The 144,179-nt window shown below is 40.2% G+C and overlaps 4 protein-coding genes and 1 pseudogene across 5 annotated transcripts in view; 2 read left to right on the top strand and 3 right to left on the bottom strand.

Moving 5' to 3' along the window:
* The window catches only part of Haus6 (HAUS augmin like complex subunit 6), a 40,535-nt gene extending 35,706 nt beyond the window's left edge, over window positions 1-4,829 (top strand). The window contains exons 16-17 of one of the 2 annotated variants that reach the window (XM_077797047.1): window positions 1-935; window positions 3,194-4,829. The exon at window positions 1-935 is cut by the window's left edge and continues 94 nt beyond it. In XM_077797047.1, coding sequence (XP_077653173.1) covers window positions 1-935; window positions 3,194-3,198 — 940 coding nt within the window. In that variant the 3' untranslated portion in view covers window positions 3,199-4,829. Of the gene's footprint in view, window positions 936-3,013; window positions 3,111-3,193 lie in introns of those variants that run through there. The other variant, XM_077797046.1, reaches the window with a different exon arrangement.
* A 3,789-nt stretch (window positions 4,830-8,618) lies between these two features.
* Rraga (Ras related GTP binding A) lies at window positions 8,619-10,210 on the bottom strand. The gene has a single exon (XM_026397571.2). It carries the CDS (start codon window positions 9,931-9,933, stop codon window positions 8,992-8,994), a length of 942 nt encoding a protein of 313 aa, XP_026253356.1. The 5' UTR covers window positions 9,934-10,210; the 3' UTR covers window positions 8,619-8,991.
* Window positions 10,211-46,998: 36,788 nt separating this feature from the next.
* On the bottom strand, window positions 46,999-49,360 carry LOC144254554 (N-alpha-acetyltransferase 60 pseudogene; annotated as a pseudogene).
* A 38,822-nt stretch (window positions 49,361-88,182) lies between these two features.
* Saxo1 (stabilizer of axonemal microtubules 1) lies at window positions 88,183-118,022 on the top strand. Its single transcript, XM_026397565.2, has 4 exons — window positions 88,183-88,190; window positions 91,967-92,146; window positions 104,000-104,202; window positions 117,019-118,022. The coding sequence occupies exons 1-4, from the start codon at window positions 88,183-88,185 to the stop codon at window positions 118,020-118,022; spliced, it is 1,395 nt and encodes a 464-aa protein (XP_026253350.2).
* Window positions 118,023-137,085: 19,063 nt separating this feature from the next.
* Adamtsl1 (ADAMTS like 1) overlaps window positions 137,086-144,179 on the bottom strand; it is a 904,315-nt gene continuing 897,221 nt past the window's right edge. The window contains exons 28-30 of the mRNA XM_077797045.1: window positions 139,704-139,813; window positions 138,727-138,947; window positions 137,086-137,225 (exon numbers count right to left, since the gene is read on the bottom strand). Coding sequence (XP_077653171.1) covers window positions 137,119-137,225; window positions 138,727-138,947; window positions 139,704-139,813 — 438 coding nt within the window. The 3' untranslated portion in view covers window positions 137,086-137,118. The remainder of the gene's footprint in view (window positions 137,226-138,726; window positions 138,948-139,703; window positions 139,814-144,179) is intronic.

Genomic DNA, 144,179 nt, shown 5'->3' with positions numbered 1-144,179 from the left:
ATTGTCAGGATCCCTACCTGTGTTGCATAATCAAGAAGAATTCAGCATGGCCAGTTTATTCTCAGATTTTGATCAATCTCATTTGGCTGAAGAGAAAGTTGTTTCAGGTTGCATTAAGGGTATGCCTGAGAAATATGTGACAAGTCATAAAACTGAATCCCCAGTAGAAGATCAGTCAGATTTGTTAAATAAGAAAATAATTTGTAAGCAAGATTTAAAATGTACACCTTTACCAACCAAGCTTTCAACAATCAGCCAAATAGAGAGATTTTCCCCTACTGTGGGAAATAGAATAGGTGTGATAGGTAAAAGTGGAGAAGAGTATATTAAAATATTGGATTGCTCACAAGCTTCTTATAATGAACCTTCCATGCATAAGACTATGTTATGGAACTCTTTTCAGATAGCAAGTGAAATTAGTTCCAAGAGTCTTAAGGATACAGATTTTGGCATATTACATGAAACTCTTCCAGAAGAGGTTGGTCACCTAAGTCTTAATAGTTCTAGTAGTTCAGAGGCCAATTTTAAACTGGAATCAAATAGTCCTGTGTACAAAGGCATTTTTTCAGATTATGTGGGAGAAAGACAGACTATTTCAGAATCAGACTTCAATTTACAGGCTATTAGTAGTAGTTATGAGGCTCTAAAGAAATCTCTTTCCAAGAAAAGGGAAGAATCTTACCTCTTTAATTCTGAAGCACTTGAAATACACAAACCAGAATCAAGCCCTTCACCTAAAAATATGCAAGCAAATGATATGCTTAACTTTTTGGACACTGATGATTTGCTCATTGATTATACAAAACCATCTTTACGCACGTCCCTTGGTGAAAGAAAACAGTCTCTATCACCACTAATTAAGTTTTCTCCTGTGGAGCAAAAATTGAAGAGCACAGTACCATGTAGTCTTGGAGAACTTCTACCTAATTTAAAAGGTAAGATTTAACTAGATCACCTATTGAAGTTTTCTCTCAACTTTTTATAAAAATCATACATAGTGAATGCTGCATAATCTTTTTTTTTTTTAAGTTGTAGTTGGACACAATACCTTTATTTTATTTATTTATTTTTATGTGGTACTGAGGATTGAACCAGGGCCTCGCACGTGTTAGGCTAGTGGTCTACAGCTGAGCCACAACCCCAGCCCCATAATCCTGGTTGTTAATGTGATAAAATATGTTCTGTTTTGTTTAATTGGGGGTTGAAGGAGTGAACCCTTACTTTACAGGTACTTTCAGAATCTATTTATGCATATGTAGTTTACAATTGGTTAGGGTCAGAGGTAGAAAAAAAATTCACAACTCCCGAAACTTAACTGTTTTTGTAATATAAACTATTGAAAGTAAATCTCTTTGAAATCTTCTTGTCTAATTGTAAATGGTTTTATTTTATTTATTTATTTTTTTGTATCTGGAATTGAACCCAGAGGTTCTTTATCACTGAGCTACATACCAGCCCTTTTTATTTTTATTTTTCAGCCCTTTTTATTTTTTGAGACAGGATCTTCCTAAGTTTCTTAGGGCCTCACTAATTTGCTGAGACTGGCTTTGAACTTGTGATCCTTCTGCCTTAGCCTCCTGAGCTGCAGGGATTATAGGCACATGTCACCGCACCCAGCTGGAAAGTGGATTTAAAAATGTCTAGAAACACTTTTTTAAAATGGAGATTGGATCCAGGGTCGCTTAACCACTGAGCCACATCCCTAGCCTCCTTTTTAAAATATTTACTTTAGAGAAGGGGGTCTCGATGAGTTGCTTAGGGTCTTGCTGAATTGCTGAGGCTGGCTTTGAATTTGTAATCCTCCTGCCTCAGCTTCTAAAAAGCCTCTGGGATTACAGGTGTGTACCACTACATGCAGTTTATTTTTTATTTTGAGACCCAATCTAAGTTGTGTATTAGAGTTTGTTAAATTGCTAAGGCTGGCCTTGAATTTGTAGTCCTCTTGCCTCACCCTCCCAAGTTGTTGGGATTATAGGCCTGTGCCACTGTCACTGTCTCTATCTTTTCATAGCTTTATTCCCTTATGTGTCTGTCTCTCTCTCTCTCTCTCTTTTTTTTTTTTTTTTGCACTGGGGATTTAACTTAGGGGCACTCAATACAAAAAACACCTGTTTTGTATTTTATTTAGAGACAGGGTCTCACTTGAGTTACTTAGGGCCTTGCTAAATTGTTGAGGCTGGCCCCTGGGATTACATGTCTGTCTCATTTTATATTGACATTGTCATTTCAGTTAATTTAGGGCCCACCCTACTCCAGTATGAACTCACCTTAGCTAATTTTATCTCTAAAAACTGTTTTTTTTTTTTTGTTTGTTTTTTTTTTGCAAATGTCACATTCTGAAGTTAGTTGGGTTAGAATTTCACATACCTTTTGGGGGACATAATTCAACCCATAATGGTTAGCATTAATCATTATTGAAACTTGGTAGAAGATAATGTTGGATTAATCATAATTCTCTTCACTTGTGATTGTTAAATATTGCTCTTATACCCTGTTAGGACAGATTGGAATCTGATGATAAAGATTCATTTACACATCACTCTGATTTGCTCCTGATATTTAAACACTAGTATTTTGAAAAGTAACCTAGGAGAAATGTATTGATTTCTGGAAGTAAGGTGTTTCAATGAAAAAAAAAAAGATAATTTTATCATAGTTTGAGTATTTTCATAAATATGAACTTTGTTAAATTAAGGAATTTGTGAGCCAAGCACAGTGGTGCATGCCTATAATCCCAGAGGTTCTGGAGACTGAGGCAGGAGAATTGCAAGTTCAAAGTCAGCCTCAGCAACTTACTGAGGCCCTAAGCAACTTCCAGGATGCTGACTCAAAACAAAAAAGGTTGAGGATGTGGCTCAGTAGTTAAGTGCCCCTGGGTTCAGTCCCCAATATTGAAAAAGAAAAAGAACAACAACAACAACAAAAAAACCAAATTTGCTACTACTTGAAATCTTCCCAATTTCTTTTTCTTTGTAATGTTTGTTTATCCCTTATTTAAAAATCAATTTTGCAGAAGAAGAAATCTTGAATAAGAGCCTTGATGTGAAAGAATTTGACTTGACAAGATGAAGCAGTATCCAGATAATTGAACAATGATGTACTTAATTGAAGCCGTGTCACAAAATAACTTATAACTTAAATATATAAATACAGGTTGGAAATGTAACACTCGTTTTTTGTTTTTTTTTTAAAGAATAGAGTCTTATTCCCATCTTGAGGAGAGAGAGTGAGAGAGAGAGAGAGAGAGAATTTTCAACACTTATTTTTTAGTTCTCCGCGGACACAACATCCCCGTTGGCATGTGGCGCTGAGGACCAAACCCGGGCCGCATGCATGCCAGGCGAGCGCGCCACCGCTTGAGCCATATCCCCAGCCCGAAATGTAACACTCTTTTTCAAGGTCTAAAAAAATTCTAAATGCCTTTTAGTCTTTTATAGTGTTTTTAGGTAAGGAAAGTACATTTGGATTTCTTTGTAGGGATATAAGATTGAAATGAGAAGTGTTTGGAAAGCAGATGTCAAATATGGAAAGCCATTTTGATTGCTTGAATCCTGTATGCATTAAGTGAATGATAAAAGTAGTAATTGAATTTATTGTTATAATTTTGTTAATTAACATAAGGATGAGTAGTTTTTGATGTGCTTTCACTGGGTGGTTTAATATAATAGCCACTGAATATATTCATCTTCCTTTTTATGGAAATAAGCCACTTTTTTGATTCTTTATGAAACATTCTGGTACTACCCCCCTCCCCAAAAAAGTGATAAAAATAGTGCCTTGGGACGTGTAGTGAAGATGATAAGTTTTAAGATTTCAAAAGCTCTAAGCAGGCTTCATGATTATTCAAGTAGTTTGATCCTGAGAAGTGATGTTTGATGGAATCAATTACATATGATAAGTGAAGAATGGGCAGAATATATTTAGAAAAAAGGAAAAAGATGGAAGAAAATAGAAAATGACTGGACACTTAAGGAACACTTAAGTGGATTATAAATCCATTCAGTGGGTTGTATTTATATTTAGTCTATATTTAGTCTAATTTAGACTGAGAATTTAATCTTAGTTTATATTTTAACAAAAATATAAGTTAAAAATTCATTAGTTTGTTTTATTGTTGGGGGAGGAATGGGAAGTACTATTTTGTGTTAGTATTGATTATTTTACTTTACTGCTCAAAAATCATTAAAGTCCCCTACTGCCTACAAAGTAGTTCCAAAATAACCTGAGAAAACAGAACTTGTCTTTAAGTAACTGGTAACTCCATTCAGTCTTCTGCCTCATTTTGTCAGATCACATGACCTAGAAATGATCTTGTCTCTAGCCTCCAAGTGAATACATGCCTTTACCTCATGAACCAGAAGGAATGGAACAGATACTGGAAAGGCAATCATCTTCAGTACTTTCTGTAGAATTCTGACACAGAACCATCAAAATTTTGTCCACCAGCCCCCAAGTAATTGATAGGAGAAAAGTTGAAAGGAAGAGTTCTGAAAGTATATGGGCTATTTAAAAGTTTATCTTGGACTGCTCTTTTCTTTGTCTTATCTCAGTTTGAAGATCAGTCTTTTTGTGAGAAAAAAAAAACAGGAAAAAGCATATATGAAAGTACTTTCTTTATAGTGGATAAGAGAAAGGAAAGCTCCTCTAAGGTGCTGTCTTTATTAGTTAATATAACAAACTAAGAACTCTGCAGATCTAATTAAAAATGGAAGACTAAAGGAAATTATGTAGGAGATCTATGCCTTTAAATTTGAACTTTGTTCAAAAATTATCAGTGACCTGTTGATTTTTTTTTTTTTTTTTTTTTTTTTTTGGTATGGGGTGTTGAATCTAGGGGCCACTGAGCCACATCCCCAGCCTGTTTTTATCTTTTATTTTGAAACAGGCTGTCTCTAACTTATGTGTTTTGATGTGCTTTCACTGGGTGGTTTAATATAATAGCCACTGAATATTTTCATCTTCCTCATTAAATTGCTGAGGCTGGCTCCTGCTTCAGCCTCCGGAGCTGCTGGGATTATAGGTGTGCATCACCATTCCTGGCTTAATGGGTTTTTTGAGTAAGGAAATGACAAGGACCTGACGTGACCATTCTGTAGTCTGCTTTGAGAAAATCTTGCACTTCCTAAATTAGCATCCTAAATTAGGGAGAAGTTAGGACTATTATATTAGCATCTGCCAAGTGCCAGGGCCATTGCTAGACACTTAATATGTTATTTCATTTAATTTTTATAACTGTATAAGATAGCAATTATGCCTATTTTACAGATAATTATGCTGAAGCCAGGAAGCTTAAATGACTTGTCTGAGATGGGATTTGAGGACCAGCTGTGTTGGGAATCAGATACATTTTAAGTAATTCAGGTCTAAAACAGGAATTAGAAAGTGCAATTTAAATATGCTCCTCTGGTAATTCACAGGTTCAGTAAAAAACTTGAGAACCTCTGCTAAGAAACTGTCATATTTAGCTCTGAGGTACCTTTAAGAAGCAGGCACACTAGTGTGTATATACTGCTGTAAAGATAGCTAACTGATCGGAAGGCTGGAGTTCATCAGTAAAGTGCAGGAGGTCCTTAATTACCGAGAATCAAAAGATGAAATGTTTCTGGATGTTGTGGACTTATAAAATCATATTGAGTTTTACCTGTGATAAGCTGAAAGTGTTTGACCTCCTTGTCCTTGCTGTGCCAACAACATAACAAAAGCTCAAATCTTTCATTTCTTTAAAATCATTGTACTTGCTTGTAGCTTTTTGCCTTCAGCTTCTTCACTATCCATTTTCTCCTTTTGATCATGAGGAACTGCTTTGGTTACATCATTTCCTTGCTTAAGAGCCCATTAATAGTGCATTGCTAATTCTAGATGAATTCAAATTTAAGGGCATATAAGATTTCTTACATAAATTTCCTCTAATCCCCATTCCACTGTAATCTCCCATTTTTTTTACTGAGATGCGTGAGCATTGGTCTTTAGAAATTTTGATTCACAATTATTCTGCAGTTGGAGTATCTACAGCTATGTTGTAGCCTATTATTGCTATAGCTCTCTTAAGGTTCAGAACAAATCTTATTTCCATCTTGAAGGCTTAATTTGTCCTTTCCATACCTACATGCGTATCCCCCTTCTCTGAAATCTATGGTTTATCTTGTTATTTGTTTAGTATTTCATTTAATTGTATATTACCTTTTTTGTGGTTGTATGTGCTCATTATAGCAATTATGTCTATACACATACATACCTATATGTAGATGTGTGTGTGTATGCATCCACAAGCATACATAATACCCCAAGGACCATGTTTTGTCATTAGCAATTGTAAGTATTAAAATTGTTTGCCTCTTACTCAAAGGAATAAAAGTAATGTTAAAGAGGGCTTATGGCTTTAGCTGTATTTTTTCTTATTATTAGCTTACATAGAATGTACCTGTTTCACTCTTTGCAAGACATAAAGGTATGTAAATTGACTTCTACATCAAGTTTAATCTTTAGATAATGTAATATGTCCTAATTATTATTGTTTGTGTGTGGACCTGGGGTTCAAACCCAGGTCCTTGCACATGCTAACCATGCACTGTACCACAGAACCTACACCATTAGCCCCTAATTACTTTAAGTGTTTAAAGAGGATGAACATGTAAAGTTGCTGAACATGAAAAAGTTATCAAGCAGAATAAAGAATAATTGAAGAGGAATTTAGCTGAAAACAAAACAAAAAGTTACTTTCAAACTTTTTTTTCTTATCCATAAAATATGAAGTCAGTTTTTTTTCTAAAGAAAAAGTGGGAATTCTTGAGACTTATATGAAAGAAAATCCTGTTTTTTCCTTACTCTGAATGTACTAAAATAAAAAAAAAATGTTTATGGACATTTTCTTCAACGTAAAAGTATTTGCTAAAGTTGAATTCTTTTTTGCACAAAATTCAGCTACATAGTTGCTCTAAAGATAACCTTTTTCCTTATTGTAAACTGGCAAATCCATATCCTAAGTTAAGACTGTTCGTGAGTCCTGTGTGAGACTACTTGTAAATATGTTCAATACACTGTTATTTTAATAAATATTAAATATTATACTCTGTCTAGAATTTCCTATATAATATCAAAAAGAACCATGCCTTGCAAACTGTAAAATGATTATGTACAAAAGTAACATTAACAACTTGATCAGCAACACAGAGATAGTGATTCAGGTTAAAAGAATATTTTGTTACTGTCATTTTAATGACTAGACTTAACTACATAAAGTTTTTTTTGGGGGGGGGGTTGTGGGTACCAGGGATTGAACCCAGGAGTGCTTAACCACTGAGCCACATTCCCAACCCTTTTAATTTTTTTAAAATTATGAGCTAGGGTCTAAGTTGCTGAGGCTGGCTCTGAATTTTTGACCCTCCTGCCTCAGCCTCCTGAGCTGCTGGGCACATGGTGGCACATGCCTGTAATCCCAGCAGTATTTTAAAATGATTTTAAGTTTTCTCATGAGATCTTTGTTATTGCCAATGGCTGTAATTAGGTGATTTTTATATCCTAGATCTTCACTTCTTACTCTTCATGGGTAGGAACCCTGTCATCACATTTGGTGCTACAGGGTTTAATACATGTTAATTAACTTTATAAAGTCTTGAAAATTCTAAAGTCCTATCATTTACATTTATTCTTTATGAAGCTCTTGCCTCATGTAAAACAAGGCAGCTTGGAGTTATCAGTGGTCTTTTGGCTCTAAAATACTTAAGATTTCATATAAAATAATCTACAAAACAGCCATTACTAAACTGGAGTGGGACATTTTAGGTCTGTTTTCAATTTCAGTAGAACATATTGCTTATCCAAATTAGTAACTTTCTATTTTTCCTTGAGAGCAGGCAATCTAAGAATCTTTGAATATCATCTCAATTTTAGTAGATGAGAAAGCTGTTATAATCTTAATCAAGGTCTCCCAGCCCTCCACCCAACCATTATACCCCACCATTTTGACAGAAGTTAAACATCCTTGCTTTTACTTGATTATTACTTCATATAATTCTCAATTTACATGCTTAAGTGACTTCTTTCAAGGAATAGTTTTACTGGCTGATCAAAACTATTCACATTTGAATTTATCTAAAAATTGGATAACAGTGATACCTCATAGACTGTGAGGTTAAGATAAATGCCCATCAAATATTAATACCTGGCATTTAGGCTCAAATATTCAGCTAGATTTCACAGTAATTTGGGAAGAATTAGCCTAGTAGATAGTAATGGTAGCTAACACAATAGTACTGAGTATATTAGGCATCATTCTGAATGTTTTGTGTTAATTCAATCTTTTCCTATAAAAGTGGTATTGTCTACATTTCATAAATGAAGAAATAAGCACAGTGAAATTATGGCTCTCTCTTAAGTTCCTAGAGCTAGTATGTGAAAGGCCCTGAATTCTAACTCAAGTGTTTTAGCTTCAGAGTCCATATTCTATTGCTGACAAATATAAGTAAAACAATAGGGGTTAATCTCACAAAATTGTTTTCCAGTTAAGCAATACTTGAGGGCAATCAGAATCTTTAGTTTCTACACACTTTCAAATTATTTCAAATAAGACCATGTTTTAAATTGCTAAGTTGATGTTTATTCATGATTGAAGCCAAGAAGAATTTATAAATGCATTTTAATACCTTGCTGATAAAATAGGAACATTCCATCTTTGCAATCTGATAATACAGGAGGATATTGGTAAAGGCTTTGATGGGCTTATCTATTATAACCAGGTATCAGAACATACACAAACCACCTACTTTAGTGTTACACTGTACCAACTTTTCATAAAGGCCATCTTGAAGCTCTACTGGATAGCTGAGTAAATAGTGTCCAATGTTTAAAGACTAGGGAACAGGGAAGAGATGGAGTAGTAAGCAGCACACATTTCAAAGCCCACTTTTAAGCACACGACATTATGAATATTAACAACAAAGGATGCAAAAAAAAAAGTAATTCAGCATTTTCATAAAGAGCATTTGGCAATATTCAACGCATGAGGAGACTGTGCTTGGGGCCATCCACTCTCTCTAGCTTCTCAAAGTGTTTCCTGGCATTGCGAATGTTGATCAGAGTAGCTGCAGAGGGGATGGATGGATCCGACATAACCACCATCACGTATGTGTTTGATGTGAAGATGTCGATGAAAGCAGCGAAGTTAGAATTCCTAACTTCCATGCTCTGGAAAGACGCGGCCAATTTACTGCAGCTTAGCTTGAACTGCTTAATGATGTTGCTGATCTTCTCAAACCGGTGGACGTCACGCTGCTCTTTGCACTGGTAATGGGAAATCACCAAGAACGTAGCTCTCTCGAACAGCAGAACTTCATCAGCCTCAATAATTTGGGCAAAATTCCTTAGGTTCATTTCCAGCTGCTGAACGTTGGGAATAAGCTGATAGACGATACTGGACCAGGCTTTGTAGAGCGTTTCATCCCAGATGGATGTTCGAAAACAAGCGCACTCCAGTGGGCGAGATAAACGCCTCAGGTCTTCCTCTCGCTCTTTAAAAATCAGGTCACGCTGATCCTCCTGAACTAGATCCATTTTGTGCACCAGGCAGAAGATTTTGGCATCAGGTGAGTTCTGGAGGATGGCCTCCAGACATGACTGATAATAATGCATGTCCTTTTCCAGTTCGCGGCTCTCTACATCAAACACGTAAATCAAAACCTCGACATTACGAAAGATGTTATCTCTCTGGCTGGTGAAGTAATTTTCCATAAAGGTGTCCTGACCGCCACAGTCCCACAGGTTCAGCACCAGATTCCCCAGGAATCGGACGTGAGAGTGCTCCACATCAATGGTGGCACCCAGGCGCCTGGTATCGCGAGCGATATAATTTGCAAAGATAATGGACCTCATGCTGGTCTTCCCCGACCCGCTTTTCCCCATCAACAGCACCTTTTTCTTCATGGCTGTATTTGGCATCACCCGCCGGAGCCGCCGAGGACTGGGCCTGAGGGCGCGGCCTAACTGCAGCACCGAGGAAGGGCTGGGGAGGGAGCTCCGCAGGCTGTGCTACCGCTCGCACCGACGAATAGTTGTGCAGCCCGGGAAGCCGAGAGCGCGAGCTCGGGGCTGGAAAGGCTGCAGCAGGGTATCTCTTCCTTAGAGGAGAGCGCCTGGGGGGGACCGCTGCAATCGCTAGAGAGAATTGCTCGTCTTCCAGAGAGAGGAGACGTTGCGTACCAGCCACCACCCACTTCCCGCGGAGATGTCGCGAGCGTTCCGCGCTCCTGCCACCACCCACTTCCGGTGTCGGTATCGCGAGAACCCTACGCTTTGCGGTATCTCCGGTGGAATTCATCAGTAAAATGAAACTAAGCATGGGCGACGGGAGATAGAAAATGGAAGGGAATAAACCAAGGCTACTGTTTTGTTCTATTTAAGCTGGGCTTAGGGTTGCAAGAAGTACGTTTGTGATCGGCGGAAAGAATGCTGCCCCCCTGGTGGCTCAAACTCCTCCACTCACAGTCACCTCGCCTTAAAGCGAGAGGCGCTGTGGGCATTGGCAGCGGACAGCTGAAGTGGAGTGAAGCCCTAACTTCTCAGATCACCTGGGCAGGGCGAATGGGAACTGTGTAGTTGAGAAGGAGATTTCGAGAAATTAAACGATTTCCCAGTGCTACACAGCTAGATGGTAGTACATATTTACTGGGAGACATCCTGACTCCTAGTTAAGTGTTTTTTTTTTTTTTTTCCACTTCCAGGCAAGTTTCTTTCTCACATTTGATTTTCCTGTAATCTCAGACTTTGTAATCAGAATTCCAAAGCTCGAGGGGACTGTCTGTGGAACACCATGTAATATCTACAGCCTCACAATAACCGTGTGAATAAGTAACTCTTAGTTAGAAAGTCAAAGCTTAGAAAAGTCCAATAACTCCAAATTACACAGATTTTAAATGAAAGGGAATTTGGATTCATATAGTCCGGCTGCAGAGTTTGGTTGCCTAACAATAGGCCACATTGCCTTCCTAAAAATGAAGTTCTACTTTTGGTCTTCATGTAGATAAATGAATTAGTGCCATTCAGTATTATTCAGAGAATGAATCAGTACCATCAGAATATTGAGCCTCTTAAGTTAGGATACTTCATACCTACCATAACACCCTTTTCAGATTGTATGCTATACAAGTGTAGGTATCCCATTCTTCCAGTCATTCAAAAAATATTTTTGGTGCCTACTGTATGTAGGTCACTCAGTTAATATATGCAGGGAAAAAAGTTGGAAATTGTCCTTGATTTTTTAAATGTAATTAAAGCCTGCAGTTAATGCAAAAATAGTGTATGAAAAATCTTTCAATACATTCGAATTCAGTTTCACCTCCTGGGTGACAATTCTTCAGAACTTTTGAATCTACTGCATAGGTACTCTGAATTTTCTCTGTTATTCTGGGGCTTCTTTTCTAAGTTGGGTGCCCTTTTTTCCCTGATCCCATGCCTTTCTCACTTTTGGTTCATTAACTTATTTGGTGGAACATGTTTTCCAATAGTTTCCTGATAAAACGTATGAGAGCAGGCTGAGCACAGCCACTTAGAAGGCTGAAGCAGGAGGACTGCAAGTTTTGAGACCAGCCTCTTCAATTTAGCAAGACCCTGTCTCAAAAAGAGCTGAGGATGTAGATAAATAGTAGAGCACTCCTAAATTCAAACCCCAGTACCAAGGTGGAGTCAGAGGATATGAGGGCAGTACATATTTCAAGACATGCCTGTCAGAAAATGTGTTTGCTTTTACCTTCACATTTGACTGGACATAATCTACCCCCTTGTCTTGGAGGCCTTAATCCATGTCTTTTAGCTTCTAAGTCTGATGGCTGCTTGTTTGTATTTGACCTTTTTTTTTTTTCTTTCTAAAAACTTGTTCAGTTTTCTTATTATCTGGTGTCCTGAAAATGACAGTTGTAATTGTGAATCCCTAATTTTCATTGTGTTGAACCTCCAAAATGTGGAACTGGAGAGGGAATCAAATTGCTTCTTAAACATCTTCAATCATTTATCTTGTTTATAGTGCAAGTTTTACCTGACTGATGCTGTCAATTCTGGAACCCTTTGGAGGATTCTGTGGTAAAACTCTTCTACTTGGCTTTTTCCACTAATGGCTAAAGATTCAGCTTTGTTGAGTAAGCTAAGTCAGTTAGTCTTCCTAGTGTTTTTCTGTTTCTAAAAATTTGATTTTATCCCAGCAGTTTGGGAAGCTGAGGCAGGAGGATTGCGAGTTCAAACCCAGGCTCAGAAACAGGGAGGCACTTAGCATCTCGGTGAGACCTTTCTCTAAACAAAATACAAAATAGGGCTGGGGATGTGACTCTGTGGTCAAGTGCCCCTGAGTTCAATTCCCAGTACCCCGTGGAATAAACAATTTGAATTTATTATTTCTAAATTCCATCTTTTAATTTACCCTCTTATCCCATTACTCTTATTTGAGTGGGATATAGAAGGATAAATGCATGTGTTTGCTCTACTGCTTTATTTGAAAATCATAGAGAAATCTTGAGCTAAAATATTCATAATAATTAATAATTTATGATATTGGAAGGGACTTTATGCAAGGATTTTTTTCAGTAGGGGGATTGAACTCAGGGTCTCATGCATGCTAGGCAAGTGTTCTACCACTTTCTTTATCCCCAGGCCAAGGAATTTTTAAAGAATAAAAGCTTTATTGAGTATAATTTTACATGAGTGTAGAGTTCAGCCATCACAATTAGGTTTTAGGATATTTCCATCACCTACAAAATTCCCTTATCCTAATTTGCATTCAATCTCTGCTCTGATCCCAAGACTAATCTGCTTTCTGTCTCTATAGATTTGCTTCTTCTAGAAATTTTATGCAAATGGTTGTATTTTGGCTTCCTTCCCTTAACATGAAGTTTTTGAGGTCCATAAATACTGCAGCATGTATTAATTCTTTTTTATTGTTGAATAATATTCCATTATTTAACTGTACACTACCACATTTTGTCAATTCACCGGATTATGGGAAGTAGGATTGTTTCAGCTCTCAGGCTATTATGAATAATACTACTATGTAACATTCATATTCAAGTTTGTGTGTGATATAACACTCATTTTACTTGGATGTAAATACCCAGGAGTGGAATGGATGGGTCATCTGGTAAATATATGTTTAACTGTTTAGGAAACGGCCAACATGGCTGTGTTTTACATTTACATTTTACACTCCCTAATAGCAATATATGAGGACTCAACTTTTTCATATTCTGGGCAAAAAGTTTGAATTATTGTCATTCTGGTTACAATTTATGTATCTTTAGTGATTATTGAGTTATGCATTGTGTTGGGGTCTTAAAGACCACCCTCAGGTTTATGACTTGCTAGGGGGGCTTACAGAACTCAGCATATAGATATATTTACAGCTAAAATTGACAATAGTGAAAGGACTTATGGTGAAATCAGCAAAGGGAAAAAGCACATGGGGAAATGTTTGGAAGAAACCAGGTGGTAGCTTCCAAGATTCCTCCCAATGGAATCCCACAAGGTGTGCTTAATTCATGGAACAAATGAAATGTGAAATCTCATTAGTTCCCAGGGGTTTTATGGGGGACAGTCATAGAGGCACAATCTGCCTATCATGTACCTAAATTCCAGATTCCTAGAAGGAAAGCAGATGTTCAGCATGAACCACGATATTTGTAACAAATATTCTAGGCGCAGTGAGCATTTCCTGCAGAGAAAGAACTCTCCCCAAGCAGGTATTCCAAGCATAGCAGTTTCTGGATTGCTATGTTAAATATTTTCTGTACAAGTATTTTTTTCATGTGCTTATTAGGCATCTATTTTTCTTTAATGAAGTATCTATTAAAATCTTTTGCACTTGGGTTGTGTTATTATTATGAGTTGTAAGAGTTCTTTATATTCTTGATACAAGTCCTTTATCAGATAGCTGATTGGCAAGTATTTTTTGGTCTGTACTTGTCTTCCCATTCTCTTAATATCTTTTAAAGAGTAAATTATGCCAGGAGAGGTGGCGCACACCCATGATTCCAGTGCCTCCGGAGGCTGAGGCAGGAGGATCTAGAGTTCAAAGCCAGCTTCAGCAAAAGTGAGGCACTAAGCAACTCATTGAGACCCTGTTTCTAAATAAAATACAAAATAGGGCTGAGGATGTTGCTTAGTGGTTGAGCATTTTTGAGTTCAATCCCTGGTACCAGAAAAAAAAAAAGAGAAAGTTATGAGATTTAATTAAGTCTGATATATTTTTATCTTTTTGGTACTGGGAATTGAACTCAGGTTTTATATTTAAGTCTACAAACACATTTTGAGTTAATTTGTGTATGATGTGATATCAATGTTTAAGTTCTTTTTAATTTTTCCTAGAATTTGGCTAGTTGTTCCAACACCTTTTGTTGAAAAAAAAAAATCATCCTTTCCTTAGTGAATTGCCTTGCTACCTTTGCTGAAAACCACTTGGCCATAAATGTACAAGTTTAATTATGGACTTTTCTCTTTCTTTTTTAAAAAAATGTAAGTATTTTTAATACATTTTTTTTAGGTGTAGATGGACACAACACAATACCTTTATTTTTTATGTGGTGCTGAGGATCGAACCCAGGCCCCATCAGTGCTAGGCATGCTCGCTGAGCCACAATCCCAGCCCTGACACTTTTCTCTTTCATTGATCTATATGTCCATTTTTATGCCCTTATCCCACTGTCTTGATTAATAGTCTTGATAGTAAGTTTGAAATTGGGTAGTTGAAGCACATTTTTATTTGTTCATTTTTGAAACTGGCTATTTTTAGGGTCAGCATGTCAATTTCTATGAAAAAAGCTTACTGGAATTCTGAGAGATTTTATTTACTGTATAAATTAATTTAGAGATGATTATTTTCTTAGCAATATTGAATTTTTGGTCTATGAACATGTTTATTCATTTTGATGCTACTGTGAATCAAATTATGTTAACTTTGGGATTGTTTGTTGCTAGTATACAGAAATTCAATTATTTTTGTATATTGGTCTTGCATCCTCTGCAACCTTGCTTGACTCATGTTTTTAGTTTTAGCTTTTTCCAAAAATAGGTTTCTTAGAAACTTCTACATAAAGAATTATGTCATATGCAAATAAAGATAGTTGTTGTCTTTCTTTCCAACTGTGCCTTTCTTTTTTTTTTTTTTATTCCACTGATGAGAATCTCCTATGGGGTGTTGAATATAAGTGGGAAGAGAAGACATCTAGTCTTGTTCTTCATTCATATCAAAGGGAAAAGCATTCAGCCTTTCACCTCTAAGTGTGATAGTTGCAGCTTTTTTGATGCTATCCTTTATCAAGTTGTGGAAATTCCCTTTTCCTAATTTGTTGAGAATTTTTATCAAGAATGAGAACTGGATTTTGTAAAATGCTATTTCTGAATCTATTGAGATTTAGTAGTTTTTATTGTTTAGTCTTATGATGCAGTGTATTACATTAATTGATTTTTGCCTATGTTAAAACCACTTTGTATTCTTGACTTCTTTTGGTCATCATGTATAGTCCTTTTTATATATTGCTGGTTTGAGTTTGCTAACTTCTTTCTTTTTTTAAATTAGGTCTTTATGTTTATACATACTAGTTCAGTTCATCCTGACAAACTCAGACATGCATGGGAGTTTGCTAACTTTTAAAAAGGATTTTCTGAGGCAGCAACTTGTCTTGCGAAGTGAATATGTCAAACAGAAAAAAAAATAAATAGAAAAAAAAGATTTTCACATTTATATTCTTGAGGCATGTCAGTCTATAGTTTTCATGTGACAATATATTTTAGCTTTGGAATCAGAGTATTAATTTCCTTATAGAATGAATTGGGAAGTATTTCTTCTTCCTCTTCTTTCTCAGAGATTATGTAGGATTGGTATTTCTTTCTTAAATGTTTAATAGAATTTAGCAAGTCTCCCTACTTTTTTCTTCTTGACATTTATTAATTATTAATGATACACTTGGGCACTATTTTTTTTCTGATCTTCTCTCTAGACAAGGTTCCATGAGGACATTGACTCTTGTCTCCATTGTTCAGTACAGTGCCAAGTTTATCATGGGTGATCTAATATGTAGAATGAACGAATTCTGGAGTGGTAGAAGTATTAATTTGTGTGACGGTGGGATAGACTTCTATTGATGTCAGTGAAGATTAGCTATCCTAAATAGTTAGGGATGCTAGAAAGACAATGTTTGTTAAAAGTGTTTTGTACCCAAAGGAATAAGTATAATTTTTTTAAAAAAACAATGTTTTAAAAAGAGCAGCTTTTTATATGATAGACAATAATGAATTTGGGATTATGTGGGTTATAAGGCCACAGAAAAACAATTGTGCAGTTCCACTGAAAAATTTACTGAATAATTTTTTTGGAAAGTATTAAATATACAAAGATTGCCATATTAAGATGTGATTTTTTTTTTTTCAGAGCTGGGGTCTGAATCCAAGTCCATGCTAGGCAAATGCTGTAGCACTGAGCCAAATCCCCAGCCATAAAAGTTAAATTTAAAATAATACTGTTTGTAGTGGTCACAAAAATCTCCAACTTACCCATTCTTTCTTTTATTTGTTTTTTTTTTTTTTTTTGTGGTGCTGGTGATTGAATCCAGGGCCTTGTACATGCAAGGCAAGCACTCTACCAACTGAGCTATATCCCTAGCCCCCATTCTTTCTTTTTGCCCTTTTCTTGGGAGAAGAAGTTTGCAAAGAAAGACCAGTGTATGTCTTGAGTCTAAGATCTAGTACTCATTAACTGTGATTTTTCATTTACCTCCCAGCTTCAGTATTTTGATTTGTAATATGGGCATGATAGGTTCATGTCAGTTTTAAGAGATAAATGAAACAGCATATAGGAAAACCTCCAGAAAGGTTTTTTGGACTAACAACTGACAATAGTTAAGAGCTGGGAAATTTGAGCAGTAAGGTTAGGGAGGTGTTTAGATGATTTGGTGTAGTGTTGGCCGGATATTACAAAACTTGGGCAGTAAGTGTAACAAGGCAGAGTGAGGTTGTCCTACTGTCTAGTGCTAGCTTTGTAGATATTGTTGGAGCTAATACCCAACATCTTCTTCTTTTAAGATCTCCACCCATTGTAGAGGGCATTTTTTTTTTAATTAGAAAAATTTAAAAATTCTCATTGAGGGCATGGTTGTTGACAAGGCAACATCCACAGGGGTGGTTTGAACACAGGGGGGTACAAATGGGCTTCCTTCTGCTGGAAGATTTATTGATAATATTTAGGCAGCTGTGAAGAGAAGGCTGGCATCCAGTACTATAGTTCCTCTGTAAAGACCTCATTATGTACCTGTCTATGGAAATGGACAGCACTGAAGGCTTTACTTTGGCTTCCACCTCTCTGACTCCCTTCTCCACCTCTCATTTTTTTTTTCTTGTCTTTAGAGCTCTAGTCTCCTACCAGGAAGACAAAGAGTAGCTTCACTATTCTTACAAATGATCAGTAAGCTTTGCTCCTGACTTTCTAGAGCTGGGATTGGAAAACTTTTTCTGTAAAAAGTCAGATAGTAAATAATTTACCTTCTGTAAATAATTTGACCAAGAGACCAAATTAGGATTGTTTCCATGGAATTTTTAACAAAATTCAAAAATTTATTTATAGACACTGAAATATGAATTTTATATAAGTGCCATGTAATGTTAATGTGTCCACATTTAAAGTGAAAACCATTCTTAGCTCACAGGCCATACAAAAACAGATGATCAAGCCAGGGCGCAGTGGCCCACACCTATAATTCCAGAGGCTTGGGAGGCTTGCAAGTTCAAAGCCAGCCTCAGCAACAGCAAGGTGCTAAGCAACTTAGTAAGACTCTGTCTAAATAAAAATACAAAATAGGGCTGGGGTTGTGGCTCAGTGGTTGAGTGCCCCAAAATTCAATCCTGGATACCCTCCCCCCCCCAAAAAAAAAAAAAAAAAAAAACCCAGGTGATCAGCTAGCTGAATTTTACCTGTAGGCATTAGTTTGTTGACCTCTGTTATAGTGTCTACTTTTGAAGAAAAAGCAAAACAACAATAACAACAACACACCTCCCAAACTCTTTTGAATACTGTGTTCTGCACTCCAAGGTGTTTCATTTGTTTATAAAATAAGTGAAAAGAATTAGGAAGTGTGGGGAAGAAAATCAAGCATAAAGATTGTCAATACTTTAGGCTTCCATTTTCATAAGCAAGAAACTTCAGTGTTTAAATCCAAACATCCTATCAGAGCATGTCTCTAGTTCCTCTTGAACTTGCATGATCATAACCACCTGGCTTCTTCTCATAACTAGATTTCCAAACTAGAGGTTTTATCTCTGGGCAGAAATCTGTAGTCGTTCTCAGGACCAGGTAACTTGAAAAACCCCATACCAGGAGAAGGCAGGTCAGAGAGGGTGAACAACCTCTAAAGCTGTGATCTTTACAGTGTATTCTGTGTTCCAGCAGCATCAGCATTATTTGTATACTTGTAAGAAATGAAAATTATCCCCAGCCCCAGCCCTACTGAAGAAGAAACTTTGAGGGTGGAGTAGGTCATCTGGTTTCTATCAAGGCAGGTGGTTCTGATGCTCACTAAAATTTGAGAAGCACTCCTGTAAGGCATCAGTATTAGCACCTGGAGAAGTGATTATGCACCCCCGTGAGCAATAAACGCCTGGCACTCTTAAACTTCTTTGTTTTCAAGAAAGAGCAATACCAACCCACACCTCAGGGGGAAAGCTAGATTTCACAGGAAGATCTGGAAATGGTATTCAAGGCTTGACCTCTGGCAGTCCAGGGATGGGTTTCCATGAGAAGGGACATCATGCATCCTAGAAAATAGAAAGTGTTACCCAATGTGCTGGTGTGGAGTTTTCAGCCTTTTTCGCACATGAGACCATGGCACCTGCTGCCTTTGGAATCCATGAGCTTTCCAAATGGTTCATCAAGTCCTCCGTTTATCTTCAAGATCCAGTGGAGAACTCTTGCCTTGTGCCTGTGCAGGGAGGCACAGCTGCTCTTGTGAGATCATTGGTGCCCCAAGGTACTCCCCTTCTGGCCCTGCGGACGTCACAGAGGACTCTGGGTCCTGGGTCCTGCGGCTTCCACTGGCCTGCCAGCCACTGCAAGTGCGTGGGTGGGTCCGGGAAGCAGATGCCGGGCGACAGCCTGCAGGAGGTCGCCCAGGCTTGTGCATTGTCCATGCTCCGTGCTGCTCAGTCGCTCAAAGCCAGCTTCCAGACGACAGAACTTTGCAAAACGGCCGCTGAAATCTTCTTTTGAGCAGCCGCCGAAGTCTTCTTTTGAGCAAGTTTTTAGAACGTCTGCCAAAGCCCTGGAAACTTGGCCTGTCCCTGCCGCTGAGTCGGGGTCCACCAGGAGGCTGCAGTTGGGCATGCTCTGAGGGGACATCAGGGCATCCGGGATGGCCCCTATGAAGAGGAAGTGCATTTGTGACCTGTGCTGCTGCGGGTAAGGTAGTTCTGCCCTGGGCAAGACTGGGAGCGCCTGGATTTTCCAAATGAGGCCCCTTTCCTGGAAGGTAGGCCAGGGCCTCACACTGCTGCTTAGGTGAGGCCCCATCGCAGTGCATTGGTCCACTTGTAACGTTCATCAGGAGGCACTGTTGTCAACAAGCATTTAATACACTTGTGTCAAATCAGTCCGTGTGGCTGTTTTCTGGGCCTTTTCCCTGCGTTCCTTCACTTTAGAACTTACGGGAAGGTCAAGAATGGCTACACCTCTGAACAGTTTATACTCCCTTCCCCCAGTGCAGAAAGTGACAGACAAGAATAGAAAACTCCTGGGCAGATTGGGACAGGTAGACTTACTTCTCATGTTGTAATTCCCCCCACCTTTTTTTTTTTTTTTTTTTTTGTAATAGTGGGAATTGAACTCAGGGCACTTTACCACTGAGTTATAGTCCCGATCCTTTTATTTTATTTTTGAGACAGGTTCTGGCTAAGTGGCTGAGGTTGGTTGCAAATTTAGGATCCTCCTGCCTCAGCCAAGAATGACAAGTCCCATCTTGTCATTCTTTAAGAAAGAGATGGGATAAGGAAGAGAATTCCTTTCATGTAACTAAATTTCTCAAAAGAAATTGTTACTTTGGCAGAGAAGTTTAAGGTATTTGTAAAACTTGTTTCTACATTGTATAGAGCTGAACAAGACTAATGAAGGGAAATTACTTTTGCATAGTTTTGTCCTTGACCAGTTAGGTTTCTCCCCTACAGTTTTCATTAAGGACCATGCAGAGGTGAAACATGGCAGAAGCAGAAAGTCCTAGGGAGAAATGGTGGGCTTACCAATTGTAATATGTTACAGAAAAAAGAAAAAAAAGTATCAATAGTAGGGATATTTAAAGAGCATTGTAAAAACTGGGTTAGGGTGTCTGGCATCAATGAATGGTTCTTATGTTGGTCAACTTTTTGGTGCTGTGACCAAAATACATGACAAGAACAACTTATAGGAGGAAAAGATTTTTTTTTCTTACAGTTTTAGAGATTCTGGGCCTAGGGCAGGAAGAACATCATGGTAGAAGGGCATGGTAGAGAAAAGCTTCTTATTCTTAGTTCATGGCAGCCAGGAGAGTGAGAGGGATAAGGAGAAAAGCCAAGGAGAAAATATCATCCTTAAAGCATACCCTCAGTGACTGACTTCCTGCAGCCTCACCTCACCTGACTACAGTTACCACCAAGTACAGTAGTCCTCTAGAATGATTAATTTGCTGATTGGGTTACAGCTTTGATAATCTAATAATTTCATCACTAAACATTCCTATATTGTCTCACAGAAGCTTTTGGGGGACACCTGTTATCCAAACCATAACAGTTCTCAACCCTGGCTGCTCTTTAGAATCTCCTGGGGGAAGCTGCAAAAGTATACCAGTTGCCCAGGCTGTTTAAATCAGTGATCTCTGAGGACATCCCCATAGCAGCCCGACCATTTCCCAAGATTGGAAACTACTGATTCCTATCACATTCAGACATGGGTCTTGCTTTTAAGCTTCGTTAGGTGGAACCACACCAATGTCTAGTCTAGGACTGATTTTTCAAACTACTAAGGCAAAATCTAATTTTTAAAAGACTTGCTTTCCTATCCTGGCTCTTTATATCATATCATCCTCCTGCTGTTTTGTAGGCTTTGAAATAGAAAGTTCTCAGACATATTTTCCATTTTTTGCACAGTATACCAGTGAGGTAGGAAGGTAGGAATGCTCCCTGGAGAGGTGCAAAGAGCATACAGTGAGAAGGCTCTTCCAACCCCTGTCACAGGGGCACAGCTTATCTGGATGTTCTGTCTCTGATTCTGATCCCCCTTTAATCCCTGCAAAGAGGTCATTTCCATCCGATATGGAGCCTGTCTTGAGATTCTTTCTTCTGCCTTTTCTCCTTCTCTTGGATCTACCTCTTTACCTTATGGTTCCTGCAAAAGCCTCTGGTTCGACACATCCACCCTCTCTCCTGACTTCAAGTCTCATTTTCACCTAGTCAAAATGCTTGTTGATTCATCTGAATTTTTCATAGCCTCGGCTTCAACACCTGCCAAAACGTTCACCATTTCATCTTTCTCCTAGTATCTACCCCTGAATGGTTCCAGCAATCTTCCATTTGCTGTGGCTTACATTTTAAAATAATTTGTAATGTTCACTCATCCCCAACATTTATTCATTTCCAAAATCTAGTCCCCTCCCTGCATTGCAGTCTTTAATTGGTTCTTTTTATTCCCATTGTTCCTTCCCTGTCCTCTCTCTCCCTCTCTCTTTTTGGTTTGGAAACAGATCTGAATTTCTCTTTAGTTTTCTCTCCTGTGATTTCCTTAAACACCCCCCCCCCAAAAAAAAAAACAAAAACGAACCTCCAAATAAACCATTTCTTGAATTAGGTGGGGCTTCTTGGCATCCTTTGAACAAAATTCCTGATGTGCCCTTTTTTCCTTATTCTTATCCTCCCTTCTCTAAAATGCTTGTGTCCCCATGTTCCTGCCTCTGACATTGAAGCACCTGCTTTAGTTCTAAGTCTCCCTTGAACACAGCCCTCCAGCTCCCCATTAGAGAGTAGAGACCCCACTCCCTGCATTCTTTTCTTCAGGTATGTTTTTGCATGCTTCATATGCCCTACCCATGGTATACTATGTATGGGAAAGCAGTGAACATGTTTCCTGTGTGTGCATATGTGTGCATGTTTGCATGCTATGTCATCCTAGCACTATTCCACATATAACACTCAAACCATGCATTCGTGAGTGGACAGATGGATATTTTTGTTAAGGTGATAACATGCTAGAGTGGATTAGGGATTCAAACTTTGGAGAGGTGTTATCTAGTATGGTGGCCACATGTAGCAATTTTATTTCAATGAATTTAAATTAAGAAGAATTAAAACTTAAATTCCTGAGCTGAGGTTGTAGCTCAGGGCTTGCCTGGCACATGTGAGGCACTGGGTTCGATCCTTAGCACCATGTAAAAATAAATAAAGGTATAGTGTTCATATACAACATAAAAATAAATAAGGGTATAGTGTTCATATACAACTAAATAAAGGTATAGTGTTCATATACAAAAACAAAAACTTAAATTCCTCAGTGGCACTATCCACGTTTCAAATGTTCAAAAGACGTGTGAGATGGGAAGGATGGTGGAATGAGATGGACATTATTACCCTATATACACATGATTGCACAACCAATGTGAACTCTGCACCATGTACAGCCAGAGGAATGAAAAGTTGTGCTCCATTTAGTACAGTGTGTCAAAATGCATTCTGCTGTCATGTATAACTAATTAGAACAAAAAAAAAATGTGAATTGAGTGGCTACCATACTGTACCATGCAGACAGAACATTTCTATCATTGCACAAAGTTCTGTGGGACAACACTACTTTTGTGTCCCATCATTTGGCAGTCTTTATCTACTCTGCTCTAATTAAATCTGTTCAGAGGCTGGTTAGGATGGAATGAGGATTTCTGTATGTGTTTAGGCTCTGAGTCTAGGATTTTCGGCTTTTCCAACTTGAGGTTATAGGAAAAGGTGAGAAGAAATCTGGACGACAGGCATGTGTGAAGAACTCATTTGTCAGAGGAGAGATGCTTTCAGTGATGAGGGGAGATTAGGGCTTCTGGCTGTGTCACCTGATCTTTCTGGGTTTCAGTTCCCTTTATTTTTTTGTGTGCTTGAAATTGAACCCAGGGCTGCTTGCATGCTAGGCAAGTACTGTGTCATTTTGCTATACCACTAGCCCTTCCTCTGCTGCCCTCTCTTTCCCCATTTTGTTTTAAATTCAGAGAGTTGTGAAGGAAGAAGTATACATTTATTCCCCCTGCCTCTCACTTTCTCCTGAGGTTTTGTTTGAGCCAAGAGGTTATTCTCCCCCCCCCGCCCCCCCCCCCCAGGGATTGAAATCAGGAGCATACTACCTTTGAGCTACATCAAAGTCCTTTTTATTTTAAGAAGGGTCTGGTTAAATTGCTGATTCTGGCTTCAAACTTGTAATCTTTTTTTTTTTTTTTTTTTTTTTTTTTTTAGGAGAGAGAGAGAGAGAGAGAGAGAATGAGAATGATTTTTTTTAATATTTATTTTTCAGTTTTCGGTGGACACAACATCTTTATTTTATGTGGTTCTGAGGATCGAACCCAGCGCCCCACGCATGCCAGGCGAATGGCTACCGCTTGAGCCACATCCCCAGCCCAAAACTTGTAATCTTTTTGCCTGAGCCTCCAGAGTTGCTGGGATTACAGAAGTAGGCCACCATGCCCAGCATAGAGAGTTTTTGTTTTTAATGTGCTTCCAACTATAGCTGATTCCCCTGATGTTGGGAGTCAACTGTAGCTTTTGAGGACATTGTACTTGTTAGTGAAGAGGCTCTGGGGATGCTGTGAGGGCTGGATAAGAAGCATTCCATCAGCAAGATCTGCGAGCAAGCCACCAGTGTGCAGCTATCTAGGAAAAAGTTCTTTTATTTGGCCACAAGATGGCAGCCTTCTCCTAACCAACTCTTATTGCTGGTTCAATCAGAGTAACCTAAGTAGGAAAACAAAACCTCTGGGGTTCTGGGTTTTATTTGAGTTTTATTTAAAAATTTTTATATAGATTTAAGTTTTTTAAAGTGAGAAGTTAGAGTTTAGAACACAGCAGAGTTCAGGAAGGTGGTATTTCTTGAGGAGTAGATCACAGATTACGAAGTGTGGGTGTTTCAAACATTTGAACCTAAAGATTCTAACCACTTATAAAACTTTTTAGTGAGCTTTACTGGTTTAAGAAAACCAGACACATTTCACTATATCAAGGTCCAGGCTCTCCCTGTACAACACTCTCCACTCCTTTCTTTGACAATCAAAATCTGGCAACTGGAATATTACACAAAATGTTATAATATTCTGTTTTGTATTGTATTTTCAATACAATCATCAAATAAGCAAATACATTCATAAATTATACAATATAGTAAAGTCAGTAGTTTTGTTTAAACCCATCTACTCCTTAATTATCTTGAAAACAGAGCTACATTGGCCTGGGGGGTATTGAGAGACCCCCCCCCCCTTTATTTTGGAGAGGATACTGTTTCCAATTTTATCTAAATATACTTAGTGTTTCTGGTTATTGGAAGAAGTGCTACCCTTCACAGTTTTACAGAATTACACCACCTTACATTTCTGTAGTGTTTGAAAATTTAAAAAATATTTTCTCATCTATTATTATCATTCTGGGGGATCCCTCAGCATGGGAAGCATTGCTTAGTTTGGAGATTGGATTACTTGATTTACCCTGTTTTTCTTGAGGATATTTTCAGTTGATTGAGCTGTTCATTCAAATTACTGGGGTGGGGGTATGGCAGTAGAAAATAAAAGTAGAATGTTAATTAGCTTTTTCAAGCTATAAGGGATCTTAGTGGTCTCTATGTCTTTAATCTTGTAGATAGGAAATCGAAGCACTGGGTTTAATTTTAAATAGGAGAACACATTTTGTTAAGCATTATGTAAAGTTTAGGTTGATCAATTAAATTTTATTCATCTTTTACAGTATATCAGACACAGGTAGATGTTATAATTCACAGTCTTGTCTATTTTCAAGTCATATGGGACATTTTTGACTACAGATTATAATATGAAGGCTCCTGTCCAATTGAGAAATATTATCTGATATAAAAAATAGGTGTAATTCTAAAAGGCTTTTAGTAAAGTAATATAAATAGCAAATATTTCTCCTGAGATTAAAATGTAATAACACTATCTTTTTTTTTCTAAAATTCTGGTTAAAAAAAAGAATGGTTGTTAATGAGGGTATTGACATAGCTTGCTTTTATATCTGATGATTTTATGGCTTACAGTGCACCATTTAAAAGATTTTGTTCAATCTTGCAGGAAATTCCAGGACTGGGTAATGTATCATGAAATATTTATGTAGCATTGGTAGTATGTGCAGCATTTCATAAAAGAGGTAGTCCCAGAGAGGACTCGAAAATTGCTGCAGAGGATGTGGATTCTGCCTTTTCACAGAGCTTGGGGAGGAAGGTGATCTCTGGGGCAGTCATGTATCTGCAACTTAAATCAGTTATGTTAACCAGGGAGGAACTTGTTATTTTAATTTTGGAAAATATTTTCTTCACATTGATGGAAATTTCCTTAACCTTAGATTTTATTTTCTTTGAGTTTCTGTTGCAAATTAAGAGGAAGGAAAAAAAATTGAGAACTTGGTTTGATATTACATGTTTCAAGGAGAATTCTTGTTTTTAATTTAAATAAAATTGACTTCATAAATTCTGATTAAGAAAAAAAAGACAAAGAACAGCCTTTCTCAGATACTTGCTGGTGACTTTTTATCCTCAGCTGAATTCAGATTGAGATGCCAAGAAAAAGCACAAAATTCGTTCACTTTAACATTGAATTATTTTTATTGTACATTTTATGTACTTTTCATATTAATCTATGTTATATACTTTTGAATTCTGATACCAAAAACAATTTTTAAGATTTAATTATTCATATATGCCTTTCATCTTAGAAAATGAGTAAGTCTGTATAAGTTGTCAAATTTCAGATTGAAATTATGAAGTACAATTTTGTAGTCATTCAAATTACAGCAGTTAAAATGATCTATTCAACCTTATAGTCTGCAAATGGATCAATTTAGAGTATCCTCAGTCTAATTCCATTCTGAGTAGGCGGTTTTAAATACCATTTCCTCCATTGATTATTAAAATATTGGACTGACCTTCAGGTGATTTATAGTTTCTTTGGACAGATGGTACATCTCATTGGGGAAAAACAACTTTTCAATGAGACCAATAAAATAACAGAAGACTTCAGGGGTGGGAGAGGTCACTTTGGGATGAGATTGCAGGGAGGCCAGGGGAAGAGAAAATGGTTGCCTGGGATGATTAGGAAAGCAAAGCTGGAACCAGGATTGCAAATTCCAGTTTCAAATCCTGGCTCTGCCTATCTGTGTGAGCTTGTGCCAGTCATTCACTACTTCTGTACAACAGCATTGTTATACCTTATTCTTTGGGTGGGGTGAGGATTAGATTGGGAGCAGAATAGGCCTGGAATTATGTGTGTCCACAGGAGCACTGAAATCTACAGAGGGAGAGACCAGAGGTTCCATAGAGGCAAGCTCAAAGGGGCCTAAATGCTTCATTGTGAACATGAACAGCAAAGAGACACTGTGGGTTTTGAGCAGGGAAATAATGTGGATTTTTAAAAAATGGTCTTGCTGGGCACAGTGTGTATACCTGTAATTCCAATGGTTTGGGAGGCTGAGGCAGGAGGATCACGGTTCAAAGCCAGCCTCAGCAATTTAGTGAGGGCCTAAGAAACTCGGAGACACCCTGTGTTTAAATAAGATATTAAGGAAAAAAAAAAGGGCTGGGGATGTGACTCAGTGGTTAAGTGCCCCTGGGTTCATAAAAGAGCAGTATTTCCTTTTTTTTTTTTTCTTTCCTGTTGAAATAAATTCCCAATGTTGAATTAGGCCAACTTTAAATCTACTTATTTTTTTTTTAAGATCATCATCATCACTTTTTTTTTTTTTTGTACCAAGGATTGGACTGAGGGGCGCTTAACCATGGAGCCACATCCCCAGCTCTTTTTATTTTTTTGAGAGTGCCTTACTAAGTTATCAAGCCTGGCTTTGAACTTGTGATCCTTCAGCCTCAGTCTCCCAAGCTGCTGAGATTACGAGTGTGCACCACTCTGCTCAGTTTAGATCTTCTAAGTGGATTTGTAGTTTGCTGATATTTCTGTGAAGACATTTCAGCTGCAATCCATTCTCATCATTTTTCTAACTTTATTCAATAAGGAATGGAGTGATGACTTCCTATAGGAGGCAGCAGAGCCAAGAGTGATAAACATGCTGGAGCCAGACTGCCTGGGTTCAAACTCCAGCCTTCCCCCTGCCCAACAGTGCCATGTTGATGTCTCAGTGCAGTCTTCTACATGCCTCAGTGCCTTTCCCTGTCAAATAGAGACAATAGTGGAGTCCACCTCTTAGAGTTTTTGTGAGAATTGAATCAGTTTTATGGACACAAGTAGAATAATGCCAGGCATACATAGTGAGGCATAGGTAAGTGTTGTATAAATTGAAGCAAAGGTGCCAGGCTGTTCTGGGCAATGAAGTCCTAGGAGAGGTGGGTGAATAAGGCCTCTGTTCTCTGGGGAGCTTGCATTCTAGGGAAGAGAGTTAAGTTTATCAGGCAGGTAATGCAAGATGCTCCATAGAGAATTAAATCAGGGGGATGTACTTATGCACTTGTGCTTGGGGATCTGGATTAAATTTAGAGGATAGGGATGGTTTACAAAGATTTGATCTGCTTTTTACGCACCGCTGGCAGGCCCTCTGCCTTCCCTGGGATGCCTGTACTTGAGTCCAACAATGATTACACTCTACAAGTTCATACTGACATTAACCAACACGAAGTGTTTATTCAGGTTAGAGCTTTTACACTTAAAAACAATGAGGATTAAAGACATCCTCACTGCATGACACAATCTGTCATTCTGTTTTATCACCTTTTTTTTAAACTAGCTTCTTCAAAATAACTTTGATTGCTTCTGTAAGTTTCTAAGATTGCTTCCCTAAAAGGAAAGGATAGTGTTTCTAAATGACTGTCAAGTTAACCACTTAGCCAAATACATCCGTATATTTTAAATATCCAGATATCTGAAGGCCCCTCATTCTAGTTAACAAATTGAGTTTGTAATGTAAGGGATCAGTTAAGTTTATGTGTGTGCTGGTCAATTACTTAATTTTTAGAAACATTATCCTTTACAGATGATTATTTTTTAAAAAGTCTCAATCTTTCTCTGTAACTACCCATTTTCTTTTTCAAGTATGATGCATTTCAGCTCTGTTCTCTAAATAAAGAAAATCCACCTAACATCTGTGAACAAGAGCTCAAAATGGAAAGCAAAGAACTAATTGAAAAATCTCATTCTTCTGTCCTGTTTTAATTGGGAGGGATGCCAAAGGGTTAGGGAAATAACTGGGGAGTAGTGAGTTGGAGCATGTGCATTTCAGTCCTATATTTGATGACTTATAAGCCTTATGAACTGAAGAGGTCCTTTAACATCTCTGTGCTTTTAAAACTGATGGTCCTCGGACATTGAGTAGCTTCTATTCTCTCCAGCATGTTTTTCTAGGCTCAGAATTTCCACATCAGTCTACAAAGGTGTCTGTAGAGGTTTTCTGGAGGCTCTGTGGATGACTCTAGAGAAGAGAAGACAGGGCTGGGGTTGTGGCTCAGTGGTAGAGCTCTCATCTTGCATGTGTGAGACAAATGGGTTCAATTCTCAACACCACATAAAAATAAATAGGTATTAAGTTCATCTACAACTAAGAAAATATTTTTAAAAAGAGGAAAAAGGAATGATAAGTCACTGAATTCAAGATGGATTTTCCTGCCTTTTCCAGAAACTACTTAAATGGCTAGTAAGATGTGAATCTTTTTTGAGCCTTATGGACTTTTGGGGCACATCTGACCTGTTTTCATCAGGGAATTCTGGTTTTCTCTTATCAGTCATCTGTGGGCACCCCAGCCCAAGCCTCACACTTCTCATTGCAGATAACCTAAGAGGTAAATTGGATTTTAGTGTACTGTTTCCAGATTCCAAGGGAAAGAGGGCCTGGTTGGGTCAGGCTCTGATGTGGTTCCTCTGGCATTTGGGGTTTCTTCCTGTTGTCCCATTAGCTAAGCTTTGAGAGGCAGGAGGTTAAAAATAAAAGCCAGGTCACTGAAGGGGAGGGCTGTTTTGTGTATTAGGAGTACTGAGAGAGGAAAGTGATTAGAAGAAGAAGCATTTGGTCTTCTGAGGACTCTTGCCAAGATATTCTTGTAGATAAAGCTAGTGAAAGATGGGTTGGATAATAGTCTAATTAGGTAGATTCCCAGCTCATTGAACAACAGGCCTAAAGAGTGTTGATTGATGGCTTTTTGCCTACTTGGAACAATATCTTCAGAACCCTGCCATAGGCCTCTTTCATTAGCCTTCTCTTATTCAACATTTTTTTATCAAAATTTGGATGAGGACATAGAAGTAATCCTTATCAAATGTACTGAAAACACCAAATGGGAAGAACATCGTAAGTATGATAGATGACAGAATCAAGATTCAAAATTATCTTGACAGGCTGGAATGCTGGGTCAAAACCAAGCTGAAGCTTAACAAGAGTGAACATGTTTAGGATGAAAAATCAATTACACATATTCATAATGGGGGAGGTTTGTCTTGGCCATAGTTTGTGAAAAGGTCTTTGGGTTTTTACTTAACCACAAGTTAATATGATCTTATGGTATGATGTGGCTATGAAGAGGCATTAACTTAGTTTCAGGCTGAATTGACATAGGGGGCCAGGTCAGCAGATGTAATTACTTTACTCAACTTTGGCCTGGTCAGATGCTATTTTTTAAAGGATACCAGCAGGTGACCTGGATGGCCATGTTACAGGAAATGCATTCTGGAATTGAAAAAAATTGAACTCGAGTAGATCAGGGCAAGGATGGATGGCCAACTAGTGTTTGAAGGTTGTACCCTGCAGAGAAGGGCTTGAGCTTGTCCTGAGTGGTTCAGAGGGTAGAAAGAAGACCAGTGAGTGGTCACTTCAGGAACACTGATTTGGGGTCAATACTAATGAAGAATTTTGGAACAGAAGTATAAGAACTCCAAGTGGACTTTCTTTGACCCTTGAGCTGGGTGTGCGCCTGTTAGGATGCTGTGAAAAGGATTCCTGTGTTGGGCAGGAGGTTTGACAAAATGATCTCCAGGGTCCCTTTCAACACTGGAACACAGATTTCTGGAAAGAGAGAAGAGCATTTATTTTAATACGATGATTGAACTTGAAAGGCTACTACAGAGCAAAGAATGATGGGTGCATGTGATATGAAGAATAAGCTGAGATCCATATGTGCCTGAAAAAACAAGTAAATTCAGAGGATTTTGGAGGCATCTATCTTTAAAGTTGAAAAGTACACGTTCAGACTTTAGCCTCTTGTCTGTAGCCACTGTGGCATGTGCCTTTTCACTTGATGGTCTTGTTTTTCTGGGAGCCCTTCTATCACCCTTGGGTGGCGTACCCAAAAAACGAAAACAAAGAACACTTCACTCATTGCTTCCACAACTTTCTCTAATTTTTAAATCTACATGTGGCAGTTCATGTTAAGGAGGATCTTACAGGCTAGCCTGGGACTCTAACCACTATGTGAAAGGATACTTTAGTAGGAAGTGTATTTCAAGTTTCCAATGGATTTTTGAAATGTGTTCCATTGCAAAGCTACAATGACCCATGTTTCTCTCTTCCCTTATGATGTCCCATTTCACATTCACCTTGCAGCATTTTCTCAACTGGGCTCAGGTTTTGGAAGGCTTCCGTGCTCCTTGCTATCAACCGTGGCAATTCCTGAAATTCTGACACCTCCATGAATCAAGACTTTCTGTTTCATTACTCTATCTAGAAATGGATTTTATTAAGATGCTTTTTCCCCCAAAGGTATTTGAAGCATCGTAAATAACTTTAAATGATATAATACAAAAAGCAAAAGCAAAAGAAAAAATCATGGCGAATATTCCATGTCATCTATTGCAATAGTACACTGTATGCATGCTCCTGAGCATAGTGTGTGTAGATTTAGAGTTTGTTTTGGTGTTCTTATCTTCTTAAGCTTTGGAGCTAGCGGGGGCATTTTTAAACAATGATGCTGGTACTAACGAAAGCTCCTGGAATGGTTATATTATTATTATTATTATATTATAATATTATATTATATTATTATTGTTATTATATTCCTAGATTCTTGGTTGAAGCCCCTGAGATGAACAAAGGGTCGTTTAAGCAGGTTTAAACAAATGAAAGGTGATAGGGCAGTTTGCAGATTTGCGGGGAAGTCTGGAGAACCACAGTTTGGAAGATGGGTGGGGATTGGAGCGGTCAGGAGGCAAGAACCATAGCCCAAATGGCTTTAGAGACTGTCTGGTGAGCATATTGTTGGTGCCTGCTCTGGACTGGACATGTTGTGCTGCAACCACAGCCGTGGACATGGCCCCTGCCCATGAATGAACTCATCATTGTTACCCTTCTCTTCCTTCTTCTTCTTCTTTTTAAAATATCACTTGTTTTACATTAAAATTTACAGAAGGGAACTTTTATTGACCAGAATTTGGTCACCTGCTTAGGCCTCATTGCAGGAAGTGGGGTCTACAGGGGTGTCTCACTTTTTGTTTTCTATAGTGGGAGATGGGCACTGTTTCCCACAAGATTTAGTGGGATTTTACCAAACAAGGGCCCCAGATGTGAGGCAGCTAACTATGGTCCTGTTCTTCCCAAAGCAATCATGGAAAAAGGTTAAGAGGAAATATCATGAAACTTCATCCTCCTCTTTTCCACAAGAGGGCAGTCTAATCTCTTTAAAGTAAAAGGGACAAATTGCATAAACTGGTAGCTTGGTTTTGTCACCTAAGTTTAAAGACCTGATTAGGTACACACCTGCATTTTGCACCTGGATAGGAAGGAGTACATGTGCAGTGTGAGCTTCTTGGTCACGCTTTTGTGAATACATTTCCTTTGGCCTGGTCCCCTCCAAAATCTCCGAAAACCAGTTTGATGAAACTTCATGCCAAGAGGGCCCATTGGTTTTCTACTTCTGGAGCCATGTTTCCGTGTTCCACAATGGCACCACTTGTTGGCCTAGAATTTTTAAAATATTTTGTCATTGTAGATGGACAGAATGCCTTTATTTTATTTGTTATGTGGTGTTAAGGATCAAATTCAGTGCTTCACATGAGCTAGGCAAGTGCTCTGCCACTAAGCCATGCCCCAGCCCCATTTTTTTTTTTTTTTTTTTAAGAATTTAACCTTTGTTTTTTATGTGGTCTGAGAATCGAACCCAGAACCTCACACATGCTCGGTAAGTGCTCTACCACTGAGCCACAATCCCAGCACCCCAGCCCCATTTTTTTTAATAGCCTTTTTTTTTTGGTTGTAGATGGACATAATACCTTTATTTTATTTATATATGTAGTGCTGAGGATCAAACCCAGTGCCCCACACATACAAGGTAAGCACTATACTGCTGAGGTACAACCCCAGCCCTAGCATCTTGATTTTTAACACTACCTGGGCATTGCTTGATACCAGCCAGGCCTATGGAGATTGCTGTGTAAACCAAGATGCCTGTGGTTAGTTTAGAATGAGACGTATCTGCTGAGGGGGCCTAGAAATTCATATGTGCTAACCAGAGTATACCTTTTCTTTTAGAAAAATTAACAATAGAAGCTGAAATATAATCAGTTTGCTTATCTAACCCTGGACAAGGGGGCTGCTATGATTTGTATGTTGGAAGGTCCCATTGTGATGTTCTGAAGTCCTTCTGCATCAAGGGAATGGATGGGTAGAGTGCCTCTGCCAGGTCTCCTGACAGTGCTGTGGGTACCTTGCTAAAGCTGCCTCTCTGCTCACCTCCCCATACCTGCCCCATATGGTCTAAGCCAGTGTTAGTACTCCTTAGGTATACCGACATCAAAAATTAGATTGTATTTGCTTGTAACATTTCCATGGTGAGACTTTTGTATCTCATCTCTTACAAATTATTTAAATAATTTAGGCATAAGGATTTTGGGAGGGTTAGGGGTGAGGCCCCTTAATAACTCTTAAGTATGCCAAAGCAGATCCCAAATATTTAATAAAACAAAACTATTTCTTCTGTAATCTAAACAACTTAGGAAGTTGGGACAGAAGGACCTCAATTTCAAGGCCAGTGTGGGCAACTGAGTGAGACCCTATGTCAAAGTAAAAAGGGTAGGGATGTAGCTGAGTGGTAGAGCACTTGCCTAGCATGTGTGAGCCCTGGGATTCAATCCCTAGTACCACAAAATAAAAATAGTCACCATCTAGGAATTGAGAACTAAGTATAGATGAATGAAAACAAAGATCTCAAATTTTACTTTCTTTAGATCTCTTTTTCTTTCTTGACTTTGGTGGAAACATCTCTTTGCTTCATTTTTTTTTTGATCATTAAAAAATCCATCCTTAATTCTGGAATGATTTGAAATGGTTTAATCAGAATGTGGAAATATGGGAAAGAAGTAAGAGGAGGAAGAAAAGGACCTGGAATGGTTCCTCAATGGAATACATTGAATCTTGGGTTATTTAACTGGCTTTGGTTGTTAAAAACTTGCAGTTTTTTTCTTGTATCCATTTGGGTTGAATAACCTATCCCTATCCCATTAGGTAAAGCATATACTGAATTGAACGCACACATATTCTCTCTTTTATTCTCACTTGCACGTGTGCATTCTCTCTCTCTCTCTCTCTCTCTCTCTCTCTCTCTCTCTCTCTCTCTCTCTCTCACACACACACACACACACACACACACACACACACACTCTTATGAATCCTTATTTTGACCCTACTTTCCACTAATTTGCCTGTAATCAGAAAGGATGTTGACTCAGCCTTGGTCTTATAATTTAGGACTTGGCTCTTAGGCCCATAAGGAACTTGAGTGCTTATTAAAAAAATTTAATAAATACTTATTCATGTGCCCCAGGTGTGTCTCCTTCATTCATATTTTGTTAAGTTCATCCATGACCCTGTGGTTCCCAATGAAAGAGCCAAAGTGGGACATAAGTGTTTGGTGACATTTTGGCTGTGCCCATCTCTCCCTCTCCATCACAAAGAGTGGCCCTGGACTCAAATGCCTCATTAGGTAGTTTGATAGGATTTGGAGAAATAGGGTAGTTAGAAAATGAGTTATTTGGTACTAAAGTGCAGTCAAGCGTGTATTTAAAGGTCTTTTTTAGTGCTCTGAATCTGGCTTAGGTTCATGGTGCTATTAGGGTAAGTAGAAGACTTCTTATTTTTAGGGAGTTTAAAATCTGGGCATCTGAAACTTTTTACATAAAACAATTGGCAATTCAGATACCATAGTATAGTGAAGATTGTAGAGAAGTGGGTTAGACAGACTTGATTTTTAAAAATATTTGAGCCTTAGTACCTTAATATTTAAATTGGAGATATTGTAAAGATTATATGAGGTAATATATGTAAAGTACTTAGAGTCTGGCATGTGGTTGAATGTTCAATATTTGGTAATAATAGTAATTGGGTCTAATAAAAGGTTTCCTTTATGCAGTCTTATTGAGAAAGGAAGTATTTCTTATACGTACTCTTGTTAATCATGTTGAAAAAAATTTTCTAAAATACTGTTATATATCTTCCTGATTTCTTTAAAAAAATTTGTTTGTAATTGTAGATGGACAGTATGTTTTTATTTTATTTTTTTGTTTTTATGTGGTGCTAAGGATAGAGCCCAGTGCCTCACATGTCTAGGCAAGCTCTCTGCCACTGACCCACAACCCCAGCTTCCCTGATTTTTTTTTTCTAAAAAATTCTTTAGTTGTAGATGAACACAGTACTTTTATTTTGTTTATTTTTAGCAGTGCTGAGAATTGAACCCAGTGCCTCACATGTGCTAGGCAAGAACTCTACCACTAAGGTACAACCCCAGAACCCTGTTTTCTTTGATAAACATTCTTTTTCTGATAATAGAAATATGGACTCATTGAAACTGTCCTCTTAAAAACAATATTTTCTTACCATCAATATGCCTACTTGTAATTCCTTTTTCAACTTCAATCTTTCCAGGTGCAGCGTATGTACATAATTGTGATCCTAATTACTGCTGAGGCGGGAGAATCGAAAGTTCAAGGCCAGCCTGGGCAACTCAGCAAGCCCATGTCTCAAAATAAAAAAAAATAGACTGGGATGTATCTCAGTGGTACTGCAGCCCTGACTTCAGACCTTCAGTACAGAAAACTAACACCCTGAGAGAGTTCAACAACAAACAACTCCTGTCTTTTATAAGATGCTTCTATTCTGGGGCACTAGCAAACCACAGAATATATTTCTGTACAAGGAGTAAAGTGTATAAAAAGACCTGTAGGAGGCCTAATTATGAAGGGCTTTGGGGTGCTCAGAATCTTTTGCTCTGGACTTTCTTGCTGTGTTCTAAATGACTGGGGTTCCTAGAAGTGTGGACCTGGCTAAATGGGGTGTTTGTCTAGTAGGATCAGAGGTATATAGAAATAGAGAGTAGCCCCTGGATCATCTTTATTTCCCATCCAGAAAATGAGCTTGGTGGAAAAACAGATTCGGAAGCAGGAAGTGGGGTTCCAGCTCTAATTATGCAACCATGACACTGTGCCAGGGCTGCCCCTGTATAGCACAGACATTGGCTGCCTGGGGAGGCTTAGCTCTCTTGGGAAGAGTAAGGTGCAGGATGAGTGAAATTGAACTTACTAGGTCTTAAGTTTATAGGTTTGTGGGATTTCTTTTTTTGGGGGGGCGTTAAAATGTTTGTTTAAAAAAATTTTAATGGACTTCACCTCTTTAGAGGGTGAATATTCTCTTTGAGGTGATGGAAATTGCATGCGTAAAGGAAAATCTGAGTGGCTTTGGTAATGAAAGAGTGTAGGAATGTCAGGATTCTCGCAGCTGTTTTAGTAGGCAGAGTGCTTGCACTTGGGGAATAGCACCGAGAGAAATCTCAATTTTCCCTGATGTTTGTTCCTTTCACTCTGTGTACTCCTCGCCTCACAGATTTAAATACCAAATTGCTTCTATTACTTCACAGTTTCCACCTGGGGTCTTGGGAGTTTGCATGGAGCCAAAAAAGCATCTGCAGTTTCCCCCTTTTTGCCACATCTTATAACTCGGGGGCTTCTTTCTGAGCTGTTTATGTCATCAGCACTCTATCTCTGGTATTCCTGGTCGAGTTTTTAGTTTCAACTGAAGCTGTAACCCCAGAAGTGGCGGGACTCCCCGTGCTTAAAATCCAACACCGGCTTGAGGGTTTTCTGCTGTGATGTTTGAGGTGACTTAATTTTTGAATCTCCCTTTTTACCTTTTTGAGCTCTGAGGAGATTTTTCTTTAATTTTTAAATTTTTCTGATTTTATGAAACACTTAAAGATAATTTTTCCGTAGATATAGAAAATAGCTTTAGCACAGTCTTGTTTGCATATTTCTTTTATTCTTTGAACACAGAGATTGAAAACCATGGGCAGTAGATTGAATTGTGGCTGCCAGTGCTGTGTGGCACTGATTAAAATGAAGTGGATTTGTTTATTTGAATGCAAATGGCGGTTTTTGTTTGAAAACAGTTTGCTGTATGTATGAATGAGTTGGACCATTTTGACTAAATGGATCCATTAGTTATCTGAGTGATCAACTACTTTCAGTTTGGGGATTAATATATTTTGGGTGCTGTGATCAGTATTCCCCTCGCTGAGTTGCTAAGCTGCAAGCATGCTGAGAGAGGTTCCCCAAGATATGGCCTGTTTACTAGACATAGCTACTCCTGCAGTGGCTAGAGCTCTCTTCCCTCCCTGTTTTAGTCAGCCTTTTTACTGCTGAAACTCAAAGACCTGACAAAAACAATTTTAGAGGAGGAAAAGTTTTAGAGGTTTCAGTCCAAAGACAGCTGGCTCCATTCCTCAGGGCTCCAGGTGAGGCTGAACCTCATGACAGAAGAGTGTGATATATTCACAATAGCTAAACTGTGAAACCAACCTGAAGCCCTTCAGTAGATGAATGGATAAAGAAAATGTGGTATATATACACAATGGAATATTACTCAGTATTAAAAGAGAATAAAATCATGGCATTTGCAGGTAAATGGATGGAGTTGGAGAATATAATGCTAAGTGAAGTTAGCCAATCCCCCCAAAACGAAATGCCAAATATTTTCTCTGTTTCAAGGATGCTAATTCATAATGTGGTTGGGGGGCGGCACATGGGAGGATTAGATGAATTTAAGTTCAAGCAAAGGGAAGGGAGGGGAAAGGAGGAGGCATGGGGGTAGGAAAGATGGTGGAATGAGATGGACATTATTACTCTAAGTACATGTATGATTGTGTAACTCTACTTTGTGTACAACCAGAGATATGAAAAATTATATGAATTATAATGCATTCTGCTATCATATATAACTAATTAAAAAAATAAAAGAGCAGCAGAAAAAAAAAGTGTGATAGAGGGAAGTGGTTCACATGGTGATCAGAAAGGAGGGGCGGAGGGGGGGGGCAAAGAAAAAAAGAGAGACTCCACCTACCAGATACAAAACACTACCAATGACCTACCTCCTCCAGCCACACCCTGCCTGCCTTTAGTTGCCATTCAAATAATCGAATCAGAAGATTAATTCACTGATTGATTTATGGGAGCCTTAACCAAATCTTCTGTCCTCTAAATCTTCTTGCGTTGTCTCTCACATGAGCTTCTGGGGGATCCCTCACATCCAAACCATAACATTCCCTTATGAATTTTTTTTCTGTTCTTCATTTAATATCTCATGTAGTTGGACTGAGTGGGTTGGTGTGACAGCTTGATGGGAGTTGAGAGTTCAGCTTGCTGGGCTCTGAGAGGTTGGAGGTGAGACCTTGGAAACATTTCCCCAACTCCTATAGGGTCCTTGCATCCCTTCTACTTTCTGGCTCACTTTTCCTCTATCCTTTAGAAGTTCAGTGCCTTGTAACTGGCCAAAGATCCACACTGAGACCTTAGTCCTACCTGCCCCTGTATACCTGACTTCAAAGTTCCTTCTTGCTATTTTCATGTTGTATTTTAATTGATGTGTGATTTATTCTGTATTCCTGGTGCCTAGAACAGTGGCACCTAGTAGTGCTTCCTTTTTAATAGTTGAATAAATAAATGAACAAATGTTAGTTTACGGATAGAAAACAATCCGATTGAGCTACAATAAAACAAATGACCAAGTCTCCCCAAATCTTCCATGAATATTATTTCAAGTATTATAGAGAATTCATGCTTGAGTTTGATGCATATGTACCATTAATTTATCATCTTTATTTCATCAGGAAAAAGTTTTAAAGGAAATACATGGTTTAAAAGTTCAAGTTATCCCTCAATTCCTTTCTTTGATTCCTTAAGCATTTCATATGCTTACATATTATAATTCACAATTATAAGGAGATATTATATGCCAATTTTCTTAGTTAGTATAAGACCCTGGCCAAATAAATGAATGTCTTGTCCTGCCCTTTCAGCTCTCCTAAAATAGGTGGTATATTTATCTTAATTCTGAATGAGATCCATTTTAAAATTTTTTTTTTTGAGATCCATTTTTTTTTTGGTCTATTTTAGGATAAGTTTTGGCTGCATCTTTTAGAAAACCTAAAGTAGCTGTGGATTAAATAATCCAAGTTTTTCTCTCACCTGGGAGAAGTCCAGCTCACAGTATCAGAAACCTAGGTTCCTCTGTTGGGTCGATTTGCTGTCCTTTAGTGCACTGCCTTGGGATCCTAGATGGCTGTGTAAACTCCAGTCATTACATACATTCTAGGCAGTAGAAAGGAGTTGTTTCCCTTTGCCCTATATTACAAACACCCTTTAAGAGAACCTCATAGAAGTGTCATACAAGACTTTTGAGCAGACCCAGCTAAAAATTGTTGAGAGCCACAGCCGAAGGGGCCCCAGCAAACTTCCAGCTGCCAGCAAACTTCCAGCTGCCAGCTGATGATTGGCTCACAGCAGCCCCAGCAAACTTCTAGATGCCAACTGATTGGCTCCTCTGCGGTGATGCTCATTGGGCTGTTTTCCCGCCCTTTCAGACCATGGAGCTGCTCATTGGGGGAACTAATGAACCTTACGCTGAATTTGTAGATAGGCTTATTCAAACAGCTACCAAAGTTTTTGGGAATACAGAACAAGCAATGCCATTAATAAAACAACTGGCTTATGAGCAAGCGAATTGTTGGTGCCGAGAAGTCATTAGACCATGGAAACATGAAGATTTAAACACATATATTAAATTATGTAGAGACAGTAATGAACAAGGGCAAGTCGTGGCAGCTGCAGTACAACAGGTTTTATATGCCAGGCCAAAAACATGCTACAATTGTGAACAAACAGGACATTTTAAAAGGAATTGCCCCATAGGAGGAGGGTTTAACAAAACTAGGTATCAAAGGAGTAGAATACCCGGTATTTGCTCACGATGCCATAGAGGGAGACATTGGGCTAATGAATGCCGTTCTCAAACCACCATAGAGGGTACTCCTTTATCAAAAAACGAACTTTATTTTTAGAACACACACACTGCACCACACAGCTCTTCAGGAATCCCCTCAGAGCTCCAACTGCCACCACCGGCTTCCCACAAGTCTCTCAACCTCCCCCACCCCTCCTGCTCTTGAGGCCGATTGGCTGAGTTGCATGGGCGGAGCCAAAAAAAGTCCCCCAATGAGCATCTCCGTGGTCTGAAAGGGCAGGGAAACAACCCAATGAGCATCACCGCAGAGGAGCCAATCAGTTGGCATCTAGATGTTGCTGGGGCTGCTGTGAGCCAATCATCAGCTGGCAGCTGGAAGTTTGCTGGCAGCTGGAAGTTTGCTGGGGCCCCTTCAGCTGTGGCTCTCAACAAAAACTAGTGATTCTTTTACAAAGAAAGAAGAGGTAGATATTGAGTTGGATATCTAGCACTTTCTGCCATAATTAGTCCACTCTTTAAATAAGGCAGGACCCCTCACCCCCCCCAATTTTTTCATATTTTTGTGTTTTATAATTAAGTATAGTAGTGGGATTCCTGTCATGTATTCATACATACACAATATATACAGACAATATAACAATATAATTTGATTGGTATTATTCTCCACCCCCACTACTTTCCTTTACTGGTCTTCCTTCTATTTTCACAAAATTCCCACCCCAACCTTTTTTTTCCCTCTTCTCTCTCTAGATTTCACATATGAGAGGAAAACACATGATCTTTAATTTTTTGAGTTTGGCTTATTTTGCTTAATATAATGTTTTTGAGTTTCATTCATTTTCTGGCAAATGACATAATTTCATTCTTCTTTATGATTGAATAAAACTCCATTGTGTATATATACCACATTTTCTGTATGCATTCACTCATTGATAGACACTTAGGTTGGTTTTATAATTTGGCTATTGAGAATTGTGCTGCTGTAAACATGTATATGTACATATTGCTATAGTATGCTTACTTAAATTTTTATTTAAATTATTTTTTAGTTGTAGGTGGACACAATACCTTTATTTTATTTATTTTTGTGTGGTGCTGAGGATTTAACTCAATGCCTCACACATGCAAGGCAAGTGCTCTACCACTGAGCTCCACCCCCAGCCCCTTACTTAAATTCTTTAGGATAAACACTGAGGAGTGGTATAGCTAAGTTATATGGATCTCCATTCATAGTCTTTTGAAGAACCTCCATACTGATCTCCATAGTGGTCTTACTAATATACAATCTTTGCAACTATGTATGTGTTGCTTTTTGTTCACATCCTCTCCAGCACTTATTATTGTTTGTATTTGTTTTTATTTATTTATTTATTTTTGGTAACAGGGATTGAACTGAGCCACATCCCCAGCCCTTTTTTTATATTTTATTTAGAGACAGGTCTTGCTGGATTGCTTAGGGCCTTGCCAAATTGCTGAGGGCTGGCTTTGAACTTGTAATCCTTCTGTCTCAGCTTCCTGAGCTGCTGGGATTACAGGTGTACAGCACTGTGCCCATTCCATTGCGTGTCTTGATGGCTGCCATTTTAACTGGAGTGAAATGAAATCTCAGTGTAATTTTGATTTGCATTTCCCTAATTGCTAAAGATGTTGAATAATTTTTTTTCATGTATTTGGTTGCCATTTGTATTTCTTTTTTGAAAAGTGTCTGATTAGCTCATTTGCCCATTTATTGGGTTATTTTGTTTCTTGGTTGGTGAGTTTTTTGAGTTCTTTATGTATTTTGAATGTTAATCTTCTATCAGAAGAGTAGCCAGCAAAAATTTTCTCCTATTCTGTAGGTTCTCCCTCCACATTCTTAATTGTTTCCTTTGTCATACAGAAGCTTTTAAATTTGATCAATTTCTTTTATTCTTGGTATTTTCTGAACTTTAGGGGTCTTATTGAGGAAGTTATTGCATGTGCCTATAGGTTAAGTGTTGACCCTATGTTTTCTTCTAGTTGTTGTAAAATTTCTGGTCTAATTCCTGGGTCTTTGACATTGTGAAAGGTGAGATAAAGGGACGTAACATAGTCTTATTCTTCTACATATGGATGACAAATGGTTTTTCCAGAACCATTTGTTAAACAGACTGTCTTTTCTTTAACATATGCTTTTGGTGTCTTTGTCAAGGATCAGATGACTGTATCTGTGTGGGTTTTTCTGTGTCTTCTAATCTGAAACATTGGTTTATGTGTCTGTATTTATGATAGTGCCATGCAGTTTTTGTTACTATAGCTCTGCAGTATAATTTGAAATTGGTATTTTGATGCTTCCTGCTCCATGCCCCCACTCCTCCCCTCCCCCGGCCTCTTTGAGTTGTTTTGGCTGTACTCGGTCTTTTATTCTTCCAAATTAATTTTAGGACTGATTTTTCTGGTACTGTGAAGAATGTAATTGGCATTTTTTTTTCCCCAGGGGCACTTAGCCACTGAGCCACATCCCCAATCCTTTTTATATTTTATTTTGAGACAGGGCCTTTCTAAATTGCTTAGGACCTCACTAAGTTGCTGAAGCTGGCTTCAAACTTGTGATCCTCCTGCCTCAGCCTCCCAATCCACTGAGATTACAGGCATGTGCCATCATGCCAAGCTCATAATTGGCATTTAAACATTTTTTTGTAGTTGTAGATGGACACAATACTTTTATCTATCTACTTATTTATTTATTTATGGTGCTGAGGATTGAACCAAATAGTGCCTCACACATGTGAGACAAGCACTCTACTGCTGAGCCACTACATCAGCCTCTCATAAATGGCATTTTAATTGGCTTTGCATTGAATCTGTGTATTGTTTTTGGTAATATGACCATTTTAACAATGTTAATTCTGCCTGTTCAAAAACATGGAAAGCCTTTCTATCTTCCATGTGTTTCTATCTTCCATGTGTTCTTCAATTTCTTTCTTCAGTGTTTTCTAGTTTTCATTGTTGATATCTTCCACTTCCTTGGTTAGATTCATTCCTAGGTGCTTTTCTTGGGGACCTATTGTGAATGACACTGCTTTCCCAATTTCTTTCTCAGTAGAATCATTATTGATGTCTAGGAAAGCTATTGATTTTGTATATAGCTACAGTATGAAGTAGCAGTATGAAGTGACCTTCATGCTGATTAATTTACTGTCTTTTCTGATTAATTTTAGGCTTGAAATCTGCTTTGCTGGATATGAAAGTAGTTATTCCTTCTTGTTTTGGGGTTCCATCTTCATGGTAAATCAGTTTACACCTTTTACCTTTATCCTATTGCTGTCCTTTCATCTTGTAAACAGTATGTAGTTGGGTCTTATTTTTAAATACATTCTACCAGCTTATGTCTTTTAATTGGAGAGTTGAGACCAATAACATGTTCAGTGTTATTATAGAGAGATACTTGTTAAAAATTTCTTGCCATTTTGATTTATTTCTAGTGTGTAATTTAATCCTATTTCTCATTTACATAGCAACTCTTCAAATGATATTTATTCAATGGTGAGCTCTAGAGCTTATTTTTGATTTCTTCTCTGTGTAGTATTTCTTTAAGTATTTTCTGTGGTGCTAGTTTAGCCAGTCATGAATTCTTTTAGCTTCTGCTTATCTTGGAAGGTTTTTATTTCTTCTTTAATTCTGTAGCATAGCTTTGCTGAATATAGCCATCTTGGCTGATAGTTATTGTCTTTCAGGGTTTGGAATACATCTTTCTAAGACTGCCTGGATTTCAGAGTTTATGCTGAAAAGTCATAAGTAATTATGATTGGCTTGCCTTTAGATATGACCTGACATTTTTCTCTTGAGGCTTTTAAAATTCTATTCTTGTGTTATGTATATTAGGCATTTCAATTGGGTCATGAAGTATCTCTTTTGGGATTTTTGTCTATTTGGGATTCTGAATGCTTCCCTTATCCATATGTCCATCTCATTCCCAAGGTTTGAAAAATTTTCTGTTATTTCTCTGAAGAGAATATGCCATTATCCTGCATCTCACAACCTTCTTTAAATTCAATGATTCTTAAATTTGGTCTCTTAACGTTGTCCCAGAGTTCTTGTAATAATTTTGACTTTAGTTACTTATTAAGTACTGTTTGAACACTGAAAGCCAGCCACTTTGTATTTCACTTTTGAGATTATATGTGTGTCTGGTCTATTAGACTTTATTAATTTATATATTTTGTACTGGAGATTGAATTCAGGGATATTCAACCACTGAGTTACATCCCCAGCCCTTTCACTTAAAAATTTTTTGTTTTTTAAAATTTTTGAGTTGCTGAGGTGGGCCTCAAACTTACAATTGTCCTGTAGCCTCCTGAATCACTGGGATTATAGTTGGCTACCATTACACCTGGCTTAGACTTTTAGTTGGATATTTTATTTGATTTATTGTATTTCATTCCCAAGATTTCTGTTTGGTTCTTTTTCAGTATCTCTATGTCTTTATTAAATTTCGCATGTATATCCTGTACTGCTTTCCTCATTTTATTCAATTGTTTTCCTGGAATTCACTGATCATTTAAAAATTATTCTTTTGAATTTTTTACCTGATATTTCATCCACTTCAATATCTTTTGAGTGCGCTACTGGTGAATTATGAAATTTAGGGAGTGTAATGTTATTTATTTATTTAGTATTTCTTGTATTCCTGTGTTGGGTTTTATGCATCAATTTGGATGGATTTCTCCTATACTTGAATGTTTGGGCCTTTTTAGGGTGCAGCCTTCTCTTGGCAAAGAGTTCTGGGATATTAGATTGTTGAGAATTTTTCAATATATTTTCAGTTGGTTTTGTAGTATAGTTTCCCTGCTGGTTCTTTGGTGGTGATGATTAGTGTATTCTGTTGAGTGTGTACTGTGTCAGAGGTTGATGATTCCACTTTCTCTGTAGGTATCACAGGAGTGGAGTCCTTCTTTTAGATCTGGAAATTGTGTACAGAAGGGTGTACACCCTCTTTAGTTGCTTTCTTATACTTAATATAACTGTACATTTCAAAGAGAGGAGTGATCTGGATTGAGATTCCTTGTAGTATGGTGTCCACAGTCTTTGTATTAATACCTAGTTTTTGCAGTAGAAGTGAATGTCCATGAGTGGGGCCTGAGGGCCCTCAAAGACTTTCATACTTGGGGCATTTCCACATGTTTGGGGTTTTTATCTTCCCTATTCTTTGTATTAAGTTATCATGGAAGTTTAAGCATGGTTAGTTTGTCTGTGGAGCAAGGTGCTCGGTCTGTTGACTGGGTTTTGAGTGCAACTTAGCAGAAGCATCTCTATTGTGTGAACTCATAGTATCCCAGTAGTTCCTACACCTTTCGGAAAGGGGATGCAAACAACACATAATAGCAGAGAACAATATGCAGCATTAAAATAAATACCCAGTGCCTATAATGACATTACAACACTAATTACCATAAAACATGTATGGTGGGGCCTAAAATTGATAATAGCAACAATAATAAATAGTTGTGAATTAGATTTGGCATTTAAAGTAAAGTACAATGCTATCTATTGTGCTGATAACAGCAATAACATGAATGGTGGGTGCAGGAATTTTATAAGCCAAAGAGTTCTAAAAGATGGTGGAAATACAGTTCATTAAGAAAAAAAGAAAATGTGGTAGGAAGGTAAAAGAAAGTTTATTTCAAAGTGTGAACAGAAAAAGCAGAAGAGATGTAGCCCACGGTGGCTATAAAGAAGGAGGAGAAAAAAGTGAACTGAAGAAACAAAAGAAAACAAGTGAATTTGGCTAGAAGGAGAAGAGGAGAAACAAATAAAAAGCCCCAAATAAAAAACCCTAATCTTCAAAAGACAAAAATAGCAAACATAAAAAGACAAAAATTAGAAGAAACAATATGTATACAAATATGTATACATATGGATACCCATGAACCAATCAGCATAGCAAGAACACAGAAAGAAAGAAAGAAAAAGAAAGAAAGAAAGAAGGAAAGAAAAAAAAATGAAAAACATTCTTAAACTGAAAGAATTTTCTGAGGTAGTTAAGACTGTTGGCAAGAATGAATGTTCAGTGCTTATGCCAGACTGCCCTTCTTTCCATTTCTTCTTGGGCTGGGGTGTTAAATCCTTCCTCCTTTGTGTCACTCATTGAACTGGCAGCTGAAGTGAACTGGAGCTGAAGCTGGTTGAAATACTGCTCAGCTTCCCTTCTCTTTAGTATAAGGTAGGATAGAATGGGAAATACTATGGATTGGAATTTTGTCCGGACAGAACATATGGATGTACTCCCAGGGCTGGGCTGCTGCAGAGTTCTAAATGAAGCATTCTGGTGGCTGGGGTTTAACTTTAATTGGGCCTTTGGGACTTTGTTGGGTGGTATCTGCCCTGGAGAGATTAGATCAACATATTTCTAGAGCTGGGCAGATGCTCATTTGTGCTGGGCATCTGGATCTCAGGGGCCTCCTGAGATTTCTGTTCATAGGGCAGGTGAATCAACTCTCCACAGGTCTTACAACTCCATCACCCACAAATGTGGCCTTCTCAGGCTCCATCCCTGAGTATAATGCCCATCTGTTCAGTGTTCTGACTCTTTTGAGCTGATCACGTAAACTGCCATGCTCAAAGGAAAGTGAGTTGCACTCCTCTGTATCTGTAACCTTAATTCCCCTAGGTAAAATCTTCTCTGTTCCTGTTTCACTCACATTCTGCTACATATACTCTAGGCTAAACAGTAGATGCTTGCTGGGACAGTGAGGAAATATCTTCTGTGATCTCCCAGGCCCCTGCAGCAGCAAGCTGCATTGCGATCTCCTCAAGATGGCTCCTACCTCAACTCTCCAGTCTTTACTTGAGAAATACAGAGCACTTTTCAAATACCAGCCTGCTGTGCAGCCCCTGGTTCAGCTTAATTCAGATGGTTTTTCTGTCTACAGGTTTTTCTATGCCAAATTTAGCCATTGTGTTTCTTTCTCTGTGTTATCCCTTCCCTTTATGGTGAACCAGTGCTGCTGCAGCCACTGCCACCACCAGAGGCCCCAATGTACTCTTTCTTGTACTTTGTTCAATACACCTGAATATCTAGCCCTCTGAGCCTCTGTCTGATATTGAATTTCAACGAATTCCCTTTTACCCATCTCACTATAAGGATTTTTATATCTTCTGCTGCTTAAATCTAGAGCCATGGAGTAACTGGAAATACAACCTCTTTGCTGTCTCAAATCCACCAGCAAGCTGTTATAGTTTTGATCTGGGACAGTCCCCCAAAGCCCCATGTGTTAAAGGCTTCTACCCCAGGGTGGCACTATTTGGGAGGTATTAGAAACCTTAAAAAATGAGCTAGTGGGAGGTTTTAGGTCATTGGGGGCAGGCCCTGGAAGGGGATTGTGGGATCTGGGTATCTTCCTTTTTCTCATACATTTGGACCTTGAGGTGAACAGCTATGCTGTGCCAAGTGCTCTGATGTTGTTGCCTGGCCATATATGCCTAGAAGCAATGAAGCCTACCAGTAATGGACTGGAATCTCTTTTTTTTTTTTTGACCAGATAAAATCTATTTATTTGTAATGAGACAAAACACTACAATCTGTTCAACACTGGGCTGGACACTGCAGTGATTCGGGGAAGGAGGGAGGTACAGGGCAAGGCCTCTGAGCTAGATTATGAATGTCCAAGGCAGAACCTTCTGGAAGACTCTTCCCTGACCGCATGGGGCAGAAATGAAAAATCACATGATCACCGTTGATTGAGAGGAACGAGGATACATAGCTGGGGCCTCAGCACACAGCTGACGCTAGTTAGCACATCAGGGGCTATCCACTGGCCAGAGCTGTCCAGGGAGGGGGACACTCTTCCTGCCTGGGGTCTGCCTGAACTGTTGAGGACAAGCAGAGGCCTTGGGCTGCCTCCAGCACTGAGAGCCCAGGGCTGGGAAACGCTGAGGGAGGGGAGTACACAGTCACCAAGGCCCTGTCTGCTGAGCAGTTCTTCCCTCCTCTGAGGGTTGGTGAAGCAAGGGGCATGAGGACCCTCTGCACTGGCTCCCATGACACTGCAGCAATGCTGTTGGTCAGGACACTGGCAGCTTGGAGGTGCAAGGTGAGGGATGCTGGAGGTGTGGGACACACATGCTGCTGACATGGCCTCAGCCCTCAGAGGCTGAGGCGCCTCAGGCACCGACTGCCCCTGACCCCAAGGCCAGGCCCCACCAGCCTTCGGCAGCCATGATGCCCAGCGGGGAGCTCAGCCCCCTCATGTCTGCATCTGACCAAGCTTCGTAGCTTCAGCTCATGGAAGGATAGGCAAGTGCCTCGTGGGTGCCTCTCCTCAGTCCCGATCCCAGGAAGGTCAGCTGCACGCAGCATGTCACAATCCAGCAGGCAGGATGATCTCTCCAGAAACAGGAAAGAGATAGCAGGAGGCCACTGAGGAAGAAGGAACTGTCCCATAATCCGACCACTGTGCCAGAGCTGGGCCCTGGAGCTCTACTCTCCCGAACAGCCAACCCTACTCTGCCCACCTCTCCAAAGCCTCTTGTGGGGGGGTAGGGGTGACCCCCACCCTCTAGGCTTCTTGGGGCGGGTCCTGTATAAAAGCCTGGAATTCTCTTTACTGCACCCCCTTCTTCTGAGGCTCCTATGTCTTCAGGTTAAGGGTGTCCACAATACTTATGCTTCTTCTTCACAGCAGAAAGTTCAGTCTGGCTTTGCAGGAAGGAGCTGAAGGAACAGGCAGTGGAGTGGGAGAGGCTGGTGAGGACAGCCCCTTCCTGGCGAATGCAGCCACACTTGGCAGGGCCGAGGGGATGGTGAGAGTGCATGGAGGCAGGACCAGGGCACCCAGTGGAGGCAGAGGTTTCCAAAAACAGGAGAGCCAGGGAGCCTGTTGGAGACCAGATGCACGCTCTGCTCCTGAGCCCGCGTAGCACCGGGCCTGCAGCTGGGGCAGGCCAATGGGCGGCAGGTGGCCGCCAGCTCCTTGCAGAGGAAAGCAAAAATCAGATGGACAGGAAGGTGGGCTCTGCAGGGTGCTGAGGGGTGCGGTCTGGCAGAAGCTACCCAGCTGGCATCACATGGTGCAGCTGTACTCGATGCCACCCTTGGTGGAGATGCCTGACCATGGTAGGAAGCTGCAGAGAAGGCTATGAGCCTGGCGGTAGATCCTATGTGGGATGGAGCAAGGGCTCAGGTTGGCTAGTGCTGAGCCCAGGTGCTGGATATAGTCCAAGATGGTCCAGGGAGGGTGACCGCCATTGATGTAGAGGACATACGTGAAGCCATCTTTGAGGACCCCTCGGATGGAGTAGTAATAGGGCAGATAGTGATGCTGCCTAAAGTCTCTGTTTTCGTAGAAGTTTATCGCTGTGTTGTTGGTGGTGAGGACATGCAGATAGATGGCTTTGCAGTGGTCCTGAGCTGTGGTTGATATGTGATCTTTTAAGCTTTCAAGTAAAAGGGAACCTATGCCATGCTTCCTGAATTCTTTCACTACTCCCAGACTTAGAATGTACACAACTTGTGTGTCAACAGAGAAGTTGGAGGCTAGAATATCTCCATCCTCTTTATGTATTTTGGTCCTGCTCTTAATTTCAGCTACTATCATTCCCACAATGGCACCTCTGTAGGTCGCAGCAAGGGAGAAGAACTTCTTGTTGGATGTGATGTCACGATACCATGAGTCTGGGTACTCGATGGGGAACCAGTCACCACACAGGTGCTTCACAGTGTCTATGTCATCGTGGCAGAGGAGACGCAGGCTGACCTCGCTGAGGGCACTGGATGTCACCACCTCTGTCATTCACACCTCGGGCGGGAGCCGGTGGCAGCTGAGGGCGTCGCGGGGCTCAGCGCATCCTGGGGGCTCAAGGAGCCGGACTTGAGACCGCGCGGGGCCCGCAACGAGTTATGTAACCGGCAGGGGCCGCAGCCGGGACGGAGGCGGCGGCCCGCGGCACTTCCGCCTCCCGCGCCCGGCCGCGCTGCAGCCCCAAGGACTGGAATCTCTATGACTGTGAATCAAAAGGAGACTTTTCTCTTTATAAGTCAGTTATCTCATGTATTTGTTATAGTGAAAGGAAACTGATTAACACACAGACACTCCCCACCACCCGTCACAACTATTCAACTATGTCTCTCTGCAAAAGCAGCATGGACTACACATAAAGCATGACTGTGCTTCAGTGAGACTTTATTACACGAATTGAATCATGTATACTTCTCACATGTCATGAAATGTTATTCCTTTCAATTTTTTCAACTATTTTAAAATATAAAATTTAATCTTGACTGAAAAACTATAGAAACACAGGTGGCAAGCTGCATTTAGTCCAAGGGCCACAATTTGCTGACTCCTAATTTAGATGATATTTGTAGAAATAAGTCCTAAGCAATATTTTGCTCTTCTGGATAGAAGTTTGTTATATAAGATTTTGTTTAGAGGTTATACAATCATATGCTTAAAAATATCTCTAAGTGAGATTAAGAAAGTGTCTTTTTGTAGAAATGAATTTTAATGTGATGATACTGTAAAATATAACACTTAAGCCATTTAAACCATGTTTAAGTGTACACTTTGATAATATCGAAACATTTATAATGTGATGCAACTATTACCACTAACCATTTCCAGAACCTTTTCATCATTGCAGACAGAAATTGTATACCTGTTAAATAATAACTCTCAATGATGCCCTATCATTTTGTAGTAAGTTTTGAATTCAGGAAGTATGAGTCCTCCAACTTTGTTCTTCATTTTCAAAATTGTTTTGGCTATTTGGGTTCTCTTGAGATTCTGTATGAGTTTCAGGATGGGTTTTCTATTTCTGCAAGACATTCTAGGGATTTCAATGGGGCTCAAATTGAATCTGTAGATTGCTTTGGTTAGTGTTGTCATTTTAACAGCTTTTAGTCTTCCAATGCATGAACATGGAATGTTTTTCCACTTATCTGTCTTGTCTTTAACTTCATTCAGCAATGTTTTATAGTTTTTAGTGCACAAGTCTTTCCACAATGATTAAGCTTATTCTCAATATTTTATTTTTAGTTTGATGCTATTAGAAAGTGAATTGTTAATTTCTTTTTCAGATTGTGCCTTGTTAATATTTAGAAATTCAACTGATTTGTGTGTTGGTTTTATATCCAACTTCATCTATAAATTCTGACAAAAATGCTCACCATCTCTAGCAGTCAGAGAAATGCAAATCAAAACCACCCTAAGATACCATCTCACTCCAGTAAGATTGGCAGCCATTATGAAGTCAAACAACAACAAGTGCTGGCGAGGATGTGGGGAAAAGGGTGCTCTTGTACATTGCTGGTGGGCCTGCAAATTGGTGCGGCCAATTTGGAAAGCAGTATGGAGATTCCTAGGAAAGCTGGGAATGGAACCACCATTTGACCCAGCTATTGCCCTTCTCGGACTATTCCCTGAAGACCTTAAAAGAGCGTACTACAGGGATACTGCCACATCGATGTTCATAGCAGCGCAATTTACAATAGCTAGACTGTGGAACCAACCCAGATGCCCTTCAATAGATGAATGGATTAAAAATGTGGCATTTATACACCATGGAGTATTATACAGCACTAAAAATGACAAAATCATGGAATTTGCAGGGAAATGGATGGCACTAGAGCAGATTATGCTTAGTGAAGCTAGCCAATCCCTAAAAAACAAATACCAAATGTCTTATTTGATATAATGAGAGCAACTAAGAACAGAGGAGGGAGGAAGAGCAGGAAGAAAAGATTAACATTAAACAGAGACATGAGGTGGGAGGGTAAGGGAGAGAAAAGGGAAATTGCATGGAAATGGAGGGAGACCCTCATTGTTATACAAAATTACATATAAGAGGTTGTGAGGGGAATGGGAAAATAAACAAGGAGAGAAATGAATTACAGTAGATGGGGTAGAGAGAGAAGATGGGAGGGGAGGGGAGGGGGGATAGTAGAGGACAGGAAAGGTAACAGAATACAACAGTTACTAATATGGCATTATGTAAAAATGTGGATGTGTAACCGATGTGATTCTGCAATCTGTATTTGGGGTAAAAATGGGAGTTCATAACCCACTTGAATCTAATGTATGAAATATGTATGTCAAGAGCTTTGTAATGTTTTGAACAATCAATAAAAAAAATAAAAAAAATAAAAAACTTTGTTTAGTATCTCACAGAGATCATATTTGTGATCAGATTTACTTTTACTTTTTTTTTTTTTTAACAATTGGTTGTTTTTTTCTTTCTTTTTACTGCCTAAGATCTCTGATTAGAACTGTCAATACTATGTTGGCTAGACGTGATAAAAGTGGGCTTCCTGGTCTTGTTTCTGATCTTAGGGGAAAAGTTTTATGTCTTTTGACATTGAATTTGATGTGTGCTGTAAATTTTTCATATAGGTCTTTATCATGTGTAGAAATTTGCTTCTATTCCTAGTTTACTGTATTTTTTTAATCAAGGAAGAATGTTGAACTTTGCCAAATGCTTTCTCTATTAAAATGCATATCAAAGTATACTAGAATGACTTGGGGAATTTATTTTATAATACTTCACCAAAGGAAAAAGATCAATGACACAAGTTTGGCAAAATATGGAAATCTGTGAGGAATGGATGATACTTATTTGGGGATTTATGAAGTTATTTTTACTTTTTGAGTATGTTTGGAAATTTGCATAACAAAAATTTTGGTAAGGAAGAATTCTTATTAAAGTTCTCTTTATTTTCTTGTTTGTATGCCCTTATTAAAATATCTTTCTGATTCTAAAGTCATTGATTAGTTTAACTTACTTTCTTACTTTAGGGAATATTGTGCCCTTTTGAAGTTTCTATTTATATTATACTTTTCCCAAGGTAGAAGAAAATGTTCATGTTTGTTGTATCTTAAAGTTTCACTCCTGCCTAAAATGTTCTTCTTGTTTCCAGAAGTGGATTAAATGGGTTCTTGTGTACTCAGGGGTGCTTAGTATGAATATGCAGTGATTTCTAAACCTAAATTGGGTAACTTTCAAAAAACTGTAGATCTCATGTGTGGATTCATCAGGTCCCCAGAGATGACTGGTGTACAGCCAGTTTTGGAAATCTTAAATTTGAGTAAGTCTTAAGAAAGGAAATGGGAGCAATATCTCTTTGTAGTCTCTTCTACTGGCCAGGATAACATTCTGCTTTAGTGGAAGGAAAGCAGGACTTGGAATCAAAAGTTCTAGTTCAACCAGTAGGTGTAGATGGCTTTGGCTGAACAGGTAACTGAAACTCTCTGGGCCATTTCACCCTTGCAAAATAAGGATGCTGACTTAAAGAAGAATGAAATTATGGCATTTGCAGGTGAATGAACAGAACTTAAAAATATCATACTAAGTGAAATAAGCCCAATCCCAAAAAACCAAAAGCCAAATGTTTTCTCTGATAAGCGGATGCTGATCTATAGTATGGCGGTGGAATAGGGAAGAATGAAGGAACTTTGGTTTGTGCAGAGGGGAGTGAGAAGAGGGGTGGGGCTGTGGGGATAGGAAAGATGGTAGAATGAGACAGACATTATTACCCTGTATACAGGTATGATTACACTAGTGGAGTGACTCTGAACCATGTACAACCAGAAGAATGAGAAGTTGTGCTCCATTTGTGTATAATGTATCAAAAATGTGTTCTGCTATAAAATAAATTCATTAGAAAGACAGAAAAAAAAAGATGCCTAGCCAGATATGGTGGTACAAGCCTATATCCCAGTGGCTGAGAAGACTGAGGCCGGAGGATCATGAGTTCAAAGCAGCTTTAGCAACTTAGTGAGATCCTGTGTCTAAATAAAATACAAAAAAAGGCTTGGGGGCCAGGTGCAATGGTGCATGCTTGTAATCCCAGTGGCTTGGGAGGCTGAGGCAGGAAGATCATGAGTTCAAAGCCAACCTCAGTAAAAGTGAGGTGCTAAGCAACTCAGTGAGACTCTGTCTATAAATAAAATAGAAAATAGGGTTGGGGATATGGCTTAGTGATCAAGTGTCCCTGAGCTCAATCCTTGGTATTTAAAAAAAAAAAAAAAGGCTAGGGATGTGCCTCAGTGGTTAAGTGCTCCTGGGTTCAGTCCCTGGACACTGAACTAAGGCCACCATTTAGTTCCCTGGCTGAGTTAGTTATTCCACAAATGAGAGTTTGGCTGATGAGAGCTTCAGCAAGAGACTGATGTTGATCACTAGAAATAAGATTAATGTGGAATAGTCCTGCATTTGGATGAAGATATTTATGTCTCTGTATTAGGTTGATGAGTTGTTTTTTTTTTTAAGAAAAAATGGCCAAGGGAAATAAGGACAAATTCCTCCAAATAAATTTTTTTTAAGAGAGGGAAAGGAGAAGCTTGCTTTAATAATTAATTTATTTTTGGGTTTATTTATTTAAATCAGCATAAATAGAAGGAATGTGGCATTCTATAGTTTCTTTCTACATTTCAAAAAGGAAAACTCGATCTCTTGGATGGTTTAGTGGAGCCACAACCTTGACATCTTTAATAAAATTAAGCACTGTACAATGAGCTTTTCTTTTGAGGCCTTCAGGAATGTTCAAACATGCCTTGTTAGCTACTAACAAGCCAAACTGGGAGGTTGAGGAGATGCTGGCAGCCTGACAGATCCTGGGGCCCTCAGGCACTGAGATTAGCCCCAGATCACATCCTGGGGTTAGTGTGGAACTATTAACAGGTTCCAGTCTTTAAAAAATCCAGGATGCAGAGGGGAAGGGATCTGAGAGACTTTCAGAGTAGCCCCTCCTGTTATAAATGACAGAATGGAGGGCCCCCTAAAGGAGGACTGTTTATCCCAAGCAGAGCAGTCTCCTGGGAGCCTGGTGGTTTCCACTTCCCTAGGCCTGTGTCAGGACTGCAGTACCTCAAAACACATAACACACTTCCCCGCCGGAAGCCACATCCTTCAGTGGTGACACCCAGAGGCAGCCCCCTTGGTCTTTTGCTTGTTTTGGAGAGATGCAGCGTGACTGCTTTTATTGTTACAGCAGTGGGTGGTCTGCCAGGGAGCACGTAGTATAAATAACAACTAATAAATAATTTTACAGTAAAAGTCCTAAATCTTTCCAGAGAGTGCACTGGTGCATGGCTGTCAAATGCCAGACAGATCCTAAGAAAACAGTAACTTTAACCCATCCATCTTTTACATACATGTCACATTGTTGTCATAAAAATTTCCTAGGGTTTTAATGGCTCAAGGGAAAAAATGTACATGTAAAAACACAAGTACACAAATACACCCACATATGCATAGCTACCCTAGCTGGTAACGTTTTTTTTCCCCATGTCTTTGTGTACCCCAGGCAAATATTCTACCACTGAGGTACACACCCAGCCCAACTTTTGTTTTTAAACTTGACATTTGTATATCTTTCTGATTGTCTCGCCTACTTTGGCTGTTGTAATCTGTTTTATTTTGCTACAGTGATTTTGAGCAGACTTGATATTTTTGAAATAAAATTTCTCAATTTTTTTGCATTCTGGACCATTCTTTTGCATTTGTGTTCATGTCAGAAATGATAAAAAGATGAATTGATTTTATTCATTTTGTAGATTTGAATTTTTTTTTTAAACTTTTGAGAGTTTTTCAGCCATCTAAGACTTTGAGTTTTCCTGCCAAGGTGGGGATAAGATGTGGAATTTCCAAAGCTGGTTTCTTTACCTATAAACTGGGGATGAAAATGCCTGTTGCATGGGGTTATTGTAAGGATCAAATATGATTGCTTACCTGAGAACTCCTAGCACTTGTTTCCATGTGAAGTTTTTAGTGGGTGTTTGCCTTCTTTATTTATATTTGATACTGCCTTCTGTTGAAATTCTGTCTACAGCAACGTCTGTTCTTTGTTGAAGCCATTGTGAGTTGGAATGGCAATCGCACTGCTCTGTATTTTCATAGTGAAATCCACCTTGTACCTGTCCCACATAGTCTTTGATGCGATATCTTTTACTATGGTGATTACAGGGAACACATCTATGCACCCACCTGCTGTCCAAGCAGCAGAGGTGTGAGACAAAAACCTGTCTGAGGCTGTAGGTTGAGCTGATTGTACCCTGCAGTTCCTAACAGGGGATTGGTGCAGTGCTGCTCACATGACAAGCCCTCAACAAACTACAGGGGTGATTTTAAAAAATTTTTACCTGGTAGGGTGGCGCACAACTGTAATCCCAGTGGCTCAGGAGGCTGAGCTAGGAGGATCACAAGTTCAAAGCCAGCTTCAGCAACTTAGCGAGACACTCAGCAACTTAGTGAGTCCCTGTCTCAAAATCAAATGTAAACAGGGCTAGAGGTGTGGTTCAGTTGATGTAGGACAGATGAGGCTGGACACTAGAGGAATTTTCAGGAAGCAAGTTTATTTAAGCTGCAGGAGTCCAGAGGAGCTAATGCCTAAAAATCTCTGGACCCTGAATCTGAAATTTCTTTTAGATTTATACACAGTGGGGTGGTTACATGACAGTAGGTGGGAACATAAGAGTTACTCTTTGTCTCATATTCTTAGGCTATACAGAGGTTTTACAAGTTTTCATGGAGAAAACAGAGGTAATATCTTTTTGCACAACAAGCTTGATTGCAGACTCTAACGCTATCACACCTTTTGCACAAATGCAAACCTGGCATTTACAAGAAAGAGGAAGCTTCAAACTACAGTGCGCTCTGAAGAAATCCTGACATTCTGTTGAAATTCTTTGTAAAAATCTTTGACAAGAAGAGAAGCTTAATTATGGCAAGGGTCTTTTTGGTGTGGGTCCCTGGTCTGCTTCACTGTGGTTAAACCCCTGGATTAAATCCCTAGTCCCCTCCCCTTAAAAAAAAATAATTTTTTTTTGTCATTAGAATGGTCTGTACTCAGCAGGTGGTCCCCCTCATCCCTGTGACTTTCAGGTTGCCCCTTCTTTCTCCAGAGCTTTTCCCTTGGAGGCCCTCTTCTCTTTGCCTGAGCAGGATGATCTTCCTGAGGACCAAGTTTAGAGTAGTGGTTAGTTGGAGGTGGCCTGATTACTTACTACTTATGTGCTGTGGGTTGAATTGTGTATCTCTCCTTCTCCCACAAAAGATGTTGAAATTCTAATCCTCAATACCTCCAAATGTGTCCTTATTTGGAAAAGGGTCTTTATAGATGTAATGGCGGTCATGAAGGTGAACCCCAATCCAGTATGACTGGTATTCCTATTAAAAAGGGGGGATTTAGACTCGGAGATGTGCGGAGGTGAGGAGGTGGTATGAAGAGAGAGAATACTACCAACAAGCCAATATCTGAGGCCACTAGAAGCCAATAGAGAGGGCTGTGACAGAGTCTCAGCCCTTAGAAGGAATGGACACCTTGATTTTGGACTTCTAGACCCTAGTACTGAGACAATAAATTTCTATAATTTAAGCCACTCAGTTTGTGGACTTTTTTATGGCAGCCCCAGGAAATAATACTCATGGGAAGCAGGCATATTATTGTATTTTTTCACCTTTTTTAAAAAAAGTAGAATGGGGGCTGGGGTTGTGGCTCAGTGGTAGAGCACTTGCCTAGCATGTGTGAGGCACTGGGTTTGATTCTCAGCATCACGTATAACAAAGGTCTATCAACAACTAAAAATATGTTTAAAAAATTGGGATGATATGAGGAATCATACCTTTCTATATCATGAGCTCTTCTGAGGACATAATTTTACTTGGAATTTTGGGGATACCTTCATACAAGGTACCCTTATGGTGTTACTGTCCCAAGAACCCTCTGCCTGCCTTGCCCTGGACTGCCGTCCAATATGGCAGTTTCTTGCAGAATTTCTCTAGAAGCCTCTTCAGTCAAGTGTTGGTGGCCACAAGCCACCAAGTGCTACAAGCCTTAGTGTAAAGCAAATAACACTCTCCCTGTAGAAATCCAGTTCCAATTAAGAGTTTCATTGGTGCCAAAGCACTCAGCAACAAAACTACAAAACTATTCCATCCTATAGGTCAATATGTGCTAACAGGCAGTACACAGTCTGCCTCAGGACCATTTTAACTGGGACCCTTTGTTATGTATGATGCCCTTTGAGAACTTACTATTTTCTTACTTTAGCTGCCTGTCATTGTTGGATGTTTAGAAGAAAAAAATGAAGTGGCTGAATCCTGTGTGGCATGGGTCGGGAGGCAGTATCTGGAACCAGGTGTGGAGCCTGGGGATATGGTTCAGTGGTAGAGCCCTTGCCTAGCATGCACAAGGCCCCAGGTTCAATCCCCAGCCCTGTTGGGGATAGGATTGAAACCAGGTGTGGGCTCCAGGATGACCCTGTATAACATGGGGCCAGCTAAGGCTTCAGAGCATCTGCTTGCTTCTTTGCAAAATAAAAGTGGTGATACCCATGCATGTTTATAAACCTTATATTTTAAGGTTCATCTATGATTATATAGGAAAATAAATTCCTTTTCCATGTGGCACCTAATTAAAAAGTTGTCTTTCCTCCCATCTCAAGAGCAATGGCTTCAGTGCTGGCCATTGGTCGTGGAGGTTACTTTTGAAGGTAAAGAGCTTATTGTACCCCTAAAATTGTATTCTACATAAAGCTGCTCATCAACTATGTGTCAAGAACCTTGGAGTGACACTGTTCAGATTAAAATTTATTTCAGCATGGTGTGAATTGTATTTACTATTCTACTTCTTGGTTCTTTGTGATTATATAGCTTTTGAGTTTTTATTTTAATTTTTTTTTAAAAAAAGCCTAAAAGTACTAAACATTTAAAGAATGAAGTATCATGAAGCAGGCATATGTATATGTATATAATGGCTAAAAATGTAAATTTAACTATAGTTCATGTTCTTTATGAACTGGACATCTCTATAAATTAAATGTATATTTTTGAAGTTCTCTATGATAAATCTGCATTAATAACTATGGATATTTGAGCTTTTAGGGTTCAGATAACATCAATAACCTAAAAATCTCAAAGCTTTTTATAAACATCAATGCAGACTGCATTAATATCCATATAAAACAGTACTTCAGCTTGAGCTTAATTGAATTAGTCATTTGGTATCAGATGAGGAGTCTGTTCTCCAGTTTTGCTTAAAAAGCAATGGTGCAGGGAAATAAAGAGGCATAGAATGTTATGTTTTGGCATCATTTTATTTATTTTATTTCTAGTCTAAAGCCATTCTTAGATGATTCCATTAAAAGGAGGTGGGATATTTTCCATGAAAGAAATGAGATAGGAGAGATCCTTATGCCTCATTATAACCAACATAACTCATTATATGAGTTATGCCATTATATGGCTGCTCTTCTGTGCCCTTAAAGTTAAATGATTTTATTCATATTATTAAAAATAAAAGGTACAAATGTCATAGGGGGAGAGTTTAAAACAGGAAATTTCTGAAAATTTTTACATGTTTCTCTAATAATTATTGTTACAAACTACATCCAGGTATACCATGGTTTGGAGTGCTATATATTCTGGAAGCCAGTGTAAAGTGAATCATAATGAAGCAGATCATGTTTTCCTATAGAAGTCTTTTCTTTCCTGCAAAGCATCATGAAAACCATAAATGGCATCATGTAAACCATAAATGTAGCCATTAATATTATTAAAGTAAAGATATAGCAGTAAACATCACTATAGTAATTTAATATAATATCATACTGCTAGATGCATACAATGGTATATACCTTGATCATCCAAAATGCCAAGAACTTTATAAAATATACATTCAGCATATAAAATACATAGCTTTGCCATGATTTAATATATGTGAAATAACTTAAACTGTTGAGTGCTACATAGATGTAAGCTGTAAGCTTATTAATTAGCCTTGTGCATGTAACTTAATATAATACATATATATTAAGACATTCCTAAATATCTAACTAGGAATATTTTTGCTCTCAGAATTTGGAAGGACTTGGGTATAGGTATTAGTGGCTTAGGATATGTAGGGAAGTTTTGATGCTTTTTTTTGGGTTAATATTTCTTTATGCTTTGTTTCAAAGTGTTTGCACGTGTGTTTCATAATGTAATTCTCATAATAACCTTTCAAGATAATCATCTCCATCTTGAAGAGGAAGACTCCATGCTCGGGAAGGTACCTGCTCTTCATCACCTGTGCTCCTTACCACTGCTTGACTGCTTTCCATCACTGGTACCTTCAGGGCTGCTTTTCTATAGGAAGTAGCAAAACCTAAAGCAAAAACCTGATCTTTCTGATGCCTCCTTGTGTGCTGTTGCAAATATATAAAGACCTGACAGTCTCTCCTAGTAAAAAGATGCCGATAAAGTTATTCCAGGGATCTTAGAACTGTGTTCAAAGTTGGGATCACTCTTGAAGGGGGAACTGTCACAGAGCCAGAAGGTGTAGTCCTCACAGAAGACTTCAGGCAGGAGGATTCAGACATACAGAAACTCTTGGGCCTTTGCCCTTTCTTGCTCCCCTCCTACAAATGGTATTCGAACACAGTGGTGGTGGCAAGGGTCACAGTGGGCTGGGCAAATGGGCAGCCAGAGACACATGGAAAAGGAAAATGGGGTCACATTTCCTTGCCTAAGTGTATTATTAGTCAAGGAATACTGGTCTATGCTGCAATAGCAAATAAACCCGGAAATCTTGTTTGTTCTTACAAAGGTTTATTTTATCATATAAAATCAGAGTCTTTCAGTACAGTGACTAAAAGGTCAGGGCTGCTGCCATCCTGAAAATCTGGGGTCTTGGCATTCATTTTTTTTCCAGGTATGAGAAAGGGAGAAAATATGTGGCTGGTTCTGAGTGAGGCACATGGTCTGCTGGTTCTTATCACTGAAGTGATCAACTTCAACAGCAATGAAATTATGACACGCTCTTCAGTGGCGTCCTGGCTAATCACCTGAGCTGATCATGCCTGACAATCACCTTAGTGGCTTTTTGTTTGCTTAATAAACATGTGTGGTGTATTTGTATGCAAGGAATTGGGTTGAAAAAGTAATTTAAAGCAGTAATTGATCCCAAAGAATTACTTGGACTTTTTCACTCAGTAATCATAATCTCTCCATCAGGGTCACTGCTATTGCACATGAATCTTTTGTGCAGGTTAGAAACAGGCCTCTTTTCAATACATTTTACTTCTATCTTTCAGGAAATTATTGCATTGATTTTATTAGAATAATACCTTTCACTGTTATCTCCTGAAAAACTGTCACAGTAAATACACAAATTCACAATGTCTTTGAAGTGAATACTATCCTCTTAGAAGTGTCACTCTTGTTTAGTACACAACCTAAGCAACTTACATGTGTGGCAGCCTTTTCCCTCGTTGCTTCCTACTATTGAGTCTTTCTGAAATTCCATAGATATTCTCATATTCTCAGCTAAAAATCTTTCCCCTCTTTGTAAACATGGTTGAGATATTCCTTTTTGGAGAATATGATTTTTGTTCTGTTAAGTCATAGGAAAAAGAATCTTTTTTTTTTTTTAGTTGTTGATAGACCTTTATTTGTTTATTTATGTGCAGTGCTAAGAGTCAAACCTAGTGCCTCACACATGCCAGACAAGTGTGCTACTGCTGAGCCCCAGCCCCAAGAGAACCATTAAAATTTCTTTTTTTTAAGTTGTAGTTGGATACAATATCTTTATTTTATTTATTTTATGTGGTTTTGAAGATCGAACCCAGGGCCCCGCACATGCTAGGCGTATGCTGTACTGCTGAGCCACAACCCAGCCCCAAGAGAATAAGTTTTTATAGTCAAGTTTCTACTTGACTATAGTCAAGTTTTATGCTAAGTGAAGTTAGCCAATCCCCCAAAAACAAATACCGAATTTCTTCTCTGATATAAGTGGGGTGACTCAACATGGTGTAGGGAGGAAACGCATGAGAAGAAGATTACGTCTAGATAGGGAAGAGAGGTGGGAGGGAAAGAGAGGGAGAAGGGGAATTGCATGGTAGATGGAAGGAGACCCCATCGTTATACAGAATACAGGTATGACAATGTGAGAAAAAAGAAAAAAAAGAAGTTGTCTCATTAGATTGGGTAGAGAGAAGTGATGGGAGGGGAGGGGAGGGGAAGGGGGTAAAGGAAGAACAGCAGAATAAAATAGACATTATTATTGCTGTGGGTATATACGTGACTGCAAGCCCAATGTGATTCTGCAACCTGTACACTCAGGAAAATGAGAAATTTTATCCCATCTGATTCAAATGTATGATATGTCAAGGTCATTGTACTGTCATGTGTAACTAATTAAAACAAATTTAAAAAAGTTTCTATAGTTTTTTTTAATTTAGTTTTTTCATAGTCAAGTTCTATAGTTTTTTAATTTAGTTTTTGTTTGGATATGTAGAGCCCCACCCCCACATGTCAACTATTTCAAAATGAAATTTATAGAGAAGAAAGCACAAGAAAAATAAGTAAAAAGTGTTGAATTAAGTGATAATAAAAGCTTAAAATATCAGAATCTCTAGGATGAAACAGTACTCAGATGAGCATTTATAAACTTAAAGTATTTGTATCAGAAGATTAACAAGTTATTTTCAAATTAGGTAGTAGGAAGGAAATAATAAGTGCCATTTTGAAAATATGGAATTATACTGTTACAATAGTTCCTTTTAAAGAATTTTTTTCATAGCTTTATTGAGTTAAAAGAGTAAGAGCAGAAATATATGAAATAGAAAAGAAATAATAAGATAAAAATCAAACAAGCCTGATCAAGAAAAATAACACCAAACAAAATGGAAAGGGAGCTATCAAAACAACCCTACAAATTCTAAAAATATATTAGGGTAATATTACAATTGTATGCCAACATACATATATAACTTGGTCTATATTAGTGAAAGATCTGTGTGCTGCTGAAAAGAAAGTGTATCCAGTTATTGATTGATGAAATATTCTATATATGTCTATACATGTCTGTTAAGTCTAAATTATTGTGTTTTTTAGTTTTATAGTTTTTAAATTTAGTTTTTGTTTGGAGGATCTATCCAGTGGTGACAGAGGCATGTTAAATTTACCCAGTATTATTGTGTTGTGTTCTGTTTAGTTCTTGAAATTGAGAAGTGTTTGTTTGATGTACGCAGATGTTCCATTGTTTTGGGAACAAATAGTTATGATTTTTATGTTTTGTTGATGTACAGTTCCTTTAAGCAGAATGAAATGGCTTTCTTTGTTCATTCTGATTAACTTTGGCTTGAAGTCCTCTGTATCTGATATGATGATAGAAACTCCTGCTTGTTTATGGGATCATTGTGAATGATGCATTTTTTGTCCATCCTTTTACCTTCAATCTGCAGATGTCTTTACCTATGAAGTGAGTCTCTGGAAGACAGCATATTGTTGGGTCTTGTTTTTAAATCCAATCTGCCTGTCTGTGTCTTTTGATTGATGAGTTTATCCCATTTAATTCAATGTCATTATTGAGAAGTGATCTTTTCTCTGTCATTTTAATTTATGTCTGGTGTTTACTTTGAATTAGTTTCTCCTTCGAGAATAAGTTTCTTCTAGTGTAATTCCTCCCTATGATGGGCTTCACTTTTATTTTTCATTTCTTCTTGAAACTTTTGGTACTGAGGATTGAATTCAGGGGCACTTGACCACTGAGTCACATCCCCAGCCCTATTTTGTATTTTATTTAGAGACAGGGTCTCACTGAGTTGCTTAGGGCCTTGCTGAGTTGCTGAAGCTGGCTTTGAACTTGTAATCCTCTTGCCTCAGCCCCCTCAGCCACTGGGATTATAGCCATGCACCACTGTGTCTGGCACTTCCTTCATGAAATATTTTATTGAGTATGTTTTGTAGTAGGAGGCCACATCCTCAGCTCTATTTTGTATTTTATTTAGAGACAGGGTCTCACTGAGATGCTTAGCATCTCTCTAAGATCATCTCTGAGGCTGGCTTTTAACTCGTGATCTCCTGCCTCAGGCTCACAAGCTTCTGGGATTATAGGCATGCACCACCGCATCTGGATTCTTTTAACTTTTGCTTACTGTAGAAGATTTTTATTTCATAATCAATTCTAAAGCTTAATTTTGCTGGGTACAGTATTCTCAGCTGGTGTCCATTTTCTTTCAGAGCTTGGTATACATTATTTCAAGATCTCCTAGCTCTGAGAGTCTGGGTTGAGAAATCAGCCTGAGATTCAGATTGATTTCCCTCTAAACATTACCTGCTGTTTTTCTATGGCAGCCTTTAAAATTCTATCCTTATTCTGTTAGGTATTTTCATAATAACATGCTTTGGTGTGGGTCTGTTGTAATTTAGTATATTTGGGGTCCTGTAAGTTTACTATATTTGATTTTACATTTCATTCTCTAGGTTTGGGAAATTTTCTGATATTATTTTATTGAAAAGATTGTGCATTCTTTTTGTTTTTCTAAGTCTTCTTCTATTCTAATAAATCTTAAATTTGGTCTTTTCAGGTTATCCCATGTTTCTTAAAAGTTCTGTCATGATCTCTTAACATCTTTTCTCCGTGGCCAACTTTGTTTTCAAGATTATGTATTTTGTCTTCATTGCCTGAAACTCTGTTTTCCTAGTGATCCAGTCTCTAGGTGATGCTTTCCATTGAATTCTTAATTTGGTTTATTGACTCCTTCATTTTGAGGATTTTTTTAATATTTATTTTTTAGGTGTAGATGGAGACAATGCAATGCTTTCATTTTTTATGTGGTGCTAAGGATCAAACCAGGGTCCTGCCCATGCTAGGTGAGCGCTCTACCGCTGAGCCACAATCCCAGCCTGATTTTTAAAGGATTTTTGCTTGATTTTTTTTTCAAAATCTTTATCTCTTTATTGAAGTGATCTTTTACTTTCTGTATTTTCTTTTTGATTTCTCCATACATTGTCCTTTACTTCACAGATCAGTTTGACTATGTACATTCTAAATTCCTTCTCTGACATTTTTTCTACTGTGTATCATTAGATTCTGTTATTGAAATATCTTGATTTGTTTGGGGTGATTTGTTCCCTTGCTTTTCTATGTTATTTGTGTGTCTACCCGTCTAGAAGTATGGATATGAGCTACAAGTTTCTACCCTGTGGACTTGTAGTATTCCTGAAGGTTTCCAGTACCTCTCACAGCTTAGGGGGAGACAAATAATAACAACAACCAATGCAAACAATATACAGCATTAAACCAAATAGTTCCTATTATGACATCTACAATGTTAATTATTACAATAAACAGAAATGGTATGATCAGTTATCACCCACAGTAAAAACAGTTTTTTTTTTTTCCAAAGGGTTTACCAATTTTGAATGGTTGACTGGGAGAGAGAACAGAAATGAGTACGATGTTATAATTATGAGGAAGGAAGAGAGAAGATAGAACTAAAAAATTAAGGGAAGGGTGAAAGAGAACAATAGAAATTGGCTGTTAGCAGTAGAAAAGAGGGAAACTGGTAAGTGAGAAAAAATACAAAGTAAAAACTAAAAAAATACAAACCAGAATTTAAATATACTAATCAAATACCCTAGTCCTCAAAATATCGATCCATGAAAAGTGAATGGCTTCAAAAATGCCAGAAATGAGCAGACAAATATGAATATGTATAAATGTCCATAAACCATTGAGATCACAGAGAAAAAAAGATCTCAATGAAAAGTTAAAGAATTGTGTCCTTTGGAGTTTAGAAGATTCTCAGTTTCCCGTCTCAGCAATGTTGGTTGGGGTCATGAAGTGAGAGAAGTAACCCTGTATGTGGAACTCCTGGAGGCAGGTTTAGACTTAGGTGGGCTGGATGCCAGTTGGTCTGGAGACTTTAAATCAGCTCACCTCCAGGGCCCAGCAATTGCCAGTCCTCAGTGAAAGACTGCACCCCTGTGTTCCATTCGGGTGATTGAGGAGCTAATTATTAGTCAACTATATCTCCTGCAGTCCCCTCACTTCCTTGTCTTGGGTTCAGTGTCCCAACTCAATCTCTCCTTCTCCAGCCAGGTACAGCTCTCCAAGCCAGTCCTGTGAACAGCCAGGTTGGAGGAGGAGGGGTGGAGCCAGGTGGGTTTCCATGACCAGTAGTTTACTGTGTAAACCTCCCTCCGTGTTTGATTTTCTTGTGGTCACTGAGGCACATTCTATGTCGTGCAGTGTGGATTTGCCAGGCCAAACTTGGGTTTGCCAGGAACTGGCTTCCTCAGCTTCAGCCTCCATGCCTCAGCTGAAAAATGGTTCTTATTTCTGTCCTCTGCATGCAGCCTGGAGAGATGGCAGCGGCTTTCCCATGCAAGGATACTGTGCAGCATGTCTTTAAGTTCAGTTGGGTAGTGTCTTTGAGCTCTGAACTCTTTGCATCCAGACATACCTCAGGCCTCTTAAAAATGCAAGTTCCTTTAATTCCCTTGACTCTCTACTTTGCTTGTGGAGGGACCACTCTGGCTAGTGACTCTGGCAGCAGCTGTGTTGCTTGGGATTTTTTCCTTATTATATCCAACCTCCTGAGTCCCCGATCTGCTTTGAACATCCAGTATTAAATTCCAGAAAAGTCCCTCCCTGCCTTTTTTTTTTTTTTTGCTCACCCACCTTGCTGAAAAGCTGCTTGTCTGCTTTCTTGATCTCACATCACAGAGCAGGCAGGAAAGCGACCTTCTCTATTCCACCGTCTTGAAACTCCTCCATAATAGTTCTTTTTTTATTCAAAAATCTTTCACTCAACTAGGGCCCTAATAGAATGGTCTCAGAGTGAAAAATTCCTGCCCAGGGGCTAACAATTATTGCCGTTATTAGAAAAAAAAAAGATTTTGTCTGCCTGTATTTGAAATAGACCAACCCAATAGGCAATGTTATTATTCGTTAAATGAATTAATGAATCGATACATTGTGAAGGACATTTAATTTTAATGTAAACCAATTACTTAAAAAAATCTGTTTTATGATTGCATGTTATCGTGGAAGGACCCAAACCTAGGAAAGCCCATTACTATTTCTCTGAGTTAAGGATCTATGCTAAAAATGAAAGAGCAATCATGTGTGAAGAAAGGATAGTATGTTTAAAAAAATTTCAGTACTGCTCTAATTGCACTTTGATTACTCTCTCTAGGGAGTAATTCTTGCTCCTTGGTAGGAAACCACGAGCAAGTCTGACCATTTAGTTTTGTGAAAATAAACTTAGTTTAATTTATTGACACATCAGACATACCTGCCAAATTTTCTCATGCTTTTTTCCTGACATGTGTCTTGCCTGATGGAGTCACTGCAATGTGGTCTATATGGTTTTAAAGACATTGTGTTTTGCTAAGGACTGTATAGAAATTGTTAAACCATGTTACACCTTGTTCTCATTAGTCTCTGGAATGCAGCTGCCTGAACAGCCAGGGCAGGGAGGCCAGTGGTGGCTGGGAATGCCCGCACCTCCTCTCTTCTCCATGCTATAGGAGAAACACGGTCAGGGAGCCCTGTAACCCAAGCCTGTTGCTGCTCTGTTCACTGAAAAACCTGACAACAAAATGAAACCCCTACAGACAATCCAACTACAGCCATACTGTGTGCAGCCCCACTCCCAGCATCCGGTTTCCACCGCTAACACTGCTAAAAGGAGATCTGCCTGGGTGCATTAATAGCAGTGAACTCTGAAGAGCATCCAGATGTTCCAGGTCCTGACAACTGTTTCCTAACATATCTCCCTTTGCAGTTCTTGCTTCTCACTCCCGATATCCCTGTCTGGCTCAGCGTCCCACCTATCTCCCTCCTGAACTGGTGCAATAGCTTCCTAGCAGGACTTTCTGTGCTCTCTGGTTGTCCTTCACATTGTGGCCTCAGTAATCTTGTTTAAAGGCTTGGATTTTTCTCTTTTGAGCTCAGAACCATCAGGGTTACTCATCACCAACAGTGTAAAATGGAAACTACTTTGCATGTTGTTCAAGTTCCTTCCAAATCGCTTCTGTTGCTTTGTCCAGTTTAATCTCCCAACACTTTTCCACTTTTGTTTTATGCTTCTGGAGAATAAGATAGTTTTGGAATGAGCCTTGCTCTCTCACACCTCTGTACCTTGCTCTCTCACACCTCTGTACCTTTGCTCTTCCTCACATATCCTCCCTGCCGGTGGTCCATCTGGCTGACTCTGCTTAGCCCAATGCCACCTCACGTTTGAAGCCCTCCCTGATTTCCTGTAGTGACTCAGGTGCTCAGCAGGCACCCTATGCTTTCATGAGCTTTATGTAAATACAGCCATCAAAGCAGTTACTCTGGTGTAAATACTTGTTTCTTAGCATCTTGAGGCCTAAGACTATAGCTGTTAATTTGTACTTCCATAAAATACCACAGACTTGGTACATAGAAAATCAGAGAATAAATTAAGGAAAGTTTGCAAAGATACTTCTGAGTGAATCTTCAAAAGCAATTCTTTGAAAAAGCAGATATCTGTGAATCCAGAGGGTTAATGTAGGCAAATGGAATGACTTTGTTGAAAATGGTCAGGTATCTTGGTAAAAAAACAAGAGATTGCCATTTCTGCATATAGCTTTTTCTTCTACACTGGTGTGATGTATAGTCACAGGAAGAAAAGTCCTGCTGGGGTCAACCCCTCTGTCATGGTGACTGTGGGAAGTCAGCCAGTGACACAGGACCATGTGGCAGCAGCTCTTGTCTGCAGTGCTTCAATGTACTTCCTCCCACCACTGTAACGGCATGATTTTGTTACAGGGCAAAGTTTCAGTGGGATAGATTTGATTTGGAGACAGTTTCCTCTGGGAATGGGTTCTTGTGATAGGTGAAGAAGGGGGAAGAGAAAGAACTGGCTTTGATTAAGGTAGAGATGGGTCAAGATGCCACTGGGTTTGGGAGAGGGACAGAGTTCTCAATAGAGGAATATTTCTCTCCCCTCCCCTTCCCTCAACAATGTACTGTCAAGGTTTTCCAGAGACTGGTTGCCTGCCATATGTTTTAGCGCTACTGCCAGGGACCCAGATTTGGGCCTCCTTAGTTTCTATCTCTGGGGAAGGGGATTATATTGTATTACTCAATACAAATTGTTGTGGACTATGGAATTCAATAAATGGAACATCTAATCCATCAAGCTGTTTTGTAGCAAGATGTTTTCTTGCACTCCTGGCCAATGGATTCTCAATATCTCCAGGTTTGGGGAACAACCATATCTTCATCAGATAGATATCTTAATATTATGGCCTGTGGCTGGTTTGGGCTGAGCTGGGCAGAGAAGCCTCTGAGATGGCAGCCTGTAGGCTGCCCTGGTAAGTGAAGATCTTCAGTCTTCAGGATGGAGCCCTGCCTGGCCTTAGTGAGGACACAGGGGAAAGCTGTCACAGGTACTGATCCTCCTAGTAGGTTCTGGGAGGCCAGCAGGGAAGGGAGTCTGTGCTGGGATGGTTTTATTTTTTTCCTTTCTTGGTGACAGTGTCCACCTCACCCAGTCTGTGAGAGCCAACTGCCTCTAAATTTCAATAGTGTAGAAAAATGTGGAGGCAAAAGGTTTTAGGGTTGAGCAGAGCTCAATCAGATCCTGGTGCTGGCACTTACTGTAGGATCTGGTGCAAGATACAGAGTGCCTCTGGGTTGCTTTCTTTTTGACTTGTGAAATAGGGTCCCTTGTCCTGTGGGACAGCTGCAAGGATTAACTGTGAGAGCATTTTGATGGCACTCCTAGTTCTGTCCAGGCCCTCAGAGTTGTTATTGTTGTTTGTGAATATCTGTTCTCATTAAATATTTGAGAAGTACATGGAGGCATGGAAGGGGAGTGGAGTGGCTTTTTTTGTTTTCATGCTGGATTAATGAAATGGCAGAAATTCCTAGTGTCACACTGATTTGACTCTTGACTCCAGCTCTGTGTGAGAAGGCTTACCTGGTACCTTCCACAGAGGATCTATTCTGACCCCTCTGGAAAGGAACAGGAGAGGGAGGCTTTGCCACCAACCACTTGTATGACCTTGGATGTGTCATTGGCCCTCTATTTGCTCAGCTGCCAAACTGGTCAGTGGGTGTGAGTTGTGGATAACCACATCTTAATCAGACATCTTAATGTTGTGGCTTCTGGCTGGTTTGGGCTGAATGGAGAGGTCTCTGAGATGGCAGAGACATGGGTGGGACCAGTCTTTAAATTAAACAATGTAGGTGTGAAAGTATTGTTGAAGCTGTAACGAAGTAGTATTTTATCATGGGAGTAATGTGGGGTGGGAGACAGGGGACTTTGCTTCCTATTTCTTTTATTCTTTCTGCTTCTTTCCATTATCAAGCTATTTAATTATCAGCAAGAACTGGGAAGCAGGGAGGAGGTGAACTTCTGTTGAAGCAGTTTCTTGTGGATACCATTGTATTCGTTTCTGGAGGTTCTTAGGAAGGACTTTGAAGTTGGGTTAACATTTTCCACCTGCTCTGCTGTCAGGTGCTGGCCAGACTTGAATTTCACAAGTCCATGAGTCAATTTATTCCTTAGCTCTTAGATAATGCTCTACTAGAATAACTACATTTTAAAGGTGAAAATCTCTTTAACTATGTTAAAAATGCAACTGGAAAAGCCTGGAAGGTAATATACTAAAATGTCAACTGATGCATGAGTTTCTTTTTTTTCTTGATACTCTTCTGTCCTTTCCATGCTTTCAAGCTTTGGGTTCTCTCTCTCTCTCTCTCTCTCTCTCTCTCTCTCTCTCTCTCTCTCTCTCTCTCTCTCTCTCTCCACACACACACACACACACACACACACACACACATGCATGCACACACACCAGAAAAAAAAGAATTTCCTTTTGCAATTGATGCTCTTATTTAATATTACTAAAAGGGAATTTAGAACATTTGTGACTTGCCTGTAAACCAAAAACTGCTAGTGTCTGTGGAGGATCCCAGGAGGCAGGCATGGCACAGCCAGGCTGATAAAAAACTTGTCTTTAGCCCCAGCATGGTACACATTCTCCTCCCTGTCCTCTCCACTGCTGTTCAGAACTGGACAGAAGTAGGACAGACTCTCCTTCTGGCCAGGTCTTCCTTGTAAGTTGGGTGTTTAGTGAGCTTCACATGCCAGCTTCGTAGGCCTGGAGGATTAATGAGCTGCTATAATTTGACTTCTTCATCTTCTGAAGCTTCCTTTAAAATCACAGCTTCCAAAGATGACTTACCACAGCCACTGACCATCTCCCACTCTACTTGTGATTTGTGTGCTCCAATACACTCTGACACTGCCTTGATTTCTACTGTTGAGTCTGAGGGTTTGAACCAAAAGGTGCCAGAGACACAGCTTTATGAATGAGCTGGGCAGCCTCACAGCATGAAAATGATTTAAATAACTCATTTTTTCAGCCTCTATGTATATTTAGCCTTCTAATTATTCTAATTTGTTAATCCTGAACACTTGAATGAATCAGAATGTTTTAAAACCTGAATCCTTCCTTTCTAACCACCCCATTTCAGAGAGTAATGTCACCAGGCTCTTCATTTCTCTGTCCTATCACTCAATCACTGTAAAAGATCTTGAGTGAACACTTCATTTCTCTCCTGCATATACCCCTGTGTAGGCTTTTGTCATCTCACAACCAGACAGTTGTAATTAGCCTCTGAGTCTAGACTTTTATTCCTCCAGTTCATACATTGTTGCTAGAGTGGTCTTCCTGGAGCATAAAGCTGGTTGGTCACTCCCAGTCCACGGTCTTAATCAGCTTGCTATTGCCCTTGCCTAATTTAGTGGAGAAGTCAACCTTTCCCTTTGTAATTCTGAGCCTTGTGCATACTCCAATCCAAGGATTGGGGCCAGAGGAGGGATTACCCCATCAAGTGCTCTGTGTCTTCTTCTCCCTATCTTTGCTTGGATCCTTCTCATTGTTCACAGTCTCTCTTCACCTCTGTCCACTCATCATTCCCATGCAAGAGCCCACCCACTCTCAGTTCAGGTGCCATTTCCTCATGAAGTCTGAATGTATTGAACACCATTCACTTTCCCCTCACATGAAAACCACTGGGTCCTTGTTTCCATCTTTTGAGGTTCACTTAGTGTGAGATGATTTCTTCCTCTCCCTTTAGTAGTAAATTAAGAAATTTGTATGTGATTCTATTCCATTTATTGTGTGACTAAGGAAGCAGGACAAGACTATCATACTCTTGGATCTCTTCATCATGTCTAGCCTGGTGCCTTGAATCCATATTTGCTGAATATAATGAATAGTAGGCATTTGAAAGTGTCTTTTAATGAACATCTAGAGTACTTTTAAGAATATAATATTGTCAGATTTATTATCTCTATTTGTAAACAGTGAGAAGAAAAAGAAAACTTTTTTTTCTCCTTGGGTGGTCTAATGGAGGTTCTACTTGTGATTTGTGTCCTCTGATGCACTCTGCATAGCACCTTGATTTTTTAATTTACATGGAGGCTTGGAAATTGGGTATTTAAGTCATTTTCATGCTGTGAGGCTGCTCAGCTCATTCATAAAGCTGTGTTACTGGCAACTTTTGGCTTAAACCCTCAGACTCATAGGGGCTAATTCTTTTTTTGTTTTGTTTTGTTTTTAGTAGAGTGCTCTGAAATGATATCCTTTGTACCTACTCAAGATGCTAAGACCTGAAAGTCTTTCTTATTTTCCAATTTGAGAAGACTTTAAAAGCAAGTAACTTCAGTTCCATGAGGGGTGGAAACATGAAGAGATGAAGCTGTGGAAAAGTTTTGTGTCCTAACATGGGGTCAGATCTTGGCTCCTGATCAATTACTTAACCTCTCTGTGGAGGATATCTGCCTAAGCGCTTGTGCAGGTTGTGGATGATGGATGTAAACATCTACAACAGTGTCTGGCACACAGTAGGCATGCCCCAAAGGCAAGAACGGGCACTTATTTCATAGCTGTTGTCCATGGTTGAGTGAGGAAGGGGGGCATCTGCAAGTGCAGCTGCAGGCTGAAACCAACTTTCTTTAAACAACTCACCTTGTACAATGGCTCTTATTAAAATGTGAGATTGTTTATAAGGCAGAAGATTACTTGACAGCTGATCCTGAAAACGGCTGGAGCTCATGCAGGAAGGGCCAGATGTGCTATGCTGTTCCTTGCTGGACTCTCCTCAGCAGGTGAGCTCTTTAGGCGGGGCAAGCAGATGTTTGGTTTTTTGGGGTGAGCAGGCAAGACAGAGTTCTGCTTGCTTTTTCATAGTGTGAGTGGCTGTGAAAAGCTGGCCCAGAAACTTTGCTAATGGAGCTCTCTCACGTGTGTGGATGAAAAACAGCTTTAAAATATTCATCACTCTCACTACATCTACAGTGGGCTGTGGAGGGGGTAGATCCAAGAAAGGACTAGAAAAGAGAATTGGGTCAATTGGATGGCTCTTGGTTGAGTGCAGCAGTGGTACAAAATATAGGATGTAAGGTCGAGTCCTGCCAAAGTCTAGAATAATCATTCTCAAGCTTAAAAAAAAAAAAAGAATTCTAGACTCCTTTGAAAATATGGTAAAAATTTTGGACTTTCTTTAAGAAAGATGTACACATACACATACCATTTTACATGAAATTCAAAGGCATTCATGGATTCCCTGAAGTTCATTGGAGAGATTCCAAGATGAGTCCTTTACTTAGTAATTACAATCTAGTGGAAAACATAAGCATGGATATCAGATTCAGAAACACATGGATCAAGTTCACGTTCCACTCCTTGCCTGCAATGTATCTCATTGGCCAAATGAGTGGTCTTAGATAAATTAACCTCTCTGAGCCTTAGACACTGCACATGCAGAGGAGAATAATAGCACCATCCCATGGGGTTGAGGTGAAGATAAAATAACTTTTTAAAAAGGACATTATCACTAAGCCTGGCATGTGGTAAATGATCAATAAATGGATACACAATTATTCTTCGTGAGCCTGTGGTAGGGGAGGCAGAAAAGTATAGCATCTATTGGCATCTGGGAGGAAAGTAAAAACCACAGATTTAAGTTGAGGTTTTGTAGATAAAGGAATTGTGAAAAACAACATGATGGGGGTTCCCACTGTTAGACAATAAATTTATGGTAACTTTTTTAAATGCCAGTTTGTAAAGGAAGGCAACCACAGCACTATCCCATAGGGGTTTCTGTGGTAAGATAGTCCTTGAAGGTGACCTCATAACTCGTGCACAGTGACAGCTATATACTGATAGTTGTAATCCATCAGCAATGATGAAGAGAAAGGCTAGCATGACAACAGTTATGCACTATGGAGGGTGTCCCCTGGGCCAGGCAGGGTGCTAAGTGCTTCACATTTGCTAAGGTTTGGGGTTGGTAGGGTCCTTGCTGATGGAGCTTGAAGACTTTGACTTGGTGTGGCTGGGCACAGCAGGCTGTGTGTGCATGCGCACTAGCAAAGTTTCTTCTTATCAACTTCTGCTCATTTGACTGCTTTCAGAGCCCTAAGTTTTATTTTGGAATGTGCCTGTTGCAAAAGGAAGGTTTATCACGCAGAGTGTAAGATTACAACCACAAGATTGAGAAAAGGGTTTCTGAGCTTTGGGGAGAGTTACAATTAACCTCGTAAAGAGTGCAGATGAAAGTCTTTCCCATCGTTACAATCAAAGACACTTTAGACTCTCTTTCCCCAGAGGAATAGTTTCTTTTTATGGCACGTTTTAAAGTTTTATTTCAAAAACAGTCAGCATCTTAAAGCTGGATGCTCGATGCTCCCCAGGCCTTCACTCACAATGTGTTTTCAGTTTTCTCAATCATATTACCAAGTTCCTGGCTAGGATGTGAGCTGCTGTGCTCACCGACTTGCACACGGAAGGATTTAGCTCTCTATACTGTGGTATTGCAAGAACTCTCCCAAGTGGCCCTGCTCTTTTCTTCTGAGGAGAGAGTTCTGAGTCAGCATGGTTGTTAGAAGATATCACCTTTTCAGTTCTCTTATTTTTCAGTCAGGGAAACTGAGGTCTGAAAAAAGATGATCTCCTGTTCCATCCAGTACCCTTTTTACTATACCCAGGTCTTACTGCTCCTCAAACTCGAGAAATAGGTTTCTTGCTCACATCCTAGGCAGGAATGCTCCCCAATTTTGTCATACAGTGGTGTGTACATCGTGGTGTGTCTGTTTTAACATAAGAGTACACATGAAAGTCTTATCTTCTCCTAAGTCATAGAAACTGTGACTACTTGCCTTTTGCTGAGTCTTTCATTGAGTCCAAATGTTGCAGGGGGTGACAAGGCATCCTGCTGCAGAGGTGCTGCCGTGCTGCTGGGATCTCTCGGTCACTGTGTTTGCGCAGGTTTTTCCCTTCTGACTGCCTGCTTCCCTCTGGCTTTGGTTCTTTCTCCTGGGTCTCCTCTCCTCTGAGTACAATCTCCAGCTTGTCCTGGGTTCTCTTGTTGGAAGAGTTCTGTATGTGCTCCTTTACCACCGTGTGGCCTCTGACAGTGATGAGGCAAAAGCTTGGGGTTCCACTCAATCTGACTTTGTGTGGAGGTGCAGCTCTTGGATTTGTAGCGCATGGGACTGTCATCAGGGTCTTCTCACTAATCACTGTGCCTGCCACTTATTCCTTGATCAGTCGGCACTGGTTGAGGGTCTACCTTTGTTATACCTATTAAAACCCCCTGGAAAGCCCCCAGCACCTGGAATAGGGAGAGCAAATGATTCCATTTTAGGTGCCAATTCCAGGTGATGCTAGTGGCTGTGAAGTATAATAAAGTGCTGTGATTGGTAGGGTCTGATGTGTGGGGAAGGGGAGGGATAGCAGGTGTTCCATGTCATCCCTCTAAGAGGACAAGGTCTAAACACCTAAGCATGGCACATTGGACTCTCCTGGATCTGGCTTTTATCAACCTGTCCAGAGTCATTTACCACTCTGCATGCACTGCTCCCCATCACCCATGCCCTCACACCAAGACTTTGAATCTGCCAAACTTCTGCCAGAAGTTCCTTGCCCCCTTGTTTCTTGATTGTGGCTTCATCTGCCAACACTTGATTCAAGGCATTATTCATCACTGTGACCACAGTGCCTGACAGGAACAACTTAGAAGAAATTAACTTGGAGCTCATTAATCAATTAATTAATCAGGAAATTAATTTAGAGGTCTCAGTCCATAGATGGTCAACTCCACTGCTTTGGGCCCTAGGTGAGGTAGCACACCTCCTCAGAAGAGCGTGGAGGAGGAAAGCAGCTCGCTTCATGGCAGCCAGTAAACAGAGAATAACAAGAAGGCTCAGGCAAGATGCACCTTGCAGGACATGCCCCAGGGACCCACCTACTCCAGCTACACCCCATCTGCCTACAGTTACCACCCGGTCAGTCCATTTAAACTAAGATGATCAGGTTACAGATCTCACAGTCCAGTCACTTTACCTCTGGACATTCCTGCATTACCATAAGTTTTATTGGGGATACCTCATGTCCAAACCATAGCAGAAGCCTTTCCACCTTTCTGCCCCTCAGCCATACCCCACAAGTACTTTCTTTTCTTTAGTCACTGCATTCTGTGTATTTGTAATATGATTAAAACATTGTATTACAATCATGTAATCATTTGTTTGTTTTCCTACCCAATTATTCAGTGGGAAAATAATATTAAGTGAGCTCCTTCTGGAGTCAGTTGCTGGACAAGGCAGCTTCTCTCTTATATGGCACAGCACTAGATACACGTGAGTCCTTTAACCAGGAATGATAATGATAACAGGTGAAAAGCAGTCTGGGCTTTGGCTGCTTCATTTTGTTTCAGATTGGGGTGAGTTTGTGTGTCAGTCAGTTTTGCATCATTGTGACTAAAATATCTGACAAGAACAACTTGGAGGAGGAAAAAGTTATTTAGAGCTTGTTGCTTCAGAGATTTCAGTCTATAGATGGCTGACTCCATTGCTCTGGTCTGAAAATGAGGCTGTACATCATGGGGGAAGGGTATGGTGGAGGGAAGCTGCTCTATTCAGGGTGGCCGGGTGGCAGAGGAGTTGGGGGGAAGGGACCACAGGAAAAATAACCCTTCCAGGGCATCTCCCTATTGACCTACCTCTTCTAGCCATGCCCCACTTGCCTACAGTTACCATCCAGTCCATTCAATGTAGGATGAACTGATTATATTACAGCTCTCAGGATCTAATCATTTCACTTCTAAACATTCTTGAATTAACACAAGAGCTTCTGGGGAACACCTCATATCCAAACCATCACAGAGCTACTACAAAACAAGACCCCGAAGAAGGTGGTTCCTGTCTGTTTCTTTTTTTTTTTTTTAACATTTTATTTGGCTTGCAGTGTTCCATGGTGTCTTTGTCCAGTTCTACTGGGATGTACAACTTTCTGGCAACAGTGTTGGTCGCTACTCTAAAGGTGCTAGTGTTTGAGAATGGATAATTCCTCTTTAACAGTGTGCTGCTTAATATTAGCTCTATACGTATCTAAAACCAATTATCATCCTATGAGTTTTCACTAACCCATACCATGGTGACCACCTGTACTCCATTGAGAATATGTAAAAACATTTTGTTAGAATCATTCTGAGAATGGATCTGTCACGTGGTCACTTAAACTTTTCCACAAACCTCATTTCTCTTGCCTATTTTCTACTGTTGGTGACTGAAGAGGCTACATGCTTGATTCTGAAGCTCCGGTCCATGAGAAGGCTTGTGGGATATTTATCATTCTTTTTTTTTTTTAACCTGTTTTTTGAGGGTTGGATTCTTGAGTATTTGCTATTGCTGACACTATGCTCTTTAGGTGGGCTTTACTTCCTTGTATGCCCTCTGAGTTGGAAATGGTCATGGCCTAAAAGCCTGAAGTTCAAGGTTCAATGCTTAGTGCATTGTGGGCACAAAGAGGAGGAAAAGAGGTAGGGATAGGACAGGAAAAGCAAAGGGAGGAGTATGGGCAAAGAGATGGAATTTGAAAGAAGTCGAGGGAAGCCCACCCTGGGTATCTGTGACGACTTAGGGGCTGAGGGATGAGGACTCCAGGTTCACTCCCGCATAGATGTCTTTCTGTGCCTTTTTTTGTCTGAGCTGGTTCTCAGATGGTCATGTAGCCCTAGACTGCTGGGTAGCATGATTCCCAACTTCAGTTTTTGAGCCCTGTGGTCTAAGGGTGGTTGGTTATAAAGATTAAGTGAAATAATACATATAAAAGTTAAGAACTATGCCTGGTACATAGTACTCGATAGCAGTCTTCACATTGTGCTCCAAGGTATACAGATCTATAAGCATGCATATGCTATACACTTATGAACAAAAAGGCAAAGATCCATAAAGAAGGGTTTTCAGCCAGTCTAGTGGAAATGTATGGCGTTTGTCTCCTCCGTGATTTGAGATAAGGAAAAGAAGTGGGTTACTTTGCAGAGATCAGAGAGAGCTGGGGATTTTATTTTTGTGAATATTAGTTTTTGTAAAGAAGGGCTGTCTTCTACCAGAAATCTAACGTGGAATTAACACACATCATGTGTGTATATCTGCCTGTTTTCTCCTAACACCTCCTCATCCCCTAGAACTTTGCCAGCATCTGGGAGGTCCAGTAAGAAATGCTCTTTAAATCCTCTGGATTCTTCCAGAAGCCCGAGGGGGTTTCACAAGTTCTGATTTTAACTAAAATATAAAAAGTACGTTTTTTTATGCCAGAAATCTTTGTGTTTTTTTTAAGTAACTAAAACCTGGGTCTTTTGTTATTGGTTATTGGTCAGTTAATGGAAAGTAGGAGATTTGTTTGGAGATAGGGGGTCATCTTGAACATTTTACAATGCTGTGTTTATTGAATGAGTAAGTTTTATATATTATAAGTAAACTTTAATTTCCAGAAGGAATATATTGAAAAAGTACAGTTGGAAAGGGATGATTTAAAATTTTCCCTTTGGGCTAAACATCTGAAGAGAAATAGAGAAAAAATCATTAATGAAATCAGAGACCACTTTGACATATTGAATTATGGACACACAGCACAGGGAAGTAATTTCATTCCAGCTGCTCAGCTGTGGTAATAATTAAACTTGAAGTCTAGCCTTCTACTTTTTTTTTGTTGTTGGGGGGTGTCTTATAACAGTGACTTCAGTCCCTAAGAATCAAATACTTGTTTAAAAATATTTATTGTACTCAAAGGAATAAATTTTGTGAAATAAGACTATTTTTCTAAAATCATTCCACTCATTGTTTAAATTATTTTTCTTTTACTTTAATGACATTATAGGAGATTTGGCTCAATTTCTGAAAAGCTCCATAGAGGCAGAGAGAGAGAAAAAATGTAGATTAGCACTGATAAATCTTTTTTGATGGAGGATACAATAGTTGTTGAAATTTTGGCTATCAATTAAAATTCTGAAGGTTTCAAAAATTGAAGCAAGCAGCATCGGAGCGTGGGGAATATTTAGTTTATAATGGTAAAGTCAGTGGCTTATGAGCAGTGGAGAAAATCCTCACTATTTGAATTAAATGTTGGCTACTGGGTTTAGATCTTTGTCTCTGTGTCTTGCTCTGCCACTTCCTGCTGAGAAAGTGCTCCTTTCTGTGGCTTGTCAGGGAGAGATGGTGCTTATTGGGTAGAAAGATGGGTAAGACTAGTTTTGGTGTGCAAGAGCTATTTCCTTTCCATTACCCACAGTCTGAGGCAGGGCCATGTTTAGAGGTGGAAAGGCCCCCAGTAATTTTAACAACGTGGCTTGGAAAATCTGAACCTCTGATATGGAGGGTCAGATGCTTCTGCAATGGATTTTGTGGCTCAGCAATGTGGATGTAGCAATGTGCCAGTAAATGGCTTAAGATCAATAGTTCAGTGGACTCCCAGACCTTCCAGTAACTCTGGATGGGACACACAAAGTGTGATTGTACCCCAGAGAGGGATGTGTGAGGTTGGGATGCTTTTCAGGAGAAGATGGATGTAGCTGTCCTGCGAGTCCTATTCTTTGGATCTTTTGGCTTCATTCAAGTTGTAGCTGATTCACCTCCTGCAACCCAGTGGAGGAATCGAGGTCAGCCTCTCCTTCTACCACTCCCTCCATCTTGATGGGATTTGGGGAATAAGCAGCAACAGTGGTCACTGCAGCCAATGCCATTTTATAGACTCATGCAAAACTTCTAGTTCTTTCCCCAAACTTGACGCTAGGGGAAGAAGAGGAGGAATCTTTCATGAATTGCTTGGGGGTATTCTAACCTCAGAGCTGGCAATCCAGGGTAATCCTAGCGGGTCCCTGTGCATCTCCAAAGGGATGGAAAGCATAGCACCTTGTCATTTATGCAAAATGAAGAAGGAGGCCTGTGTAGTGAGAAATTATGAAATTAATTAATACATGTGGAGTGGTTAATGTCAGATGGCTGGTGGAAATTAACATGTTGTCTAGCATAACTGTTATCTTTCTACCTTAATTAATTACATGAGACATTTAACATGTTGGCACATCGAGCCAAACATCTGGAGTTTTATGGATGGTGGCGTTCATCCAACTGTTTGCTCGCCCTGCTTTCCAAGTTAGATCCTTGCTCACTGGGTCCTGTTCACTCATAACTTAGGCAAGAGGCTACACATCCCCAACTCTGAGCGAGGAATTTGTGGGTAGAGGAGGGTCTCAAATTTTGAGCAATCAACTTGAGTTTTCCTCAGAAAGGAATTTGATAGGATGAAAAGATCATCCTTTAAGGAGTTGGCAAAACAGGCATTAGTCCTGATTTTACCACTGTTTGTTCTATAATATCAAACAAACACTTACTCTCCTGGGCCTGGGATATTGGTGGTGGGTTGGGATCATAATTTCTGCCCTGAGTCACTCACAGGGTTGCACTAAGAATAAGACCACATTGCAAAGTTCTAGAAACTGTATGTATTTTATAAATTGTTTATACAAAAATATTTTATTACATGTGTAAGTGTTCCAGCCATTGTGCTTAGCTGGATGTTTAATAGTGAACAAGATACCCCGACCCCTGCAAGGAACCTAGACTTGGTGACCGCCAAGCATTTTTAAATGGAATTAATGCTGTGATAAGATTAACAACAGGGTACTGTGCAAGCAACCAAGTAGTGAGATGGTGGGTCAAAGACAGTCTTTGTTTTAAAATAGGGATTAAAGAGAGGGCTTGGTTGTTTTTGTAATGCCTGGAAGAGAGCCTTGGAAAGCTTCGTTTAGCACAGCTGCTGGGTTTCTCTGAAATTCACAGGGTACTAGATTTCTTGGGAAGAGAGTGAAACTCCAGTCCAGTATGCAAGCTTGCTGTTTTTTTGGCTGGAGGACACTCAAAGGCCGTGTGGGAACAGGCCCAGCGCAGCTGACACCAGCTTCAGAGTGTGAGAAGGGAAGCTCCCTTCTGTTGCTGGCTCTGCACTTATCATCAGCTTAAATCAAGAGGCTGCTTAGTCCCAGGTGGTTGGACTGAAGCCGTATTGGCCTCCAGGGAAGCTCTTGCTTAAGCGGATACACGCTTGTTCTGTGTAGGCCCTGCCTCTTAGGATTTGTTTCCATATTTCCTTAATTTAGAAAAAAATTAAATCTGCAAAAAAAAAATAAATAAATAAAGTAACAACGCTGTGTGTCCAAATCCCAGCACCAACAATGATGAAGGTTATACCCCATTTAGTTCAACTGTCCCAGGACTCGGAAATCATGTCATTTTACCCCACATACCTCAGGGAACTTCTCTAAAAGAACAGATTCTTCCTTCCAGAACTATAATGACATGATCATATCTAAAAATTTGGAATTTTAAAAAAACATCTCTTTTGCTCCCTTTTTGCCCCAACATTTTATTGTGAATTTCTAACATAAAGTTGAAAGAATTTTAAAGTGAATGGCTATATATCACCTAGATTCTATCATTGCCATTGATGCATCTCTCCGTCTATTTTCCATTATTCATCATCTACCAATTTATGTCAGTGTGCATTTTTTATATATTTCAAAGTAAATCATGGAGATCAGAAAAGTTCCCTCAATAGTTCAGCATTTAATTTATTAACTACAGTTGCTTTTTTCTTTTGAAATAGTTTGCAATGAAATGTCAAGTCATATTTGACATATTTGCTGGGATTTGATAAATTCCTGTGCCTATTTAACCTACATACCCATCAAGATGAAGAAGTCACCAGCATGCCAGAGTCCCTTCCTAGTCAGCCCTTCTTTCCCTCCCATGGATGACTACTGCTTTATTTTTTCCCAACTAAAGATTAGTTTCTTTTATTCTAGAATTTCATAAAAATGATACCCAGGATGATACCTTCCATCCCCCAGGGGATTGGTTCTCTTAGAGTTGGAAAGAGAAGGTACCCCTTCTCTCTCTCTCTCTCTCTCTCTCTCTCTCTCTCTCTCTCTCTCTCTCTCTCTCTTCCCTGTGCCTCCCTTCAAGACTCAGTGGGTCATTGCCAAAGCCCTGATTTCTCCTGGGGATGTTGTGATCCCCACCTTACCTTTTCAATCCAGTTTTCTGGATTCCTTCCTCTCCTCTCAAATTTTCTCTTTAACTTCACTCACTCACTCACCTCTTTCATCATATCTCCTTGGCCATCTGAGCTCTTGCTCTATCAATTATTTTTCTCATCAAAGAATCTCTCTTTGCTTATCTGTTCCTCTACTTGCAAAGATGGTCTGACATCATTTCTTTTCCTATGATCCCAGGATGACCATCACATAGTTAATAGTTTCTAGGGTGCCTCCTGGGTAATATCTTGAGTTCCTACTTTACCTTTCTTTTTGCTTTGTTTTGTGGGGTGGGCTGGTACCAGGGATTGAACTCAGGGGCACTCAACCACTGAGCCACATCCCCAGCCCTATTTTGTATTTTATTTAGAGAAAGGGTCTCACTGAGTTGCTTAGTGCCTTTCTTTTGCTGAGGCTGGCTTTGAACTCATGATCCTCATATCTCAACCTCCTGAGTGCTGGGATTACAGGCGTGTGCCACCATGCCTGGCTCTTTTGCTGTTTGCGACAAATGTTTCTAAATGGTGATCTCTCATCTCTCATTCCATGTCTTCAACAGCACCAATTTCTTGGTCCCATTAAAAAAAATGTATTTGCCCTAATACCTTTTGACTTTTCTGTGGCATTTAACTATTGAACACTTAAAATGTTTTCTTTGACCTTTGAATTTTTACTCTTGTTAAAAAATTTTTTTTATTCCTTAGTCTGTTTTTTCCCCTCTGGAAAATTCTTTTCCATATTAGTAAATATGCTGTTTTCCAAAGTTTTGTTTTTCTTCCTTTTTTTCTTCTCTTCTTGGCAACTTCATTCATATTTTTATGGCTTCGTTGTCATTCCAGATGTCTTCCAAACCTGTGATTCCTACAAGTCATCATTTTTGACAGCCTGTGGACATTTCTACCAGGATTCCATTTTCTTCCCTCTGCATTCTTCCTCCCCTCACCTGGTGCCCTTGGCAGACATGGCTAATCAATCAAGGTGTTCTCAGTCCTCAAACTTGTGTTCTTAGAATATTTTCAGTGTGGCATCCAGGCAGCCTCTTCTAGTTGGTATATCATTTGCACCTATTTGTCATATTTACGCTAGACTAATCTTTAAGGTTGCTTGTTTTCTGACATACCTCAAAGCATTTTGCTTTGCTTTCTATTACCCAGAATCTGTTCTCCATAAGAATAGACCATCACCAAATTTCCCAGTTAATCACAGCAATGGGTAGAGTAGCATATGCGCTAGAATAGTACATATGTCTCACACTGTTCTGATTCTTTTTTATTTATTTATTTTTTATTTTTTGGTACTGGGCTTTGAACCCAAAGGGGTTTTACCACTGAGTTACATATCCCCAGCACTTTTTCTTCTTTATTTTGAGACAGGATCTCACTAAGTTGCTTAGGGTCTCATTAAATTCCTGAGGCTAGCCTTGAATTTGTAATCCTCCTGCCTCAGCCTCCCAAGTTGCTGTTATTACAGGTGTGCACCACTGTGTCTGGCCCATTCTAATTCTTGAAAGATTTATATGGATGGGATGAAGGCAGGGAATGTGAGACATCTCTTCTCAAAGCTTGCCATGAAGTTATGTGTGTATGTTCAAAAGTTGTCTTATTTTATAGTTCATAAAATTATTTTTCATTTGTCTCTTGGCATCTGGTATATTATAAATATAAGAGAGCAAATTTTAGCAAATAAATACTTAAAAGGTTTACAAAACACTGTGGGTAGATACACATGCATTTCAGGAGTGTTGGCTTTACCATTCCTAATGGGAGTTGATTTTCTGGAGTTCTTAAGAGGGAAAAATATTCTAGAAACATAGGCTCTCCTCTTAAGAGGCCTTGCCTTTAGCATTTCAGAGTTCCTGCTGTTCCAGCCACCCTAGAGTCTTCCTGGGCTGTTGGCATAGATGATGATTTTTATGACTTGAGGCTTGGCCATTTTTTGCCACCTCCATAGACTTAAGAGTGCATTTTCTGTACCCAGTGTTTTCCTTGCATAGCAGCTGTGATAGCTCACGAGATCCCATCTACAGGGGAAAAGGAAAAAAATAGGCTGCAAATTCTTTAAGGGTTTGAACTTTGTGTTTTCAGTTGGATTTTAAATGGAAGTCATTTGTGTGGGGTGTGATATGGCCCTGGAGTGAAACCTGCTACTGACCAGCTGTGTGACCCTGGGCAGTGATTTGATGTCTCTTGGTCAGCATTCACATCTGTATTATGAAGTGGTAGGGCTGACTCATCTCTAGGGTCCTTCTGGGTCCAGCATTCTGTCTTCTTTATTTTTCTGGTTGTTACTGTTTGACTTTATCTAATGACAGCCTCTTGTTTAGACAGCAAGGAAAGTTCCAGGGAACAACAGAGTTTCAAAGAGCTGTTGGAGTTGCATCTATTTGTTGGTCTGTAATGGGAATTTTTCAGGGCCAGTGGGAAATAGTGGGGATGTGCTGTCTTGGAAGACTCTGAGTGTAGCTGAGGTGACTTTGAAGTGACAGGTCAAAGGCCTGCTTATTAATTGATTGATGTTAAGTTTATCAGGGCATCCAGGGAATAGAAGTATTTGGTATAGGCTGGCATCCTGTTGAGCCACATGGCACATGGCTATGCTCAAGAGCACAGTGTTTGAAACCTAGGTTCTGGTAGTCTTGGCTTCATCACTTTCTGGCCATGTGGTCTTGAGCATGATAACATCTCCTAAGGTTCAGTTTTCATGTTTGTAAAATGGGGATGACAATTGCACCTCTCTCATAGTATTGCTGTGAAGCTTAGTTGAGAGAATAGATAAAAACTCTCCCCACATGCTGCACAGAAATTGCTCTGTAAATGTAGCCTATTAATCACAGAATGCTTGTCTTGGACTAGGCTAGGCATTTCACTTCCAGTACCTTATTTAATCCATATAATCATATTAAGTAGTGGGAGTTGTTATTCACATTATTATGGAAGAGAAATTTGGAGTTAAGAAGAGTTAGGTAATTTTTTCAGCATTAACAGGGAGTTGGGATTTAAGGTAACATTGGAAACTTTGGCTCTTGCTGCCTTTGAAGTCCCTTTGTACTCTGTGCTCTGCCTCTTCTTCACTGTGGACAGTCAGGTGATTCTAAAAGGCCATGCTGGAGGCAAGTTATCAATATCCACAGATGGTGCTTTCCTTACAAATAGGTAGGTTCTAAAAGACCCATTGGAAATTCATTTGCTTGAAAAACCCACAGTTATATTATACTAGGTTCTGTTTATATTACCTGTTGGTGGCAGGAAAAATGGTCATGCTATTGTTTGATGAATAATATCATTTGCAACCATGAAAATACTTAACACATCTTTTTGTGCAAGGAAGTACAGAAGATACAGGATCCTAACAGAAGCTGGAACACTATAGAGATAGAAGGGTAACCATGATTAACAATATTTCATTGCAGTTTCAATCCATGATTGACTCTATTGCTCTTGGACCTGTGGCACATCATGTCAGGAAGCATGTGGTAGAGCAAAGCTGATGCCGTCATGGTGGCCAGGAAGACAAAAGGAGGATAAGAGATCATCATATCACAATTCCCTTTAAGGGCATCCTCCAGTGACCTAAACACTCCTTCTAGGCCTTGTGCCTCAAAGGTTCTATTCCTTGCAGTAGCACCAAGATGAGGACCAAGACTTTAACACATAGGTTTTGGGAGACATTCTAGATTCAAACAGTGGCACAAGAGGTCAGAGAAATAAGATGACCCTGTCTAGCCACTCAGGTAAACCAGACCAAACTTAATAACCATTTGGCTGGAATGCCACTAACAGATCACAGCAAAACCACAGTGAGTTATCTGTGACAATGAAGGAAATAAGCCTAAAACTAACTAACTAACTAACTCTCTCTCTCTCTCTCTCTCTCTCTCTCTCTCTCTCCCTCCCTCCCTCTCCCCCTCTGATTGTTCTTGGGTGAATAAATTATAAGTTATTATAAAAGATATGTCTTTTAAAGAAGTCTTAAAGCCTCTCACAAATTAACCTCTGTGCCAATGTCACCTTGGAGCAGAGTATAGTGTTGGTGTTCTTATGAAAACTTACTTCTATAGATTTTAAGCTGAATATAGAATTGACTAAAATCAGTGATCTCTTATCTTTTTGAATGTTACTCAATTAAATATCAATGAAATACATATTCACTATTTTTTCCTGTAAACTGTTATTTTTTAATCAGCTCCTTCAATAAAGCACTACCTCTTAATTTTTATTCTTACCACTGATTATTATTTTCACTAGATTTGTTCCTACTCATCTATTATTCCTTTTTATGCTTTTTCTTTTATATAGCAACTTAATTAAGATATAATGTCATATCATAAGAGTCACTTAAAGTGTACAATTCAATGGTTTTAGTAAAATCACTGAATTTTGAACAATTACCACAATTAAATTTAGAAAATTTTATTACCCTCAAAAGAAAACTTATATACTTTAGCTGTTAACTCCTTCCATTCCTCCTGAAAACAAACCTCTTTTCTCTGTCTATACATTTGCCTATTCTAGAAAGTATATATATGTATATTTTGGGGTTTTTTTTGTACCAGGGATTGAACCCAGGGATGCTTAATCACTGAGCCACATTCCCAGCCCTTTTAATTTTTATTTTGAGACAGCGTCTTGCTAAGTTGCTTAGGACCTTGCTAATTCGCTGAGGCTGGCTTTGAACTCATGATCCTTCTGCCTCAGCCTCAGCTGGGATTACAGGCATGAACCACTGCACCTGGCTTCATGTATGTTAAATCATATAATATGTGATCTTTTGTGGCTGGCTTCTTTCATTTACCATAATGTCTTCAATGTTCATCCACTTTGAAGAACATGTAATGATTTCATTCCTTTTTATTGCTGAATTCTACACAATTTTTATTGATATACTTTCATTTATTTATTCATTCAGATCTGGAAATTTTGGTTATTTTTACTTTTTGGCTATTATAAATAATACCAGTGTAATATTCATATACAGTATTTTCTGTGGATATATTATTTTTTATCTTGGATATACACCTAAAATCAGAATACTTTTTAAATGATTACTCTACTTTTTAAGATTGCCAGCTCATTTTCTACAGTGCATCAAACATTTTTTCATTTTCATTAGCAATGTACAAAGGTTATAATGCCTTCACATCATTTATTTTTTAATTCTATCTATACTACGACTGTGAATTGTTATGATGGTTTTGATTTGCATTTCCTTGATGATTATTGAACTTGAGAGTCCTTTATATGCTAACTTGCAATTTGTATATTTTTCTTGGAGAATTGTCTATTCAGATCCTTTGCCCATTTTTAATTGAATTATTTTTCTTAATATTATTCATTTGTAATATCCTATGTATTCCCAATATAGATGCCTTATCAGATATATTATTTGAAAACTTTTTCCATTTTATGGGTTGTCTTTTCACTTCTTAATGTTCTTTGAAGCACACATATTTTAAATTTGGATTATAATCTGCATTATAGTGCATATATTATGCATTTGATAATGCATAATCAAAATTAAATTTGTCTTTTGTTGTTAAAAAAAAACAAACAATATTTCATTGCTTGCTTCACAATAGTTGAGAGGATTTGGAACATTCCTAACACAAAGAAATGACAAAGGTCTGAGGTGATGCCTATACCGGTTACTCTGATATCACTATTACATATTGTATAATATGTATTAGAATATCATGCTCTAACCCATAAATATGTTCAATTAGTGAAAAATTTTAAAAAATAAACAATTTAGGTCTTGAAAATAAAGATGGCTGAAAAACTAAAGAGCTGGAGACATACATAACACCATGCACACTCTAAGCAGAGAAAATGTCACAGCCAGTAACTATCTAGTGGGATCATCAGTAGCTTTGTAGGGAGCTTGGGGTGGGCACAAAAGTCGGTGGCATCTGAGATGGGGCCTTGAAGAAAAGGATGCATTTCTGCAAAGTGTCAGTGGTAAGCAGATGTGGGGAAGGGTTGTAGTTGCATAAAACTGAAACTTGATGCTATAGTTTGAGGTGAATCACGGAAAACACCTTTATTTTTCATGTCTTTTAATGCCTCTGATTGAATCACATGAAGGCAGGTTATGTAAGGAAGAGACAAATACTATGCTAATCAACAAAATTTATCTCCAAGCATCTTTGTTTTCCTCTACTTTTAGAGAAAACTTTTATTACCCAAGTGCTTGTAGTTCCTTTGAACCTTCAAATTCTAGACCTACCCTTTCCAATAGGGAAGCCAGTAGAAGTATGGCTAATCCAAACTGAGGTGTGCTACAAATGTATAGCACAGACTGGAGTTTGAAGAGTAAAAATAACTTGTAAATAATTTTTATACTGATTCCATGTTGAAATGATATTTTGAATATGTTTAAATATAATTAAAATTAATTTTAATGTGACTACTGGAAAATTAAAAAATGACTTGTATGGCTTGCATTCTATTTTTATTGGATGGTGTTATTCTAAAGGTACCTATTTTTTTTTTAAAGTACTTAAAGTCTTGTCATGCATTCTAGGGTTACCTGAGGCCCAGATGGCTTAAACTAGCTACATGTCAGGAATGTACTTGGTCATTCAGATGTGACTGAGGCCTGTAGCCATGGCAAGGTAATGAGCATCCTTCTGAGCTTCTGATTTTTCATCTGCATAGTGGAGACATTGGATCAGATATTCTCCATGGCCCCTTTCAATTTTAAAATTCTATGATTCTAGTCTGGAGTTGAAGCTGAGCACCAACAATTACTAGCTTTTTCTGAGTTTCATCAAAGGGTCTCTCCTATTTCTTTTACCAGGTATCAGAGAAAGTCAGGATATTTCCTTTTCCCTCTGGAGTAATAAATTCTGGAGTGGAAAGACTTCAGAGAGTTCTGGTAGATTAAGGTGACCCCTGCCCTCCCCTTTTAGCGTGTGCCTCTTGGTGCCCTCTGGGTTTGTGTGAGTATGCACCTCAGTGAGGTGGCTAAGGCAGCTGGTAAGATGATTCTAGCCCCAGCTTGAAGAGGTATCAGTTTTTTACTTCATGGCCATCAAATCTACTTTTAAATACTCCAAGTGTGGTGATTTCACCACTTTCTTTAGGCACCAACTTGTTCCATAAAAACTGAGAATCTGAGTGTCTTTCCTTTTGAATCTACCGATAGAACAAATCAGTCATTTTCCTTTTCCTGATGACTTTTAAATGTCCTTCTTTTAGCAGTTCTACATACTGCTTAACTGTGTGATCATCCAAACATTAAATAAATATATTAGATGCTGGTATAGCTTCTGGGACATAGAGATTTCAGATTTTGTTTTTATTTTAAGGGGTAGGATAAACATGGGTCTTGGTGGGTATTCAGTCTGTTACGGGTACAGTTAGGAAAAGGAGATGTTACTATGAGCAAATGTGGACAATGAACATTTATGGATAATTGTTTTTAATATTTCAAAGTGAGGCAAGGTTTCAGTTAACAAATAATAAGTCAAATAACACATGTCCTATAAATATAGGTTGATATAATTCCATTTAATGGAATTTCAGCATCTGGTTGGAAGTTTATTGCTTCCACTCTTGGGATACTGCATTGCAGTATTTTGCAATTAAATTTATTTTTCTTTTGGAATAAGCGCAGTGTGTTACATTTTTAAAAAATTAACAATATGGAAAGGGGGTATGAAAATGTAAATTGAACTGGTTCAAAAAATAGGGACACTTAGGAGGGACTATATGGCTATGACTCCTGAGTCCATTTTATTGCAAATGCTTGACTCTAAGAAATCCTTAGTAAAATCTTGACTTTTCTCTTGGAGTGCAGGGGAGAAAATGTAGATAAAGGTATTTTTTGCTAAGCAATATTTCTTCGTTTTTGATTTGAGATTTGTAGAAATCCTAAAGTAACAGGGTACTAACTGGCTCAGATTGAAATCTCAGATAACTGCATTGATTATGAGCACAGAAATAATGATAATATCTAACATTTATATACAGTGGGAAATGGTGGTTTTGTTTATTTGTGAACATATCAATTTATCTCTTGAGTGAACAGAAGATATTATAAAGTGTCATCAATTAATGCACCAATTAGAAGATATTTTATTAATAAGATTATATTTTATTATGTAGAATGTAGTCAGCTTTGTAATAAAATGACAATGATGTGCACTTTGAAAAAGGAAAACTAAACTTTTATTAATTGTATTTAATACTGGAAAGCTTAGGTTTTCATACAATAAGGACAGGATACATATGGAAGATCTCCCTGTAAATAGTTAGGAATACAGTATTCTTCGCTTATTGATGATTACTCAGTCAACCACAGTCTGAAAATATTAAATGGAACATTTCAGAAGTAAACAATTCATAAGTTTAAAATTATGTACCATTCTGAGCAGTGTTATGTAGTCTATCACCATCTCACTAGGTCCATCACTCATCCTCTATCCAGCATATAACCATGCTGAATGCGCGTTGCCTACCTGTTAGTCACTTGGTAACTGTCTTGGCTTTCAGGTCAATTGTTGTGGTATGAAGTGCATATTTTCAAGTAGCCCTTATTTTATGTGGCCCCAAAGTTGCAAGAGTAATGATGTTAGCAGTTCAAATATGTCAAAGAGAAGCTGTGAAATGATTCCTTTAAGAGAGAAGGTGAAAGTTCTTGACTTAATAAGGGAAAAAATATCATAGACTGAGGTTAAGAGCTACAGTAAGTTATTGTTAATCCCTTACTGTAGCTTAAGCTTTATCATAGACATTATGTCTATGAGAAAACAGTATAAATAGGGGTGAGGACTGTCTATGGTTTCAGGCATCCATTGGGGTCTTGGACTGTATCCATACAGGGGAAGACTGTATCTAAAATATTTACCACAAATCAATAGCACTTTTTAAATAAAGATAATAGTAAACGAGACAATTTTATAGCAATTTAAGTCTTTTCCTAATACACAAATGTACAAATGAGAAGAAAACAGATAGGAACATCTCTGAAGGTACTTGTTAACATGCAGGTCTTTTCATGTGATCATACATGTTGGTAATTTCTGAGGGTGCAGAGAGATGCATAGAACAGCAATGGTGGCAGCAACACATGGAAGTATTGGATTTAATGACAACAGGAGCATCATGCCAATTATTGTCTGGAAAATAGCTTTCCATTAAGCAATAATGAGTTCTGAGTCTCTTTCTCTTTGATTTTCTCTCCTCTCCCCATATGCTACCCAAGTACTATATATTTATGTAATTAAAATGTAAAAACAATTCCATGTCACTCCTTGATGTGACTAAGTTGGAAATCACTAACCTGGAGTTTGTGCTGGTGCCTGATGACTAGAGGTGCCCCAGCTGGCCTGTAGGGATTGTGTATGAGCACACAAATAATTTAGCTGCTGCTTACTTGGTTGTTGACAGCTCCAACAGCTGTCCGTTGTCCTGCTGTAAGTAGAATTAGTTTCATTCATTACCATGCTTGTAAAATGGAAAAAGCTCATTATAAACTATAACTTTAAAATATTATCTATTATCACTTTCTTAATTCATTTACATACTCAGTCATTCATTCGATAGGTGTTCACTGATGCTACTGTGTACAGGATATGAAGTAGGAGGGATGCAGTGTGAACATGGTGGGAGAAGGTCCTCAGCCAACATATGAGATAGACAATAAGTAAACTCACAAACGGATGTGCCAGTAGCAGGTGACAGTAAGCCACAAGAAAGGCACATGCAGGGAGAAGAGAGGGAAGATGTGTGTGTGGGGTGTTTAGGTGTAAGATATAATCAGGGTAAATATTTCTAAGAATGTCATAATTGAGGTGAGACCTGAAAGAATAAATGAATGAAACTTTTACCATGAAAATGATTTCACATAGTAAGTGGTGTCCAGTGGACTCAGAACTGAGGCAGTTTTGCTTTGCATGATACCATTTGTATGGAACATGAACCAATCAGTTAGCAAAGATACTAGCTGGGCCCAAAAGTGAAGCCTTGGAGAGCCTCCTGTTAGGTCAGTAGTAAGCCCTTAACTGCCGGGTGTTGTTGGAGGCCTCAAGAAAGGGTCTGTGGCAAGTAGAGCTGCAGTCAGGTCGGGGGCCATAGCCATTTGATATATTGTTGTGGTGTGGAAAGACTTTCAGTTTTTATGCAAATAGTGTGGCATTTGTAACAGCTGAATATCAGCAGTGCTCGTTTCTAATTTTGTGGCTAAGGTATTTGACCAATAGCAGTTATAGACTATGGTTCAAATTGTAGCCACTTCACATAGTTTAGTAGGGAAAAGTTCTAGTTTTCAAAGGAGGCAACCAGAAGATTTTATATCTGGGTCACATTTTGAAAGATTGTGGAATTATTAAACTGGATGTATTCCTCCCTAGAAGGTAGCCAACTGAACTCCCTGTGTGTTTTATAGGCGGCATCACTGTCCACACCTCCCTACCAAGATTTATGATCAGACACAGAAACCATGTCTTCTCTCCGAATATACCGAGAACTACCCTGTCTACCACTCTTACCTGCCCAGAGAGTCCTTCAAGCCCCGGAAGGAGTACCAGAAGGGGTCCATACCGATGGAAGGCCTGAGCACATCAAGGTGAGGGCAAGTTCATGGTGGTGTGTGAATGTACAGCACTAATGCAGTAATGTACGGTACTGATGTGTATGTTCACGTACTAATGTACAGCATGAGTGCACTAATGTACAATATTAACATAGGATATAGATGCTGTTATATTAATGTAGTATATCTCTGAAAGAAAATGTTACATTTATTGGACCATGTAGTTGTTCCTAAACCCACTTTTAAAGAGAGAGAATTCTTGCTTACTGAGGGGGTGGGGATCAAGGGAAAGGCCAAAATGGTCTCTATAATAAAGGAGGGAAGTTAAGTCAAGTAGTAAAGGGAGGGAAAGACAGGGGAGGTTGATGCAGAAAAACAAGTTTTGGGTTTCTGGAGAGGTTTCAGATCAGTTTGGATGATGGTGGTGGTGGAAGTGAATTGATAATAGAGAAAGCATGGCCATTTTTTTCAACTATGCTATAGATTTTGAATTGGGGTCTTCTTGAATGTTCAAGAAATATGAACAAAGAATATATTTTAAAAATACTCCTGATTTGCTCTAGTTGACTTTCAAGTTAAGATTGGATGGATCTGGGTCTGTTCAGAAGTAGAACCACATGGTGTTCAGAAGTAGAACCACAGTGTATAGGTGTTACAGAGGTGTCTGTATTGAGGTAGGGTCGGGGAAATGCTCAGTCTGAGCATCCTTCTACATGTTCTAAGATTCTAGCTGAGTCTTCCATTGACAATTTGACTAGTGACTGTAAGGTCAGGCAGCGGCAGACACCAAAAGGAGGAAGATTAAAAAGGCTGCTGAACCAGTCTTTATTGAGATTCCACTCCGGGGTCTAACTCTGCCAGACCCACAGAGCCAGATAAGAAGAGGGTCTGAGAAGAAACCATGCATGGGGCTCAACTGGACTGAAATTTTATGGGGCTTAGGGCCATAAAAGGGAGGGCTTGGGATAGGAAAAGGGGTTTTTAGAGTCCTTTGTCCCACTGGGGTTGGGTGGGGGAGCTGGCTAATATCCAGGATTGGGCAGGAGACACTGCTGATTGACAGGCAGTTCAGTAGGTGCCTGACTGGTATTTCTTTCGTGTGCCTGGACTGCTTGATGCTTTGTTCCTAAGTCACCTTCATCAACCTGACAGTGACCTCCAGGTGGTGATGCCTGGCTGGTGGTTCTGTAAGGTGGGGACATCTTTGAGTACAGGGTTTCTCAGTTGCTGTAGATTCATCTAGAGGTGTGACCTGAAGATTGATGCCTTCTGTGCCTTCCTATTCCTTATCCCTAAAGGGCAGACTTGCTATGGTATGGAGACAATCATGTGTTAAAAGTTCCAGCACAGTGCTTGTATGTTACAGGTGCTGAGGATCTGGTGACTTCTTTTCCTTTTGTTCTCCCTTTGCCTCCTAACTTTGTGTTCTTCTAGTGCAGATTCCAGATGGCCCAGGTGAAACAACAACTTTTCCTGAGAATAGGACTAGAAATATCTTCCACTGAGCTTTTGAGTTGGAGGCATTCTTATGTACTAAAACATGTATTCTTCTAGATCTATAGAAAGTCCACATCTGGATCAGGGGATTGAGGACCTATAAGGGGAGAACTGAAAACAAGGGATTTTTGAGCCTAGTGGCAACTGTTGGATAGGAGCAGCATGATAACGGGAGGTAGCTAAGGCCTTGTCTGAGGCTTGACCTAGATTAGGTCAACGTTAAGTATATATATTAAATAATTTGGTTTAAGCACAATGTTTCTGGGTCCTGCTACATGGAAAGAATAGCCTTTTCAAACTATATTTTACTAAGCAATATGAATCTTACAGTTTGGGCTTCATTTTTCCAAGAAAACAACTAAAGATTTTTGAAGACCATATCAAGAGAGATGAGCCGTTCCTGAGCATTGTTGTTTTTCCTTTTAAGAACCGTGGGCATCACATGGTTATCTCAATAGATGCAGAAAAGGCACTTGACAAAAATACAGCACCTTTTCATGTTCAAAACACTAGAAAAACTAGTGATAGTAGGAACATACCTGAACATTGTAAAAGCTATCTATGCTAAACCCAAGGCCAACATGGTTCTAAAGGGAGAAAAATTGAAACATTCTCTGGAAAAAACTGGAACAAGACAGGATGCCCTCTTTCACCACTTCTACTCAACAAAGTCCTGGAAACTCTAGCCAGAGTTGGACAGAAGAAAGAAATGAAAGGGATACAAGTAGAAAAAGAAGAACTCAAACTATCCCTATATGCTAACAACATGATTCTATATCTAGAAGACCCCAAAAAACTCCACCAGAAAAATTCCAGAACTCATAAATGAGTTCAGCAAAGGAGCAGGATATAGAATACCCCCAAATAAACTGCATTCCTATATATCCCATAAATACCCATAAATAAACTGCATTCCTAGATATCAGTGATGAATTAACTGAAAGAGAAATTAGGAAAACCATTCCATTCACAATAGCCTCCAAGAAAATAAAATATTTGGGAATCAATACAATAAAAGAGATGAAATACCTCTATAATGAAGACAACATTAAAGAAAGAAATTGAAGAATGTAGAAGATAGAAAAATCTCCCATGTTCTTGGATAGGCAGAATTAATATTGTCAAAATGACCATACCAATACCACTGGTTATTGGTGACAAGTTCTACTTCCTCACATGTTGAAGTTTGAACATTAGAGAAGCATGCTAAGGCAAGCATATAAAGCAGTGTTTATTCAAAAAGGGGTAACATAGACTTCTCCCAGGAGGGAGAAGGGGACCATAGCTGGTATCCTGGTATCCCAAGAAGTGAGGTGTTCTGCCCTTTTTACATGTCCTAGGCTTCCTTTGTTCTCCTGCCCTCTTCCCCTTTTCTTTCTCCCTCCTGCATACATGACTAGGCCCAGGAATGCTGGTGGGATGGCCAAAAGGTGAGAAACTGCTAGACTGAAGGGGGAAGGGCAGGATGGTGCAGCCCAGGACACCTTAATTAACAGATTTATAGCTCCTTATAGGTGGGGCAATTCCTGGGACAGGTTACCTTAGCAACAGGTTGGAGCAGGGTGAGTTTCTTAATAAGGGTGGAGAAAGGGCTCTAAGAAATAAACATTTCAATCCCTTAGGGCACAGTCTCCAACTTTCTGGACTCACTCAAAATTGGCCTCCTTGATCTGACCTAACCTGACTTGATTTACCTATCTATACTGACTGCTAGCTAATTCTGGCTTCAATACTACCAAAAACATGATCCAGATTTAATGCAATTTCTGTTAAGTTTCCAGTGATGTTCTTCATAGAACTAGAAAAAGCAATGATAAAATTTATCGGGAAAAATAATAGGCCCAGAATAGCTAACACAATCTTCAGCAAGAAAAGTGAAGCAGGAGGCATCCCAATACCAGACCTTAGATTATACTACAGAGCTATAGTAACAAAAACAGCATGGTATTGGCACCAACAGATATCAAGATCAGTGGTACAGAAGAGAAGACATGGAAAGAAATCTACATAAACACAGTTATCTCATACTAGACAGAGGTGCCATAAACATACATTGGAGAAAAGATAGCCTCTTTGACAAATGGTGCTGGGAAAACTGGAAATCTATATGTAATAAAATGAAATTAGACCCCAGTCTCTCATCCTGCACAAAACTGAACTCTAAGTGGATTAAGGACCAGTGACCCTCTGGCTATTACAAGGAAAAGTAGGCCCAAATCTCCATCATGTCAGCTTAGGAACTGAATTCTTCAAGATTCCTAAAATGCAAGAAGTAAAATCAAGAATCAATAAATGGGATTGTATCAAACTAAAAAACTTCTTCACAGCAAATAAGAACATGAAGAGAGAGCCTACAGAATGTAAGAGAATCTTTGCCTCCTACCCCTCAGATATAGCATTAATTTCCAGGATATATAAAGAACTAAAATACTTAACAAAAAAACCAAATATCAATGAATGTGCAAAGGAACAGAGCAGATACTTCACAGAAGAAGAAATATGAATGATCAACAAATATATGAAAAAATGATCAATATCACTAGCAATTAGAAAAATGCAAATTAAAACCACACTGAAATTTCATCTCACTCCAGTCAGAATGGCAGTTATCAAGAATACAAGTAACAATAAATGTTAAGGGGGATGTAGGGAAAAAGGTACTTTCATATAGTGCTTATAGGACTGCAAATTGGTGCAATCACTCTGGAAAGTGGTACAGAGATTCTTCAGAAAACTCGGAATGGAACCACCATTTGACCCAGTTATCCCATTCCATTCCGCATATACCCAAAGGACAAAATCAGCATACTCTAGTGATTCGGTCACATCAATGTTCATAGCTGCTCAATTCACCACAATCTATGGAAACAACATAGATGCCTGCCCTTCAATAATGGATGGATAAAGAAAATGTGATATATTTAAACAATGGAATATTACTCATCCTTAAAGAAGAATGAAAATGGATAGAACTGGAGCTCTCATGCTAAGTGAAATAAGCCAATCCCAAAAAATCAAAGGCTAAATATTCTCCGTGATGTGCAGATGCTGAGTCACAATAAGGGTGTGTGTGTGGGGGGGAGTTGAGGTTCACTGGTTTGGACAGAGGGGAATTGGGGAAGGGAGAGGGTTGGGAATGGGAAAGATAGTAGAATGAATCAGACATAACTTTTCTATATTCATATATGAATCCACACCCAGTGTAATTCCACATCATGTACAACCACAAGAATGGGAAGTCATACTCCAGGTATGTATGATATGTCAAAATACATTCTACTGTCATGAATAAAAAGAACAAATACTAAAAGAACCATGGACAACTCTAGGGAAGAGTCCTAGATACATGGGAAAGACCCCAATTGGTAGAAAGGGATGAAAATAGTGTTGAGGGATGGCTTGTCAACATCATCCTCTGCTATGTGCAACTGTTCTCATCTTTTTATATACAATTAGCAGGAAGTGGAGAGCTCCTTGTGGGATGTAAAGTTATAAGCTTCAGATATTGTGGTATTAGGGATCTATTTCCTGTCCTGAAAGTATAAAGGTGCTTTGAGCTTTGGAGGTTGGGAGATGCTTTTTGTTTGTGGCCTACGGCTTAGGATAACAAAGACAAGCCCTCACTCTGGGGCAGGACCCCTGCTCCGTGGCCTAGATCTGAGGCCCCCAAATGTATCCCACAAACCCTCCCTTCTGATGGTGCTTTGCAAAACAAAACTTAGCCTCTGACCTGTCCTAAATTATTCCTACCAGGAGGCCCCTGTGCCTCCTGCCAGAGTCAGAGTAACAATAAATATAATTTACATTAAGATGCAGCTAGAGGGAAGGGGGGAAGTTACTGAAAGAATTTCTAAAATGTGTTATTAATGATCATAAATGCTTTAAAAAAAAGCGGTAGAATCAAGCTTACCCATGGCGAGGACAAAGAGCAGACATGGGTCTCTCTTCTATTTCCTTCAAAAAGAGAAGCCAGGACGAAAGGATCCAAGGGCATCTCTTCTCTCCCTTGCACCTTCATTTCACCAACCCTGTGCCTGCCATGCTGGGCACTAATTTTCCTGAATTGAGAATAATACTGTGCTCCTTCCAGGAAATGTAGGGAAGCTGTTATCTGGGTGTTCCACCAGAGGCTTCTGGGGGAAGGAATGGGTCCACCCTGTGCCTACATACCCCTGGATCTGCACAGATTGTCACCCTTTGCCCCTAGGACCCCTGTCTCCATAGCATCTCACCTACTTCCCTATCTAAAGGCCAAGTCTGCTTAGTTTCTGAGGCTGGACACAGGGTTCCCACCTGCCGAATGATAAAGTCATGTGGCCCAGGGCTTGGCTGGGTTGGTGATTAAGCCCAGACACAAAAAACACCTGGTTTCTGGAAAGGTTATCATCCCAGCATGAGGCACAATTGCAGCTGCACACAACTCTCACTGACTGTAAATCTTGGGGATTTACAGCAGGTGCCATAAGGGGAATGCTTGAGATTTCCAGCCCTTCTTACTATGAACGTTTCTTGAAGCCCTGGGTTATTCTCTTGCATAGTAGGGTTTACCTTTAGTTCAAATAGCTCTCAGATCAATTTATGAACAAGGGGTTTGCACTTCAAGCTCCATTTCCCTGTAGGCATGTCATTATGTAAAACACTTGGGCCCCCCTCTTGGGACATTATTTCTGTGAACTAAACCTGCTCCCTAAAGATGGGGAAAAAAGAATAATCTCAAAAAAGAGGTGAGTCTTCAGTGGTATTAGGTTTTTATTCTAAAAGGGAGGACCATGGGTAGAAGGGGCAACAGAATTGGGTTTGACTGGATGGGTTTGGCCAATAGGCAGAGGATAGGGAGTTGGTAGCATAGATTCTTTCATTTATCAATAAGATTTCTTAATAAACTAGAAGAGAGGAAAGCACCAAAAGAGGGTGTTTGGTATCCTTTCCAAAAGTCATGAAAGAAGCAAGAAAGTTGGTAGTAGGCTTGAGTCTTTTCCCAACTTACTGGAGTTTATACATCTTTTGATCAAGGGCAGTCTATTTCCCTATTCAGAGATATTCCACTGGGAATATACTTATTGCCCTTAATAAGGTTGGGCCTGAGAATGGATGAACACAAAAGAGCAGGTAAGCTCTCAGCCCTGGACTTGCCTGGGCAATTTTAGAGCCTTTGAATTGTCTTTGATGATATGCATCCTGGATTAAATTTGTGAACCAATGTTGTGGAGATTCCTTTTTCTTTTTCATTTTTACATTCCTCTGAAGAGCATTTTTGTTTGTTTGCTTGCTTGTTTATCAGGAAGGTAATACTTGATTGGACTTTTGAAATAAGAATTCCATGTTTTGGGTGGCAGCTCAAATAGCAGTTCCATCCTCTGTGAACTAAACTTGCTCCCTAAAGATAAAAGTCCTGAGCAGGGTTGTTTAAATAAAGTCTGCCCTGTGCAAGTGGAATCCATGTTAAGAGGAGTCCCTCCTCTTGTCAAGGCAAACCTCCTACATGCTTACCCTGAATCCCCTCCCTCTAAGGATTCTCTTCTGAGGACCATCTCAGACGTGAGATCAGGTAGAGATTTGGACATAGTTGTATGCAGAATTTTGGCTTCCTGTCCTTGGTTTTTTCCTTTTCAGGATTTCTTCCTTATGTCCTATAATTCATGGTTGCTTCCAATTTGGTTTTTTTGTTCTTCAGTCAATAGAGAGAATAAAGAAACACTGGCCTTTTAGCTGCCTGACTTGGCACAGACTGGAGCCTACCTTCAGGCTGGGAGCTTTGAATCATAAGCAGTTAATGGAAACTTAACCAGTGAAGATTCGTCCAGAGCCAATTCCTTTTCCCACCTGTTGGCTCTCCTCCAGAATCTGCCTATTTTGATCATTCTTTAGTGCTTTCAGATAGTTGAAGATTTTTTTTCCTCCAGAGTTTATGTGAAGTGGTGACAGATGTTAGCTTCTGACTTAGTAGTAGCATTGGAGGAGTTGAGGGTAGAGGAGAAGAAAGGCACTTTGAATCCTGGAGGGCACATATTGGAATCGCATATGTTTCAGTGAAGATGAGAAAGACTCAGTGTGTCCAGTCAGGATCAGAGCCAAGATCTGAGAGAGTGATTCAGCCAAGGGATTTTTCTCAGTGGTCTAGAAAGGGCTCCCCAACTTGCCTGGGTACCATATTGGCTTCCTTAGAAGGGAGCCTTTTGACCCCTGGGAAGTTTAGAAATCACATGTGGAAATAATGAAATAAATCAACGGACAAAGAGGTGAACCCTCTAGAGGAGAAAAAGACAAACCATGAGGAGTGTGAAGTCCAGAAAGGGAGTATTACAAAGATCAGAGGATAGATAACTCCAAGAGGGCACGGTGGGAAAAGGATGAGAAATAGTGATGGACCTGGAAACAAGGTGGTACTTGATGGCTTTGGTGGGTGTGGGGAGTAGCACCAGATGGGCAGGGCATGAGAGGAGGTGGGGAAGGCATGTAGACCACCCACGGACAACACTTTCAGGAAGAGAAGAAGGGGAAGAGGAGAAGACTGGAAGATTATAATAGAGTCCAGTGAGGGTTATGTCATATTTTCTTTAAGATGGAAGAGACTGGAACAGGTTTGAATATGGACAGAAAAGAGATGAGTCAGGGAAAGAAGTGAATACATAGGATGCAGGAGATGGTCCTCAAAAGAGAATCCTTAGAGGGAGGGGATTCCAGGTAAGGGTGTAGGAGATTTGCCTTGGCAAATGGAATCCTCTTAACATGGATTCCGTTTTAATATGATGGATTCCTTGGGCACTATAACAAATTCTGAAATTTGCATGAACATTAAAAATAGTTTTCTTTTTTTTTTTAAAAAAAAGTGTTGCATGACCTATTTGTCATGGTGAAAATCTCCATTTCCCACTTCGAGACTCGTGACCTTAGGTAGCTGTTATGCTGTTTCCTCTTTTGTCAGAGTCTTGTCAAACACTTTTCTTTAGCTTTGCCAAATGAGTTGCAGTCAAGTTGTTATGACTTCCCCAGCAGGGCCACTTTAACCTTTGCTTAACTCTGAGGTTAACTCTTGGCCTTCCATACTCTATAACTTTTATAGCTACTTACCTCAAAGAAACTCAGGTCTTTAAGCAATTTTTCCCCTAGGTTCATAGTCACAGTGGGCACAAGCACTGAGGAATATACCACAGAAATAAAGGGAAGATTTGGTGTTCTCTTGTTGGGTGGGGGCTACTAAATTTGAGCAATTTCTGGGAAGAATAAAGATTTTCTTTTACATGAACTGTGAGATTATATGTGATTGGGGGACATGCATTTATGTTGTGGCTAATGATATGTTTCAGTGAATGTTCTCAACATAAAAACATAACGAGGGAACACATAAATTCTGAGTAGATTCACTTATAAGCCACAGTAACTGTTTTGGGGTAAGATCTAAGTGAATCAAACTTTAGATTTAAAAAATTGTTCTCTCTTCGGAAGTGGATAACTTCTTCCCTCAACACCCATAACTGTTTGCCTTAGTTATAGCTGGTCAGTGGGTTCAACCATAGGTGCACATTTACAAAAGGACTTGAATTTTGTACTGAAGTAGAACTGACAATTTGTTTCCCTAAATGTGGTGAGCAAGGATTTTACTGCATCTGCTTTTGCCTTTGAGAAGCCAGCTTTGGGATAGTCTGCGGGCTGGTGAGCTCATTCAATAGCATTCATTTGCTCTTTTCCTGAGGAAGCACAGGAGCTAGGGGCAGTGAGTGTGCTTTAATTGTCAGAGAGCCTGGCACTCTTGAGTGAAGGTTCTTGTGGTATCTTGAGAAGAGGCAGTTGCTTCATTGGTAGGAATAACAGCAGAAGAAGATGCCATGGCCTTGAACTTGGGGCTTAGCTGTGGCAGGACCCTGCCTGGAAAGCATTCCAGGGTTGTCTTGGTCAGCAGGGCTCTGCACTGCATCCTGGGCCTCTGGCTTTGTTCTTTTTTTTTTTTTTTTTTTTCCTTTTTATTGATTGTTCAAATCATTACAGAGCTCATGATATATCATCTTTCATACATTTGACTCAATTGGGTTTTGAACTCCCTTTTTTTACCCCAAATACAGATAGCAGAATCACATCTGTTACACACTCACATTTTTACATAATGGCATATTACTGACTGTTGTATTCTGCTACCTTTCCTATCCCCTACTATCCCCCCTCCCCTCCCCTCCCCTCCCATCTTCCCTCTCTACCTCCTCTGCTGTTGTTCAATTCTCTCCCTTATTTTCCCTCCCCCTTGCCCCTCATAACCTCTTATAATTTTGTGTATCATTGAAGGTCTCCTACCATTTCCATATGCCTTCCCTTCTCTCTCCCTTTCTCTCGCCCCATTCGTCTTTGTTTACTGTTAGTCTTTTCCTCATGCTCTTCCTTCCTGTTCTGTTCTTTTTTTTTATTTTTTATTTTTTTATTTTTTATTTATTTATTTTTTTATTGGTCGTTCATAACATTACATAGTTCTTACTTTGTTCTTGCCTTTGGTATCTCCTGATACGCTTTGGAAGTGAAGATATCTGTGGGCTTGAGTAACCATGATTGAGCATGGGTTTATGATGGTTTAGGGACATATGGTTTCAGGTTGCCTTGAAACCCCACTGCCTCCTTTCTGAGAGCTCAACTTTCCTTGGGGACATTCCCTTCAAAACATAAAATTTTGCACAAAAAGTTAACTTTCCAGTTAATTGGTTTTTGGTCTTTTCTATCTATTTCTGCAGCCTAAATAAAGCCTTACCCTCCTAATTTCCTGTTGCCATTGATTCAGCACTGAACAGTCTCCAGGGTGAGGTACTTGTTCACAAGAATGTTAGAAGTATGGAGCTGACCCTTGGCTTCTCATTCTCATTTAGCGGATTCCTTCCATAAGCCCACATATACACAGTCAGCTCCAGAGGCTCCGGTCACTCAGCCTCCCATTGATATTTGCCAATAGCAAACCCCTGGGAAGGCAGCCCAGGCTGCAGGCCCTGTACCTGCCACTAAGATATATTTTAAGATCTACCCTGAGAGTAGTATGCTTCAGCTCAACTGAAGCATCTCCCATTTCCCCCTTTGGACCCCTGGAGAGACTAATTCTCCTGCTTCCTAACTCCCTCCTCCTATCAGTCCAAGCATTCTCAGGACCTGGTTTGGGTTTATTGACAACCCTGTGTATAATTCATGCAAGACAGGTTACAGCAGAGCGTGTTACCTTTGCTAGTCAAGCATGGCTTAGTAATGCTGCTCCAGATTTTGGCCGGGAAGTAGGTTTTATTGGTGTTTGGGCCTAATGTTTTCCTGTCCGGAAACCTTCCCCTTCCCTTGGTGGGGCTGTTCTGGCAAGCACCATCAGGGAAAAATCCACCTTCCCCTTGTCCAGTTGGATGAATGGGTTCCAGGGAAAAGCAGTCTGTTGTATAAAACAGAAGCCCCTGGAGGGGGCAGGGACATTAGTATTGAGAAGCAGGAAGTTGATACTCTTTTGGTGGGCAGCACAAACCAAGCTGAGATGGGTGTTTCCAGGGTGGCTCCTGGTGGTGGTGTAGGTGGCACCAGGGTCTTTTATAACTGTGTAATGCTTTGGGAAGGAACTGTTTTTCATTTAGTTAAAACCATCCTGCTTTTTTATCCTACTGTTTTCTTACCCTCTGAATCATAAGGGCACCAGATAGCAAAGAAACAAAAGATGTAAGGTCTCTGATTCTTGTACTTTTTTCCTTTCTGCATTTTCTATAAGGTCAAGTAGAGGAAGGAGATAAATTTTGGCAGGAGGAGCTACTGGGATCACAGAGATAAAGGTGGGAGTACCTCAAAAATAGGAGTTAGCCCTACAGTGAAGGGGGTCCATGGAAGGCAGGTGGAGGGAGCAGGCACTGAGGGGCTCTTTCAGAAGTTTCTGGGCATAGAGTGCAGTGTGGGTAGGTAGGGTACAGTAGGGATAGGAGAGGGTGAGCAGTAAGGTTGGGGACAGGTCCAGCACAGCTTATAAAACCTTCTAGAAAGTTGGGTGTTATCTGGAAGATTTTTTTTTTAAGCAAGGGAATCTGTAGGTACTGTGGGGATTGAAGTAAAGGCAGCTAGAATGAAGAAGGAAGCTGTCACATGATTAAAGTCAGAACCATTCCAGATCTGAACCAAGAAGGAAAGAAAATCTGAGAAGGTAGAGGAGAATTTTCCTGTCCAATAGTAGATTCTGGGGCTATGAGGGGAGGGGGTCAAGGATAACATTCAGGAGCCTGGCTTGGGTGAGAAGGGATTGGAGGTGCCTCTCTTCAAAGTGGGGGACTGAGGAGAAGTTGCTTAGACGAGTAGGAAAATACTTCTCAGAAGATGTTTCTAGAGGTGGGTTAAATGGAGGAAACAGCCTTATACCAAGGTAACGATGACAATGACCTTTACTCATTTTCCTTCCAGGAGAGATTATGGGCCTCACAAAATGGCACCAGTGAAAATCTACAAGCCTGAACCATTCATCCCAAGTGGAGAGAATATGGATTTACTCACAACTTATAAACAAGATTATAACCCCTACCCTCTCTGTCGAGTGGACCCCATCAAACCTCGGGACAGCAAATATCCATGTGGTGACAAGATGGAATGTCTGCCTACTTATAAAGGTGGGGGAGTGATGGAGGAGTGTGGTGGGGAAGGGTAGGCTGAGATATTGTGTGCAGGGTGGGAAACATGATCTATCTACAGTCCTCTTAGAGCAAGGATCACCAAACAACTTCCTGTGGATCAAATCTGGCCAACGGCCTGATTTTGTGTATCTGGAGAGTTAAAAATGATTTTAAGGTTTTTAAATGATTGGGAAAATATAAGAAGCTTATTATTATTCAGGAAGTATGCAAATTGTCTGACATTCAGAGATCAATGTTCCTAAGTGTATTTTATTGGCACACAGCCATACTCATTCACACATCATTTGTGGCTACTTTTGTGCTGTAGTGGCAAAATTGAGCATTCATGACAGAGACCCTGCAGGATGCAGGGCTTTATAGAAATTATTTGTTAACCCCTGCCTTAGCTTGTTGTCTGAATCCTACAATGGGGAAGCATTTCAAATTTAAGCTCAGTTGAGTTCTACTACTGATTGACGGATGGTTTCATTCATCCACTTAATATTAACATGTAATATACCTACAGAAAAATGTCTGAATCATGATTACATAAACTAGTGAATTTTTAACTGGATAAAAAACAGTCCCCAGGGGCTTAGGTTGTGGCTCAGTGGTGGAGTGCTTATCTAGCATGTGTGAGGCACTGGGTTCGATCCTCGGCACCACATAAAAATAAATAAACAAATAAAGGTATAAAGAAAAAAAATCCGTAACTCAAAACTAATTTTTAAAAAAAGCCCCCAGATGAAGAAATGTCACATGACTGCTCCTTCCTTTCAGTTACCTCCCTAACCAGAATGTGACCATTATGCTAGCTTTTAGCATCTTAAATTATTTTTTAATCTTCTATTAATGGGATTAGTTCATTTTTTTTTAAAAATATATTCTTATTTTTAAATTCACACATAATAATTTATGGGGCTTCTGAAAGACATGGCCTAAAGTTCAAATCAGGGAGCACATAGCTATTTTCTCAAACATATATCGTTTCTTTGTGGTGAAATCATTCAAAATCCTGTTTTCTAGCATTTTTTGAAATATATAAAAATGTTTTATCAAGTATCTATTACATACCAGGCATGGTCCTGGGAAGCATAATGACCTGCCCTTGACCTCGTTGGCTGGTAGGAGAGACAATATGTGGAGACTTGTGTGTTGTGCCAGAGTGTAGCAAGTCACCCACACTGTGGAGCATAGTTACAAAGACTGAAACCAGGGAACAGAGGCCAGGTTTGTAATCAGTAACTTTCATATATATGAGGTACAGTGTCGCCCTGGCAAGGCATTCTAAACATGAAATGTTTGTGGACCTCTAAAGGACTCTGATAAGGTTGCTTTTATGTGGTCAAGATGAGCATTTAAGCTGGTGGAGGTGAGGAGGCTGGGGGAGTGTAAGAATCTTCCTAAAGGAGTCCTAAATCTCATCCAACAGGACCCCACATGTAGTTGATTTCTCTGTTTCTTCCACGAGCTGAGTTTCAGGGCTAGACTGTCATGAACCTCTTTGACAACCTGACTGTCCCCATACTTTTTTTTTTTGGTACCAGGGATTGAACTCGGGCACATGACCACTGAGCTACATCCCCATCTCTGTTTTGCATTTTTTAAATTTAGAGACAGGGTCTTTTGGAGTTGCTTAGTGCCTTGCTTTTGCTGAGGCTGGCTTTGAACTCGGGATCTTCTTGTCTGTCTCCTGAGTGCTGGGAATATAGGTGAGTGCCACTGCACCCAGCTCTTATACTATCTCTAATGCCTTCCTCCACCTTCTGTCATGCTGCATTCTGCATGTTATCATAGACTGAAATTACCCTATCTCTAAAGCCTCTGTGCATCCCAATAGCCTGTCCTGACCAGTTGTTTTATTCACTTTCACTGGGACAGAACTTGGCTTTTCTGGGACCTCTAGTCTGTTGATGGCTCAACCTTTCTCTCTCACCATAAGCCCCTGTTGGGTCTGTCGCTCCTTGTGTAGTGACATCTTTTAGCTGGTGGCTGAAATGGACACTCTTAGAGGCCTTTTCAGACTTCTTCCAACATGCCAGCTACATGTGTGACAGGTGCCCTGCACTCCCTTGTCTTGTAACTCATTGTACAGTCTTGTTTTAAGTAACATGTGTCTCCTTAGCCAGACTGTAAGCACTAACGAGGCAGGGATCTCTCTTTTGCTTTCTTGGTGAATTATCCCTTCATAGTAGATGCCATAGTAGGTGCTTTATAAAGGAGTTAATACAGCTAGGCAAGTGGTGGTGTGCCTCTTGGCTCTCCAGGGTATGTTATTCTCCTTTTTTATTCAGAGCTTACAGGAAGACAGAAATGGAACACCACTGAGTAGGTGGGATGGAGGGATGAAACTGGAGCAAGTGCTTCCCTCCAGAGGGGAAGGGGTGAGGGATGCTGATAGGGCAGGTCTGAATACAAACTCTCCTGTATGCCCTCTTTATGGGTTCCCATGGTTTGTTAGTCTTGGTGTATGTTATGGTTTAGATGTGAGGTGACCCCAAGAGCTCAGGTGTGAGACAATGCAAGAAGGTCTAGAGAAGAAATGATTGGGTTATGAGAGATTTAACCCAGTCAGTGAATTAATCCCTTCATGGGATTGACTAAGTGGTAATCGTGGCTGAGGAGGTAGGTCACTGGGAACATGCCCTTGGGGTATATATTTTGTATCTGATGAGTGGAGTCACTCTTTCTGCTTCCTGATCCTTCTGTGAGCCACTTTCCTCTGCCATACTCTTCCACCATGATGTTCAGCCTCACCTCAAACCCAGAGGAAAGGACCCAGCTGTCTATGGACTGAGGCCTCTGAAACCGTGATCCCCCACATAAACTTTCCTCCTCTTCAATTGTTCTGGTCAGGTATTTTAGTCACAGTAATGACAAGGCTGACTAAAATAGTGTAGCTAGAGGCTTGTCAGAGACCTGCCTGCTCAGTTCAGTTCTGTCTCCTCCACCTAGCCCTAGGTAGCAGGGAGAGGTCTGGGAACAAGAACGACTCCTTGCTTGCTGTAGGAGTTAGCAAGAACAGGGTAGGTGTAATGGCGTCACTCAAGTCTTCTGTTACTCACGTTACTACTTCTCAGCAAACTACTCAGCCCTCAAAATAAAACCCCCCCACACACACTCTCACAGAACCAACCCTCACTCATGCTTTAATCTCTTCTGTCTCTAGCTTTCCCATGTTCCTCCCTGTTTCTATGATATGACATCTCAATCTGCTCTCTGAAAACCAGAGAAAAGTATTCCGCTGCTGGAACCAAATCATGGATGACATTTCCTTACTGCTAAAGTAAAAATTGAGAAAATACAATTTTCTTTGTTTTTCTTAAACTTTTGATAACCTGTTAATTGCTTGCTTACTTAAACAGAGTTTAAAAAAAAAAAGTAGCAGTCCAAAGTAGACTGCTCAGGAGAAGGCATGCATAGATGGGCAAGGTTTTTGTTCTGGGTTCGTAGGAACTTGAGTTTGGATTTCATAGTCTTCCTCTAAAATTTGGATTTTAAAACAGATCCGTATATAGCTAAAGGAAACATATTTGTAGTTAGATTTGACTCATAGGTGCTAGTTTGTAACCTATATGTCTTAATGGCTTGTTTTAAATAAGACTATGTTAGTCTGTTTGCACTGTTATAACAATAAATCTGAAACTGGTAACTTATAAATCATAAGAGTTTTACCTCTCACAATTCTAGAAGCTGGGAAGTTCCAAGATTAAGATCAGTAGGTTAAGGCCTGGTCTCTGCTTCCATGATGGCATCTTGTTGCTGTGTTAGCACATGGTAAATGGTGAAAGGGAAAAAAAAGGGCTTACACCAATTCCCTCTAACCTTGTTATAAGGTACTAATCCACTCACTAGGAAGAGCTCTCATGACTTATTCATTTCCCCAAAGGCCCCAATGGGGATTAAGTTTCAAAACATGAATTTTGGTGAACATTTAGAGCATAGAAAATAGTTTCATTAATTTGATTGGTTCATTTGTTCCATTATTGCCCTATGATATCATGGCTTCCAAAACTAGATCTTAAATGCCCAATATCTGTCTTCCCAGCACTTAGAACAGGGAATGGAGTTCAAAGGTTTATAAATAAAGGAGTAAATGGTTCTGAACCACTGTTTGCACAGGCTCTAGGTGACAGTGTGTGGCAATAGATACACCCATATTCTTACCCATCCAATTACCTGATAGGTCCTGGCCAGAGGCAGGATGAGTTTGGGGAAGGACATGACCTTATATTGCTCTTGGGTCAGTCCTGAAGCACTTTATGTATGTATGAGGGGCCTTACTCCTGCCTTAGCGTTTGGTGATCGCCCCTTGGATGACTTATTTCTTGTGAAAATTTGCTGCCTTAGTAAGTCCCATAACAACCTTAATGTTTTATGGCCATATATCGATTCTCTTTCCAAAGGAAGGAGGGAAAAACCAAAGACCAAGGTCATTAAATATGTATATTTCAATGGGTGCTATCTATATTTTGTCTATATGTTCTGTTTACATTAGTAAGCAGAAAAATATTCAAGCTTTTCCGTTTCTATTTATGACCAGCACCTTTTCTGGGGTCCAGAAAACCACCAATAAAATATGCTTCAGCAGCATTTGGTTGTAATTTGTGACATTTCCAAAACACTGTGCAATTGGAAAGATTGAGAGTATAATTACTGATGCTCAGCTTTAGGTTTAGCTAAGTTTTTTTAAAGACACATTATTGCATGGAATCCCTTTTAAAGAGGTTCCTGCCAATTACCGACACGACACTCTGGCCCCAAAGGGCTTTCCTGGCGTGTGAGTAGTTTGTCATGTGGAATTCAGAGGTTTTCAGGGCCTTGTGGAGGGTTTTTTTTTTCTGATGTGTATAATAAATGCTGGGTGGAGGAAGTTAGGCTGAATAATAATGTGGTTTAAACTATATTATTGGGTATCAGGAATCACATGAAGCAACTTTGAGCTTAGGAACTTGTTTTCTTAACACCTCATCCATCACAGAAGAAGGCCAACAAAGCCCTGTCCCACTTACCCCTGAGGCACTGTGCAGGTATCTACAGGTAGATGCCCCATTTCATTGAGGCTTGAAGTCTGGGGTGGAACATGTGGTTTATATTCAGCAAGATGGTTCACTGTAAGATCCCCTAATGCTTTCAAGATGCTGATAGAGCCATTAATGGCTTTTGGAGAAAGATTAGATTTTCAATTAAAATGAAGTCAATTTTGAATAAATAGTTGGTAGTATTATACTGGCCTAAAGTAAACTTAAGAATGTGCCCGGGGGTGGGAATGTCAGGAGTTTTGGAATGGTGGAGTAAGAAGCTTGGCAAATCCTCTCCTCCAAAAACAATGATAAAATTAGGCAAAATGGTAAAAAAGCAAGACTCTGGAAATCAACCAAAGTTATATGACAAATGGAGGGTACTTATTTAAGAGGAACTATTGTACCTTAGTTATGAGCAGTGGGCAACTGTGTTATCCTGGAGCTGCTTCTATTCTCCCACCTTCCTCCTCCCATTGCATGTTGGGGACAGTCCTGCCTAGGCAGGCTAGGCTGTGACAAATAATAGCTCTGCTGCCAATGAGGTCTAAATTGACTTAGAATAGTGCACACCAAAAGGTTTTGATAAAAAAAAAATAGTAGTGATCTCAGTGGGAAAATATCAGAGAAGACAAATTCTGCAAGTCTTCTGAGGTTTGCAGTACTAATTGTGGCAAGAAACAGATAAACAGACAAGCTAGAAATATATCAGGGAGATCCAGATAATGAGGTAAACACAGTGGGCCTTGATAAACTCCTAGTGGTGTGAAAGGCTATGCATAGGGGCAAGGCTGTGAGCAGGCTCCAGAGAGATCAACCTCTGCACTAGGCTTGTGCAGAGGAGACACAAGACATTTCAGCAGAAAACAGAAGCCATTTCAGACATATAAGATGTCTGATCTTTGACTATATTCTCTACCCACACATAGATACATTGGCAAATGGTGGAAGCTTTACTGGTTTGAGGTGCTTAATTATAACTTTTGATTAATCATTGGCTGACTGCTAAACTATGCTGATACAGGGTGAAGCCAGATTATAAAATAAAAAGAATTGAAAAATGAGCAAAAATAGCCATTATGAAGTCAAACAACAATAAGTGTTGGCGAGGATGTGGGGAAAAGGGTACACTTGTACACTGCTGGTGGGACTGCAAAATGGTGAGGCCAATTTGGAAAGCAGTATGGAGATTCCTGGGAAAGCTGGGAATGGATCCACCATTTGACCCAGCTATAGCCCTTCTCGGACTATTCCCTGAGGACCTTAAAAGAGCGCACTATAGGGATACGGCCACATCAATGATTATAGCGGCACAATTCACAATAGCTAGACTGTGGAACCAACCTAGATGCCCTTCAATAGATGAATGGATAAAAAAAATGTGGCATTTATATACAATGGAGTATTATGCAGCAATAAGAAACGACAAAATCATAGAATTTGCAGGGAAATGGATGGCATTAGAGCAGATTATGCTAAGTGAAGCTAGCCAAGCCCTAAAAAACAAATGCCAAATGACTCCTTTGATATAAAGAGAGCAACTAAGAACAAAACAGGAGGGAAGAGCATGAGGAAAAGACTCACTGTAAACAAAGACGAATGGGGGGAGAGAGAAGGGAAAGGATTTGCAAATGGTAGGAGACCTTCAATGATACACAAAAGTATAAGAGGTTATGATGGGCAAGGGGGAGGGGGGAAAAGGGAGAGAATTGAACAACAGCAGAGGAGGCAGAGAGGGAAGGTGGGAGGGGAGGGGAGGGGGGATAGTAGGGGTTAGGAAAGGTAGCAGATCAAGACAGTCACTAATATGCCATTATGTAAAAATGTGAGTATGTAACAGATGTGATTCTGCTATCTGTATTTGGGGTAGAAATGGGAGTTCAAAACCCAATAGAGTCAAATGTATGAAAGATGATTTATCAAGAGCTCTGTAATGTTTGGAACAATCAATAAAAAAAATGAGCAAAAATATCAGTAACCACAAACTGCAGGGGGGAGATAAGACTATAAAATTAGTGCACATATTTCTCTAAACATAAACAAAAACAGCTCTAATGGAGGGGTTAGAATTAAGAGTTGCTGCAGCATTTTATGTAAGTCATTAACAAAAAGTTAGGCAACGTGAACAGAAAGAAGAAAATCCAATCCATGCATAGGGGAAAGAAAGCTGTCAATAGAAATGATCTCTGAGGGAACCCAGATGTTGGACCTGGAAGACAAATATTGAACAAATTTATTCAAAGAACAGCAGGAAGCCATATTAAAAGGAATGAAGAAAGTATGACAACAATTACTCATCAAATAGATAATATCAATAAAAGGAAGTAATAACTAATGAATATCTGGAATTGAACAATAACCAAAACAAAAAATCATTAGAGGAGCTCAACAGCTGATTTGAACTGGCAGAAGAAAGAATCAGTATAAATGAAGATAGATCAACATAAATGATCCAATCTGAAGAACAGAGAATAAGACAAGTGAATAGGAAATCAGAGACTTGTGGGCTACCATCAAGTCTATCAGCATACTCATAATAGGAGTCCCAAATGGAGAAGAAAAGGGCATAAAAATGTTTGAAGGATTAGTTGCCGAAATTCCTCAATAAAAATGAAAAAAATATCTCTACATCCAAGACACATTATCCAAATAGAATCAACAGAGGTACATAATCACATTAGAGTTAAACTGTTGAAAGACAAAGATTTGGAAAATAGTGAAGAGAAATACCTCATCCTATACAGGGTAAGGACATCAAGAGTCACAGATTCTCTTCAAAAAGAAAATGGAAGACTGAACAGAGTTGGTTGACTTATTTGAAGTACTAAAAGAAGATAGGTCATGAATTTTATATCCAATGTATGCTATGTTTCAAAAATGAGGCAAAACAAAGATACCTTCAGAAAAAGGAAAGCTGATTTCCCTTATGAGAGATACTGAGGGAAATCCTCGGGTTGAAAGGAAATGATACAGATAGTAAAATAAATCTACACAAAGAAAGTTGCTTGTAAATGTAACTAGGTAAATGTTTACTTTTAATTTAAAAAAGCAATTATAGAGCAAACTAAAGCTGTGGGGTTTATTTTAGGAATTCAAGGTTGATATAACATCAGATAATCAATAAATGTAATATATCATATTAATAAAGTAACAGACAAAAGCCAGATGGTTGATAGAAAACATTTGGCAAGGTCTCATATCCATAAAAGCTCTCAAAAAGCTAGGAATAGAAGAGAACTTCCTTAGTCTGATGAAGAGCATTAACAAGATATTCTTTTTATTTTTTTAATTCTTTTTGGTTGACAGAGTACATTTTGACATATTTATGCAAACATAGAGTATGTCTTATTCTAATTAGGATCCCAGTCTTGTGGTTGTACATGATATGGAGATTCACTGTGATGTATTTATGTACATAGGAGTGTTAAGTCAAATTAATTCCATTGTCCCCCGCCCCCCATTCCTGTTCCCCTACTTCTCCTCCCATTCTCCCCACCTCACCCAACCCATGGACCTCCATTCCTCTTCTCTCACCCATTTTTGTGTGTTTGCATTCACATATTAAGAGAACATTTGACCTTTGGTTTTTTGGGGATTGGCTTATTTCGCTTAGCATGATAGTCTCCAGATTCATCCATTTTCTGGCAAATGTCATTAAGTTATTCCTTTTTCTATGGCTGAGTAATATTCCATTATATATATATATGGAACAGTTTCTTTGTTCATTCATCTGTTGAAGGGTACCTATGTTGATTCCATAGCTTAGCTATTGTGAATGGAACTGTTATAAACATTAATGTGGCTTTATAAGGTAGTATGTTGATTTTAAGTCTTTTGGGTATATACCAAGAAATAGGATGACTAGATCAAATGGTGGTTCCATTCCAAGTTTTCTAAGGAATCTCTATACTACTTTCCAGGATGGCTGTACCAATTTGCAGTCCCACCAGCCATGTATGAGTATACCCTTCCCCCACATCCTTGCCAACATTTATTATTACTTGTATATTTTAGTTGTAGTTGGACATTTGTTTATTTTTATGTGGTGTTGAGGATTGAACTCAGTGCCTCCCATATGCTAGACAAGCACTCTACCGCTGAGCTACAATCGCAGCCCTGTTACTTGTATTCTTGATTGGTGCTCTTGATTGTTGCCATTCTAACTGGAGTGAGATGAAATCTCAGTATAATTTTAATTTGCATTTCTAACTGCTAGGATGTTGAACACTTTTTCACATTTTTTTTTTTACCATTTGTATTTCTACTGTGAAGTGTCTGTTCAGTTACTTAGCCTGTTTATTTATTGACCAGCTATTGCACTCCTCAGTTTATATCCAAAGGACTTAAAATCAGCATACTACAGTGACACAGTCACATCAATGTTCATAGCAACTTGATTCACAGTAGCTAAACTGTGGAACCAACCTAGATGCCCTTCAACAGATGAATGGATAAAGAAAATGTGGTATATATACACAATAGAATATTACTCAGCCTTAAAGAAAAGTGAAATTATGGCATATGTAGGTAAATGGTTGGAGCTGGTGAATATCATATCATGCTAAGTGAAATAAGTTAATCCCAGAAAACCAAAGGCTGATTGTTTTCTCTGATATGTGTATATTAATTCATAATAAGGGGGATGGCTAGGGAAGAATACAGGTACTTTGGATCAGGCAGAGGGAGAGTGAAGTGGGGGTGTGGAGGTAGGATGTTTTGTAGAATGAATTAGACGTTATTACCCTATGTACATGTATGATTATGTGACCAATGTGATTCTACATCATGTACAACCAGAAGAATGAGAAGTTATACTCCATGTATGTGTTATGTGTCAAAATGTATTGTACTGTCATATAACAAATTAGAACAAATAAAATGTGAAAAAAGATAAGTAAAAAAAATCAGTGCAAGATTTGTACTATGAAAATTACCAGAGTGCAGAGAAAAATAAAATCTAAGTAAGGGGTGAGACATTCTGTGTTCATGGAATGGGAGGATTCAATATTGTTCAAATGGAGTTTCTTCAAAATCGATCTATAGATTCAAAGCAATCCCTATCAAAATACCAGGAGCCTCTTTTTATAAAAAAGAAATTGGCAAGGTAATTCTATACTTTATATATAAAATTTAAATAAATGCTTTTGGAAAATAAAAATGAAGAACTTATTCTTCCCAATTTTAAAGCTTTACTATAAAGCTGCAGTAATTAAGACAATGTGATACTGACATAAAGACAGGTGTAAATGACAATATGACTGGGTTGAGAATACACAAATAAACCCTCAGATTTATTGTCATTTTTTCTCAACGATGATTGGGCATTTCAGTATGGAAGAGGATAGTCTTTTTTGATAAAAATGATGAGACAGTCAGAGATCCACATGCAAAAAGATAAACTTTAGATCTTTATATCGTGCCACACTCAAAAATTAGAGGGTCAAGGGCTAGGATTTTGCTTAGTGGTGCTGTACTTGTCTAGCATGCACCATGCCCAGGGGTCCATCCCCACTACTGGGGAATGGGGAGGAAACAGAAGGACCAAAGACCTACATGTAACAGTTAAAACAGAAAATCTCTAATATCTTGGGTTAGGAAAAGGTTTCTTAGATGGTATATTTTATGTTATGCAAATTATTCTCAATAAAGTTGTTGAAAATATACCCGTGGACTTCACTAACATTAACTGTATACATCCAATGCTCCTGGGTAGCTGCATTTGTTCTAAACCTTTGTAAAGCTGTAAGAGGATTCTCTGTGGATTCAGAGGGCTCACCAGGTTCACAAGGGCTACCTCAGGCCTGGTAATCTATGAGCAAAATGGGGCAATGCAGGCCATGGCTGTGAGCCAAATATTATGAAAAGAAAGGCAGCAGGAGTGGAGGTGGTTGAATGGAGTGCTTACTGTTGGATTTTTCTCACCTGGACTTTTAGTCCTGGAGCAGCCCTGAAGGTCTATGTGATAAAGTCATTTTAGAATCCCCTGCAGAGATGCCCCAGGACAGTGTCTGCTTCTCAAGATTGTGTAGCCATTTCTCACTGGATTTTCTTTGGGTCCAGACCTCCTTCACTTTGGCCATTACAGCCCCACAGCAGAGGTTTTTCTTGAGATGGATGTCTCCCAGTACAGCTGGCTAATCTTTCTCATTAAAAAAAACAAACAAAAAAAAAACCAAAAACCAAAAAACATTTTGAAGTTCTCCTGCAAAACCTTCCCTGATTATTAGTTTCTTAATCTTTACCTAGAAATATGGTGCCCTTAATTTGATGTAGGCTGTCAGAAGAGCATGAGTTTGAAGTCAAGTGTATGGCTTAAATTCTGTTTTTTTTTGTTTGTTTTTGTTGTGTAATAATTGTACAGAATAGTGACTGTCATTGTGACATATTTGTATATGCATATAGTAATAATTTGATCAATTTCATTCCCCAGTACCTTCCCTTTCCCTCCTCTCCTCTCCCTCTCCTGGTTCTCCTCTTCTACTTTACTGATCTCTCTGCTATTTACATGAGAGTCCCCCCTTCCTCTCCTTTTCCTGGCTCTAGCTACCACATATGAAAGAAATCATATGACCTTTGATTTTATGAGTTTGGCTTATTTTGCTTACCATGACGCTCCCATTTGTATCCATTTTTCTGCAAATGACACAATTTCATTCTTTATGGCTGAATAAATCTCCATGTGTACATATCTCATATTTTCTTCATCCATTTACCTTTTGTTGAACACCTAAATTGATTTCAAGGCTTGGCTATTGTGAATTGTGCTGCTAAAAACATGGGCATGTGTGTATCTTTGTAGTATGCTAATCTTAATCCTTTTGGACAGATACCAAGGAGTGGTAGGGCTGGATCACATGGTGGTTCCATTCCTGGTCTTTTAAAAAAAAATTTTGGTTGTGAATAGACCTTTATTTATTTCAATGCGGTGCTGAGAATCGAATCCAGTTCCTCACACATGCTAAGCAAGTGCTCTACCCCTGAGCCACAACCCCAGCCCCCCATTCCAAGTCTTTTGAGGAACCTCCATACTTATTATTCCATAATGGCTGTACTGATTTACATTCCCAGCAACAGTGCATGAGAGTTCCCTTCTCCCCGAACCTTCACCAGCATTTATTGTTATATATTCTTAGTGGAGTGAGATAACCTAACTCTCAGTATATTTTTGATTTGCATTTCCTTAATGCCAGAGAGGTTTGACAATTTTTAAAATTCCAATTTTTAACTCATTAGCCATGTGACTTTTTGGCAAGTTTCTCAGCTTCTCTGAGCTTTGCTTTTGGAAATCTGTAAAGTGGAGACAGTTATACTCAGTATAAACGGTTATTGTGAAGATGAAACAAAATCACATTTGGAAAGGCTGGAGCACATTGGACTGGCTCATAGTCAGTGTTCTTTGTTAAATCAGGTTGGAGTGGGTCAGACCATGGGTTCTGGATCTGGATTTGAATCTGTGATTTCAAATTTCTAGCTAAGTGAACTGGGACAAATTCTTTAATTCTTCTGTGCCTCAATTTCTGCATCTATAAAATAGATATTTTGTGAGTTCCCATTTATTAGGGATGTTATGAAGACTTTCTATTTTTTGCAGTACTGGGGACTGAACCCAGGGCTTCATGCTTGCCAGTCAAGTGCTTAGTCAAGTGCTCTACCACTGAGCTACCTCTCCAGTTCTGTCTTGTCTGAGAAAACACCTCATTGGAAATGGGCTTATCACTTTGAGGCCTTTTAGACTACATGTAAGTTGGGGGACCTGATTTATTTTTAATCACCTCTTCTGCTTTAATTTCAGCTGATTATTTACCTTGGAACCAACCAAGACGGGAGCTACTTCGTCCAGAACACAAACACTGGCTGGAATCCACCAAATTTGACAGCAGAACCACACACCAGGATGACTATTCCATGAAGGGCCTCGTGACCACCAGGAGCTGTAAACCCCCAGCCATGCCCAACCTTTGTAACATCCCCCTGGAGGACCTGACCAACTACAAGATGAGCTATGTGGCACACCCTGTGGAGAAGCGCTTTGTGCACGAGGCAGAGAAGTTTAGACCCTGTGAAATCCCCTTCGAGAGCCTCACCACACACAAAGAGTCCTACCGAGGCCTACTAGGGGAGCCTGCCAAGAGCTCGAAGCCTCCAGCCAGGCTACCTGGGACAGACACACCATTCTCCAACACCACCGAGTTTCGAGATAAGTACCAAGCTTGGCCGACGCCCCAGTTATTCTCCAAAGCTCCAGCTGCTTATGTCCCTCCTGAAGAGAAGATGGATCTTCTGACAACAGTACAAGCCCATTACACATACCCTAAGGGTGCCCCTGCTCAGTCCTGCCGACCGGTGCTCCCGATCAAGAAGAGCTTCCGTTTCGAAGGCTCTACTACCACCAAGGACGACTATAAGCAGTGGGACAGCAAACGAACAGAGATGGCCAAGCCCATCCCCCACCTGGGCTTTCCCACAGAGCCCTTGGACTGTCTGACCACCTTTCGGGCCCACTATGTGCCCCATCCACCTATCAGTACCAAAAGCTGTAAGCCCCCCTGGTCTGGCCCTCGAGCAAATATTCCTTTGGAGGGCCAGACCACCTATTCCATCAGCTTCACTCCCAAGGAAATGTGCAAGTGCCCAGCTGCATACCCTGAGCCCCCTGGTTACATCTTTGAGGAGGTGGATGCTCTGGGGCACAGATTGTATAGGCCGGTTTCTAGGCCAGGCTCTCGGAGGAGCAGCTTGCTTTCTGGAGGTGATGCAGAAAACCCTAACCAGATGGATTTGGCAGTGTCAGCCTGATTCTGAAAAATTTTTATTTAGAAATTGCACAAATACTTTTAAAAGCAAACTATTGAGAATTATTCCTTGGACAAAAACCAAATTCCCCACAATGGGGGGAGGGAAGAAAGAAAAACGGAACAAAAACCAACTTCATTACCAATTCCAGGACACTTGAATAAATTGAGAATCACTGACTCAAGGAAAATGACATTTAATCACTAACTATCCTCTCTTAATGCTCCCTCTACCGTCTCCCCCCCACCCCCTCAGGTCCCTTACCTTGTACTCATGGAATCAAAGGTGGTCTCAGGTTTTTCTCTGACTCCAGATGTAGTTTATTATTTTAATCATTGTATGAATTGCCATAATGATAAATCCTTGTCAAGTCTGAAATGTCAAAGAATAAATTTTATTTTGGGGGGATTGTACCATGCAGAGAACAGTCTATATTCCTTGGGATCTTTGGGGAGATTTTGTACTACACTACCTGAGATTTCTTAGGACTGGTGGGGGTTCCATAGGCCTGGTCTGTTGCCTTGTTTTGAGTCCTCTCTGCCCAGGGTTGCTTCTCAGGCCTCTTTCTACCTCTTTCCTGCCTGATATATGAGCAAGAATAGTGCTATCTCCTAGAGCAGATTATGCTTAGTGAAGCTAGCCAATCCCTAAAAAACAAATACCAAATGTCTTCTTTGATATAATGAGAGCAACTATGAACAGAGCAGGGAGGAAGAGCAGGAAGAAAAGATTAACATTAAACAGAGTCATGAGATGGGAGGGAAAAGGAGAGAAAAGGGAAATTGCATGGAAATGAAGGGAGACCCTCATTGTTATACAAAATTACATATAAGAGGTTGTGAGGGGAATGGGAAAATAAACAAGGAGAGAAATGAATTACAGTAGATGGGGTAGAGAGAGAAGATGTGAGGGAAGGGGAGGGGGGATATTAGGGTATAGGAAAGGTAGCAGAATACAACAATTACTAATAGGGCATTATGTAAAATTGTGGATGTGTAACCGACGTGATTCTGCAATCTGCATTTGGGGTAAAATTGGGAGTTCATAACCCAGTTCAATCTAATGTATGAAATATGATATGTCAAGAGCTTTGTAATGTTGTAAACAACCAATATAAAAAAAAGAATAGTGCTATCTCATGGGTTGCAGATCTGGTCTCTTTAGTTATGGATATAGAGGGAGTCACAGGATCTGTGTTCATGGACCTGCCAAACCTCTTCCCATCCCCAAACCAATGCAGGCTTTGATTCCAGGGGCAGGATAAAAAACAAGAACCCTGGGCAATCAGGCAGGTGGGAACTCGCCCCTGGGCTATGAACAGAAGCTGTGGGCTCTTCTAGATGCTTAGAGCCTGGAACAGATTGCCCCAAGGTGTGCTGCTTCCCGGGAATTCCAAGCCTGCTTATTCTGAAATGACAGCTGTGATTAGATCTGTGACAAAGCTTAACATAGCGATGACCAGGTCTTGACTTGGAGATTTCCCTCTCCAGTCCCAGTTTTTCCCAAATTTGATTTCAAGGCCAAGTAATTTGGATTTTTGTTGAGCAGAATTGAGGAAGGAAATTGCTCAAGGGGACTCCTTGCCAGGGTCAGATGGACTTATGGGTTGGGATGAAGCTCACACAACACAGAGGGACACAGACCAACACCTGGCACACTTAACCTCTCTTGAATTCATAGAATCCTAAAATTATGGTACTAGGGAACTTGGGAACAGTGTGGAGAAGTTGAGATTTCAGCCAAACTTTAGAGACTTGGGTTTCCTCTCAGGGTCTGGTTCTTGATTGGGGAACCTGGGGCTCTGTCCATAGCTCCCTACTACATGGCCTAGGCTATACAAGTCCCCACTTCTTGCATCTTCACTATGAGCTTAGTTTGCATTCCTGGGTTGAGGTCTACATAATTTAACCCCTAACCCTTGGTTATATGGGATCTAGATACCTGTCTTTATGGGACAGGGAGGCAGGGAGGCTCAGAGTGGTCAAACACCTTCTCTAAGGCCATAGAACTCAGAGTGGCAGACCCAACATTGGAATCCAAGTCTTCTGACTCCATCATATCTGCTTTCTGATGGTGCAGACACCTGCCATCTTCTATCTCTCAGATAGCTTCTGGCTCCACAAACCATGCCAAACCGTGCAGCCAAGCTTACCAGAGTCCACTAAGCAGATGGAGAACACCAATGAAGGTAGGTTTTGGTATTTTTTATAATCAGAGAAATATTAGGCTTGATTTGGAAAGCCTAATAGTGCCAAAATCTTTTGCAAATGCAATAATCTTTATGTGCCAGCTCCTCCACCCTTTGTGATGATTACTTCCCTAGAGAGAACAATTTTAAATTGTTGTTTTATCTGTTTTTGCTAATACTTTCCTTCATGTTCCTAAAAAATTATGCATATATGGCTACTTGCTGATTCATCAATTTTAGACATGGTCTGCTTTGATAGATTAGGATTTTTAATTCTTGTTCACTCTCCTTCATTCTCTTCCTTCTCAGTATAGGTATGTATCTGTGTTTGGTAAAATCAAGAATAATAAGCTTTTCTAATATTTCTGTTAGGGAAGAAGCTGAAGGGTGGGATTGACTTGGCTAAGACATGCAGAGCCCTGTTGGAAAGAAGGATTTCCCGTGAGCCCTGTCTTTGTGATATTTTGGGGAAGACTTGCTGGTCACCTCCATGGTGACTGTAGGTGGGATGAGCCACCCAGGGCATTCTTGCCTTGCCTCCTTCCCTTGGCATTAAAAACTAAACCTCCTTTTTTTTTTTGCTTCTGAATTAAAATATCCTTAATATTATGAAAGTGTTTGATTCAAGTAAAAAATTCAGAAAACATATAAAGAAGAATATAAATAGCTATTATGGGGACTACTGCAACATAGTACTGAAAGCATACATGGTCTCTGGAGTCCAGCGACCTGGGATTGCCTCTTGTCCTTGACTGAGTCACATTGTTTAACATGTGGAAATATGGATAATGGCAATATTTGTCACACAGTTTTGTTGTTTGGATTGATAGATTATACATGGATCAGTTAATCTTGGCTCATGGTTAACGCTCACAAAGTGCAGGTTGGGGTGAAGATTGCTGAGTTCTGACTGGTGGAATCTACTTAGGATTTCTTTGGTTAGTATACACAAGTGTGCAGGTAAGGGGTCCTGCTCAGGTTTTTTATTCTGTACATTTTACAAAGTGAAATACTAACTTTTTCCCATATTGCTAAGTTACTTTTTAGTTGTTTTGAGTTAGAGCTGCTAACTGCTCTCCTTGGAAATTTGGTTTTAGAAGGAGGGAAAAAAGAGCTGAGCAGATGGTTTTTCCTTCCTGCTCTGATCAGAGCAGCTTCTTCTTAATTTGGGTGTCCATGTTGAGTTTGTTGGAAAAAGATTCTGTGTGTGTGTGTGTGTGTGTGTGTGTGTGTACATGTGTGTGTGTGCACAATGTTCTAATACCTTATAGAATCCTCTTCAAATCCTGGTGATAGAAGGCTTTAAACACATTGTTTTCTCTTACAACTATGTCCATACTTATTTTTACTATATATTTTTTCACTTGTGAGCATGAAGTGGGAGCTCGTTCACTTATGTAACCTAGGGTTCCTGAAGCATAGGTATGATAAATAAAAACATTATTAGTGATCAAAGATAGAAAAGGTTTATGACCGTGAAGAAAATATTCACTAGTACAGAATTCAGGAGGTTCCTGGGGATGATGTTCTGGGGAGGAAAATCGGGCAGAGCTTTCAGAGCTGAAAGATGGCAAACTCTGTCAGAGGAAAGCAGTCTCCAAGTGAGGCTGAGTGGCAGGAGATGGTGGACTTTACTGGTTCGGAAGCCTTGGGATGGCTGGAAGTGGTCTGCTGGTTTAGGGGATGTGGTATCTGCTGGGGTGTGAGATCCCTCATGGGATGGTGATGTCTGCTTACTGCAGGCTGTGGACAGGTCTGCCACCAGGTCAGCAGGCTAAGAAGTTAGAGCAGAGTTTATTCTGTGGCTCAGAGTACAGTGGGCCCACCTCCAGGTTGAAAATCCTAGTATTTTGCCCTCAGTCCTAGGGGATCAAGAACTTGTTCCCCAACTCCTCTCCTAATTAAACTTTATGATAGCACTCAGAATAGCTTCAAGAACTCTCCATTCTATTGCTTTTGCATTGTTTTCTCTTTTTGAAGATAAGCTTTCTTTAATGGTCTGGCTTCATGCTTTTGGGCCAACCAGTGATGGGAGGCAGGGGAAGATGTACCCGTTGCTAGTGATTCCGTTGTGTATTCCACCATTTGTCACTTCACCCTCCTTGATGCTTAGAATTTCAAATCTTAAGTCCCTATTGGGTTCTGTCTTGAAGACCTGCTGCCTCTCAGCTCCTACTCTCTTTTCACCTGTCTCTTCTATATGGCTGGCTTCTTCTATATGTGCCAGTCAGTCCTCCATCATCAAATTGTTTGAAGTCTCTTGTCCATTGAGCACTCTACCCATATTTTCTCCATTGAAGCATTTTATAATCTCATTATTTCTTTAGTTTAATATGCATGTGGGGTGGGAAGGGGATAAGTGCAGGTTGGCATATCCCACCCCCACCTGCATGGAACCAAGTGAAGCAGTTTCATCAAAGTTTTTCCAATGCACAGCGTAACTGGAGGATGACTTTGTCACCTGGCAGAGCAGATGGGCAAACCCGGACAGTGTAGAATCAGTACTAAGGAGTGTTTGGAGGTGAAGGGAGTTTGGTGAGAGTCACTAACATTTGAACCCCAGGACCTTTCCTTAGTTCTACGCAGCCAGTTTTAGACAGTGCTGCCTTGTATTGCCATCCTTAGTCTTACTGTCGTCTTCTTGGTCCCTGTTAGATACTGTTAGGGACTCAGGGGCAGCTTCAGCTGAGCAGGGACCACAGCCCAGTTCTGACATCAGGACATCAAGGCAGTGCTGGGTGAGCCTGCTTTATGGGTGGGGCAGGCAGTCCCTGTGGCTTTGCCTTTTCTTTCATGTAGTGCCCTCTAAGTATCTCTTTGTTATAGTTTTATTGTTTCAAGATTTTTTTGCAATAGAATACACAGTAAGAATAACTATCACCAAACCTACACTTCTCCTGCTCAGGCAGGAGTAGAGCTAATGACTCCAGAGCAATGATTTCCAAAGTGACATGTCTTGGAGACAACTGAGGGATCCATTTCCTCTAAAAGTGCTTTTCAGCTGTGTAGTTGTCAAGAGGAAGCAGGAGGGGCAGGTGGGGGCATGTATAGTCCTAATTGCAGATTAATGGGCCCCCTGGACCCTCCGGCCATCACCCAAGCCCACATCTGGTCAGCAGGCCTCTAAGTGGGAAGACAGAGGCCCTGCTGAGCCTAAATTCTGGGGCAGGGGCTAGGCACGGATGTTTACTTTGGCAGAGCAGACCCAGAGTTTGCACATGGCTGTCCAAGCAGGTGCCTGGCTTCTCCCCACTGTGGGAGTGCATTGGGAGACCAGGAGCCTATGAACTTTCCAGAACAGTTGTTGTATATTCTGGAAAAGGCATTAGGGCAATACGAAGCTGGGCTCCTTTTTACACCATATACTGGGCCACAGGTGCCTCTGGTGCTTCTGGATCTTTAGACACAGACATGAGAAGCCCTGATGTCTTTTCCTTGCCACACCTCAAAGTGTGGCTGCAAAGCCTCTTTGATGCTAATTCGAGAGCATTCAGAAGGTTATCACTCATCCTGCTGAGTCTAGCACTGGTTTTTGTGAATCTTTCCTACCCATACCAGCCTGCCAGCCTGTGCCCCTACCTACCTGCTCAGGGTCAAGGCTACACTCTCAAGGACAAGGGGGAGAATGTTTACCTCCCTCTAGTCCCAAAACTCCATCCATTACAATATAAGATCATAAAACAGGGAAGCTCACAAATACCCTCAAACAGGCAAACTGCAACTTGAGAGTTATAGGTGGACAAAATGCCCGAAAAATGACTGAAATTTGACTTCAGTGCCAATGGATGACTTATAAACTTAAAACTGAAAATTTTTGGACTGTGAGTTCTATTTTTCTTTTTTTTAAAACCATTTTTGTTTTATAGTTTCTAAGCAGAGTCCAGTGCTTACTATCAAGCTGGAGTGGTTCTTTTGTTGGCTAAGTAATATAGTAGTACTTCCCATATTTGAAGGTCAGGTATTTGGAAACTTTAGCTATACAAAACTAAGGCAGGAACCTGGAAATAATTGGCCTTGAAGGTGCCAAGATCACCATGGACATGAATTCCATGAACAGAAACAGTGCACACCACCTATCCTGGCTCGAGTGCTGGGCATATTGGACCTGCCTCCACTTTTTTAAAAAAATACATAATTCCAATTAGTTTCTCTTCTCTGGTTTGTGCCCACAGAATAGTATGAGGGGCTATTGCTAGAGGAAGATACATTTAGAATAAAAGAAGTGACAGCTGATAGCTTGGCAATGAGACAAGAAGCTAAAACTACTTTAAAAGACCAAACTCAAAAATACAGCCATTCAGGAATTATGACCCCAATATAATAAAGAAATGTCTCTCTATGTATGTACACACACACACACACACACACACATTTTATTAAGTCTGGAAAATATACTATGACCCTAGTTTAGTAAAAATAAAAATTATACACAAGTATTTTTAAGGACTTGAAAAATGCATCAATAGTTTTGGATAAATGAATTCCCATTTGTCCCATTTACTCAGAATAATAAGTGACTGCACTTATTATTTCACTATTTTAATATTTAGTTTGAACCTATAGGTAAGTGTATTAGGCTTTTCTAAGGTGTTTTCTATGGAATATAAGTCCTATGATAGGGCCTTCCAAAATAAGTTCATTAGATACGTAAGTTTGGGAAATGCTTCATATTATATCCCCCGATGCAGATTCATAATGCATATTAATATTTTAAAGTCTCTATGAAGCCCTACAGTAAAGAAACCTTATTTAATGTTGTGAAACTCAGTGTAAGAACCAGCATTCTCACAATTACAGGTTCTCAAGTAAAAGGTATAATTTACTGGCTCTGGCGATGGAACATTGCCAGACATTATCTCTTGGATATAACTGGACGCAAGGGCTTCAATGATGTGATGAGGTCCTAGTCACCATCTTTTGGCTCTTCTTTCTCTGTATTGCTTTGTAAGGTAGGTGCTTTCCATATAGTGGTTTCTAGTGATTCTAAGCTTATAACATTCCCTTAGCTAGCAATCTTGAGTGGAGAGAAAAAGATTTCCCATTTTCAGTGGCTTCAGTAAAAATCCCTGAATTGTTTTTTTGCTGGCTTGTGTCTCATGTAGATCCCTGAGTTGATCATTGTGGCAATAGAAAATACTTATTGCTCAGGCCTGAGCTGAGGTCCACCCCTAGACCTAATCTTGTGTATATGTGGTCAACCCATGTGAATGGCATGAAAATCAGGAGGGCTGAGGGGGGGTGGTTCTCCAAAAGAAAACACACGTTTAGCTTCCAGGGAAAGGAAGAATGAATGCTGAGCAGGCAGAAACAGCATTTTAAAACTGAGACAGTAGAGCCTTTTTATTGTGTAAAACCTGTTGGAATGAACTTTGAGAATTACTGCCAAGTACTCATCATAAATTTTTTAAAATAATTTTGGAATATAGTAAAATACACAAACTGTGCAAACGTGGTTTGGTCTATCTTTGATGACTCAGAGACCTCTCTGGATCCTGCCTCAAGGTCACCTCTGAGTGTTAACATACCCTGATCATTGACTGTTGAGATTGTGTAGCTTCTTGATGAATGGGAGGTTATGGTACAGCTAGAGGGCAGGATGTATGGGGCCTGGGAAAGTTCACGTATGATGGACAATGGACTCTGGTATCTCCTGTGTAGAGCCCTTTAGAGAGCTGAATGAAGTCCCAGCGCATTTCAGTTAATCTACACGACCCACTTCTATTGTTGATATCCCTGTCCCCCTCCTCAGGACAGGGAGGCAGTTGAGGCTCAGAGGGGTTAAACAACGAGGCAGATTCCTAATAGGGTTGCTCAGGAGGTTAGAGGAAATGAAGTCTGTAAAACAAACCTTGTGGACAATAAAGAGGTTTTTGAATGGCACCATGGAAGAAGGTCAGTACTAGAGAGATGCAAAAGGCTATTCACATTGAGAGAAAAGAACAAGTTCTGGGATGCAGTTGGCAGGTGTATTGACTCAAGTAAACATGCAGAGAGAACTCTGGGTACAGCAGTGGTGTGTGAGTCTCCACTGTACCTAGTACAGGTTAGTTTACAAACCCATTCCACAATCCCTTCTGGACACACAAACATACTGTTTTAGTCAGCTTTCTACACTGCTGTGACTAAGTGATCTGACCAGCACAACTGTAGAGGAGGAAAGTTTTATTTAGGGCTTATGGTTTCAGAGGTCTTAGTCCATAGAAGGCCAGCTCCATTCCTCTGGACTCGAGGTGATGCTGAACATCATGGAGAGTGGGGCAGGGGGAAGCAGTTCACATTATGATCAGGAAGCAGAGAGAGAGAGAGAGGGCTCCACTTGCCAGATACAAATATATACCCCAAAGCCACACCCCACCACTTCAGTTACCACTCAGTAAATCCTATCAGGGGATTAATTCACTGATTGGTTAAGACTCTCACAACCCAATCATTTCTCCTCTGAACCTTCTGTTTTTTAAAAAATATTTTTTAGTTGTAGTTGGACACAATATCTTTATTTTGTTTACTTATTTTTATGTGGAACTGAGAATTGAACCCAGGGTCTTGCATGTGCTAGGCAAGCGCTCTAACACTGAAGCACAACCCCAGCCCTGAACCCTCTTGTATTATCTCACACGTGAGCTTTTGGGGGACACCTCACATCCAAACCATAACACACTCTTGCACACAAATACCGTGCTGATGAGATTGCAGTAGGTCTCCTTTCACACCACTTGTTTACTTCAAAGTCTAACACGCAAAAGGTCATGGTGACATCTAGGAGTTGAAAGTTATTTAAAAGGCTCTTTTGAATTTTTAAGCTCTTGATTGAAACCATTAATTACTTTAGACTGGATTCTTTTTACTGTAGAAAATGCTCCCTTGAGATTTATAGAAAAGGTCTTTTCATCTGGTGACTTAGTAATACACAGTTGCACCAACTGTTCGTTTCATTATAAAATCCTGCCTAGTGGTGTTTAGGGAGGTCTTGTCTTCTGGGGTAACAAGCTTCTGGAGACTCCCTGATTATTTCACCTTTGCTTTCAGTGGGCCCAAGAGGCCCCAACTTGAGGCTATCATGGTGCCCTTTTCTGGCTGTTCAAGTTGTCTTTTGGGGTCTGGATCAATTGTACTCCTCAGCACACTCTTGCCCTGGGAATACCTCCCAGGTGGCCCCCAGGTGCTCTCCAGCTTCTTCTGGCATCCATTTTCTGCTTGTCAGGTGAGCTCCCTGCATGATGGGCAGTGACTCAGAAACCCTGCTGTCTGCCTGCTCCTCTGACACATACCTACTCTCCTCCACAGCCCCACACGGCTGTCTTAGCTCTGGTCATTGGGATGATAGGACACACTGTCAAGCACTGACCACACATCTGCCTCTTTCTTTCCTTCATCCATCCATCCACATGTATATAAATACATACATTTATTCATTTGTTCCTTCAGAAAAATGTATTTTGGGTGTCAGGCTCTATTCTTTGTGCTTTGGAATTATATCAGTAAAACAACCAAACCAAACCAAACCAAAAACAACACAGATGTAGATCTTGCCCTTGTGAAGCTCATAGTCTAGTGGGGGAGATAGACATTCATTTATAATAAATAGCATGACAAACAGTGAAAAGTTATATAGAGTGAAATAATGAACACATATTAAAACCAAAAAAGTATATGACATGTCAGAAGGCAATAAGGGCAGGAGGGATGTAATTGAGATGAACTGGCTCTGGAGCATAGGAAGGACAGGTGGTAGTTAATATAAGTTGAAATGTGGTCAGCAAGGATCACTGAGAAAGGAGGAGCATAAGCAGGAAGCCAAGAGGAGACCAGGGAACAGCTAGAGCAAAGGCCTTGTGGTGGGCATATTTCTGAGTAGGTATGTTCAGAGAACAGTAAGGAGGTCAGTTAAAGCGAGTAGATACAAAGTGCCAAGAACAGATTTCAGTGAAAATCTTGCTGTAGTTCCCTGACTGCTTGAGGAGGCCATTTCTGGGTGGAAGCAGGGTCCTGTAGGTTTTCTTCCTGGAGGGCTGTGCAGGGTCATCCTTGGGAAGAAGAAGTGGGAGTTGTGGAAAGAGTTGATTCTGGGTGTGTTTCAAAGGTAGACCAGATGCAGTTGCTGATTGGATGTGGGGTGAAAATGAGAGGGAATCAAGCGTGAAATCTGGAATTTTGGGCTGGAGTGACTGAAAGGACGGAGTTGCCAGCTGTTGAGACTGGGGAGGGCTGGGGAGGACATCTGGATGCTGAGTGGCTTGCCTGCTGTTTTTGCAGAACCAGGCATGGCGCTTCTACCTCCTGCTGTGGTCCTCGATAAGGAGTGACTGCAGCAGCCTATGATTTCTGGAATCCTCTCCTGGTTCTGTTTCCTCTTTCTCCCCACAGTCCTGAGAGAGAAAGGGCTTTTTCTGAAGTCAGGGTTACCAGGTGCCAGGGTTGGACAAGCAGGTGTGATTGTGCTGGGTACTTTGAAGGAGAAGGAGGGCAGAAGTTAGCTACGAGGGCAGGGATGGCTTCTCTGAGGTTGTGACTGTCAGATGAAATTGACCCACCTCTCCTTCGGAGGGAAGGGATACTATGTCCTCATATGGTGGAAGGGCAAAGAGAGACTGAACTCCTTCCATCAAGCTCCTCTGTGGGAGATCTAAGCCCATTCATGAAGGGAGGTACCCTCACTATCACCTCTTTTTTTTTGGTACTGGGGATTGAACTGAGGGGTACTATACCATTGAACCACATCCCCAGCTCTATTTTGTATTTTATTTAGAGACAGGGTTTCACTGAGCTATTTAGCATCTTGCTTTTGCTGAGGCTGGCTTTGAACTCGTGATCCTCCTGTCTCAGCCTCCTGAGCTGCTGAGATTACAGGTGTGCACCACTGCACCCGGATTCTCACTATCACCTCTTGATTCCACCCCATTGGTCGCACTGTGATGGAGAGGGACCCATTCAAGCCATAGAAGCTGGAATCTTAGGATATTTGTGCAAGGACAGAGGTGCTGTGTATTCTTCCCAGTCCTCCAGCACTGCACATTTCACCTGTGTGTAAGTAAAGAGCTTTGTGTAACTAATAAACCCTCTTGTGCAGATTTGGATAATGGTATCTGAGATGCTTGCTATGCCATTTCTGGAATGTAGATTCATGATTAGGTCTACTAAATGTTAGCTAATTAGGATGTAAATTCAAGTTAATTTCACATGTATACATCAGTTAATAGAGAAGTATAGTAAGTAACACAATATAACAATAATTCTAGCTGCTGCATGGAGAGTGGATTGGTGGAGACCAGAGTAAATTTAAGGAGACTAGTCAGAAGAACTTTGCAAAAAGCTCCAGAGAGGGAATTAGGACTAAAGGGAGCAATTGTTAGGTACTGACTATAGAAGGAACCAAATGAGGAGGAAGAGCTGGAGAGTCCCAGAACTGGACTTCACAATTGCAGTAGAACATACTGGACTCCCAAGCTCCCCAAAGACAGGTACTAGGTTCTCAGGACCCAGAGTTGGTGCTTAGCAAGAGTGTGTCTAACTCTGAGGGGAAGGAAAAGTTTGTGATTGGGGAAAAAAAACAAACCAGGAAACAGAAGATGAGCAGGGATAGTGGCCCACTTGGCAGGGAGGAGGCAGGCAAGGATCACTAAAACCAGATGAGAACTTGAGTTGTTTTCCATCCCAGACAGACTCATACACAAAAGCAAACCTTACAGTGCAAGAGCAGATTCTGATCATGGGACTCTGCTCATAGGTGGGTACCTTGGTCTCTCTACTCTTGGAGAAGCCTGGGCAGGCTGAAGAAATTCAGCACAGGAATCCATGGAGCTGGCAACTCTCTTATGCACTGGCTTTGTGACATGCTGACCTCTAGCCATGGGGCAGAACTACATGGGCGATTGAACAGTTTGGTCCTTCTCATTGTTATTTTAAAAATGATGGTGGGGGTGGAGGAGAAGAAAACCAAGGCCAGGCCACACTTCATCAGCTCACTTCTGACCTTGACCATTAAACATTTTTTTTTGGAATTGCTTACCCGGTAATGGAGTTCAGTTTGTCCACTAACCTATATGGAATTTGTAACGAGGTCACTTGACCAAAGTCCCAGTGGAGAAGGCAGATTCCCCACGCATGCTTTCTGGTCTGAATGCTGACCGTGCAATCTCTCAGGCCCTATGCATTCTGCTTAAACAAATATTATTTACGTTCGGCAGGAGAACCATTCCCCTCTGTCTGCTTTCTCTTCACTCACATAAAACTGCACATTTAACTTCTGTTTACATATGTATAAACTATATCTTTAGGAGCAGCCTGGGAAATGTTTGGTTGAAGTTGGATTTTGCCCTTTGAAAACACAGAGGTGAGTGACATCTGTATATTGTGTTATCAGAGGCGTGACACATATGGTTGATTGGGACCAGGTGCTTCATAGAAGCCATCTGAGTGAAGTTATAAATGTCTAGTTTACAAGTAAAGTGACAGCCCAATTCTTATTACCAAAGGCTTGATTATCAATATTTGTCTTCCAATTCAGGGATAGGAACAAGACAGTTGAATGTCTCGGGGTGCTGTGGATAAGCAGCTGAGGCTTAGTGAGAGATACTTGTCTCTGATAAGGATATACACATTTGACCTATAAAAGCATTATCTCTGAATGGGATGGCTGGGTGGGAGGGAGAAATTTTGGGTTAAACTTGGAGAATTAGTAGAATTTTATCATGTATTCAAGTTCTTTAGTGTTACTTCAAGGTTTGTATCATATATTTTTCAAATCAGCAGTGTGTGACATGGGTAGATGAACTTCTTGCCATAACTCACTTTCAATGTGTACCAAGGCTGAACCCTTTACTTCACAGCTGCTTCTCTGAACAAAATGAGGGGCAGAGAAAGACAAAACCCAAGGGCTTTGAGTTTCATTTTGCTTCCTGATTAGTTCAGGCTTCCTTGAGTTAATTCACCTGACAGGTTATTTTCTTAGGACTATTTCCCAAGAACTCCATGTCTTTGTCTACCCCTTCATTTTCTCTGCCCTTTGTGGATGACTTTGACTACTTCTGGGAGCCTCACAGTTTGTTTATGGAGGTATAACTTGTCTCTTGTTGGCTGAGAACCATTAACAAAATTGGATTATTTCCTTTGGGTTTATTTGCAGGATGAAGTAAGGGAATAGTAGTGTATTGTTTATGAGAAACTCTACTTCTTGGCAAGTGAGTTGCCTTTGATTTTAGTTTTTACTTGTATATTTTCTCATGAATGTGTACTTAGCCACTTTTTATACTAACTCAAAGGAAATGGCAATTGCATTTATGTTTGGGTATGTTGAATTGAATTGAGGAAGTGGAGGCCACTATGAGAGGGATCTCTGTATGTATCTCTGATGTAATATATTGTATAAGAGGACATTTGTCCTGGAAAGCTTTCCTGGAGGTTTGCTGGTATTTTGGTGGGTCTTTGAGTTGACTACATGGACTATGTTTTTCCAAGATACAGAGCTCGATTCATTAACGTCTCTGTTATTGATGCTATTGTATAGTATAGTGCTTTAAAAGAATGACTGGTTTACTTCTCATCCCAAAATGGAAACATAAGAGAGACCATCTTTAAAAGATAACAACAGGAAATAGCATGAATTAGCTAACATTGTGTAACCCTGCCCTTCATCTCCCATCTCTGTCAGGGTATTTTGGATGATGATGATAGTAATGAACATTTGATGCGTAGTTTGATGATATGCCTGCACCCTTACATTTTCTCAACATGAATGAATATTTTTCTCACGATAACCCTACCCTATGAAGTGTTCTACTTGTACAGATAAGGAAGTTGAGGCATGAATGGTCTTTGTTGACTGTTCTGGTCCTAATGGTCTTACAGATTTCCTGGATTCATCTTATTTAGAGCCTGGAAACTTCTGAGGGTAATCAGGGCCTCTAATTATACTCTGCCTCCCCTGCCATGGGCTGGAGTTGTGGCTTAGTGGTAGAGCACTTGCCTAGCACATGTGAGGGACTGAGTTTGATCCTCAGCATCACATAGAAATAAATTTAAAAAAAGGTATTGTGTCCCTCTGCACTAAACAAAACAAAACAAAATACCCCCAGGACTGGCCTGTGGCTAAAATTCTAAATATTTATACTGTGGCATCTTGCTTGGTAGGAATCTTTTTTCCCCTCCCTGTCGAGCTCTATGATTTGGGCTGGAAAAATTTCCATGTTCCCACTACTTGAGCCATCTTGAGTTTTTGCTCTGGCATTTCTGGGTTCTCTCCCTGGCCCTGGGACCATGGTAGGACATTATTTGGTCACTGCATATGTTTATGGTTCTAGTATTAGATTTTCTTTAAAGCAAAATGTAAAATTTCTTAGAAAATGACCAGAATTTCAGGAAGAGCTTTTGGGTATGTTTTCACACAGCTCAGGGGGCATGGGAAGTGTTGAGTAAATATCTGGAAAACAGGCCAGAGCTTGGCTTTCAGGGTTGGGTGCTCTGGAGTGTGTCCAGCAGTTCCTGTGTGGACATCACCTGGGCTGGGGACATGCTGTCCTTTTACTGAGCCTGTTTGTAAAGAACTCTCTAAAGGTGCTTTGGGTTTTTCTGCACTTCCTACAGCAGCTATATTTCTATATTTAAAATGATTTTAAAATAGAGAGCTAGGAGTCCTATAAATCAAAGAAATTAATTTTAGGACAGAGAGAAAGCAACAAGTCCTGTAATGTCCGGCTCTCATCATCTACCAACCTGAAATCAGTGGGGGAAGGATGGTGTGTGTGCTGAGGTGGCGATGGCACCCTCCCAGAGGGATGGGAGACAGCACAGTGGGGAAGGGCAAGGCTTTGGCTACAGTCACACTGCCTGGGTGTGAAGCTTGGTCCCACCAGATGGGTGACTTGAGCTTTTCTGGGCATTTATTTACCTCTGTGAACATGGGGATACTCATAGGGTTGATGTGAAGATTAAATGTAGTACTCTATAAAGGTTAGCCTCAATTAACAGTCTATATTCACAGTTTCATGATGCAGATGCTTGACACTGGAATGTTACATAATTTTTTCTTTAGCCATTATTGCCAGAATTCCTATCTTCATCCCTGTGTCGGTGAAGACAAAGATAAAACTAATCTACAGTTTCTGCAATAGCCATCACTGAACCGCTTACAGAACTTGCCTAAACTATGTGTCACTTGCATGCATTGTGAACTCACTTGTATGCATTGTGAACTATCTGTTGGTGCAGCGACTTGTGGTAGTGTTGGGGTATTTTTGCTGATGATGTCATCGGTGGTACAATTTTCCCAAAAGGAGCCGTGAATTGGCTTGGTATATCTTCCTCCCTTCTGCTTGTCATGATCGTTCAGCTAAAATTTGGGGGCCAACAGAGGTGAGGCAAAGAACCTCACCCCCCGCTGGTACCTCTCCACAGGTGTGGCTGTATACTGGACCGGTAGTCAATGACGGGTAAGATCCAATTACAATGGTACCAACCTAAGACAGGAGGCTGACGCCCTGAGGTCAGCTCATCCGAAGACGGGTAAGGACCATATGTAGTATTGGACAACCTAAGGCAGGCACGGTCCCTAAGCCACATGCTTGTTGTTTAAACAGAGAGGGGGAGATGTTGAGAGCCACAGCCAAAGGGGCCCCAGCAAACTTCCAGCTGCCAGCAAACTTCCAGCTGCTGGCTGATGATTGGCTCACAGTGGCCCCAGCAACATCTAGCTGATTGGCTCCTCTGCGGTGGTGTTCATTGGGCTGTTTCCCTGCCCTTCAGACTGCCAGCTGATGATTGGCTCACAGCGGCCCCAGCAACATCTAGCTGATTGGCTCCTCCATGGAGCTGCTCATTGGGCTGTTTCCCTGCCCTTTCAGACCACGGAGCTGCTCATTGGGGAACTTCTTTGGCTCCGCCCACGCAACCCAGCCAATCGGCCTCAAGAGCAGGAGGATTGTGGGAGGTGGGGAGAGGCTTGTGGAAGCTGGTGGTGGCAGTTGGGCTCTGAGGGTTTTTTTTTTCCTGAGGAGCTGTTTTGCTTGGCGTTTGTAGTTCTAAAAATAAAGTTAGTTTCTTTTGACAAGTGGCTCCTGAATTGTGCCCAGCCAGACTTCGGCACTCTATAAAGGTTAGCCTCGATTAACAGTCTATATTCACAGTTTCATGATGCAGATGCTTGACACCGCTCGCACCCTGATGATAGGAAGTCTGACTTGAGGAGAGGGTACTTCCACACCTAAGTCATCTGTCCCAGGATACCACATGTGGCTGTAAATGAGATGACAGGCTCAGCCTGGATGTGTGCCTGTATACCAGTGCAGCACCTCTGGGTTCATTTAGAGAGTTGGTCCTTCCAGATATAGGCCCTGAGCTTCCCATGCAAAGCTGAAAACTGCAATCTTTCTGTTTTAGCCAGATGTGCATAACTGGCTGGGAACCACCAAATTGACAGGGACTTTTCTTCATCCCCAGTATAAAACATGATGGGAAGGCTGAGCTTAACAGAGACTCGGACAACAAGATTTAAATAAATAAGCTGTATTATCTGTACAAAAAAAATATAAATACAGTTTTGTGTTTTAGAGGAGGAAGTGCCTCCTTCCACATTATCCAGCAGCCCTAATAATCTGCGGTACTGCTGAGTCACGATTCACAGAACAAACATTACATGTACATTCATCTCATGCAAGGAGCACACTCTTCCCACCCCACACCTAGGCTCTCTTCTCGCTCTGAAACCCATTTCCAACTCCTCACCCTGACATGTGGTGGAGCTGGAAGACAGCTGTTTTCTTTTTTTTTTTTTTAAAGGAAATGTAAATATTGGCTGCCAATTTTCAATACCTGTTGAACTAGATGTAATCAACCACGTGAGTCCTATGGAAGAAGTCTTTACCATTCTATAAAACACTCCTGTGACACAAATGAATCACCTGTTGCCCCAGCATCCCATGTTAGCTTTTACAAAGTATTCTGTACAAAGTGAATAATGGATCCAGAGTTAAACACCAGCTTCTATTAAAAAGAAGGAAAAATACAATGATCACCACTGAATTTACAGGAACACAGCTGTAGGAAGTTAATAACAAAAAAAAAATCTCCCAATATTTTTTTTCTGGATGACAATGTACAATTATTAATATTGCACTTTTTTATACAAGAAATCCTAATAAATATTCACAAAAGATATACATAGAAAACATTCTCTTTTATTTTAAATAAACATTACATTGATCTTTAGTAACATGATTTCTTAGAGCCTATGTTTGTGGTGAGGAATCAAAAGACCCACCCTAATTGTCCACAGCTCACCTAGAGAGGACACAGATTAATACTGTCTTCCTCCCAAATTTTACTTTACAGGCTGGATGGGAAATGCAGCCCTGATGTCAGTGGTGGCCCTGGGGTGAGTGGCATCCCACGAGTGTGTGAGGGGTGGCTTATCTGAGGCTGCCCAGCCTACTAAACTGGTGCCTTTCAGCGGGAGAAGGAAGGAAAAAAAAAAAAAAATCACTCGCCCAAAGCTGTTCTGCTGAATGAGCAATTGGCTGAATAGTCCTAAAGTGTGTTTGCTGCCGGACTTAGCTGTGGCCGGCTCAGCACAGCTGATAGGTGTTGCTGCAGTGCGTGAGCTGCCCCAGCTGGTGAGTGTTAATTGCCTTGGGTTTAGAGTGTTCACCATGTGGGGAGGGTGGGTTGAAAAGCCTTTCAGGACCTTCTTGGAGTCTAGAGCTATCCTTTGGCTTTGCCATAGCTCTTCATCCTCCCACCCCAACCTGCCACATAAATACTATGTATAGCAGCTCTTGTGCTCTGTCAGGCACCCACAGCCCCTGGAGTTGGCTGCTGGATTAGGCAGAGTGTACCCCAGTCACCTGCAAACCCACTGTCCCACCCTGTTCCCTGGTCAGCTCAGGAAGGAAATGGTTGCCACAGCCTGATACTCACTCTCTGGCAAATGGATGTATGAATTGACTTTTACAAAGGGACCCCAATCCTTGGCCCTTAGGTAGAGTAGCAAAGACCATTTAGGCAGAAACCCCGGCCTACTCCTGCTCAGAATATGCCCCGGGCCCACAGCAGTTAGTAGTTCAAGGCTGGGGGCTCTTGATTTCAAAGAAGAGATGCTGGGCAGACTTACTGCCCAGCCAGGTGTTGACCTCTGGCCGGCTTTGTTGCATAGGTGGACAGTTCACTCAGGTAGTGTGGGGAGCGGGCACTCTCCCTACCTCCCCCTGTGAGGGACAGGTCTCCTACCATGCAGCAAGGGCACTCTGAGGGAAGCAGAGCTCTGCTCATCCTTGTGCACCTTCACTGAACCTGCCAGGTGCACTGGAGTTCAGAGCCTGTGACATGAGCAGACACAGGCTTCTGTTCATGCTCTCCCTTCCCTTCCTGGGTCAGTTCCTGCATCACTGAGTTTTCTAGGCCAACTGTGATTGTCTCCTTTACTACTGCCTATCCCTGTGTTTGAGTTCTCTATGGGAGGAGAAGAGCCAGTTCTGGTTGGCTTTTGCCTCAGATGGTCCTTATCACCACTGAGGGGTTGGGGGTGGGTAGAGGAGGAGACAAAGAATCAACACCACATCAACAATGCTGGTTGTCTGATGTTTGCACCAATTCTTTATCAACCCTGTGGCTCCCTGCTGTTTCCAGGGGCCCTGGCTTTCTCTTTCTAGGCCTCTCTGAGGACCAGGTTGGGAGGGAGTCGGCCCTGTCAGGGAGTGGCTGCTGTCTGCCTGGCCTGCTCGGCAACCTCCTTTTGACATCTGTCCTTTTCTTTTCCCCACCTTCTGTCCTCCAGCTAACTGAAAGAGAAAACATGCTGAGGTCCTCAGGGGGGAGGGCGGAGGTGGGGGTGAGGGGAGGGAGGGGGAAATAAATAAATAAAACAAAGCTTAAGTTCTGTCCCAGGTGGTTGCGTGAGTCCTTTGTGTGGCCAGGGAGAGTTCTTCACGCTTTGCCACAAGTTCCGCAGCAGCGGGATTTGAACTGGCTGAGTTGGCAGAGCTTCAGCTGCTTCACCTTCTCGCAGTACCTGGTGGTGTCTCTGCACTCCACTGGGAAAGGAGGGGGTGGGGAGGGGACAGAAAGGAGATGTGAAACAGAGGCTAACTGGCATTTGGCTGCTGAGGTCTGCTGTGGCCACTGCGCTCCATCCCTCTGGGTGCCTCTCACTCTGGTAGAGCTCAGCTACTTGCCTCCCAGGCTGCCAACAGCAGGGCCAGCACCAGCCTGCAGTCCTCTGGCTGAATGATGGGATCCATTCCTGGGCCCTCTTTGCCTTTCATAGTTGCCTCTACTTCCTGTCTCTTCCCTCCTTTTGGGACTACCTCACTTCCTTGCTTGCTTTTCCCCATGGGCTTTTGGTATTTTAGTGAGTGACTCTCCTCCCTGAGATGGTTCCCAGAAGGACTGAGTTCTGCCCCACGTGGAAGGAGATGCAGGTGAGGCTCTGGCTGGAAACCTTTATCCTCAAGGCACTGGGACCTTACTTTCTCTGTTAAGTTTGTTTTCTTGTATTCTCTGCCTAAGATTCTTGTTCTTTCTACCCACCAGGCCTTAAACACAACACCATGGTGTTCCAGCTCAGTACTGGCGCAGATTATTGTTTTTAATCACTGGTGCCGATTTGACCTGGGAAGCCAGTCTGAGCTAGTTGCATTCCACTCTGGTACTCTCTGCACACGGTGAGAGAATGACACCACCGTGGGTCAGCACTTCACCAAAGATCATGCATCCCCAGTGCACCATAAGGAAAGGGTTGTGTGTTCACAGGGGATCTGCCTTAGTGTTGTGAATCCATTGCTTAGTGAAGGTCAGTTGGGGGGAAAACTGAATTCAGCCACATTTGTTTATTTCTTTTTCCTTTTTTTTTTTTTTTTGGTCCTTATCAGGAAATGTCTCCAATTTGGGTTTTGGATTCAGAGGAAGAAAAAAAGAATAAGATTCCTACCCAGTTGGAACACAAATGCTGATGCTGGGTTGAGGAGACTCCAGACTTGAGAGGAGAGGGAATGAAATGAGTGTCAAATGCCAAGGGTCTGGGCTCTGCTCAGTTTCGGTGGATGCCCAGGGTGGGAGAGGAGGGAGATGATCAGCAGGTTCTTGTTCCATGGGAAGCAAAACAACGATGGGTGGGGAGCCAGTGGCTGAGTGGGAAGCACTCTGTGCTGCTTCAGTGTTAACAATGCTTTCTCTAACAGCCGGGCTCCTGACTGCCATTGTTTAGTCGTCCCCTCTGGGCATCAGCTGGTCTGCAGGTGAGCTAGAGGCCAATTTTACCCAGCAGTTGGCCAACAATACTTGGCCATCTCTGGACCAGGATGAAGATGGTGGTAGCCCCTGGGGCACACGCTGCCATTTTTGTGGCTAGGAAATGTATACACACTTCTTTACACACCCACACACCTGCCTGTAAATGCTCAACTCTGGCTCCAGCTCACAATCCTTGGGGTACCTGATCCAGTGCCCTATGTTCAGGCTCAGTCCTAGGGATTGCCCTCTGCACCCGATGCCCTGTGGGGAAATTGCAGAAAGGTCTTTGGGATTGGAACATACTGTTTTCACATGGAGTGATGTTGCAGCGTTGCCAGTTGGCGGGCCGGGGCCCCCAGGAGCACAGGTGCTCAGGCACAGCCTTGTTGGTGCGGGCATGCACACACTCCACCCGCCGGGACTGGAAGCCATAGTTGCCACAGGTTGCCGTGCACAGGGTCCACAGGCTAACCCTCCAGTGTACGCTGCAGGCATCTGACCAGCAGTTCTGGGTGCTCACGGGCCTACAGGAAGAGGGTGGCATGATTAAGATCTGTCTCTATGGGGCCAAATGTGAAAATAATGTTCCCAAACCAGGAAGGTCAGCCAACTCCTTAAGAACTTCCATTATCACCAGACCTAGGTTCTGATCTCTGTTTTGTTACTGAATGGCCACAAAAGTCTTCTTTCCCTGACTGGTCTTCCATCTGCTCTTCGCTACAATGTCTGTGTCTGTACATGACCCAAGAAGGAGCTCTATGCCATGTGGAGGCTGGTAGAGGGAGAACTTGGACCTGGCCTCAGGGGCTGGAGTCTTATGAGAGGTGATAAGCTCTCTTCTCAGGGGACATCTACAAAGAGATGTAAGAGGGGTTGGAGGCTGGATAGGAATGAAAAGTTGGTATCCAGAATATGGCACCTCATCTCAGCCTCACTTCTAGAGAGGGGTCAACAAGAATGAGGAGCTGGTGGAGCCCTGGAGGTCCAGTAGCCACCAGGTAGACCTTGCTTCTTTGCCTGCCTTGGGATTAGGGCAACATCCCCCAACTCTGAGAAAAACACTCCTGCATGCTTCATCCTACTGAGAGGAAAGCCCAGCCTGTAAGCACAATATGGCCCATCGGTCTCTGGGTTGGGGGCAGTGGCCTGGGTGATAGAAAGGAGCAGACAGGGCATCTGACCTTTGGCACTGTGGGAGGTTGGAGAAGAAACATCCTTTCATCACTTGTTTCTGTGCTACTGACACAGGGGCCGAGAGGAGGCCCAGGGCTTTCTCTTACCTGGGAAGGGCACTGCACTGCTCTGATGGTAGGGTGATGCCATCCCGCGTCTGGCAGAAGACTTGTCTGTGTTGCACAGCTAGGCGAGGCCCGATGCAAGGCCCATTGCACTGGAAAGCAGAAAAAGGAATACATATCACGTCAGCGAAGTGCTCAATGTTCAGGCCCCAGGGGATGCAGGATTGTTTTGCAAGGTCTAATGGGAGGTCGTCAAATCATTCATCTTCTCCCTCTCTGGACCAACTAAAAGATATTCATTGGCTTGTTTTCTTTTATGTCATAGTGGGACAGTTAGCTATGCTATGGGCATTTTGCTAGCAAAGGCCAGAGGAAGTGTGGAGCCAGTCCGAGAAGGCCAACCCACTTCCAGATCAACCAAATGAAAAAGCACTTGGCATTATGTGCTAGGAATGTACTTAGAGCTGAAGACATCTAAACAAGCCCCTGTCCCCTTCTGTGTGGAAAATAAGTTGGCTTATTGTTTTCTTGCTAAATTCATCCAAGTAACCATGTCCACCATTTCTTTCCTTTCCTTGGCCTTGTTTTCTGCAGGTCAAACCCAGGACACTGAACACAGACAGACTGAGGTATGTACAGTCCCTCCTTATATTCTCTTGCCATGTGCTTGCCAAGCTTTCCTCAGAGTTGGCAGAACCTAGCCCTAATGCAACTAATGCCTCCAAGAACTGTCTATAAAATGCAAAAGCAGTAGGCCTTGAGCCAACAACTGTCATGTTAGCACAAGGGGGACACACATCCCTGGAAGGTCACTTTTTATTTTTTAAAAAAGTTTATGGAGAGCTTTATTAATAGATGCCTATTTAAAAATAAGACCTTCTGCTATAAAGGGAGAAAGGAGGCAGAAAACCAATGCACAGACAAGATAATGAGAGGAGATGCATTTTCCGTCACATTTCATGATGTCCAGGAACACCTGGAGAGGACTCCTCCAGGATATTGATGTCCTAAGCATTAGTTTTTTATTGGTTCATTATACATAATAATGGGATTGTTACATATTTGAACATACACATAACATAATTTGGTACATTTCATATCCAGTATCTCCCCTTGCCCTCCTCTCCTCTATCCTCCTTCCTCCACTTCACCAGTCTCCCTTCTATTTTAATGAGAGTGGGAGGTCATTTTGGAACAAAGAATCTTAATCTGGGAGTCTTTAGATCCCTAGGGATCCAAAGGGATATGAACTCTCAACTCTTATGTTAAAATTTTCTAGCAAGATGTCTCTTCCTATTTTCATTAGATGCTCAGAGAAATCCAGGACCACTGAAGGACAGAGACTTAAGGTAAAAGCATCCCTCCTGGGCTGACACTTCTGTCCAGGCCAGGGATTTCTCTTCCTGGCTCTGAAGGGCTCAGTTTGACAAGGTTGTTCACGGAGACATGGGTGTTGGAGGAAATGTAAAGAACACCCCTTGATACCATTGATTCAGAATTAATTTTTGTTTTATGATAAAATATACATTACAAAATTTTTTTGTTTTAACCATGTTAAAAAATAACTTCTCACTATGAAGGACAGTGTGCATGGAGAAACATGAGTGAAGCAAAGAAGCTCTCGGTGAGCTCAGACACAGTGAACGGAGCCAGCCGCATGGCAGAGCCACACCTTCAGAAGGGATCTTTGCTTGCTTCAGTGCTCTACTGTCAATCTTTACATTCGCTGTAGTCTGTGGAGAAAGGGCCCTGCAGTTTCATGTTGCACTGAACCCTACAAATTATGTGGCCAGTCCAGGACACAGGTGAAGAAAGTGAACACCGTAAGCAACTCAGAAGCCCCCGGAGGTCTTCTCCCTTCACCCTTTCCTCCTCTCCAAATGTACCCACTGTCAAGGCTGAACCTTTAACACAGTCAATTTTATGCTTGATTTTGAAATTTACATAAAGGAACCATATTTCATGCCTACTTTTGCTTCTGGCTTCTTTTTCTCATGAAGCATCAGGTATGTAACTGAAGTACATTCATTTTCATTGATATCCAACATTTTGTTTTATGAATATACCATAATGTTCTACCTACTTTTGGTTAATCGTCGACCCTTTTTTTTTTTTTTAAATACAGAGTCTACTTTGTCAGATATTAGTATAGACACCCCCAACTCTCCTTTGGTTAGAATTTATAGAATTTACATGGACTTTTATATAAATTCTTTCATTTCCATTTATTTTTTCCTTAGATCTAAATAGAGTCTCTTGTGGACAACAGAGTTGGATCACGCTCTGAATGTACTAAAACTTATTTCTTATTATGTTCTTTACCACCTTCTCACAGTTTGATTAGGATTCCCCAGGTTTCTGTTTTGTGCCTTTTCTTTAGATCATGCTTCAAGGCGATACCACCCATGACACCTAGTTATCACTTGATACTGATGACTTTCAATACACTCTGGTCAGCACAGCTCTAAGTTCCATATTCATACACCCAACTGTCTAATGAATATCTCTAATGGAATATTTTATAAACATACTACACATTTATCACACCCATCTTCGTTTTCCTGTATTCCTAATTGTTCCACCAGAAATCCGAGGATCATCTTTGCTTCCTCTCTCTGACAGCCAGTGGCTCACTGGAACCATATGAATCACACTGTCATAGTATCTCCTGTCCATTTCCACTGACCAAAGCATACATTCTGATCACCATAATTTCTTACCTACATTAGGTTTCTCTTTCTCTATTCTTGTTACTTTCCAATTCAGTCACTAAATTGCTGACAGGGTAATCTATTAAGAGTATAATCGGAGCTTGCAACTCTTGTTTAAAATCTTTCTTCTGGGGGAGGAAGACAAGCTGGCAACAGAGATGTGCCCAGCACTTGCCTCTTTCTCCACAAAGATGGACCAAAGTAACAGGCGTGCAGGTACATTTTGAAGTGAGTGACCATAGAGAACAATGGAAATCATCAAGAGAGACTAGACTTGTAAGATTCAGAGGCCTGGGACAACAGCTTAGTAAAGAAACAAATTACTCTGGCATCTGTCACACTCCAACTCCTGGACCCTTATCTCTCACCCTGCACAAAAAATCAATTCAAGAGAGATCAAAGACCTAGGAATTATGCCAGAAACCATGCAACTCCTACAATATATAGTCATACAGTCAACACTTCAACTTTTAGGTACAGGACGACTTTCTCAATAGGACGCCTAAAGCTCAGGAAATAATGCTAAGAGTTAATAAACAGGATGACATTAAATTAAAAAACTTCTACACAGCAAAGGAAACAATTATTAATGTGAAGAGAGAACCTACAGAATGGGTGGAAATCTTTGCTAACTAATCTTCTGGTAGAGGATTAATATTCAGAATATATAAAGAATCCCAAAAACTTTACACCCAAAAAAATGAAATAACCCAATTAGGAAATGGCAAATATACTTTTCAAAACAAAAAATACAAATGGCCAACAAATATATGAAAAGAAAATGTTAACTAAACTGAGATTTTATCTCATACCAGTCAGAATGGCAGCCATCAAGAATACAAATAATAAATGCTGGAGAGGATGTGGAGAAAAACACTTTTACACTGTTGGTGGGATTGCAAATTAGTACAACCAGTATGGAAATCAGTACCGAGGTCCCTCAAAAGACTAGATTGGACCTCCATATGACTCAGTGAGACCACTTCTTGGTATTTGTCCTAAAGAATTAAAGTCACCACACTACAGTGATACATGCATACCCATGTTTATAACAGCACAGTTCACAATAGCCAAATTATGGAATCAGCCTAGGTGTCCACCAACAGATATATGGTTAAAGAAAATGTGATATATATATATATACACACACACACACACACATACACACACACAATGGAGGATTTTTTCATCCATAAAGAAAAATAATGTCATTTGCAAGAAATTGGGTGGAAGTAGAAACCATTATGTTAAGCAAAATAAGTCATATTCAAAAGGTCAAGAGTCATGTTTTCTCTCATATGTGGAAGCTTGAGAGCAAAAAGGACAAGAAAGGGGTGTGTGTGTGTGTGTGTGTGTGTGTGTGTGTGTATGTGTGTGTGTATGTGTGAATCCCAAAATCAAAGGGAGATCAGTAGAGGAAAAGGACTAAGGGGAGGGAGGGTGAAGTGCTGGAGAGAGATTGGCCAAATGATAGTTAATTTGTGTGCATGTATGAATATGTAACAACAAATCCCATCATTATGTACAATTATAATGCACCAATAAAATGTGAAAAAAAAATAAGCATCCCAGACTCTACCCCAGGCCTATCATATTAGAATTTGCATATTTAACAAGATCCCCAGGTGATTCATGTTAATTCTCTATATACACTGGCCTAGGGACTTTAGAAGAAAGGAGTGAAGAGTTTGAGGGAAAAGAATGTAGAAAAGACTTATGTGTTTTTCTCTCTGTTGGGAAGAGGAATCACTGAGAATGATCAAATGTCCCCTTGAGTGACCTTGATGTCAATGCAGAAACATTTCCC

Source organism: Urocitellus parryii, chromosome 4 (assembly GCF_045843805.1).
Source record: "Urocitellus parryii isolate mUroPar1 chromosome 4, mUroPar1.hap1, whole genome shotgun sequence".
NCBI classification, from domain to species: Eukaryota; Metazoa; Chordata; class Mammalia; order Rodentia; family Sciuridae; genus Urocitellus; species Urocitellus parryii.
This window is presented reverse-complemented; position numbering and strand designations above follow the sequence as displayed.

Coding starts and splice junctions, on each gene's coding strand:
- Rraga (XM_026397571.2), bottom strand. CDS start 9,933: ATGCCAAATACAGCCATGAAGAAAAAGGTGCTGTTGATGGGGAAAAGC.
- Saxo1 (XM_026397565.2), top strand. Junction 92,147..103,999: donor GAAGGCCTGAGCACATCAAG/GTGAGGGCAAGT, acceptor TTTTCCTTCCAG/GAGAGATTATGGGCCTCACA. Junction 104,203..117,018: donor ATGTCTGCCTACTTATAAAG/GTGGGGGAGTGA, acceptor CTTTAATTTCAG/CTGATTATTTACCTTGGAAC.